Below are 140,581 nucleotides of genomic sequence, written 5' to 3'. Positions count from 1 at the left end.
GCTATCCATACCTACCCGGTCCAGTGTGAAATAGTAACTGCCCCCTCTTGTTAAATCATCAATTAACAGTTTTTGTAAAGCTGAGTTCAGTTTCACTGGCCACACCCATACCTGATTATTACAGACCTGCTGAATGAAGAAATCACTTAAAGAGAACCTGTCTGACAAAGTGAAGAAGGCTAAAAGATCTCAAAAAGCCAAAGAGCTTCACAATCTACAAAAACAATATGAGAAACAAAGTCATTGACATCTATCCATCTGGGAAGGGTTACAAAGACATTTCCATCGCTTTGGCACTGCAGAGAGTCATTATCCACAAATGGAGAAGACTTAAAACAGTGCTGAACCTTCCCAGGAGCAGCCTGCCTACCAAAATTACTCTAAGAGCGCACTGCCGACTCATCAAGGAGGTCACAAGAGAACAGCCAGAACAGCATCTAAAGAACTGCAGACCTCACTTGTCTCAGTTAAGATCAGAGTTCATTATTCAACAATAAGAAAAAGTCTGGGCAAAAATGGCATCCATGGGAGAGGTCCAAGGAAAAAACTACCATTGACCAAAAAGAACACAAGGGCTCCTCTCATATGTGCCAAAAAAAATCTTAATGATCCTGAAGACTTTTGGGAAAATATTCTGTTGACTGACAAGACAAAAGATGAACATTTTGGAAGCTTTGAATCCCGTTACATCTTTTATCAAACTAACACAACATTTCATAAAAAGAACATATAGCAACAGTCACACATGGTGGTGTTATGTGATGGTCTGGAACTGCTTTGCTTCATGACACCTTGCTGTAATTGATGGAACCATGACTTCTGCTCTCTACCAGAAAATCCTGAAGGAGAATGGCCGGCAATCAGTTCATGTCCTGAAGTGGACATGAACTGAACATGAACTCATGAAGTTGGGTACTTGGGTTATACAAAAGGACAATGATCTGAAACACATCAGTAAGTCCACCTTTGACTGGTTAAAAACCCTCAAAAGGAAACCAAAATAAAGGTTTTGGATGGGCAGGTGACACTACCATCATTCGTTGCATTTCAGATGGAGACGAGTCTGCTTACAGAGCAGAGGTGAGAGCCCTGACATGGTGTCAGGAAAACAACCTACTGCTACCTACCCTGTCACTTGGTGTTCGCTCGCTCTGTAGTAGAGTATCACTTCCTGTTCCTGCTCAAACACAGTGGTGTTTCTGAGTAGCTTATTTGCTTAGCAGTTTAATTAACAACTTTTAAATACATTCTTTTTTCAGAGTATAATCTTCACGTGCTTCATCCGAAGCACACTTTCTGTGTACTCACTACCTAATTTATAGCCAAAGTTTTCACTCACTGTCTCTGTACTGTTTTGCTAGCTTAGCTTAGCTCGTAGCCGACTCGTTAGCACCATGGCTACTTCACCTGTCCCTCCTGCACTTTCTTGCTCATTGTGTCAGATGTTTAGTTACTCCTCGGCCTCCTTTAGCAGTAATGATATCTGTAACAAATGTAGCATATTTGCAGCTCTGGAGGCCAGGATTACTGAATTGGAGACTCGGCATCGCACCCTTCATTCACCCTTAGCTAGCCAGGCCCCTGTAGCTGGTGCAGCCGAAGATAGCGTAGGCCCCGCTAGCTGTTCCCCGGCAGATCCCAAGCAGCTGGGGAAAGAGGGCGGCTGGGTGACGGTGAGGAGGAAGCATAGTCCTAAACAGAAGCCCCAGGTACACCACCAACCCGTTCATGTGTCTAACCGTTTTTCCCCACTCTGCGACACACCCGCTGGGGGTCAAACTCTGGTAATTGGTGATTCTGTTCTCAGACATGTGAAGCTAGAGACACCGGCAACCATAGTCAATTGTCTTCCAGGGGCCAGAGCAGGCGACATTGAAGGAAATTTAAAACTGCTGGCTAAGGGTAAACGTAAATTCAGTAAAATCATAATTCACGTCGGCAGTAATGACACCCGGTTACGCCAATCGGAGGTCACTAAAATCAATATTGAATCGGTGTGCAACTTTGCCAAAACAATGTCGGACTCTGTAGTTTTCTCTGGTCCCCTCCCCAATCAGACCAGGAGTGACATATTTAGCCGCATGTTCTCCTTAAATTGCTGGCTGTCTGAGTGGTGTCCCAGAAACGATGTGGGCTTCATAGATAATTGGCAAACCTTCTGGAGGAAACCTGGTCTTGTTAGGAGAGACGGCATCCATCCCACTTTGGATGGAGCAGCTCTCATTTCTAGAAATATGGACAAATTTATTAAACCCCTCAAAATATGACTATCCAGAGTTGGGACCAGGAAGCAGAGTTGCAGTCTTACACGCCTCTCTGCAGCTTCTCTCCTCCTGCTACCCCCCCAAAAACCCATCTTCATAAAGACTGTGTCTGCTTCCAAAAAGAAAAAAAACAAACTAAAAACCAGCAACAAACAACTTAAACATAAACAATTACAAAGAAAGAACAATACAGTATCCACATCTGAACCAAAGAGTAAAACAGTGAAATGTGGATTATTAAATATTAGGTCTCTCTCCTCCAAGTCTCTGTTAGTACATGACTTAATAATTGATCAACAAATTGATTTACTCTGCCTTACAGAAACCTGATTGCAGCAGGATGATTATGTTAATTTAAATGAATCAACACCCCCGAGTCATTCTAACTACCAGAAACCTCGAAGCACAGGTTGAGGGGGCGGTGTGGCAGCAATTTTTCACACCAGTCTATTAATTAATGAAAGACCAAGACAGACTTTTAATTCATTTGAAAGCCTGATGCTTAACATTGTCCACCCCAGCTGTGAAACTCAGAAACCAGTCTTACTTGTTATCATCTATTGTCCACCCGGCCTTACACAGCAGGGTGAACATGGTTGAAACGCAGACAGACCAGCGACCAGCACACGAGAAGACACGACTTAAATATACACAGAAGAACATCGGGAGATTACACACAGGTGGGGAACATAGCTAGAAGTAATTGACGAGACGTGACAAGGGACAGAAACAAACAAAAAAAAAAAAAAAAAAAAAAAAAAAAAGACAAGGAGCATAAGTCCAGAAACACATGAAAACGATTCAAAACAAAGCTAAACCAGATCAAACATGAGTCCACAAAAAAGTTCAGGGGGTCGACAGCACATGAGCCAAATCCAGAACAGTTCAGGGGGGCGGCCGTGTGGACAGCAGCGGCGGCGGCAACGCAGGCGAAACAAGTCAGGAGGAAGGCAGTGGCGGCAACAGAGCAGGTCCGGAGGCCAACGGCAGTGTAGCAACCGCAGCACCAGACGAGGAGGGACCAGACGAGGAGGGACCAGACGAGGAGGGACCAGACGGCAGCGTGGCAGCCACGGAACCAGACGGCAGCGTGGCAGCTGCAGGTGGTGACGCTGCAGGCGATGGTGTGTAAGTTGCAGGTGGTGGCTGAACGGACTCCCTAGAGCCGTCAGCGGACACGAGGATATGCTGGCTGGGTCCTCCGGGACCCCCAGCTAACGAGACGTGATGCCGGACGGGCTCCTCGGACCGTGCAGCTGACGAGGCGTGACGCTGACTAGGCTCTCCTGAACCCCCAGCTGACGAGACGTGACACTGGCGGGGCTCTCCAGAACCCCCAGCCGTGCTACTGGCTGAGCTAGCGGCAACACAGGAGACTGAATGGCAGACTGAACTCAGGGCAGCTGGGCAGCAGACTGAACTGAGGGCGACTGAAGTAATGGTTGAGATGATAATGGTGGTGGAGTTGGCAACTGAGCTAAAGGCAGCAGGGCTGCAGACCGAGCTGCAGGCAGCGGGGCTGCAGACTTGAGCTGCAGGCGGGGCTGCAGACTGAGTGGGGGAGGGTGAAGATGAAGTTTGTGGAGAATGAAATCCTGAATGAGCGGGTGCAGTTAGTCCAATAGCCAGGGGTGGCCGGAAATGAGCTGCTGTAGCCTGGCTTCCACAGCGCAGAGCAGCTCACTCTCCCTCATGCTCTAGCCATAGGTTGACCAACCTGGAAGCAGAGTCGATTATGACCTCCTGAAGTTCCTTGGGTGGGGCAAATGCCGATGGATCCATAATGTGGCTGGTCAGTAATGTCACAGCGAACGGGATGAGACATGTGGAGGAATTAAATGAGGATCCAAGCGCAGGTACTCGTAGATGCGAAGGAGATTTATTGAAAAAATAAAGCACAAGGTGGAAATGGCAAAACGGAAACAAAACTAATCTATACTGGGACAAACTAAACTACTGAACAGCAAACATGAACACGAACATGAAGGAAGGTGAGCAGTTGAACCTGAAGTTGGACAGCAGGGTGAACACGGTTGAAACACAGACAGACCAGCGACCAGCACACGAGAAGACACGACTTAAATACACACAGGTGGGGAACACAACTGGAAGTAATTGACGAGACGAGACAAGGGAAGCTAAACTGAATACACTCACATAAGACACGGACCTTCACAATAAAACAGGAAACAAGAAACAACTACACAAAGATGCAGACTAGACACTAAACTAAACCTACAGGAGGGCACCAGAACAAATCTACACTAAACATGAGACACAAAACCTAAGAACTAATCCCTTAACAAGAATAAACAAAAACATAGAATTCTACTAATAATCAACAAAGCACAAGAATCAGAATACAATCCAAAATTAAACCAAAACACAAGAACTCAAAATGCTGGGTCAAAATGACCCAGAACCGTGACACCTTACTTTTTTTCATGTTTGTCAAATAAAGGATGGTTAAAATTCTTTGAGCCTTTAAAAAACACACCTGATTTGTCTGCTAGATGTGGATGTGATTGTTAGCTTCAAGCCACGGCACATCTTGGAGCCACTTTTCTGAAAAAAGTCTTTTCTCTGGCTCTGGTTGGTGTTTCTTAGCTAGTGGTGGCACACCAAAGAAGCTGCTTAATGTCTGTTGTTTTTTTGGACATTTAGCTGGTGACAAGCAACACATGTAAGATTAAATGAGACAGTCAAGTACGCAAAGTGTCACTACGCATTCCTAATTTTTGTCACGCATTCGTACCTGCGTACCAGTTATGTGCACCCCTGTCTATAACACACAGCCAAACAACTACTCACTCAATAACTACTATCAAATTATCATATCTATTCAACCTAACATACATGTTTTGCATTTAATCTGTCAAGTTTGTTGTTATAACTAATAACTAATGCAGGAAAATGGCATGTTTCTTTAAGGTTTTGTTCTGCTTGTTCTATATTGTAAACAGAGCCAATTTTACACTGTATAATTTCCATAGGATTTATTAGTTTCAGATTTTTTTAGTCATATCATATGATCTCATTTATTCTGTACTGCTAAACAAAACAATGTTTGGTTTCTCAAACTGTCCATAATTGCTAGTGATAAATTCATTGGTTTCAGGATGCACCTTCTGTATCTTCAAACAAAAGATCAGAACAAAAATATAATAATTAAATACATTTTTCCGAAGAAAGCCACATCTTGATACATGCTGGTTTAACATAAGGATCTAAAATATGTCACACTATGTTGTTGGTTGAATCTCAGATTTGTTTAACATATGCAGATGCAAGTGTAAAACCATTGCTTCAGTGGTGGACCTCGGCTGGTGGTGTGTGATGAAACATGTATTCCCTTGTAGTGTACCTTTGCCTCAAATAAATAACTAAATACTTTTTAAAAGAGGAATTTCCTATAAACAAACAAATGCAATAAAACTCAGTCCTTCGTCACTGTAAATGTTTCACTGAAATTCCATAAAAAAGTTAGAACTCTCATCACCTGACCACTTTTTAGCCAATGAGCTGTTTTTCACCCCTCCCCCTCACTTCGTGACTTCGAGTTGAGGAGTACCGACACCGACGCTGGTGTGGAGAAGCCAACAGGTAACTTTAAACTTTAAACTTTCGAATTTTGCCAGCTTTGTAGCCCAGCAACTGGTCAGATTTAGTTTTGTTGAGATTTTTCTTTGGTGTATATTCCTTGATTGAGTTTTGTATTTCAATGTAATTCTCATGCTAAAGCTAGCTTTTTTGATGACACGCGGTTGTGTATTTAATTAGTCAAGGTTAAATACCTAGTCTAACACACACCTTTTTAGTTAAACTGTAACATTTGAAATTACTGAGATGTTATTATTTATTCATCCATCCCACTGTCTCCAGATTTTAAGCAACGCTGAAATATAGGTGACACGCTATTAATGAGACATTTCAGATAACCGAGGTAGCTAACATTTAACTCTCTGGAGTGCAGATTATATGACCAATTTACGGTGTATCAGCAACATGCGTATATAACAGTTTTTAAAAATGTGTTGATAGGCCAAGTAAAACCAGAGTTATGATACACAATTTACGCTTTTTCCTGAAAACTGTCGTCAAGTTTAGTGCAGGAAAATATAAAAACGGTATTTTCTTAAAAAACAAAACATAGATACATTATTGCCTCTCAATTCAATTTTATTTATATAGCGCCAAATCACAACAAAAGTCGCCTCAAGGCGCTTCATAGATACAGAGAAAAACCCAACAATCTCATTTCCTATTGTGGTGGATAAATGAACATGAGCCGATAAAACAATTAAATCAAAAGTAGTCAAAAACAGCCGATTATACCATTGACTCCAGAGGGTTAAAGACACCTCCTGTGAAAGATCAGTTTTCATTATCAACTATTTTCCTGAAATATTAAATAAATTGTACTATTTTTTTTTCTTTTTCTGAGACAGTGTATTGCAATGAGGCCCCCGAGAGCAAAAATTAAACCAAAAGATGAAGCAGTAAAATTTTCATCTTTGGGGCAGGACAAAGATGGATTTGAAGTGAAATTCATAAATTCAGTAAAAGGTGAGGTACTAGGATACTTGTTGAGGATTTTTGGCACAGTCATAAGTTTAACCATTGTAGTAGACCCATGTTGACATTTTCTATTTTCTTTGTAAGGTCGAGGAGTGTTTAGTAGGTGCAACTATAACAAAGGAGACTTCCTTCTGGAATATCGCGGAGACGTTGTAACCAAGAAGGAATATGAAAACAGAACAAGATTGTACCATGACGCCTTAAAGGTTTTTCTTTTTGAATTCAGGTACAATGGACAACAATTGTGGTATGTAAATTAAAATAATTCATTTTTCAGCCTACTTTTTGCAAAAGTTGTGACGACCACATTAAGACAAACTGCTAGCTTGTTACAAATCCATATAATTAAAAATGTAATCAAATTGTTCAGCCTTTTTATAAACCTTGTGTAATTTTGTGTCTTACATTTTTTGTTATCTCAGCATTGATGCAGCCAGAGAGGATGGCTCCTTGGGCAGACTGGTGAATGACGATCACGTGAGCCCAAACAGCAAAATGAGGACAATCACAGTAAATGGAAAGCCTCATCTCTGTTTATTTGCCATAAAAGACATCAAGCCGGGGGAAGCAATAACATACAACTACGGTGACTCTGACTGGCCATGGAGAGTAAAGGTACATATTATATTTACATTTACCGTAGTGTAGTGTAGTATTGTATAGTCTCAACTTATCTGTGTTGAATGGATGTTAATGTACTTTTGTGTTTGCTTGCACAAGGTTTCGGAGCACCCTGACCGTTCTCAAGCTGCTGTGCCCATGGCATCGTCCTCCTTTGAAGTTGATGAGCAGGTGACTAATTTTCTGGTGGTGTTATTATTGCAACAAGAACACAGCCGAGTTGTTTGGATGTTGATAGTGAGGGTGTTAGACACAAGTCCTATAGTGTTGGTTAATGTAAGATACCTACATTATGAGGACTGTGTGTGGATACTGCCGAGTGTCATGTTGGTTCACACTGGAGAATTAATTTTCACTCAATATTAATTCATTACATTTACCTCATTTATGTCAATAACCAGTGTACCTTCATAACTGTATTGTATAGTCTCAACGTATCTGTGTTGAATGGATGTTAATGTACTTTTGTGTTTGCTTGCACAAGGTTTCAGAGCACCCTGGCCGTCCTCAAGCTGCTGTGCCCATGGCATCGTCCTCCTTTGAAGTTGATGAGCAGGTGACTAATTTTCTGGTGTTGTTATTATTGCAACAAGAACACAGCCGAGTTGTGTGGATGTTGATAGTGAGGGTGTTAGACACAAGTCCTATAGTGTTGGTTAATGTAAGATACCTACATTATGAGGACTGTGTGTGTTTTGGATGCGTAAGTCTATTGAAAGATGGGCTCTCAAGTCTGTGTGTAACAGAGACCCTGCAGTGTATGAAGCTTTCAGGTACATTATTATGAGGACTGTGTGTGGATACTGCCGAGTGTCATGTTGGTTCACACTGGAGAATTAATTTTCACTCAATATTACTTCATTACATTTACCTCATTTATGTCAATAACCAGTGTACCTTCATAATTGTATTGTATAGTCTCAACGTATCTGTGTTGAATGGATGTTAATGTACTTTTGTGTTTGCTTGCACAAGGTTTCAGCGCACCCTGACCGTTCTCAAGCAGCTGTGCCCATGGCATCGTCCTCCTTTGAAGTTGATGAGCAGGTGACTAATTTTCTGGTGTTGTTATTATTGCAACAAGAACACAGCCGAGTTGTTTGGATGTTGATAGTGAGGGTGTTAGACACAAGTCCTATAGTGTTGGTTAATGTAAGATACCTACATTATGAGGACTGTGTGTGTTTTGGATGCATAAGTCTATTGAAAGATGGGCTCTCAAGTCTGTGTGTAACAGAGACCCTGCAGTGTATGAAGCTTTCAGGTACATTATTATGAGGACTGTGTGTGGATACTGCCGAGTGTCATGTTGGTTCACACTGGAGAATTAATTTTCACTCAATATTACTTCATTACATTTACCTCATTTATGTCAATAACCAGTGTACCTTCATAATTGTATTGTATAGTCTCAACGTATCTGTGTTGAATGGATGTTAATGTACTTTTGTGTTTGCTTGCACAAGGTTTCAGAGCACCCTGACCGTTCTCAAGCTGCTGTGCCCATGGCATCGTCCTCCTTTGAAGTTGATGAGCAGGTGACTAATTTTCTGGTGTTGTTATTATTGCAACAAGAACACAGCTGAGTTGTTTGGATGTTGATAGTGAGGGTGTTAGACACAAGTCCTATAGTGTTGGTTAATGTAAGATACCTACATTATGAGGACTGTGTGTGGATACTGCCGAGTGTCATGTTGGTTCACACTGGAGAATTAATTTTCACTCAATATTAATTCATTACATTTACCTCATTTATGTCAATAACCAGTGTACCTTCATAACTGTATTGTATAGTCTCAACGTATCTGTGTTGAATGGATGTTAATGTACTTTTGTGTTTGCTTGCACAAGGTTTCAGAGTACCCTGGCCGTCCTCAAGCTGCTGTGCCCATGGCATCGTCCTCCTTTGAAGTTGATGAGCAGGTGACTAATTTTCTGGTGTTGTTATTATTGCAACAAGAACACAGCCGAGTTGTGTGGATGTTGATAGTGAGGGTGTTAGACACAAGTCCTATAGTGTTGGTTAATGTAAGATACCTACATTATGAGGACTGTGTGTGTTTTGGATGCGTAAGTCTATTGAAAGATGGGCTCTCAAGTCTGTGTGTAACAGAGACCCTGCAGTGTATGAAGCTTTCAGGTACATTATTATGAGGACTGTGTGTGGATACTGCCGAGTGTCATGTTGGTTCACACTGGAGAATTAATTTTCACTCAATATTAATTCATTACATTTACCTCATTTATGTCAATAACCAGTGTACCTTCATAATTGTATTGTATAGTCTCAACGTATCTGTGTTGAATGGATGTTAATGTACTTTTGTGTTTGCTTGCACAAGGTTTCAGAGCACCCTGACCGTTCTCAAGCTGCTGTGCCCATGGCATCGTCCTCCTTTGAAGTTGATGAGCAGGTGACTAATTTTCTGGTGGTGTTATTATTGCAACAAGAACACAGCCGAGTTGTTTGGATGTTGATAGTGAGGGTGTTAGACACAAGTCCTATAGTGTTGGTTAATGTAAGATACCTACATTATGAGGACTGTGTGTGGATACTGCCGAGTGTCATGTTGGTTCACACTGGAGAATTAATTTTCACTCAATATTAATTCATTACATTTACCTCATTTATGTCAATAACCAGTGTACCTTCATAACTGTATTGTATAGTCTCAACGTATCTGTGTTGAATGGATGTTAATGTACTTTTGTGTTTGCTTGAACAAGGTTTCAGAGCACCCTGGCCGTCCTCAAGCAGCTGTGCCCATGGCATCGTCCTCCTTTGAAGTTGATGAGCAGGTGACTAATTTTCTGGTGGTGTTATTATTGCAACAAGAACACAGCCGAGTTGTGTGGATGTTGATAGTGAGGGTGTTAGACACAAGTCCTATAGTGTTGGTTAATGTAAGATACCTACATTATGAGGACTGTGTGTGTTTTGGATGCATAAGTCTATTGAAAGATGGGCTCTCAAGTCTGTGTGTAACAGAGACCCTGCAGTGTATGAAGCTTTCAGGTACATTATTATGAGGACTGTGTGTGGATACTGCCGAGTGTCATGTTGGTTCACACTGGAGAATTAATTTTCACTCAATATTAATTCATTACATTTACCTCATTTATGTCAATAACCAGTGTACCTTCATAATTGTATTGTATAGTCTCAACGTATCTGTGTTGAATGGATGTTAATGTACTTTTGTGTTTGCTTGCACAAGGTTTCAGAGCACCCTGGCCGTCCTCAAGCTGCTGTGCCCATGGCATCGTCCTCCTTTGAAGTTGATGAGCAGGTGACTAATTTTCTGGTGTTGTTATTATTGCAACAAGAACACAGCCGAGTTGTTTGGATGTTGATAGTGAGGGTGTTAGACACAAGTCCTATAGTGTTGGTTAATGTAAGATACCTACATTATGAGGACTGTGTGTGTTTTGGATGCGTAAGTCTGTTGAAAGATGGGCTCTCAAGTCTGTGTGTAACAGAGACCCTGCAGTGTATGTAGCTTTCAGGTACATTATTATGAGGACTGTGTGTGGATACTGCCGAGAGTCATGTTGGTTCACACTGGAGAATTAATTTTCACTCAATATTACTTCATTACATTTACCTCATTTATGTCAATAACCAGTGTACCTTCATAACTGTATTGTATAGTCTCAACATATCTGTGTTGAATGGATGTTAATGTACTTTTGTGTTTGCTTGCACAAGGTTTCAGAGCACCCTGACCGTTCTCAAGCTGCTGTGCCCATGGCATCGTCCTCCTTTGAAGTTGATGAGCAGGTTGCTGTACTGTTATCACCAGACATGGTTGAAGCCCTAACGCAGCTCATAAGCAGAAGACTAGAGTGTGGAGTCCCGGAAGAAAACCCCTTCCTCTTTGCAAGACCCAACTGTTTGACTCCTTACAGAGGACAGGACTGTCTCAGGATTTATGCAAATGACTGTCGTGCACAAAGTCCTGAACTCCTTAGGTCAACACAGCTACGCAAGCATGTTGCAACTTTGTCACACGTCTTGAACCTAAAAAATCACGAGCTTGACCAAGTTGCTGACTTTCTAGGCCATGATATCCGTGTCCACAGAGAATTTTACAGACTTCCAGAGGCTACAACCCAGCTGGCAAAAATATCAAAACTACTACTTGCCATGGAGAAAGGGACCCTTGGAAATCTCCAAGGCAAAACATTGGAAGAGATTGAAATTGAAGGTATTTCTAAGTAGATAGTATTTTAAGGTGTCTAGTTTTTAAGCTTTTGAGTGTTCTTAACACAATATATTTAATAACCTTACTTTTACATTAAAGCTGTTAAGAGAAACAAGGAATGTTTGTACCTGCTGTTTAACATCTCCAAAAAGTTGATTCTGTTCATCTGGACATAGCTGAAGTTGATTCTGTTCATCTGGACATAGCTGAAGTTGATTCTGTTCATCTGGACATAGTGTTTTGTGGGAGAAATGTTTCGTCACTCATCCAAGTGACTTCTTCAGTTTCAGCTGACTGCAGTTTTCAATCTTATAAACAGTACATTTGCATAATGACTGAAACCAGCCCACTGAAGGAACAATGGGCTTGGAGGTCAGTCCTTAATCTTAATTATGCAAATTCTCACGACCATTGATCAGCAACCACTGACCAAAACCCACTGATCAAAGACCACTGATCAATGGCCATGAATACCATTCACAGAGAGCTCTTCTGTGTTGTGCCATGCGCTTCGCCAGAGGTTGTTTGGTTTCCCCGATGTATAAATCCTGGCAATCCTCCTGGCACTTAACAGCGTACACTATTTTACTCTGTTTGTGTCGGGGGACCCGATCCTTGGGGTGGACTAGTTTTTGGCACAGTGTTTTGGGGTTTGAAAGCCACAGAGACCCAGTGTTTAGATAAAATGCGTCTCAACTGCTCCGATACTCCTGACACATATGGGATCACTACAGGTTTTCGTTTGGGCAGCAGTTGTCCTTCTCTCCTGGATTGGCTGGAGCTTTCTTTAGGAGCCGTCCCAGCTTTGACAAAAGTCCAGCTGGGATAACCACATTTACTCAGGGCCTTCCTGATGTGATGTTCTTCTGCCTCCTTGGCCGCTGTGTCAGTGGGGATGGTGTTCGCTCCTAATGACACCCAGTTTGTGCTCCAGTGGATGATGAGAGTCAAACCTTAAATACTGATCCGTATGTGTAGGTTTACGGTACACGTCAGCTTTTAGATGTCCCCCATTACTGATGGAAATCTCAGTCTAAGAAAGCTAACCTGCCACTTTTCATAGCCTCCCTGGTGAATTTCATGTGTCGGTCCACAGAGTTAATGTGATCCGTGAATTGTGGTACGTCCTGAGATTTGATTTTCACCCAGGTGTCATCCACATACCTGAACCAATGGATTGGTGGTGTTCCAGGGTAGGATAGCAAAGCCCTCTTTTCCACTTCTTCCATGTACAAATTGGCCACGATGGGTGAAACTGGGGAGCCCATGGCACACCCATGTTTCTGCCTGTAGAACTGACCCTTGTATGTGAAGTAGGTGGAATGAAGACACAGTTCCAAAAGCAAACACACTTGGTCGATGCTGAGAGTGGTCCTGTTGCTGAGGTTGGTGTCATAATCTCTTACGGACTACCTTCAATGCTTCCGTGACTGGGATGCAAGTGAAGAGAGATGTAACGTCGTACAAGACCATGGTTTCATCTGCCTCCGTAATGACATCTCTCACCCGTCCATCCATCCATCTTCATCCGCTTTATCCGAGGCCGGGTCGCAGGGGCAGCAGCCTAAGCAGAGGCCCAGACCTCCCTCTCCCCAGCCACCTCCTCCAGCTTATCCGGGGGAACACCAAGGCGTCCCCAGGCCAGCCGAGAGATATAATCTCTCCAGCGTGTCCTGGCCTGCCCCGGGGCCTCCTCCCGGTGGGACATGCCCGGAACACCTCGCCCAGGAGGCGCCCAGGAGGCGCCCAGGAGGCATCCTTGTCAGATGCCCGTACCACCTCAGCTGGCTCCTTTCAATGTGGAGCAGCAGCGGCTCTACTCTGAGCCCCTCCCGGATGGCCGAACTTCTCACCCTATATCTGAGGGAGAGGCCAGCCACCCTTCGGAGGAAGCTCATTTCTGCTGCTTGTGTCCGCAATCTCGTTCTTTCGGTCACCCTCTTCACCACGACGGACCGGTGAAGCGTCCGCATCACTGCAGCCGCAGCCCCAATCCGTCTGTCAATCTCCGGCTCCCTTCTCCCATCACTCGTGAACAAGACCCCGAGATACTTGAACTCCTCCACTTGGGGCAGGAACTCATCCCCGACCCGGAGTGGGCACTCCACCCTTTTCCGGCTGAGAACCATGGCCTCAGATTTGGAGGTGCTGATCCTCATTCCCGCTGCTTCACCCTCGGCTGCGAACCGTTCCATTGCGAGCTGGAGGCCCTCACCCGATGAAGCCAACAGAACCACATCATCCGCAAAAAGCAGACTTGAGATTCTGAGGCCACCAAAGTGAAAGCCCTCCACTTCTTGGCTGCGCCTAGAAATCCTGTCCATAAGAATTATGAACAAAACCGGTGACAAAGGGCAGCCCTGGCGGAGCCCATCACCCACCGGGAACGAGTCCGACTTACTGCCGGCAACGCGAACCAAGCTCTGGCAACGGTTGTATAGGGATCGAATGGCCCGTAATAATCGGCCTGATACACCATACTCCCGCAACACCTCCCACAGGACACCCTGAGGGACACGGTCGAATGCCTTCTCCAAGTCCACAAAACACATGTAGACTGGTTGGGCAAACTCCCATGCACCCTCAAGTATCCTTGAGAGGATAAAGAGCTGGTCCAGTGTTCTGCGACCAGGACGAAAACCGCATTGTTCCTCCTGTGTCCGAGGTTCGACTAGCAGACGAACTCTCCTTTCCAGCACCCTGGCATAGACTTTCCTAGGGAGGCTGAGGAGTGTGAGCCCCCTGTAGTTGGAACACACCCTCCGGTCTCCCTTCTTAAAGATGGGGACCACCACCCCGGTCTGCCAGTCCAGGGGTACTGCCCCTGATCTCCACGCAACATTGTAGAGGCGTGTCAACCAGGACAGCCCTACAACGTCCAGAGCCTTCAGGAACTCGGGGCGGACCACATCAACACCAGGGGCTCTGCCACCAAGGAGTTGTTTAACTGCCTCAGTGACCTCGCCGCCGGAAATTGGTAGGTCATTCCCCTCATCCCCAGACTCTGCTTCCTCCTCGGAAGACGTGTCAGTGGGATTAAGGATGTCCTCGAAGTATTCCTTCCACCGCCTGACAATTTTCTCAGTCGACGTCAGCAGCGCTCTGCCAGCACTATACACAGCGCAGGTAGAGCACCGCATTCCCCTCCTGAGACGCCTGACGATTTGCCAGAATCTCTTCGAGGCAGTCCGAAAGTCTTTTTCCATGGCCTCCCCGAACTCCTCCCACACCCGAGTTTTTGCTTCAGCCACTGCCCGAGCCGCATTCCGCTTGGCCTGTCGATACCTGTCGACTGCCTCCGGAGTCCCACAGGCTAACCAAGCCTGATAGGACTCCTTCTTCAGCCTGGTGGCTCCTTTCACCTCTGGTGTGCACCATTTGGTTAGGTGATTACCACCACGGCAGGCACCAACCACCTTGCGGCCGCAGCTCAATGCAGCAGCTTCGGCAATGGAGACGCTGATCATGGTCCATTCGGACTCAATGTCCCCAGTCTCCCTCGGAATGCTGTTGAAGCTCTGCCGGAGGTGTGCGTTGAAGATCTTGCGGACTGGGGCCTCTGCTAGACGTTCCCAGCACACCCTCACTACGCGTTTAGTAGGGGTGCAACGATACACAAAATTCACGGTTCGGTTCAGTTCGATACTTTGGTGTCACGGTTCGATATTTTTTCGATACAAAAAAAATGTTCATGCCTTTTTATTAATTTGTCATTTATTAAATTTTCACGGCACATTCTGCACCACATCTCTGTGCGTTCATCATTTGTTTGAAGCCAGCTCACCTCCTGCAACCACTTTTCTGAGAATACGCGCTTCTTTTGTGGTTTAGACTCCATTTCTTTGGAGGTGAAGGAACACCAAAGTAATTGCTTAAAGGATTTTGCTTCTTCAACATCTTTAAGAGTTCTAAACAAATGTCTGTCCTCCTCCAGAAAATCCTATGTACGCAAACACGCGTTGCAACTTCTTATCTTGTGCGCGTTTTTTATTTTGACAGCGAATGCGCACCTGCGGACCACTTATGTGCAGCCCTGGTTATTTAGCTCGTCATATTGCAGCCACAAAAATTCTTTTGTCCATGAAACCATAAAGCTGCACTTTCTTTTTGCCTTATAGTCTGATTTGTCATAACTTTTCCGTTTTGTGGTAAGCTTTGTTTGGCTGTCACTTCTTCACGCTGACCTGTCTTATTTGGCTCAGCAGAACTAAAATATATATCCTGCTGCTTTTACACATGCACTCACATAACGCTCAGCGATTCTCTGCGCGATCAACCTCTCACATGTTTAAGCTTGCTGCGGGAGATTTCACTTGTCATGTTTGGATAGTAAGCTAACGATTGATAAGATGTCAGAGGAATTGGTGCGCAAATTATCATCACTCACCAATCAGTGCTGTCGCTCTCTATACGCAGTTCGCACGATTGCAAAGTGAAAGCAAAAAACAAGCGCAAATTCAAACGCAATTTCAATATGTCACATATTGACAGTGGCTCACCGATGCCAATGACATAATTACCCAGCTACATTTCCGAAAGAATGCAAAAGCATTGACATATATTTTGCGAGCCCTGTATCTGATTGAGGAATCACTCATCTTTGGAAAAGAGAGTTTATTACAGAGAAATGGCTCTTTCCAAAATAAAAGCTATACTATACGCTTCTTCTGGGCTATATTCTCAGCACCATATTAAATATATCAGGTCCCCATAAGGAGAATCATGTGCTAACGGCTGTCTAAATGACTCGGGTAAAGTTTGTAGCATGCGTGCTTGTTGTTTTTGTCTGCTTCCACTTGTCTTTGCACTAGGATGATGTCGGAGTAAATGTGCAGTCATATTCGTTGTGTTCCCACTAGTGCTGTCAGCGTTAATCTGAAATGAGGTTAACGACACAACACCTCCGTTAACGAGCTACTGCGGATTGCCTTGTGCGTGGGGCTGGACGGCCAACACAACGAGCTAACTGCGCTAACACACTAGTTCCCACCCATGTAATTGAGCATTGCTGGCACATCCAACATACTGTTTTACTTTAATCCATGACGCGCTTACCTTCAGGGTCATACTTCACATGAAAACCAAAATAGTTCCAAACGCCAGATCTGAATGAGGGTGGGGGAGGTTCAATTTGCCATGTTGCAACGAGCTTAGCTTCTGTCTCGCTAGCTTGCCCTGCGCTCAGTGAATCTGCGTTCGACTACTCCGCCTAGGCTGCACTGTCGAGCGCAGATCCACTGAGCGCTCAACACAGACAGCATCGTCAGAAGGGAAGTTGATAAAATAAATTAAAAATGTTGTATTGTTCGATACATATGCGCACCGAACCGAAAGCACTGTATCAAACGGTTCAATATCGATACGAGTATCGTTGCACCCCTAGCGTTTAGGTGCACCGGTTCTGTCCAGCGTCCTCTCCTGCCACCTGATCCAACTCACCACCAGGTGGTGATCAGTTGACAGCTCAGCCCCTCTCTTTACCTGAGTGTCCAGAACATATGTTCGCAGGTCTGGTGATACGATTACAAAATCAATCATCGATCTGCGGCCTAGAGCGTCCTGGTGCCACGTGCACTTGTGGACACTCTTATGTTCGAACAAGGTGTTTGTTATGGCCAAACTGTGATTTGCACAGAAGTCCAATAACAAAACACCGCTCGGGTTCAGATCAGGGAGGCCGTTCCTCCCAATCACGCCCCTCCAAGTCTTGCTGTCGTTACCCACGTGAGCATTGAAGTCTCCCAGCAGGACAACAGAGTCTCCAGGTGGAGCACCTTCCTCTCCATGGTGATTTTGGATGCTGGGGGCTTTGCATTGCTGAGACAGGCCAAAACTTTCGTCTGTAGTTGCTATGCTTCCATTTCTGCAATATTGTTGTTACGAATTGCTGTTTCTGTGGCTGTGATCAGCTCCACTAGCGGGATTTGTGCCGGTGTGACAGCAAAATTCAGCCCTTGAGCAAGGATGTTTTTCTCTGTTTCGGTGAGCTGTCTGTCAGACAAATTCTTCACCCACTTGTCCACATCCTCTGTGTCGCATCCTTGTCTCTTCTGGTCACTGAGGACACTCTCCGTATTTTGCCGTGGTTTCCGACGTACAACAAGTAAGTCAAACTTCCTTTGTTGCCTGGTCTTAGACTTCTTGTGCTGTGCTAGACGAGCCTTCTCAGTAAAGTCAAACACCTTTTTAAGAGTATTCTCATCTAGAAGCATTGTCAGTCTCTGTTGGATCCGCTCCTCTTGAGATTTTAGCATGTCCATGGTAAAATTTGTTTGCCTCACCCGTTCATTAAGCAACTGATGCTGTGCCTTCTGGAGGATTTTTGTTGCCCGGAAGCCTTTAACGAAGAGCTCATTTGCAGACTTTTAGGAGTAATCCGGTTTTGTCTGCATCTGAGGCTGAATCTCAGGTGGTTCCTGTAATCCACCATCTTACGTGCTGTTTGCTCATACTGACGTACAAGCTTCAGGCCGTCCTTGCCAAAGTGGGTTAAAACGTCTTGATGCATTCAGAATGCCTCGATTCATAATCAAGGAGGGGGCCCAAGGCCATCTTACAGTGCTGTGATTGCAGCCATTCCCCAACTCTCTGTGTATGGTACTCATGGCTATTGATCAGTGGTCTTTGATCAGTGGGTTTTGGTCAGTGGTTGTTGATCAATGGTCATGAGAATTTGCATAATTAAGATTAAGGAACTGACCTCCCAGCCCATTGTTCCTTCAGTGGGCTGGTTTCAGTCATTATGCAAATGTACTGTTTATAAGATTGGGGAAACCTGCAGTAAGCTGAGACTGAAGAAGTCACTTGGATGAGTGACGAAACGTTTTTCCCACAAAACGCTATGTCCAGATGAACAGAATCAACTCTTGGAGATTTACTTACCTGGATGATTGAGAATGCATCAAGATGCTGCTTAACATATTTTTTTGTCAGATAACCTAGACTTGATAGACTCTGGTGAGAGTGAAGACGGCGAGGCTGACAAAGAATACCCACCAGCACAAACAAAAATGGGTAAATGCACCAACAAACAACTCATATTTATGTAGTATTCAGTTGAATGCAATATTGTGAGATGTTTCAGGTATACACAGTTATTTAAAAGGTAGTAGTAAGGATTATATGTGCACTGTAAGTCTTAAGTATTGAAAATGTCTTAATTTGTTTTGGGCTGAGGTTAATACACTGCTTAAGCTATTCTTGACATAGTCATAAAGATTGATGTCTGTCAAATAATGTCACTAAAGAAAGGTCTAACCAGATCAGTACAAAAAATGTAATAGTACTTACATTGATAGTTTTGTGTTGTGATGCTACAGATATCTAGCCAGAGATGTGTGTAAATGAATCAACCACAACGCAACAGAGCATTAATATTGAGCTACACTATTCAACTACAGAAAAGGGAACTAGGCAATTTGTTGAGGTACCTCCAGGGACCTCTGACAGTATTACCCACTTCCTACAGTGTGCCCACTGATGATGATTGTCTTATAACTGGACTGTTGGAGTATTGTGTTTACATTTTTACAAGGTATGCCGAGAACATCTCTTCCGCTTATCCTAACCCCAGCAAGTGCACTTATTGGACTTGGCTGCCCAGTCGATAAGGCGGAACGTTAGCATAGTGGTTAGCACTGTTGCCTCACAGCAAGACGGTCCTGAGTTCATCGGTCCAGGGTCCGCAAACATGGAGTTGTTTTCTCCATGTTTGCGTGGGTTCTCTCGGCATACTTCAGCTTCCTCGCACAGTCCAAAGAAACTGGGGTTAGGTTAATTGGTCACTCTAAATTGCCCATTGATGTGAATGTGATTGCATATAGTTGTTTTTCTCTGTGTTAGTCCTGTGGGAGACTGGCGACCTCAGTCATTTTAGGACTGAGCTATGGACCTGAGGATTACTTGTATTTATGGATGCCTCTCTCCTTGTTAGTGAAAATCATTGTCTTGTTAAAGGAAAGTCTAAACAGGAACAGAAAATGTGACTGCTATATTGAGCTAAAATACTCCTTGTACTATAGGGAGGAGTACTATGCCACCTGTAGAGGAACCTTCAAACACCTCAAACGGTATAACTATCCATCACCCTACATATTGATCGCTCTTCCATGATTACCAAGCCACTCATATTGTTTGTGATATTTTTGTTTTACTTTTCTATTTACAGATGTGGACTCGGCTGGAGAAGGCACATCACGAGGTACCACAAGAATAAAATATTTTAAAATATCAAGACACCTTTGAACAGATTATTTGAACAACAGACTAGCAAATGGTTATCTCTGTAACAGTGTTTGACAAGCTTTTTGATGTCTTTCATCTGTGTGGATGGCTTTTATGTTTTATTTCTAGTAAAATAGGTGTGTCCAAAGTTTTAACTGGTACTGCAGATATATCATGACAATTCACTGATATGCCAGCTGAACAAATGGTCAATGTAACTTTAAACTTCCTCAGTCATTTTAGGACTGAGCTATGGACCTGAGGATTACTTGTATTTATGGGTGCCTCTCTCCTTGTTAGTGAAAATCATTGTCGTGTTAAAGGAAAGTCTAAACAGGAACAGAAAATGTGACTGCTATATTAAGCTAAAATACTCATTGTACTACAGGGAGGAGTACTATGCCACCTGTAGAGGAACCTCCAAACACCTCAAACGGTATAACTATCCATCACCCTACATATTGATGGCTCTTCCATAATTACCAAGCCACTCGTGTTGTTTGTGATATTTTTGTTTTACTTATCTATTTATAGATGTGGACTCGGCTGGAGAAGGCACATCACAAGGTACCACAAGAATAAAATATTTTAAAATATCAAGACATCTTTGAACAACAGACTAGCAAATGGTTATCTCTGTAACAGTGTTTGACGGGATTTTTGATGTCTTTCATCTTTGTAGATGGCTTTTATGTTTTATTTCTAGTAAAATGCTTTCTAGTTTTGGGAAATGCAGTTAAGATTACTTTGAAAAGACACAATGCTTATTCAAATTCAGAATGAATAAACAGGTGTGTCCAAAGTTTTAACTGGTACTGCAGATATATCATGACAATTCACTGATATGCCAGCTGAAGAAATGGTCAATGTAACTTTAAACTTCTTCAGTCATTTTAGGACTGAGCTATGGACCTGAGGATTACTTGTATTTATGGGTGCCTCTCTCCTTGTTAGTGAAAATTATTTTCGTGTTAAAGGAAAGTCTAAACAGGAACAGAAAATGTGACTGCTATATTGAGCTAAAATACTCCTTGTACTATAGGGAGGAGTACTATGCCACCTGTAGAGGAACCTCCAAACACCTCAAACGGTATAACTATCCACCACCCTGCATATTGATGGCTCTTCCATGATTACCAAGCCACTCATGTTGTTTGTGATATTTTTGTTTTACTTTTCTATTTACAGATGTGGACTCGGCTGGAGAAGGCACATCACGAGGTACCACAAGAATAAAATATTTTAAAATATCAAGACACCTTTGAACAGATTCTTTGAACAACAGACTAGCAAATGGTTATCTCTGTAACAGTGTTTGACAAGATCTGATATGAAAGTTTGGTCAATATGACATGCCAGAATTTTACAAACATTGCATAGTTCATGACTAATATCCAGTATGACCTTAAAGTTGGCATGAGGAATTTTCTTCTCAGGTTCAACATTAGAATACTTTTCTTATTTTGGTTCTTATTTCAGTTTTGGGATTTGAAAGCCACAGAGACGTTATCTTTTAAGAAAATCCGTATCAGCTGTTCTTGTCCTTCTTCGCTCCTGGATTGGCTGGAGCGTTCTTTAGGTGCCTTCCCAGGTTTGACAAAAGTCCAGCTGGGATAACCTCATTTACTCGGGGCCTTCTTGATGTCATGTTCTTGTGCTTCCCTGGCCGCTGTGTCTTTGCTCTATTTTGTAATATCTTGATGACGCCCAAGTTGTGCTCCAGTGGATGGTGAGAGTAAAGCCTTAAATACTGATCTGTCTGCATAGGTTTACAGTACACATCGACTTGAAAGTTGGCTCACTTAAAGCTCCAGTAAACTCAGCTTAAATACTAATATTGCATATTAATACTTACCATTAATCATCTTCAAAAGCCTGATTAACAGTTCAAATGTTCATAACTATTCGAAAACAAAGATGGGAAACTGCTTATCTTGCTTTTTAAACCATATATGAAAACTACATTGGCATGTTAGATCACCTTTTGATTGAAATCTTTTTATTTTTATTTTAAGAGACAATATGAGAGTTTATTGTCAGTGTTGGTGATTCTGTAAATGTGTACATCTTTAAACTAATATTTTTTTGCACGAGTTATTTCTGACTCAAATGTTTTTTAATCTCCCATGTTTCACGGTTTTTATCAAATGAGAAAGAGGTTTCATGTGAGTCATCTTGTTTTGCTGAGTATGACATCAGAGTAGACTGTCCTACATTGTCTTCGGAACAGATTGTTTTGACTTTCAGAGGAATGGAAACAAATGTGTGCCTTACATCACTGGATCTTGAATGAGTCCTCAAAGTATCCTGGATATCTTTAGAGTTTTCATTAATGCTGGTTGTATCTGATCACCCAGAACTTGTCATAATGCCAGGTCTGAACTGGGCTACTGTTACAGTACAAAATCACATGAGAATAAGAGTGGTGGAAATGAGGAATAATTTGCTTGACAAACTAAGTGAAAAGATCAGAGGACAAAGCTGAAGTAATGGGTTGAACCTGGATTCTGCATGATTGGAAGTAGAGGACAATAAAGGAGGACATGATGAAACTGGATGGGAACTAATGTCACTTTGTAATTGGGTGTCCCGTGGCATTCACATAGTTAGAAGTTCTATCTTTAATAGTTTTCTTTGAGTTAATGTTTTTGCGGGAAAGAACGAGCTAGATCTTCTAATCAGAATATAGCTTTTAAGACACTGTATTTATCTAACATGGCAAAAAGCCAAACCCCCGTGTAAATCTAAAGCCCCACAGCTATTTAAACCAAGTGAAAAAATGCTGTGGTTAATGCCTGGACTTCTTTTTGATATGTGTACCATGAAATGGATTTGATGTTTACATCCATATTGTTCTTGAAGAGTAACTTTATAATAACTTAATAATTAACAAATCAAAAGTAAGCTGATCTTATTTTCTCTCCCCCTTGTAGCATTCCCTGGAAATGGCGCAGAAGGGGAAAATCCTCGAAGGAGACAAAAATGTCCATGGTCTCCCAAAGAGATTGCAGCAGTCATGAGACATTTCCGTGGGCACATTGCAAATGGGAAACTAGCCACTGTGACAGAAATCAAACAGTGTAAAAATGCTGAACGTCCTGTATTAGACAGTCGCTCTGTTCAAAATGTGAGAGACTTCGTCAGGAACCGCGGCATAACTCTAAAAAAAAGGAACAGCCGCTAAACGATTAATCAAGTTACAAAAATATATACACAGATGTTTGACATATATGTCATGTTTGCAAAAAGCACGTGTTCTTGTTGAAATAAACTTGAGTATTCACCATCAGATTGGCTATTATATATATATATATATATATATATATATATATATATATATATATATAATTTTTTTTTGTCTCTAAAGACCGTACTTAAAGGGAACATGATATGTGAAAAGCACCTTTTCTGTGCTTGAGCATGTATCTTATTACCAATTCAAGAACTCTGAAGATACACAACCCTGGAACCTTTTCTTTTGGAACTGAATATTTGTCTTTCAGTGAGGCTTTCTTATACTGAGGGGAAAAGTTCCTAAACGCAAATTCTCATCAGCAGTTGTATAACTCAAATTAAGGAAGATATGTGCTTAATGTAAATGCATAATATACCAACTAGGAAATCTAACCTTTAATTGCTAGCCTTTAACAGAGAAGACCTGTAAATTCATGGTTGAAAAGTTACCTTTGGAACTCTTATCCCTGTATTGCTTTGACTTGAGCATTAGACATTTCATAAAGACTATAGGGAATTCACATTATAAATATGTGATGGCTCCAATACAAATCTAAGAATAAGGTTTGTCTTTGCAAATTGCATTGAGCTAGTTCTCAAATTCAGGTCTTTGTGTTTTGTGATGTTCGATTTTTGTCATAAGACCACGTTTTGTTAACTATTAATTTTAATATGCAGTAGTAGTGTTTGAGTTTAGCCATGTCCCACTTATTCATTTTTGGCCCTATAATATACTTTGGTGACAGGTATGTGTGTTGTATAGCCAGTGTCCTTACAAATCCTGTTGGGTGTTAAAATGTCTAATATTTTCATAGGCGGGGCTTCTCACCTAATTATCTATGTCCTGATAAGGTTGCAAAAAAACAGGTTCTTATATCTCTAGTTGTGTTGCGTGTATAGGAACTTTGAAGTGAGATCTGTGCTCTGTGGCTCAAAACAGATTTTTTGACGTATTCAGCATCTCTCAGGGGCAAGCGGAAAGTGGTGTCCCCATAGTCCACCACCTGGGCTGGTTTGGAAAAAGTGTCCTTGCAATACATAGAAACCCGTATAGGTGTGTTTGTGTGTGTGTTTGTGTTCATCACTTTCCTGTTCTGGTGTTCTGGGTAAACCATGGCCTGAAGCGTGCCCTGGGGTCCTGCCCTCCCCCTTTTCAGTCCATTTGGGTCCATTGGTGCTGCTGCCCAAAGTTCTCTCCATACTGGTTCTGGCCCCAATTGAGGCAGTCCTTTTCTCCAGTGTCCTGCATCTTCTCCTTGTCCAGCTTCTCCTTAACTTGACCCTTTTTGCTTCTGTAGGTCCTTCAGGGTTTGCTCCTGCTGTTGGAGCTTCTCGTCAGGTTTGGCAACCTCCTGCTCCAGCAAGCTCCGGGCTGATTTCAAGTCCTGTATCTGGGACTCTAAGCCTGACTGATGGGTTCGATTAGCAGCCAGCTCCTCCTGAGCCATGCTCAGTTTCTGCTCTGATGTTTTGAGCTCTCACTGAGGGCAGAAACCTCAGAGTCTTTTCCGTACATGTCAGATTGAAGTTTATTGATGTTTTCCTTGCTTTGCTCCACGGCCTTCTGCAGCTCTGCTGTTCGGCTCTTCTCAGAGGTCAGCTCCTGACCGAGCCCCGACACCTGTGCCTTCAGCTTATGTTCTTCTGCTGCTTTTGTCCAATCTGAGGTGCCTCCTGACCTCAGTTACTCCTCGTGTCTCTGGCACGCCCTTTTTGCTGCCCGATCCTCCGTGTTGGTCCATCACTGTCCTGCACAGTTTTAATGCAGAGTTGTTAAGGTCAGCATTCTTTTGCTCGGCCTCACTTTTCATCCGGGCTTAATAGGCGTCTCGTCACAGCTCTGTCAGCTGAAGCTGTCTGGAAATCTCCCCCGTGCAGTGAAACGGGCCTTGGATTTAACGTTCTCCGTCTCCGCTGCATGAGATCTCTTTCCTGCAGCACTGTTGACATTCTCAGGCTGTTGTTGTGAGTCCAGCTGCTGTAGCATTTGGTCAGGGTCACATCAAAGATGGTAGAGGGGAGAGCAAAGATGGTAGAGGGGAGAGCAGGAGTCCAGGTCAGCCTCGGCTTTCCGGGCCGACAAAGCAGCCTGTAATTAAGCATAAAGAGAAAAAACAAAAACAAAACAAAAACAGACGAACAGGAAAATGATGTTGTTTGAAAATAATGTTGTTTTGGCTATGTTATTCAGAGAGGGGCCAGGCCCTGTGTCAGCCTTCTCCCCCCCTTTTTTTTGTTTTTTCTCACTATATAATCAACTCATAACCCACCAAGTTGACAGGACAACACAGGTACACGTTAAAATTCTTAAGATCATGTTTAATAATTCAAAAAAGGAATTTTATTTCATTCAGTAATCTCTTATATTAATCAATCAGAAAAAAAAAAAAACATGTCACAATTCGACTCTTTTAACCACTAAATTTATTATTTCATCACTGGTTTGTGATTTACCAGTGTCTGTCATTTTGAAGTCAAGTTGTTGTCCTGCAACCCAGAGAGTTTAATTGTTAGTAGTGGATAGACTTTATCATTTAACAACAGGTGTATGTTAAGTTTTGCTGCTTTAACCTTGCTGGAAAATCTTCACGTGTTCATGAGTGTAAGCTGTTTCTTCATTGCGTGTATGTGCGTTTGTGGGTGGGTTATTTTAACTTTTTTCTCAAACAAGGCATTTCTCTAATTGTGTGTGTTTTTAATTTTGTTTCCCAAATTTTGATTTCCCACCTTAAATAACAGCATTCCATGTCTTCAGCCAGGAATTAGAGCTTGCTTGTGAGATTCAGGGACACATGGTGGCAAAAACAATTCAGTGAAAAACTTGCCTGAAAATTTCCAGTGATGGTAACCGATAACTGGAGGAGAAGATGTCCTTTAAGCTTCTTTTTCGGGTGGGGACAAAGTGAGAGGTCAACCTGTAAAATTTTGAGCCAGAGCTTGGCATGTGTGTCGTCCCAATTTTATTAATCTATCCTTTTGCTGCTGTACTCAGGTCTCCTGGTTGAGAGAAATCCACCTGTATTAAGAGACTAAAACATTCATTTACTATTTTTCTTACAACATCCATTTAATTCATCCACCTAGATTTTACTCTCTCTCTTGGTGCATAGTTCACACAGTCAGGCAGTTGCCTTTTATGGGCATGCAAGTTTCCGGTCACTTACCCCCAACAGCTGCGAAGCCGTCTCTCCCATATCAAAACTCAGCCAAACATTAAACATTCACCGTAGTCATTCAAAACTTTATTTGTAATATTATAATCAGCAAAATCAGCGTTTTAATTACAGGCATGTATCATTATTTGCAAATTATACTTATAAAACTCAATAACACGCTAAACAGGAAGTCCTCTGTGGGCTTCACAGCAGCCACCTCATTTGCATGTTCACACACTATCTAAAAATAGCTTGCAGCGCTGCAGCGCGCTGTCGTCACACACAGCCTCGTTTCACACTCAACTTTCTATTTTATTTTACACAGACGTCTTTTATTTACACTCACTCTCAGGCCTGAAAGTTTTAGCGCCTACACAATTTTGACAAATTTAAGTTAACGGGTCCAACCGAAGAAAGTCCAACTTTTTTGTAATCAATTAACCAGTATCAGACTCTAACTGTATCTGGCCTCATCTCTAAAATCCCTAAGTCAATTTACAGTGCCCAAAAAAGCGCAGATAAGGAGACTCTAACTCCTAGCTTGTTCCAGGATGCCCTGTACCCCACAGTCAAGCCAACTGAACTAACCCTGTTCGCCGACAGGTCAAGGTCGCGCGTCCGCGGCCAGGAGGGAGCGTAACCTCCGGGCTATGCGCCTCTTAGTGGACTCCAACCACCGTTCTAACAAAATTTATAATACTTTTAAACAACAGACAACACCCAAAAACAAGAGTATGACTGATGCAGATGCAACGTTATCGACATTTGAGACTCTCACTCGCAAAATGACCAACAGAAATGCAATCTTTAGACTAATTGAGACTCTAACTCACAAAATGACCAATTCCCTATCCATCTACCTGAGACTCTAACTCAGTATTATTTTCCTTTACCTTGGGACTCTAACCCAATATTATTACCTTTACCTTAGTTCAAATTTCAACACTCATGAGATTTTTCTTCAAAATCAAAACAGACACTCACCGGCAACTTTTACTGAATAGACATTTAATTTCATCGTCCAATTCAGCACACTTCGGATAAAATCAACAGGCCTGTGCCTACCTCTTTTATAAAGGCGCCTGTCCACTCAGTTCGATTGCCGGATAATGTCTGCCCGTCTGACCACCTCGGACCGTCCAAGCCTCCAAAACTTCCATCCCAATACCACAGGACGAGCCCCCAAAACTGTTACGGATTCAAATATTGGGAATGGATACAGGAGGAAAACCAAAATAACCACACTGGTCCGGCCGGGTCAAGTCAAACGATGATTTAATGAACACACGCGTGGGAGATGGACACCATACACAGACAGCATCAGATCTCAAAATGGTGGAGCCTTGATCAAACTCTTATAGCCTCTAGTGGCCCCCACCTAATCATCAGAGCCTAAACATTCTTTCTCACACAGCGCCTAAGCTACGACCTTGGCTCCCTGTTTATCTGCTCCTGATGAAATGGGGCAGTATGCTCTGTTCTCTTCTAATCAGACAAATGAGACGATGACTTTCTGTGAACAGTATTTCTTATAACTCAGCAGTATAATGCATCATAAAACAATATCATTCATTCACAATAAATCAACAGTCTAATGTAATGCAAATCAGTTTACCAAATGTAATAATTATCACCTTCTTCTAGTTCAGGAGCATATTGCAAACTGAAACTACACAATGATTCACAATCTTTAATTAGGGGTCTAACATGGCATAAAATAATATCATAATCCCACACTTTGTACACACACAAGCTTGTATAAATAAAGAACGCAGACAGTGACAGAGCGCGAGTCCGTGAGTGTCTCCTGCAAGTACGAGCGCTCTGTGACCGTCCTCACGAGTAAAGACAACTGCAGTGTTTGTGTTTTCTAACTCAGGTGTCTTAGCTGAAGAATTGTGGGGTGATTCTTAGAAATCCCCTGTCAATAGCCTTCGCTCAGTCTCCCTTATATGCAATATTATGTGCAATATTTATGTGCTATACCGAGTGCAATTTTTTTCACTTTTTGATTGCAGCCATTTCCCAACTCTCTGTGAATGGTACTCATGGCCATTGATCAGTGGGTTTTGATCAGTGATTGTTGATCAACGGTCATGAGAATTTGCATAATTAAGATTAAGGAACTGACCTCCCAGCCCATTGTTCCTCAGTGGGCTGGTTTCAGTTATTATGCAATTGTACCGTTTATAAGATTGGGAAAACCTGCAGGCAGCTGAGACTGAAGAAGTCACTTGGATGAGTGACGAAACATTTCTCCCACAAAACGCTACGTCAAGATGAACAGAATCAACTTTTGGAAATTTACTTTCTTGGATAATTGAGAATGCATCAAGACATATACCTACTATAGGTAATACCTTGCTATAACAGGGTATTTTATTTTATTTTGTTGGTACCTTATTCGATGGTATATAGTATTTTATTCTTGTATGTTATTCTTTTTTATCTTAATCTATTCTATTGTGTTTTTCTTAAAGTTTACTGCTCTTAAACTTGTACTCTCCCCCGCTTTTGAATCTTTTAAACCAATAAAAAGATGTAAATAACAATAAGAATAACACCAGACTTTTACCGTTATTGTTTTTACAAAAGTGGAAAAGTCCACAATGTAGGTTTTTATTGCAGGAAATTTTATTAAAGGAATTTAGTAAAGCTAAACCAAAACCAAATAATGAAAATCACAAAAAATATTGAACTCAATTAAACTTTACTCATCTTAGAAACTCTGAGTTTAATCTTATCTTTGGTGAGGAGAAGTTGAAGGAAAGATAATATAGCCAGGCCTAGAAATGTGTTCATCCCTGTGTTCAAATCCGCTGGGTCTCACTGCTCTCATGACACACTCCACACGGGAGTCATCAGTAACACAGAACTGAAGACTGGTTTTTGCTGTGTGACGACCCACTGCACCCTGCCTTCCTTTTGGCTCATGTGTGTCTTGTTTGCAGGCATTGGAGAGGCGGAGTTCCCGTTTACAATCAGTGACACTGGCAACACCTGGGCCAGCGTGCCAGGAATCTATATAAAAAGCCTTTAGGGCATAGTTTGGGTTGGTCCTGAGACACCAGGTTGGATTCTAGCTGCGTTAGGCTTGGTTTTTGCTTTTGACACTATTACATGCATCATCTTCCACTCATCCATTCCTTCACACACTACTGATGGTACTGATTACACACACCACTGTTTGTTTTTGAGAGTAGGGTTTCTTTTCTGTTTTATTTGTTTTAAAAGAATAAAGCAGCTTGGAATACATTCCTAGCCATGTCTGGGGTTTTCTTTGTCATGACTGTACGGCGTGGTTTGTGACAAGTGGGGGCTCGTCCATTTGCATTTGATTTGTTGGTTGCCGATTTGGATTAGGGTCCCAGTATGGTGGGTTTGTTGATTGATTTGTGTGGTGCCTCAGGTTAGTGTGGCATCAAGCAGGTGTGACCTCTTAGCAGTGATTGTAGGGTTCTCTGGGGTGGTAAGTGTTTTGTGGAGTCTCCCTTTGTAGGTGCAGCGGCGTGTTCGTTTTGGACTTGTTGTTTTGTTTTTGTTTTTTGTTTTTTTTTGTGTGATGTGCGGTTAGAGCATTTGTCTCAGGGACACTTCCAGGGCTGTCAGGTGAGTACCCAGCTTGCTGGGGGCCTAACCGGGTTACTGGGTTGAGTGTTTAAAGAGCCCATCGCTAATCTGCATGAAGACTAGGGTTACGGTGTAGGTAAGTTGGGGTAGGCAGGTTAGTACGGGGGAGATTTCCACTTTAGCGAGAAATGTTTGTCTTTAGGGGCACGATTTGACCTGGAGAACCACTGTTTTTTGGTTTTTTTCTGCTGATTGTGTTTTGTTTGTTTTTTTCTTCCTCCTCTTTCCTTTGCTGCGCTCTTTGAGCCTTGCAGCATCATGGCAGGTATAGAGGAGTTTGTTGCTGCACCTTGTGAGAATTTCCTGGATTGCTGTACTAAGGACCAGCTGTTGAAGGTTGCGGATGAGTATGATCTTGATTTGAGTGGGCTTGGGGATAAACATCGCAAAGATATTGTGAAATCTGCGGTTAAGTTGCAGTTAGTTGAAAAGGGTGTTTTGGTGGCTAGGCAACAGAAAACTGGTCAGCCAGTAACTGTGCCGTTGAGTTTTTCCAGGAAACCTAACTTTTCAGCAGCAAAAGGAGCTGATGTTATTGCAAATTTCTTTTGAAAAGGAAAAGCAACAGTTGGAGCCGGAGAAATAGAAGATGGACATGGAAAAACACAAACTGGAGGCTGACAAGCATGTGGAGATTGAAAGGTTGCGACGGGAGACTGAGCAGGCAAAGACAGATTTGAAGAATACTCATCTAACTTTGGTTAAAGAGGGTAAGCTTTCGGGGGACGTCTTGTTGGATGAAGGACGTTCATCTTTGTCATCTCCTGATATGGTGAGAAATTTGCGTCTCTTACCTAAGTTTAATGAGGAAGACCCTGATGTTTTTTTCTTTGTTTGAACATGTCGCAGAGGCAGGAAAGTGGTCAGATTCTGAACAGATTCTGCTTTTGCAGTGTGTGTTGTGTGGGAGGGCGCAAGAGGCATATGCGTCATTGGGCAGTGATGGTTTGACGTACAAGTCTGTTAAGGATGCTGTGTTGAAGGCGTATGAGTTGGTCCCTGAAGCTTATTGTCAACGGTTTAGGACATGGGAGAAGAAGGTTGCTCAGTAGCATTTGGAGTTTGTGAGGGAGATAACGAACCATTTTAACCGCTGGTGTGTGGCTTCTGGGGTCAATGATTTTGGGGGCTTGTGTGATTTAATAATTATGGAACAGTTTAAGAACACTCTGCCTTGGCAGGTGGCCACATATTTGACGGTATGCAGGGTTAAATCTGTTTTGGAGGCTGCCTGTTTGGCTGATGAATATGTTCTTGCTCATAAGAACCAGTATGAGTATTTTGGGAAGCCTGTGGAACATCAAAGTGGTGCTAAGTCACTTGATGTTTCTGTTAGGGTTCCAGTTCAGGTGTCCAGGACAGGTTCAAGCTCAGGCAGGGATGTGTGTAATTATTGTCAGGAGTCTGGTCATTGGAAGGTGAATTGTCCCGTACTCCTGGCGAGAAACCGCTCTGGGGGGGTGGGGTAAACAGGTGAATCCTATTGCACTAGCTGCAAGCATTCCTGTTCCTTTGGGTTTGGACAGGAGGTATGGTGAGTACATGGAATGTGACATGTTAGACGGGCCTAGGAAGTCTTTGATGTCTTTTGTCCGGGGTGGGTTTGTTACCCTGCCTGGGGTGGACACGAAAGTCTCAGTTAGGATCTTGAGAGACACTGGCGCTGTCAACTCTTATGCTGTGGGGTCCATTCTCCCATTTTCAGATGAGACGGCTACTAGGGATAAGATGCTTATGCGAGGAATGGGGATGATGGTGGTTCCGGTTCCGGTGAATAGGTTGAATATTGAGTGCGAATTGGTACATGGCGAGGTTTTAGTGGGGGTTAGGCCTGCATTGCGGGTGGAAGGGGTGGATATCATTCTAGGTAATGATTTGGCCGGAGGTCGTGTGTGGGGAAAGGTGTCATCAGCACCAGTAGTTACGGATTCGCCTTCCAGGTTAGATCGGTTGGATAGTGCCAGCAGTCGTCACTTCTCTTACCCGGCCTGTGCTGTTACACGGGCAATGAGTAAAGGTGAGTGTACAGAATCCGCTGTTGAGGATGAACCTGTTTTACTGACTTTGCCAGCTTCGCCTCTGGATGTCCCCCGCAGTGAGTTGATGAGTGCGCAGAGGGCTGACCCAAACTTGGAACGGCAGTTGGAGTCTGTGTTGTCAGCTCCGGAGGTGAAAAGTGGGGCTGGTGGCTATTTTTTGCAGGATGGTGTTCTGGTGAGTAAGTGGGTGCCCCATGGGGAGGACTTTGTGGGGGATCCAGTGTTCCAGGTAGTAATTCCATCAAAGTATCGTGGTCAGGTGTTGAACCTAGCTCATGATAGGTCAGGGCACTTGGGTGTGCGTAAGACATATGATAGAGTTTTGCGTAATTTATTTTGGCCACATTTGAAGAAGGATGTATCATTACACATCAGAAACTGCAAAATTTGTCAGTTGGCTGGTAAGCCAAATCAGGTTGTTAAACCTGCTCCATTGCAGCCGATTCCTGCTATTAGCCAGCCTTTCAAGTACCTGCTTATTGATTGTGTTGGGCCATTGCCACATGCCAAGTCTGGTAGTCAGTATGTTATATCGGTTATGTGCCAAAGCACCCAATATCCAGCAGCATACCCCTTGTGGACAATTACAGCTAAGCCGGTGATGAAGGCCTTGACGCAGTTTATTTCTGTTTGGCATCCCTAGGGTTGACCAGGGATCTAATTTCTCTTCCCGTTTGATGTGTTGAAAATGTTGGGGGTCAAACATAATCAGTCATCGGCCTATCATGCACAGAGTCAGGGAACATTTTGAACATTTTCACCAGACGCTCAAGTTCCTTCTGCGAGCATATTGTGTTGAGCTGGGGGGTGACTGGGAAGAGGGGCTTCCATGGTTGCTTTTAGCTGCACGGGAGGTGGTGCAGGAAAGTACTGGGTTTAGCCCAAATGACTTAGTGTTTGGCCATACTGTGAGGGGCCCACTGTCTCTGTTTAAGGATGGGTGGATGGAAGCAGACCCACCCATGAATATGATTGATTATGTGAATGGCTTTAGACACAGGTTATATGTTGCAGGTGAGCTGGCAAGAGGCACGTTGGCAATCCTGCTTTGGCAGTTAATGAAGTAAGTGTCATCACAAGGGAAGGTTCCGATGCAGATGTCGAACCGGATGAGGGGTTGTTGTCTGGGCGCCTGAAGAATTCGGAAACCCTTGAGAACTTAGGGGGTGTCTTCTGGGGCATTTACCTAACACCCAGGCAGCTGAACTTGAAGGTCTTCTTATGAAGTATTCAGGTTTATGTGGTGATGTGCCTTCTCGTACAGACTGGGTGGAGCATGATATTGATGTAGGGGAGGTGCAGCCTATTCGGCAGCATTTCTATAGAGTTTCTCCTAAGCGTGAGCATCTGGATGCTGAGGTAGTGTACATGGTTAAGCATGACATCGCTGGGCCTTCTTCATCTAGTTGGGCGTCTCCGTGTTTGTTAGTACCTAAGAGTAGTAACACACCAAGGTTCTGTACTGACTTTCGAAAAGTTAACCGGGTTACCAAACCTGACTACTTTCCATTGCCTCATATAGAGGACTGTGTGGACCAAGTTGGTGCAGCCAAGTATGTCAGCAAGTTTGATCTGCTGAAAGGCTATTGGCAGGTTCCCCTGTCAAAGAGAGCGCAGGAAGTGGCAACATTTGTTATTCCATCAGGGCAGTATTCTTATAAAGTAATGCCATTTGGGTTGAGGAATGCACCAGCGACACATCTCAGCGTCTTATGAATCGTGTTGTGGCTGGCTTGGCGGGTTGCGCTGTATATATAGATGACTTGGTCGTCTACAGTGACTCTTGGGCTTCTCATGTACAGAGAATTAGGGCTCTGTTTGACCGTCTGATGGAGGCAAACCTCACAGTAAATCTTGCGAAATGTGATTTTGCTCGGGCTACTGTAACTTACCTGGGTCGGGTGAAACCTGGCAACATGACTACAAAAAAACAACGCTGTGGTCCCTGAATCTAAAGAAAAGCCACACACTGAGCAGCAGGTATATTCTTGCCTCGATGTCCACCTTTTTTGTAGCATTTGTGTTGCATATTAATTACGTCACAGGGCGCTCGGACATGCTACTATTATAATAACCACGCAGGTTAGGTTGTACTGGATTTTAATGTAAAACCAGTCAATCTGAGGCGATCAGTGGTTAGTCAATCCGAGGTAAGTACTAATGGAAAAAGGGGCTTATGTATGGAAGAGGTCAGGAGGGAGGTACAACAGTACAACTTTAGAAACATTTTGACAACATGGTGGATGTGCCATGGTGTCATGGTTTTGTACTACGTTGCAAAAAGTGGTGCTGGTGCTTTCATACCCTCCACAACATTTGAACCATTACATTGTTGCGATAGACAAAAAAAGGCAAAACTATGAAAGCTATAGTGTTTACAGTTATTTTCTGTTGTTTTAACATAAAAAAGATAGAATTATCCATTACTCGTTTCTTTTTTTGTAAGAAATATGAAAGAAAACACAATTAGCTAGCAGCTAATTCCTGCTGCCACAGTTGTATTCTGTTTCTGACGATATTTCAGGCAGTATGTGAAGAACACATTTGAACAGACAATGATATCATTTACAAAATGATATCATTGTCTGATCTTTTACAAAATGAAAAAAGACATGAACCATGAAACAGTTTCTGAATATTGTGACCAATTAATGATTATATTAGAATAAAAAACAAACAAACAAAAGAAAACCACTTCCCTTTTATTTCTTTGGCATCAATAATAGTGGCCTCAACAGGAGAATACAGCACCTTCCCTCTGTTTCCCTCTCTTAATTGCAGAATCAGACAAAAATACAGAATTACTTCAAAAATGATTACAGAAACTGTCATTGATCTGGATAAACATAAATATCCTGGATATGTAATAATTTCCAATTTTTAGAATATGCGTAATAAGGTGAACAATACACCTTATTCTCCTTGTTCTCTTAAAGAGACAGAAATGGTTTTAACAGCTGGTTGTTCAGTTTTTATCATAAACATCTTTTTGGAAAGATCTCTTTCTTCTACAGTATGCTGACCTCACAGGAGCCAGGCTGCAGTATCTGTAGAGTGACAACTAATTTCACAGCTTTTCTAAACCAGGGGTAGAACATAGCGTAAATCAAAGGGTTTAGACAGGAGTTAAAATAATACAGATAAATCGCAATGGATGCAGATGAGCTGTTGAACAACTCGTTTCCTAAAAGTGAAACAATGTAATATGGGCAGAAACCTAATAGAAACACAAGAACAAGAACACCCAGAGTCCTGGCTGCTTTTATCTCTGATTTCTTTGCTGTTAGAGTCACTGAGAGCTGCAGTGTGACAGCTGTAACATGAGAGCGCATGGCACGGGCCTGAGACACAGCCACCACAAACACTCTCATATACAGAAATACGATGACAGTAACTGGAGCAATAAAAGTTAAAACAATGTCAGTGGTTCCTACAATGTAGTCTATGACAATTACACATTCTCCATAACAGGAAGTATGTCGTTCTCGTTGAAGCAGGTCGTTCTTTATAAATAGTATGTTGTAAATAACAGAGCAGAGCCAACACAGACAGATGCAGAGTTTCACTCTTCTCTCTGTGATTCTGGTGGGGTAATGCAGAGGGTCACAAATAGCCACATAGCGGTCGACTGATATCAGCACCATAATGCCCACTGAGGCAGAGCTAATGATGTAGGATGCATAAATATACATTGAACATGTAAGCTGACCAAGAAACCAACAAGATGTGTGTCGTAGGATTTTTGCCGGCATCATCAACAGACCAATGAGAAAGTCTGAGACAGCCAGAGAGAGGAGGAGGATGTTAGTGGGTGTGTGGAGCTGTCTGAAAGAAGAGAGAGAAATATCAACAAGTCATTATTTCTATACTAAAACAATCTAAACAAACAAAATTATTACAGCTGTCCTATCCGAAAGTGTAGACAGTTGAAAGGGTAGAAGATAGAATATATAGATTTGCACATTATTGTCCGATAATAGTCTACCCATAAGATATAAATTAACTTAAATTTAGTCGTAATTAGTAGTAGAGTTGTAGTAGTAGTAGCCACAGCAGAAGTTTAAAAAAAGTAAATCTCTGCCTGAAGTGGGAGACTGAGACAATGACGAGAAGGTTGAGAGCCACAGTTAGCAGAGAGACTGAAAACACCACAACGTAAGGGAGCAAAACTTGAGACAGAGATGTTTTAGGCTTCTTGCAGGAGGTGTTAAAGAGTTGTGGAAAGCAGAGCTCTTCTTCGTCCTGGGTCTCCATCTTCACACACCTGCAGAGAGCTGCAGCTCTGGTCGGTGTTGTGACCAGAATTAGTAATATAACTGATGCCCACACTTTCTCTCATCTCCTCCCCCCTTCCCTTCGTCTTGGCCAATAGCTTCACTATTTTCTTCCTGTAGTCCTGCCTCTCTCTTTTCTACCCTCCTTTCAGGTAAGTTGTACTTGTGTTTCTTTTATTGTGTCCTAACGTCTCTCTTTACCCATTCTAGGCCTCTAGAATTGAGGCCATACAGTACTAAGCACTATTTGACAACCAGTGTTTGGGTCATTACAAGAAATGTAATTTATCCCATATACTTTTAAATGTTTTAAAAGTAATGGTGTATGGTACTTAATTACTACCTGGAGAAAGTAATTTGGTACAGCTACCACTTGTTACATTACATTCTCATTATTCGAATTATTAATGAACTGAAATACGCCGTCACATAATTACCAATAACAAAATAAATCTATACGCTAAACACCCATACACCAACACAAATCCTTTAAAGTGATTTGCCCCTGTGATTCTACTTTTAAAAACGTGAACAGGTAGAAATGGCAGTTACAACCCTGACTGCTCATCACTGCTTCTGTTACATGATGAAGATCAATCCATTCAGCTTTAACAGTACTCTGGGGTCTTTGCTAGCTTTGTGTTAGCATGCTGTCTGTCCAAAAACCTGCAAAGAGCCAAAGTTCTGTTGGCAGTATAATCTGGTTTCAGCCTTGGATGCACTTTCCAATTTCCTATCACTCTCTCCTCCTTTAGTCCAATAAAATTAAAAGTAATGTCCATATCTCCACTTGTCAAAGGCTGAAGATCACTCCGCCATTTTCCTTCTTCAGCCACATAAAATAAAATCAGATAATGGCAGCAGAGGAAGAAAAAAGATCATCTTTGTTTGTTTCTATCTTTCTATCCAACCGAAATGCAGATAACTGAAGAACCTTTATAACGCGACTAATGAAATAACTGTGACTGTAATGTAACTACTGAATTTAGTACAGCGACGTGTTAAATCACAGCAATACTGAAAAATAAAATGTAATTACCATAACATGTTACTTTGTAATGTTACTTTGTAACGTTTTACTCAACACTGTTCACAGCAGCACTTACCCTTATGGTGTTTTTATGTAAGGTAAAGCAAACTGGACTGGTCATGCAACACAGAGCACCTGTACAAAAAAGCCCAAAGCCGACTGTACTTCCTCAGGAGGCTGAGGTCTTTTAACATCTGCAGGAAGCTCCTGAGGATGTTTTACCAGTCGGTGGTTGCTGGAGTACTTTTCTATGTTGTGGTGTGCTGGGGGAGCAGCACAGCAAAGGAGGACTCATCCAGGCTGGAGAAACTGATCAGGAAGGCTGTCTCTGTGGTCGGCATGAAGCTGGACACTCTGGTGACAGTGGCAGAGAAAAGGACACTAAAGAAACTGCTGGAAATTATGAACAATGCTGGGCATCCTCTGCACACGGCCATAAACAACCAGAAGAGTCTGTTCAGTGACAGGTTGCTTCTCCCAAAGACAAGAACCAGCAGACTTAAAAAGTCCTTTGTCCCACACGCCATCAGACTGTTTAACTCCTCTCTGGAGGGGAGAGGGAGGGGAAACAGGAGGACAAAGGAGGGGGGGACAACTAAGCTGTAGTGCTTCTTCACTTCACTGTGCAATTACCTTTTGTGCAATACTTTTGTTAATAGTCTACGGTGCAATAGACTTCCATACTTGAAATGTGCAATTCACTTGTATTTTTATTTTTATTCCTATTTATTCTATTTATACTCTTTGTATATTTTATTTATATATGTCTCTGTATTTATACATGTGTATATATATATATAAATATATATATATATATATATATATATATATATATATATAATATTCTGTAACTCTGTAACTCCTGTCGGTGCTGTGCTTTTTTGGAAACCGAATTTCCCAGAGGAACCCACCCGAGGGATTAATAAAGTTTTATCTTATCTCTTATCTTAAATGATATCATTGTCTGTTCAAAGGTGAAGAACACCTTTGAACAATGACCTTTTACAAAATGAAAAAAAGACATAAACCATGAAACAGTTTCTGAATATTGTGACCAATTAATGATTATATTTGAATAAAAAACAAACAAACGAAAAAAAAAACACTTCCCTTTTATTTCTATGGCATCAATAATAGTGGCCTCAACAGGAGAATACAGCACCTTCCCTCTTTTTCCCTCTCTTAATTGCAGAATCAGACAAAAATACAGAATTACTTCAAAAATGATTACAGAAACTGTCATTGATCTGTTTAAAGATTAATATCCTGGATATGTAATAATTTCCAATTTTTAGAATATGCCTAGAAGGTGAACCATACACCTTATTCTCCTTGTTCTCTTAAAGAGACAGAAAGGGTTTTAACAGCTGGTTGTTCAGTTTTAATCATAAACATCTTTTTGGAAAGATCTCTTTCTTCTACAGTATGCTGACCTCACAGGAGCCAGGCTGCAGTATCTGTAGAGTGACAACGAATTTCACAGCTTTTCTAAACCAGGGGTAGAAAATCAAAGGATTTAGACAGGAGTTAAAATAATACACATAGACCACAAAAGAAGCATATGAACTACTGATGAATTCTTCTCCTACAAGAGAAACAATGTAATATGGGCAGAAACCTAATAGAAACACAAGAACAAGAACACCCAGAGTCCTGGCTGCTTTTATCTCTGATTTAGTTGCTGTTAGAGTCACTGAGAGCTGCAGTGTGACAGCTGTAACATGAGAGCGCATGGCACGGGCCTGAGACACAGCCACCACAAACACTCTCATATACAGAACAACGATGACAGTAAGTGGAATAACAAAAGTTAAAACAATATCAGTGGTTCCTACAATGTAGTCTATGACAATTACACATTCTCCATAACAGGAAGTATGTCGTTCTCCTTGAAGCAGGTCGTTCTTTATAAATAGTATGTTGTAAATAACAGAGCAGAGCCAACACAGACAGACGCAGAGTTTCACTCTTCTCTCTGTGATTCTGGTGGGGTAATGCAGAGGGTCACAAATAGCCACATAGCGGTCGACTGATATCAGCACCATAATGCCCACTGAGGCAGAGCTAATGATGGCGGTTACATAACTAAACACTAAACATGTAAGCTGACCAAGAAACCAACAAGATGTGTCTCGTAGGATTTTTGCCGGCATTATCAACAGGCCAATGAGAAAGTCTGAGACAGCCAGAGAGAGGAGGAGGATGTTAGTGGGTGTGTGGAGCTGCCTGAAAGAAGAGAGAGAAATATCAACAAGTCATTATTTCTATACTAAAACAATCTAAACAAACAAAATTATTACAGCTGTCCTATCCGAAAGTGTAGACATTTGAAAGGGTAGAAGATAGAATCTATAGATTTGCACATTATTGTCCGATAATAGTCTACCCATAAGATATAAATTGGCTTAAATTTAGTCGTAATTAGTAGTAAGTTGTAGTAGTAGTAGCCACAGCAGAAGTTTAAAAAAAGTAAATCTCTGCCTGAAGTGGGAGACTGAGACAATGACGAGAATGTTGAGAGCCACAGTTAGCAGAGAGACTGAAAACACCACAACGTAAGGGAGAGAAACTTGAGACAGAGATGTTTTAGGCTTCTTGCAGGAGGTGTTGAAGAGTTGAGGAAAGCAGAGCTCTTCTTCGTCCTGGGTCTCCATCTTCACACACCTGCAGAGAGCTGCAGCTCTGGTCGGTGTTGTGACCAGAATTAGTAATATAACTGATTCCCACACTTTCCCTCATCTCCTCCCCCCTTCCCTTCGTCTTGGCCAATAGCTTCACTATTTTCTTCCTGTAGTCCTGCCTCTCTCTTTTCTACCCTCCTTTCAGGTAAGTTGTACTTGTGTTTCTTTTATTGTGTCCTAACCTCTCTCTTTACCCATTCTAGGCCTCTAGAATTGAGGCCATACAGTACTAAGCACTATTTGACAACCAGTGTTTGGGTCATTACAAGAAATGTAATTTATCATATATACTTTTAAATGTTTTAAAAGTAATGGTGTATGGTACTTAATTTCTAGCTGGAGAAAGTAATTTGGTACAGCTACCACTTGTTACATTACATTCTCATTATTCGAATTATTAATGAACTGAAATGCGCTGTCAAATAATTACCAATAACAAAATAAATCTATACGCTAAAGACCCATACACCAACACAAATCCTTTAAAGTGATTTGCCCCTGTGATTCTACTTTTAAAAACGTGAACAGGTAGAAATGGCAGTTACAACCCTGACTGCTCATCACTGCTTCTGTTACATGATGAAGATCAATCCATTCAGCTTTAACAGTACTCTGGGGTCTTTGCTAGCTTTGTGTTAGCATGCTGTCTGTCCAAAGACTTGCAAAGAGCCAAAGTTCTGTTGGCAGTATAATCTGGTTTCTGCCTTGGATGCACTTTCCAATTTCCTATCACTCTCTCCTCCTTTAGTCCAATAAAATTAAAAGTAATGTCCATATCTCCACTTGTCAAAGGCTGAAGATCACTCCGCCATTTTCCTTCTTCAGCCAAATAAAATAAAATCAGATAATGGCAGCAGAGGAAGAAAAAAGATCATCTTTGTTTGTTTTTATCTTTCTATCCACCCGACATGCAGAAAACTGAAGAACCTTTATAACGCGACTAATGAAATAACTGTGACTGTAATGCAACTACTGAATTTAGTACAGCGACGTGTTAAATCACAGCAATACTGAAAAATAAAATGTAATTACCATAACATGTTACTTTGTAATGTTACTTTGTAATGTTACTTTGTAACGTTTTACTCAACACTGTTCACAGCAGCACTTACCCTTATGGTGTTTTTATGTAAGGTAAAGCTCTTATAATGTGTGTAGAAAAACCATACCAGAAAAACCTTTAAAACAAAACTAAAGACAACAACAAACACTATAAAAGTTTGGTGACTTTGTTCCAAAGCATGGTGTTAGATTTGATTGTTTTTCATCTTCCTTGGGGGGCTCAACCCGGGGTAGCGGTCATGGCCAATTAGGGGCTCTGTTGGCTCTTGGGTGACGGTTTCCTCGTAGCTACGTGCAGCGGGGCTAGGGGAGGGTCTGTGCTGACGGACGGGGGTTACTGACCTGGTAGCCTGGCTGGCCCTGGGTGGGTCCGGGACGGGCGTGAGGTTCTGGGGGCGCTCCGGCTCTGGCCTGGGGCCCTGGCCGGGCCTCGGGGGCCTGGGTCCTGGTTGGTGTGTTGCCGGGGTTGTGGGCCGGTGGGTATATGGGGGCCCGCCACTGGCGCGGGGTGCCGCCGGTGCGCCGAGCCACCTGGGGGGCTCTTCAACTGGTGGGGGGGGGGGGTTGTCACATCTTGCAGGAGCTTTCCTCTCTCAGGAACTCTCTCTGCAAGAGGGGGAGATACAGGAGAGGTGGAGGAAGATCTCAGCCTGGGCGTCTATTGTCTTATGTAGTCTGGAAGATGAGTGGATGATGGGGTGGGTGCAGTTTTCTCTGTGGTGGGGTTGGGTGGACTGCCCCGGGCTCTGTGGGGCCGGGCGGCGCCGCTGCGCTGGGCCCCGGTTCGGATGGGCCTGGGCCCCCCTTCCCTGGCGGGTCGCGGAGTATGGGGGTGCCTACTGGGGTCAGCGGGGGAGCTGGCCCCAGGGAGGGGTCACTTGCCCCTCCCTTCCTTCCCTCCCCATCTCCAGCTGCCTCCCTCTTCCCGCTCCACCACAACCACCCACACATGCAGGGCCTTGGAGTGGGGGTGTGTCACCAGGGTGCAGAGGGGGTAACCCCCCCCTCTGTCCCCTTCTGGCTGCCTCTGCCTCAATTTTATCCCGCAACTTAGACATTCACATTACTCACACTCTCATTACACATACATATAGGATCTTGGGGGTGGGCACGCTACACGGAATCTCAATTACCATCAGGGTGTACACCTCACCCCTGGCGTCGTTGCCCACCTCTCAATTTTAAATACACGTAGACATTGAGGGCTAGCAGGAGGGACTATGCGCTTACCTGCTGCTCTCTGGCAGGTAGCTCCATGCCCTCCTGGGTTTTAAATGCACCTTAGAACACACATACATCAACACTACAATGAGCGGGTGGAGGGAGGTTAGGAGTCTTCTCTCACCCTCGTTCTCTTCGGTCTGCTGGAGCAGGGGGGCTAGGAGGAGGAGTTGGCCGTCCGACTGGGGTCCGGAATGTGGGGCCTCCCTGCTGCTGCGGAGTCGGGGCGGTCTGCTTCTCCCCACCGCAGGGAAAAAGGGTAACACAACCTGGGTCTGGGTGCAGTTCCCCCCCCCCAGGGGCAAGGGTACCTAGACCCGGTTTGTAGAGTACGCTTGGGGAGTGTGATTGTGTGTACAGCGTCTCTTTATGTCTGTCTCCACGTTGGTTAAGTGTGGAGTAAGTGCATATGAGAGCATGAGGGTGGGAATGGATGTTTGTATCTGTGTGTGCCTGTATGTCTGTGTCCATATGTCAGGTTGGGTATCAGACGCCACCTCTCTGAGGACAGCTCAGGCCCTCCAAGGTTTGGAGGCCTATCTCCCCCCACCACTTCCCCTGCCGGGGGCGGACTCCCTCAGACATCGGTGCGTTGGTGGTTCTTTGTGTCCGGGGGTGGGCGTCCGGGTGCACACCGGCTCACTCCTTGGCGGCTGCTTATCGGGGCCTGGAGCCTGGGGCTCGCTTGGGCCACTTCGGAGGTGGGGTGCCCCCGGCCTCTCGGCCTGGGGCTCGGTCACTCAGGCACAGCTGGCTGCCGGCGGAGCTCACGGGCACGTCGCTGCAACCCCCCCTGGCTTCTGCTCCGTGGCTGCTGGGTGACCCCTCATCTGGGACTCTCCTCAGCTCTTTCTGGGACAGTGGCACGGCTGCCCCTCTGTTGGTCTTCCTTGGTCTCTTGTGTTCTGGGGGCCTCTGGATGTCTGGGGTTTTGATCTCCTCCATACCTGCTTCATGCCCTGGAGGACGGGGCAGTGGCCCCCCACACCCTCTAGCAGATCATTACATGAGGGAACCTTTTAAGAAAACAAGCGCGTCCATGCTCACAGGTGTACACACGGGTGATCACACACACAAACTACACCCTTTTTGGCTCCTACCTCAATGCACATTGTGCTGTCGATCTTACGTGCTGCACAATAACGTTTAATATTTAGTATTTACTGTCATATTCCCATATATCATTGTGATGTTGTTTATTGTATTACTCTCGTTTTCTTCTGCTTGTTTTCTTTTTTCTTTCTCAACAGGTGATACAGGTGATCGATACATGTATTTTTTTTTCTTTTTTCTTTTTTTTTTTGCTTATTCTGTTTTTTGCCCTTCTCCCCCGTCCCTCTTCTCAACTGTTTTTCTTTCCCTCTTTCTTTCTCCCTTTTCTTTCCCCCAGTCAAGTCTGTCCCGTATTCAGCAAGTGAAAATAAAATAAAGAATAAAAGGTGAATCAAATGGACCATTACGGCAAAGCTGGGATGGTCAATTTGGTAAAGAAAATCCGTTGGGCATCTTTCTTCGCCTTTAGACAATAATTCTGATGGCAAAAGAGCCAAACGGGACAGGAAAAAAAAAAAAGAAAAAAAAAAAGATTTGATTGTTTTTTCTTGTTCTCCTACAGATTTCAATTTATGATTGGCACTTAATAGCAACATTTATTAACATATATCCATATATTATAATAGCACATGTCTCTGAAATGAGACAGCTTAAAAATGGAAACATTTCTTATTGAGGGATGAATCCAAACTTGAACATTTTTGGTTTGGAATGTTTACAGAATAGCCCCTTTTCCAGGTCAACTCGGCGCAGATTTCCATAGTTTTCAGGGTTTTCCATGAGGTCATAGTACCTGCTCGTTTTGGGGTTCCAAGCAATTCAAGCGGGTACTAAAATGTGATGTCGTCAGACTGCATGCCACCGATTGGCTGGTAAGTAGCGTCACTCAGTGAGTCATGAGTGTGTCTTATTTGCAAAAATTAAAAACGCCATTTTTGAAACCTGGCAACATGACTACAAAAAAACAACGCTGTGGTCCCTGAATCTAAAGAAAAGCCACACACTGAGCAGCAGGTATATTCTTGCCTCGATGTCCACCTTTTTTTGTAGCGTTTGTGTTGCATATTAATTATGTCACTTGGCTCTTGGACGCGCTGCTATTATAATAACCACGCAGGTTAGGTTGTACTGGATTTTAATGTAAAACCAGTCAATCTGAGGCGATCAGTGGTTAGTCAATCCGAGGTAAGTACTAATGGAAAAAGGGGCTTATGTATGGAAGAGGTCAGGAGGGAGGTAAAACAGTACAACTTTAGAAACATTTTGACAACATGGTGGATGTGCCATGGTGTCATGGTTTTGTACTGCGTTGCAAAAAGTGGTGCTGGTGCTTTCATACCCTCCACAACATTTGAACCATTACATTGTTACAATAGACAAAAACAGGCAAAACTATGAAAGCTATAGTGTTTACAGTTATTTTCTGCTGTTTTAACATAAAAAAGATAGAATTATCCATTACTCGTTTCTTTTTTTGTAAGAAATATGACCGAAAACACAATTAGCTAGCAGCTAATTCCTGCTGCCACAGTTGTATTCTGTTTCTGACGATATTTCAGGCAGTATGTGAAGAACACATTTGAACAGACAATGATATCATTTACAAAATGATATCATTGTCTGTTCAAAGGTGAAGAACACCTTTGAACAATGATCTTTTACAAAATCAAAAAAAGACATGAACCAGGAAACAGTTTCTGAATAATGTGACCAATTAATGATTATATTAGAATAAAAAACAAACAAAAAACCCCCACTTCCCTTTTATTTCTATGGCATCAATAATAGTGGCCTCAACAGGAGAATACAGCACCTTCCCTCTGTTTCCCTCTCTTAATTGCAGAATCAGACAAAAATACAGAATTACTTCAAAAATGATTACAGAAACTGTCATTGATCTGTTTAAAGATTAATATCCTGGATATGTAATAATTTCCAATTTTTAGAATATGCCTAGAAGGTGAACCATACACCTTATTCTCCTTGTTCTCTTAAAGAGACAGAAAGGGTTTTAACAGCTGGTTGTTCAATTTTAATCATAAACATTTTTTTGGAAAGAGCTCTTTCTTCTACAGTATGCTGACCTCACAGGAGCCAGGCTGCAGTATCTGTAGAGTGACAACGAATTTCACAGCTTTTCTAAACCAGGGGTAGAACATAGCGTAAATCAAAGGATTTAGACAGGAGTTAAAATAATACAGATAGATCACAATGGATGCAGATGAGCTGTTGAACAACTCGTTTCCTAAAAGTGAAACAATGTAATATGGGCAGAAACCTAATAGAAACACAAGAACAAGAACACCCAGTGTCCTGGCTGCTTTTATCTCTGATTTCTTTGCTGTTAGAGTCACTGAGAGCTTCAGTGTGACAGCTGTAACATGAGAGCACGGGCCTGAGACACAGCCACCACAAATACTCTCATATACAGAACAACGATGACAGTAACTGGAGCAATAAAAGTTAAAACAATGTCAGTGGTTCCTACAATGTAGTCTATGACAAATACACATTTTCCATAACAGGAAGTATGTCGTTCTCCTTGAAGCAGGTCATTCTTTATAAATAGTATGTTGTAAAAAACAGAGCAGAGCCAACACAGACAGACACAGAGTTTCACTCTTCTCTCTGTGATTCTGGTGGGGTAATGCAGAGGGTCACAAATAGCCACATAGCGGTCGACTGATATCAGCACCATAATGCCCACTGAGGCAGAGGTAATGATGTAGGATGCATAAATAAACACTAAACATGTAAGCTGACCAAGAAACCAACAAGATGTGTCTCGTAGGATTTTTTCCGGCATTATCAACAGACCAATGAGAAAGTCTGAGACAGCCAGAGAGAGGAGAAGGATGTTAGTGGGTGTGTGGAGCTGTCTGAAAGAAGAGAGAGAAACATCAACAAGTCATTATTTCTATACTAAAACAATCTAAACAAACAAAATTATTACAGCTGTCCTATCCGAAAGTGTAGACAGTTGAAAGGGTAGAAGATAGAATCTATAGATTTGCACATTATTGTCCGATAATAGTCTACCCATAAGATATAAATTAACTTAAATTTAGTCGTAATTAGTAGTAGAGTTGTAGTAGTAGTAAAGCCACAGCAGAAGTTTAAAAAAAGTAAATCTCTGCCTGAAGTGGGAGACTGAGACAATGACGAGAAGGTTGAGAGCCACAGTTAGCAGAGAGACTGAAAACACCACAACGTAAGGGAGCAAAACTTGAGACAGAGATGTTTTAGGCTTCTTGCAGGAGGTGTTGAAGAGTTGTGGAAAGCAGAGCTCTTCTTCGTCCTGAGTCTCCATCTTCACACACCTGCAGAGAGCTGCAGCTCTGGTCGGTGTTGTGACCAGAATTAGTAATATAACTGATCCCCACACTTTCTCTCAACTCCTCCCCCCTTCCCTTCGTCTTGGCCAATAGCTTCACTATTTTCTTCCTGTAGTCCTGCCTCTCTCTTTTCTACCCTCCTTTCAGGTAAGTTGTACTTGTGTTTCTTTTATTGTGTCCTAACCTCTCTCTTTACCCATTCTAGGCCTCTAGAATTGAGGCCATACAGTACTAAGCACTATTTGACAACCAGTGTTTGGGTCATTACAAGAAATGTAATTTATCCCATATACTTTTAAATGTTTTAAAAGTAATGGTGTATGGTACTTAATTTCTAGCTGGAGAAAGTAATTTGGTACAGCTACCACTTGTTACATTACATTCTAATTATTCGAATTATTAATGAACTGAAATGCGCTGTCAAATAATTACCAATAACAAAATAAATCTATACGCTAAAGACCCATACACCAACACAAATCCTTTAAAGTGATTTGCCCCTGTGATTCTACTTTTAAAAACGTGAACAGGTAGAAATGGCAGTTACAACCCTGACTGCTCATCACTGCTTCTGTTACATGATGAAGATCAATCCATTCAGCTTTAACAGTATTCTGGGGTCTTTGCTAGCTTTGTGTTAGCATGCTGTCTGTCCAAAAACCTGCAAAGAGCCAAAGTTCTTTTGGCAGTATAATCTGGTTTCTGCCTTGGATGCACTTTCCAATTTCCTATCACTCTCTCCTCCTTTAGTCCAATAAAATTAAAAGTAATGTCCATATCTCCACTTGTCAAAGGATGAAGATCACTCCGCCATTTTCCTTCTTCAGCCACATAAAATAAAATCAGATAATGGCAGCAGAGGAAGAAAAAAGATCATCTTTGTTTGTTTTTATCTTTCTATCCACCCGACATGCAGAAAACTGAAGAACCTTTATAACGCGACTAATGAAATAACTGTGACTGTAATGCAACTACTGAATTTAGTACAGCGACGTGTTAAATCACAGCAATACTGAAAAATAAAATGTAATTACCATAACATGTTACTTTGTAATGCTACTTTGTAACGTTTTACTCAACACTGTTCACAGCAGCACTTACCCTTATGGTGTTTTTATGTAAGGTAAAGCTCTTATAATGTGTGTAGAAAAACCATACCAGAAAAACCTTTAAAACAAAACTAAAGACAACAACAAACACTATAAAAGTTTGGTGACTTTGTTCCAAAGCATGGTGTTAGATTTGATTGTTTTTTCTTGTTCTCCTACAGATTTCAATTTATGATTGGCACTTAATAGCAACATTTATTAACATATATCCATATATTATAATAGCACATGTCTCTGTAATGAGACAGCTTAAAAATGGAAACATTTCTTATGGAGGGAATAATCCAAACTTGAACATTTTTGGTTTGGAATGTTTACAGAATAGCCCCTTTTCCAGGTCAATTCGGCGCGGTTCGCCATAGTTTTCAGGGTTTTCCATTAGCTCATAGTACCTGCTCGCTCGGGGTTCCAAGCGATTCGAGCAGGTACTAAAATGTGATGTCGTCAGACTGCATGCCACCGATTGGCTGGTAAGTAGTGTCACTCAGTAAGTCATGAGTGTGTCTTATTCGCAAAAATTAAAAATGCCATTTTTGAAATCTGGCAACATGACTACAAAAAAACAACGCTGTGGTCCCTGAATCTAAAGAAAAGCCACACACTGAGCAGCGGGTATATTCTTGCCTCGATGTCCACCTTTTTTTGTAGCGTTTGTGTTGCATATTAATTATGTCACTTGGCTCTTGGACGCGCTGCTATTATAATAACCACGCAGGTTAGGTTGTACTGGATTTTAATGTAAAACCAGTCAATCTGGGGTGATCAGTGGTTAGTCAATCCGAGGTAAGTACTAATGGAAAAAGGGGCTTATGTATGGAAGAGGTCAGGAGGGAGGTACAACAGTACAACTTTAGAAACATTTTGACAACATGGTGGATGTGCCATGGTGTCATGGTTTTGCACTGCGTTGAAAAAAGTGGTGCTGGTGCTTTCATACCCTCCACAACATTTGAACCATTACATTGTTACAATAGACAAAATCAGGCAAAACTATCAAAGCTATAGTGTTTACAGTTATTTTCTGTTGTTTTCACATAAAAAAGATACAATTTTCCATTACTCGTTTCTTTTTTTGTAAGAAATATGACCGAAAACACAATTAGCTAGCAGCTAATTCCTGCTGCCACAGTTGTATTCTGTTTCTGACGATATTTCAGGCAGTATGTGAAGAACACATTTGAACAGACAATGATATCATTTACACCCTCACCCTCACCTTTACTACAGAGCCCTCTCCCCACTCTCCTACCTCCCTCGCTTCCCCCTTTCCTGACACTATGATGACACCCCCCTCCTCCAATCCCTCTCTCAACAGCAAGACATCTTTCCCCCCCTCCTCCCAATCATCTCCCAGTGTCACAGTGGATCAGGTCAGGAGACAACTGAGGAAGCTTCGCCCCAGAAAGGCAGTAGGTCCAGACAAGGTGTGTCCTAGGATGCTAAAGGCGTGTGCTGCTGAACTTGGGGAGCCGCTACAATGAGTCTTCAATCACAGTCTGCGACTGGGGAGAGTGCCCGCCCTCTGGAAGACATCCTGCATCGTCCCGGTCCCCAAAAGGAACCGGCCCAATGAGCTGAATGACCTCCGACCGGTGGCACTGACGTCACATCTTATGAAAACTCTAGAGCGGCTCTTCCTCAACCTCCTCCGACCACAGGTACAACATGCCCAGGACCCACTATAGTTCGCATACAAGGCGGATGTCGGAGTGGAGGATGCCATCCTGTACCTCCTGCATAGAGCCCACTCACACCTGGATGGGGGAAAAGGCACGGTCAGGATCCTGTTTCTTGACTTTTCCAGTGCCTTTAATACCATCCGGCCATGTATCCTTCATGAGAAACTGAACAGGATGGAGGTGGACCCCTGCCTGGTCGCTTGGATCTCCGACTACCTCACTGACAGACCACAGTACGTCAGGCTGAAGGACATCACGTCTGACACTGTGGTCAGCAGCACAGGAGCACCACAGGGAACTGTGCTGTCCCCTCTTCTCTTCACCCTGTACACCTCTGACTTCTGCTACAACTCTGAATTATGCCATATTCAGAAGTTTGCAGACGACACAGCCATCATGGGGTGTATCTGGGATAATAGGGAAGAGGAGTACAGAAGTCTGGTGAGGAACTTTGTCGCATGGAGTCACACAAACCACCTGCAACTCAACACCTCAAAGACTAAGGAACTGGTTGTGGACTTTGGGAGGTCCAGAGCAGGTCCACTGCCGGTTCAGATAGAGGGGGAGGAGGTGGAGGTGGTCAACAAACTGGACTGGTCATGCAACACAGAGCACCTGTATAAAAAAGGCCAAAGCCGACTGTACTTCCTCAGGAGGCTGAGGTCTTTCAACATCTGCAGCAAGCTCCTGAGGATGTTTTACCAGTCGGTGGTTGCTGGAGTACTTTTCTATGCTGTGGTGTGCTGGGGGAGCAGCACAGCAAAGGAGGACTCATCCAGGCTGGAGAAACTGATCAGGAAGGCTGTCTCTGTGGTCGGCATGAAACTGGACACTCTGGTGACAGTGGCAGAGAAAAGGACACTAAAGAAACTGCTGGACATTATGAACAATGCTGGGCATCCTCTGCACACGGCCATAAACAACCAGAAGAGTCTGTGCAGTGACAGGTTGCTTCTCCCAAAGACAAGAACCAGCAGACTTAAAAACTCCTTTGTCCCACACGCCATCAGACTGTTTAACTCCTCTCTGGCGGGGAGAGGGAGGGGAAACAGGAGGACAAAGGAGGGGGGAACAACTAAGCTGTAGTGCTTCTTCACTTCACTGTGCAATACTTTTGTTAATAGTCTACGGTGCAATAGACTTCCATACTTGAAATGTGCAATTCACTTGTATTTTTATTTTTATTCCTATTTATTCTATTTATCCTCTTTGTATATTTTATTTATATATGTCTCTGTATTTATACATGTGTATATGTATATATATATATATATATATATATATATATATATAATATTCTGTAACTCTGTAACTTCTGTCGGTGCTGTGCTTTTTTGGAAACCGAATTTCCCAGAGGAACCCACCCGAGGGATTAATAAAGTTTTATCTTATCTCTTATCTTAAATGATATCATTGTCTGTTCAAAGGTGAAGAACACCTTTGAACAATGATCTTTTACAAAATGAAAAAAAGACATGAACCATGAAACAGTTTCTGAATATTGTGACCAATTAATGATTATATTTGAATAAAAAACAAACAAACGAAAAAAACCACTTCCCTTTTATTTCTATGGCATTAATAATAGTGGCCTCAACAGGAGAATACAGCACCTTCCCTCTGTTTCCCTCTCTTAATTGCAGAATCAGACAAAAATACAGAATTACTTCAAAAATGATTACAGAAACTGTCATTGATCTGGATAAACATAAATATCCTGGATATGTAATAATTTCCAATTTTTAGAATATGCCTAATAAGGTGAACAATACACCTTATTCTTCTTGTTCTCTTAAAGAGACAGAAAGGGTTTTAACAGCTGGTTGTTCAGTTTTAATCATAAACATCTTTTTGGAAAGATCTCTTTCTTCTACAGTATGCTGACCTCACAGGAGCCAGGCTGCAGTATCTGTAGAGTGACAACGAATTTCACAGCTTTTCTAAACCAGGGGTAGAACATAGCGTAAATCAAAGGATTTAGACAGGAGTTAAAATAATACAGATAGGCCACAAAAGAAGCATATGAACTATTGATGAATTCTCCTCCTACAAGAGAAACAATGTAATATGGGCAGAAACCTAATAGAAACACAAGAACAAGAACACCCAGTGTCCTGGCTGCTTTTATCTCTGATTTAGTTGCTGTTAGAGTCACTGAGAGCTGCAGTGTGACAGCTGTAACATGAGAGCGCATGGCACGGGCCTGAGACACAGCCACCACAAACACTCTCATATACAGAACAACGATGACAGTAAGTGGAATAACAAAAGTTAAAACAATATCAGTGGTTCCTACAATGTAGTCTATGACAAATACACATTCTCCATAACAGGAAGTATGTCGTTCTCCTTGAAGCAGGTCGTTCTTTATAAATAGTATGTTGTAAAAAACAGAGCAGAGCAAACACAGACAGACGCAGAGTTTCACTCTTCTCTCTGTGATTCTGGTGGGGTAATGCAGAGGGTCACAAATAGCCACATAGCGGTCGACTGATATCAGCACCATAATGCCCACTGAGGCAGAGGTAATGATGGCGGATGCATAAATAAACACTAAACATGTAAGCTGACCAAGAAACCAACAAGCTGTGTCTCGTAGGATTTTTGCCGGCATCATCAACAGACCAATGAGAAAGTCAGTGACAGCCAGAGAGAGGAGGAGGATGTTAGTGGGTGTGTGGAGCTGTCTGAAAGAAGAGAGAGAAACATCAAGAAGTCATTATTTCTATACTAAAGCAATCTAAACAAACAAAATTATTACAGCTGTCCTATCCGAAAGTGTAGACAGTTGAAAGGGTAGAAGATAGAATCTATAGATTTGCACATTATTGTCCGATAATAGTCTACCCATAAGATATAAATTAACTTAAATTTAGTCGTAATTAGTAGTAGAGTTGTAGTAGTAGTAGCCACAGCAGAAGTTTAAAAAAAGTAAATCTCTGCCTGAAGTGGGAGACTGAGACAATGACGAGAAGGTTGAGAGCCACAGTTAGCAGAGAGACTGAAAACACCACAACGTAAAGGAGCAAAACTTGAGACAGAGATGTTTTAGGCTTCTTGCAGGAGGTGTTGAAGAGTTGTGGAAAGCAGAGCTCTGCTTCGTCCTGGGTCTCCATCTTCACACACCTGCAGAGAGCTGCAGCTCTGGTCGGTGTTGTGACCAGAATTAGTAATATAACTGATCCCCACACTTTCTCTCAACTCCTCCCCCCTTCCCTTCGTCTTGGCCAATAGCTTCACTATTTTCTTCCTGTAGTCCTGCCTCTCTCTTTTCTACCCTCCTTTCAGGTAAGTTGTACTTGTGTTTCTTTTATTGTGTCCTAACCTCTCTCTTTACCCATTCTAGGCCTCTAGAATTGAGGCCATACAGTACTAAGCACTATTTGACAACCAGTGTTTGGGTCATTACAAGAAATGTAATTTATCCCATATACTTTTAAATTTTTTAAAAGTAATGGTGTATGGTACTTAATTACTAGCTGGAGAAAGTAATTTGGTACAGCTACCACTTGTTACATTACATTCTCATTATTCGAATTATTAATGAACTGAAATGCGCCGTCAAATAATTACCAATAACAAAATAAATCTATACGCTAAAGACCCATACACCAACAAAAATCCTTTAAAGTGATTTGCCCCTGTGATTCTACTTTTAAAAACGTGAACAGGTAGAAATGGCAGTTACAACCCTGACTGCTCATCACTGCTTCTGTTACATGATGAAGATCAATCCATTCAGCTTTAACAGTACTCTGGGGTCTTTGCTAGCTTTGTGTTAGCATGCTGTCTGTCCAAAAACTTGCAAAGAGCCAAAGTTCTGTTGGCAGTATAATCTGGTTTCTGCCTTGGATGCACTTTCCAATTTCCTATCACTCTCTCCTCCTTTTGTCCAATAAAATTAAAAGTAATGTCCATATCTCCACTTGTCAAAGGCTGAAGATCACTCCGCCATTTTCCTTCTTCAGCCACATAAAATAAAATCAAATAATGGCAGCAGAGGAAGAAAAAAGATCATCTTTGTTTGTTTCTATCTTTCTATCCACCCGACATGCAGAAAACTGAAGAACCTTTATAACGCGACTAATGAAATAACTGTGACTGTAATGTAACTACTGAATTTAGTACAGCGACGTGTTAAATCACAGCAATACTGAAAAATAAAATGTAATTACCATAACATGTTACTTTGTAATGTTACTTTGTAATGTTTTACTCAACACTGTTCACAGCAGCACTTACCCTTATGGTGTTTTTATGTAAGGTAAAGCTCTTATAATGTGTGTAGAAAAACCATACCAGAAAAACCTTTAAAACAAAACTAAAGACAACAACAAACACTATAAAAGTTTGGTGACTTTGTTCCAAAGCATGGTGTTAGATTTGATTGTTTTTTCTTGTTCTCCTACAGATTTCAATTTACGATTGGCACTTAATAGGAACATTTATTAACATATATCCATATATTATAATAGCACATGTCTCTGAAATGAGACAGCTTAAAAATGGAAACATTTCTTATTGAGGGATGAATCCAAACTTGAACATTTTTGGTTTGGAATGTTTACAGAATAGCCCCTTTTCCAGGTCAATTCGGCGCGGTTCGCCATAGTTTTCAGGGTTTTCCATTAGCTCATAGTACCTGCTCGCTCGGGGTTCCAAGCGATTCAAGCAGGTACTAAAATGTGATGTCGTCAGACTGCATGCCACCGATTGGCTGGTAAGTAGCGTCACTCAGTGAGTCACGAGTGTGTCTCATTCGCAAAAATTAAAAACGCCATTTTTGAAACCTGGCAACATGACTACAAAAAAACAACGCTGTGGTCCCTGAATCTAAAGAAAAGCCACACACTGAGCAGCAGGTATATTCTTGCCTCGATGTCCACCTTTTTTTGTAGCATTTGTGTTGCATATTAATTATGTCACAGGGCGCTCGGACGCGCTGCTTCTATAATAACCACGCAGGTTAGGTTGTACTGGATTTTAATGCAAAACCAGTCAATCTGGGGTGATCAGTGGTTAGTCAATCCGAGGTAAGTACTAATGGAAAAAGGGGCTTATGTATGGAAGAGGTCAGGAGGGAGGTACAACAGTACAACTTTAGAAACATTTTGACAACATGGTGGATGTGCCATGGTGTCATGGTTTTGCACTGCGTTGAAAAAAGTGGTGCTGGTGCTTTCATACCCTCCACAACATTTGAACCATTACATTGTTACAATAGACAAAATCAGGCAAAACTATCAAAGCTATAGTGTTTACAGTTATTTTCTGTTGTTTTCACATAAAAAAGATACAATTTTCCATTACTCGTTTCTTTTTTTGTAAGAAATATGACCGAAAACACAATTAGCTAGCAGCTAATTCCTGCTGCCACAGTTGTATTCTGTTTCTGACGATATTTCAGGCAGTATGTGAAGAACACATTTGAACAGACAATGATATCATTTACACCCTCACCCTCACCTTTACTACAGAGCCCTCTCCCCACTCTCCTACCTCCCTCGCTTCCCCCTTTCCTGACACTATGATGACACCCCCCTCCTCCAATCCCTCTCTCAACAGCAAGACATCTTTCCCCCCCTCCTCCCAATCATCTCCCAGTGTCACAGTGGATCAGGTCAGGAGACAACTGAGGAAGCTTCGCCCCAGAAAGGCAGTAGGTCCAGACAAGGTGTGTCCTAGGATGCTAAAGGCGTGTGCTGCTGAACTTGGGGAGCCGCTACAATGAGTCTTCAATCACAGTCTGCGACTGGGGAGAGTGCCCGCCCTCTGGAAGACATCCTGCATCGTCCCGGTCCCCAAAAGGAACCGGCCCAATGAGCTGAATGACCTCCGACCGGTGGCACTGACGTCACATCTTATGAAAACTCTAGAGCGGCTCTTCCTCAACCTCCTCCGACCACAGGTACAACATGCCCAGGACCCACTATAGTTCGCATACAAGGCGGATGTCGGAGTGGAGGATGCCATCCTGTACCTCCTGCATAGAGCCCACTCACACCTGGATGGGGGAAAAGGCACGGTCAGGATCCTGTTTCTTGACTTTTCCAGTGCCTTTAATACCATCCGGCCATGTATCCTTCATGAGAAACTGAACAGGATGGAGGTGGACCCCTGCCTGGTCGCTTGGATCTCCGACTACCTCACTGACAGACCACAGTACGTCAGGCTGAAGGACATCACGTCTGACACTGTGGTCAGCAGCACAGGAGCACCACAGGGAACTGTGCTGTCCCCTCTTCTCTTCACCCTGTACACCTCTGACTTCTGCTACAACTCTGAATTATGCCATATTCAGAAGTTTGCAGACGACACAGCCATCATGGGGTGTATCTGGGATAATAGGGAAGAGGAGTACAGAAGTCTGGTGAGGAACTTTGTCGCATGGAGTCACACAAACCACCTGCAACTCAACACCTCAAAGACTAAGGAACTGGTTGTGGACTTTGGGAGGTCCAGAGCAGGTCCACTGCCGGTTCAGATAGAGGGGGAGGAGGTGGAGGTGGTCAACAAACTGGACTGGTCATGCAACACAGAGCACCTGTATAAAAAAGGCCAAAGCCGACTGTACTTCCTCAGGAGGCTGAGGTCTTTCAACATCTGCAGCAAGCTCCTGAGGATGTTTTACCAGTCGGTGGTTGCTGGAGTACTTTTCTATGCTGTGGTGTGCTGGGGGAGCAGCACAGCAAAGGAGGACTCATCCAGGCTGGAGAAACTGATCAGGAAGGCTGTCTCTGTGGTCGGCATGAAACTGGACACTCTGGTGACAGTGGCAGAGAAAAGGACACTAAAGAAACTGCTGGACATTATGAACAATGCTGGGCATCCTCTGCACACGGCCATAAACAACCAGAAGAGTCTGTGCAGTGACAGGTTGCTTCTCCCAAAGACAAGAACCAGCAGACTTAAAAACTCCTTTGTCCCACACGCCATCAGACTGTTTAACTCCTCTCTGGCGGGGAGAGGGAGGGGAAACAGGAGGACAAAGGAGGGGGGAACAACTAAGCTGTAGTGCTTCTTCACTTCACTGTGCAATACTTTTGTTAATAGTCTACGGTGCAATAGACTTCCATACTTGAAATGTGCAATTCACTTGTATTTTTATTTTTATTCCTATTTATTCTATTTATCCTCTTTGTATATTTTATTTATATATGTCTCTGTATTTATACATGTGTATATGTATATATATATATATATATATATATATATATATATATATAATATTCTGTAACTCTGTAACTTCTGTCGGTGCTGTGCTTTTTTGGAAACCGAATTTCCCAGAGGAACCCACCCGAGGGATTAATAAAGTTTTATCTTATCTCTTATCTTAAATGATATCATTGTCTGTTCAAAGGTGAAGAACACCTTTGAACAATGATCTTTTACAAAATGAAAAAAAGACATGAACCATGAAACAGTTTCTGAATATTGTGACCAATTAATGATTATATTTGAATAAAAAACAAACAAACGAAAAAAACCACTTCCCTTTTATTTCTATGGCATTAATAATAGTGGCCTCAACAGGAGAATACAGCACCTTCCCTCTGTTTCCCTCTCTTAATTGCAGAATCAGACAAAAATACAGAATTACTTCAAAAATGATTACAGAAACTGTCATTGATCTGGATAAACATAAATATCCTGGATATGTAATAATTTCCAATTTTTAGAATATGCCTAATAAGGTGAACAATACACCTTATTCTTCTTGTTCTCTTAAAGAGACAGAAAGGGTTTTAACAGCTGGTTGTTCAGTTTTAATCATAAACATCTTTTTGGAAAGATCTCTTTCTTCTACAGTATGCTGACCTCACAGGAGCCAGGCTGCAGTATCTGTAGAGTGACAACGAATTTCACAGCTTTTCTAAACCAGGGGTAGAACATAGCGTAAATCAAAGGATTTAGACAGGAGTTAAAATAATACAGATAGGCCACAAAAGAAGCATATGAACTATTGATGAATTCTCCTCCTACAAGAGAAACAATGTAATATGGGCAGAAACCTAATAGAAACACAAGAACAAGAACACCCAGTGTCCTGGCTGCTTTTATCTCTGATTTAGTTGCTGTTAGAGTCACTGAGAGCTGCAGTGTGACAGCTGTAACATGAGAGCGCATGGCACGGGCCTGAGACACAGCCACCACAAACACTCTCATATACAGAACAACGATGACAGTAAGTGGAATAACAAAAGTTAAAACAATATCAGTGGTTCCTACAATGTAGTCTATGACAAATACACATTCTCCATAACAGGAAGTATGTCGTTCTCCTTGAAGCAGGTCGTTCTTTATAAATAGTATGTTGTAAAAAACAGAGCAGAGCAAACACAGACAGACGCAGAGTTTCACTCTTCTCTCTGTGATTCTGGTGGGGTAATGCAGAGGGTCACAAATAGCCACATAGCGGTCGACTGATATCAGCACCATAATGCCCACTGAGGCAGAGGTAATGATGGCGGATGCATAAATAAACACTAAACATGTAAGCTGACCAAGAAACCAACAAGCTGTGTCTCGTAGGATTTTTGCCGGCATCATCAACAGACCAATGAGAAAGTCAGTGACAGCCAGAGAGAGGAGGAGGATGTTAGTGGGTGTGTGGAGCTGTCTGAAAGAAGAGAGAGAAACATCAAGAAGTCATTATTTCTATACTAAAGCAATCTAAACAAACAAAATTATTACAGCTGTCCTATCCGAAAGTGTAGACAGTTGAAAGGGTAGAAGATAGAATCTATAGATTTGCACATTATTGTCCGATAATAGTCTACCCATAAGATATAAATTAACTTAAATTTAGTCGTAATTAGTAGTAGAGTTGTAGTAGTAGTAGCCACAGCAGAAGTTTAAAAAAAGTAAATCTCTGCCTGAAGTGGGAGACTGAGACAATGACGAGAAGGTTGAGAGCCACAGTTAGCAGAGAGACTGAAAACACCACAACGTAAAGGAGCAAAACTTGAGACAGAGATGTTTTAGGCTTCTTGCAGGAGGTGTTGAAGAGTTGTGGAAAGCAGAGCTCTGCTTCGTCCTGGGTCTCCATCTTCACACACCTGCAGAGAGCTGCAGCTCTGGTCGGTGTTGTGACCAGAATTAGTAATATAACTGATCCCCACACTTTCTCTCAACTCCTCCCCCCTTCCCTTCGTCTTGGCCAATAGCTTCACTATTTTCTTCCTGTAGTCCTGCCTCTCTCTTTTCTACCCTCCTTTCAGGTAAGTTGTACTTGTGTTTCTTTTATTGTGTCCTAACCTCTCTCTTTACCCATTCTAGGCCTCTAGAATTGAGGCCATACAGTACTAAGCACTATTTGACAACCAGTGTTTGGGTCATTACAAGAAATGTAATTTATCCCATATACTTTTAAATTTTTTAAAAGTAATGGTGTATGGTACTTAATTACTAGCTGGAGAAAGTAATTTGGTACAGCTACCACTTGTTACATTACATTCTCATTATTCGAATTATTAATGAACTGAAATGCGCCGTCAAATAATTACCAATAACAAAATAAATCTATACGCTAAAGACCCATACACCAACAAAAATCCTTTAAAGTGATTTGCCCCTGTGATTCTACTTTTAAAAACGTGAACAGGTAGAAATGGCAGTTACAACCCTGACTGCTCATCACTGCTTCTGTTACATGATGAAGATCAATCCATTCAGCTTTAACAGTACTCTGGGGTCTTTGCTAGCTTTGTGTTAGCATGCTGTCTGTCCAAAAACTTGCAAAGAGCCAAAGTTCTGTTGGCAGTATAATCTGGTTTCTGCCTTGGATGCACTTTCCAATTTCCTATCACTCTCTCCTCCTTTTGTCCAATAAAATTAAAAGTAATGTCCATATCTCCACTTGTCAAAGGCTGAAGATCACTCCGCCATTTTCCTTCTTCAGCCACATAAAATAAAATCAAATAATGGCAGCAGAGGAAGAAAAAAGATCATCTTTGTTTGTTTCTATCTTTCTATCCACCCGACATGCAGAAAACTGAAGAACCTTTATAACGCGACTAATGAAATAACTGTGACTGTAATGTAACTACTGAATTTAGTACAGCGACGTGTTAAATCACAGCAATACTGAAAAATAAAATGTAATTACCATAACATGTTACTTTGTAATGTTACTTTGTAATGTTTTACTCAACACTGTTCACAGCAGCACTTACCCTTATGGTGTTTTTATGTAAGGTAAAGCTCTTATAATGTGTGTAGAAAAACCATACCAGAAAAACCTTTAAAACAAAACTAAAGACAACAACAAACACTATAAAAGTTTGGTGACTTTGTTCCAAAGCATGGTGTTAGATTTGATTGTTTTTTCTTGTTCTCCTACAGATTTCAATTTACGATTGGCACTTAATAGGAACATTTATTAACATATATCCATATATTATAATAGCACATGTCTCTGAAATGAGACAGCTTAAAAATGGAAACATTTCTTATTGAGGGATGAATCCAAACTTGAACATTTTTGGTTTGGAATGTTTACAGAATAGCCCCTTTTCCAGGTCAATTCGGCGCGGTTCGCCATAGTTTTCAGGGTTTTCCATTAGCTCATAGTACCTGCTCGCTCGGGGTTCCAAGCGATTCAAGCAGGTACTAAAATGTGATGTCGTCAGACTGCATGCCACCGATTGGCTGGTAAGTAGCGTCACTCAGTGAGTCACGAGTGTGTCTCATTCGCAAAAATTAAAAACGCCATTTTTGAAACCTGGCAACATGACTACAAAAAAACAACGCTGTGGTCCCTGAATCTAAAGAAAAGCCACACACTGAGCAGCAGGTATATTCTTGCCTCGATGTCCACCTTTTTTTGTAGCATTTGTGTTGCATATTAATTATGTCACAGGGCGCTCGGACGCGCTGCTTCTATAATAACCACGCAGGTTAGGTTGTACTGGATTTTAATGCAAAACCAGTCAATCTGGGGTGATCAGTGGTTAGTCAATCCGAGGTAAGTACTAATGGAAAAAGGGGCTTATGTATGGAAGAGGTCAGGAGGGAGGTACAACAGTACAACTTTAGAAACATTTTGACAACATGGTGGATGTGCCATGGTGTCATGGTTTTGTACTGCGTTGCAAAAAGTGGTGCTGGTGCTTTCATACCTTCCACAACATTTGAACCATTACATTGTTGCGATAGACAAAAACAGGCAAAACTATGAAAGCTATAGTGTTGACAGTTATTTTCTGTTGTTTTAACATAAAAAAGATACAATTATCCATTACTCATTTCTTTTTTTGTAAGAAATATGACCGAAAACACAATTAGCTAGCAGCTAATTCCTGCTGCCAGTTGTATTCTGTTTCTGACGATATTTCAGGCAGTATGTGAAGAACACATTTGAACAGACAATGATATCATTTACAAAATGATATCATTGTCTGTTCAAAGGTGAAGAACACCTTTGAACAATGATCTTTTACAAAATGAAAAAAGACATGAACCATGAAACAGTTTCTGAATATTGTGACCAATTAATGATTATTGAACTGGACATGTGTGTGCTTAATAAACTGGCGAATTACAGCAGGATTTTCCTATCCTCGGTCAGAAGGCACAGGTGACTTATATGATGAAAGAGAGGGTCCACAGCAATGATAGTTTAGGTCCCTTTAATCCAAACATCTCCAGGAGTGAATTCGTGTGAGTATATGTAAGTGTATGTGTGTGGTTCTGTAAAATAACAGAAATTACAATTAGCAAACAATTAAAGTCAACCAAACTGATCTAAATAATACAGAAAGGGTTGAACAGAAATCTAATTCGAAAATGACTAAACCCCACCTCCTGGTGGACACAAATGGGCTGCTGCACAGGGATAGACTTTCTCTTCACTTTGGGCAGCTCAGTTCACAAGGGTAGCGCCATTTTGGTCAAATCAAATATACAGTGACTCGTGGCTACACAAACTGCTGGAAAACTCTATAAAAACATCACACAATGTACATAGGCAAGTATATGATAAGTTACAACCATAGAACAAACAAATATAAGGCACTTACTTATCATTCACGCACACGCACGACACATGTTCAGTACAACAGCCCAGCTCCACCAGCGCTATCACAGCGAACCAGCACAAACACAAAACAAGGGATGGGAGGAATGTACCATCTTAGCAGTGATTAGAGGGGGTCCGTGGAACAGTCTATATACACAAATCACAGGGGTTTTATACAGCCGCCCCCTAATGTGTATAGCACATTAGTAAACATTAAAAAACCCATGTGAATATAACTAAGGACATTCAGCTGACAGTTCAGGTAAAGTGATAAGTTTTGACATAGGCCGTTGGTATTTATGTTCCCCAATAGCGACTTCAGCTACTCGCACCTGGCCATCCGGGCTGGGAAACACCTGTGTTACCTGTCCTACGGGCCAGGAAGCCCGTGGGAGCTGATAGTCCACCACCATGACCGTCTGTCCCACTTTCAAAGGTGGAGTAGTCTGGTTCCACTTCTGGCGAGGCTGCAGTCCAGGCAGGTAGCGCTGAATGAACTGAGTCCAGAACTGATCCGCCATGACTTGGCTGTGACGCCATTTTCGCCTTCCAAGTTTTTCTCTGGTGCCATAAACTGCCTGGGGAAGGGAAGCATCACGCCGCCCCATGAGCAACATATTTGGCGTGATCGGATCAACATCTGCAATATCCGAGGAAACATATCCCAGTGGCTTAGAATTAAGTATACCCTCTACTTCAATAAGAACAGTAAGCAACAAATCCTCTGGCACCGCTTGACCTTTGAGAGCAACTTGAAGTGCAGATTTGACTGAACGGATCTCCCGTTCCCAGGCTCCCCCAAAATGTGGAGCATGCGGAGGGTTGAAGTGGAAAGTGATGCTCTGTTCACTGAGCTTCTCCTGCAGTCGTGGCTCCATCGCTTTGAATGCCTCCTGCAGCTCTCTGTCTCCTCCTCTGAAATTGGTGCCCTGATCACTCAGTATTTCAAAGGGTTTTCCTCTTCGAGCAATAAATCTGCGCAGAGCCATGAGAAAGGAGTCAGTGTCCATACCAGTGAGAAGGTCGAGGTGAATGCAGCGGGTAGTAAGGCATTTGAATATAATACCCCACCGTTTCTCTTGTCTCCTGCCTATCTTTATAGTGAAAGGGCCAAAACAGTCAATTCCTGTGGACCAGAATGGCGGCTGATTTAATTGCAAGCGGGTAGCAGGAAGATCAGACATCTTAGGTGAAACAGGATTGGCTCTCCACTTCTTACACTCCAAACAGCAATACTGATGCTTCCTTATGGCCTGTCTGCCTCTTAAAATCCAATACCTGCGTCTCAATTCGGCAAAGACACGTTCTGGACCAGGATGCAGGAGACGTGTATCATAGTCTTTGATGATGAGCTGAGTAGTAGGGTGGTCTGGTGACAACACGATAGGATGCAGAGTGTCAGTATCCATCTGCTCTGCCCGCCGGAGACGTCCACCTACTCGTATGAGGCCAAGCTGACTGTCATATTCTGAAGAAAGGTTAATCAGTCTGCTGTCTTTCTGCACCTCTTTCCCAGATTTAAGTGTGTGTACTTCAACAGGGAAGCTGTCTTGTTGTGCCTGTTTGAGAATTTGAACTTCTGTCTCTAGTCGTTGTGCTGCTGACATAGGAGGGGCAGCCGCCCCGTGAGAAGACAGGTAGGTGGCCTGCACCAAATCAGCCCAGGTGTTGTATGCAGGATCAGACTGTGCCAAATCTGTAGTAACATAGGCACAGAAAGCTGATTTCTTTAACTCAGTATTATCTTCACTGTCTGTACTCACAGTAGGTCGTGCTGGCCACTGCTCGGATGTTTGTTTCAGGAAGGGGGGCCCATCCATCCACTGGCTAGGTTTTGACAGCTCACGTAATGGTTTTCCCCGGGTGATGTCATCTGCTGGGTTCAAAGCCGAGGGGACATACCTCCAGCTGGCGGCCTCAGTCAGCTCCTGTATTTCAGCAATACGAGTACCTACAAACACTTTATATTGGCAGGACTCAGACTGAATCCAATTCAACACAGTGGTAGAATCGGTCCATAAATTAGTCTCACTAATGGGCAGAGTAAGCTCACTGAGGAGGAGTCTGGACAGTTGTGCCCCAGCCAGTACAGCACACAACTCCAAACAGGGAATTGACAGTTTCTTGCGGGGGGCCACACGTGATCTGGCCATGATAAAGGCAGTGTGGACCTCATGTTCTGCTGATTTAAATCTCAAATATGCCACTGCTCCGTAAGCACTCTCTGAAGCATCACAGAAAACATGCAGCTGGAAAGTTCCCTCTTGGGTTGCTGGGGCTGTGTAGCATCTAGGCAGACAGATTTCTGGTAGATACTGTAGCTCACTCACCCACTCTTGCCACCGCTGGAGTAACTCGCCCTCGATGGGATCATCCCAGTTCCTGTCGTTCTGCCACAGACGTTGAACAATAACCTTGGCCCGGGTCGTGAAGGGGATGATGAAACCCAGTGGGTCGTATTGAGAGGCGAGGATGCTGTAGATGTTTCTCATGGTTGACTCCTGAGGAACCACTGGCCGACATCTGTAGGCGATCTGGTCTGTGGAGCAGTGCCATGCCAAGCCTAAGGTTGGTTCTTGAGGATCTGGTTGATGTTCAGTCAACCACAGCTCGCAGGTAGGGGACTTCACTTCAGTGGGGAGATGAGCAACGGCCTCTGGGTAGTTACTGGCCCACTGTCGGATATCGAAACCACCAGTAGATAGCAACTCTCTGATGTTATCGACAAGTGGTCGTGCCTGCAAAGCAAAGGGCAGAGATTGCAAACAGTTATCGACATAAAATGAGCGCAGCACTGAGTCTAGTACTTGTTCATTGCCATCTTTATGATCCTGCACATGGCGCTGAAGGGCATATGTGGCACAACAGGGGCTGCATGTGGTTCCAAAGGGCAGGACACACCACTCATAAATGTCCGGGCTCCGATCTCTTTCCATATCTCTCCACACGACTCTCAGCAGGGCCCGGTCATGTGGAAGAAGCCGCACCTGATGGAACATACCTCGTATATTCCCACTCACAGCAACAGGGTGCTCCCTAAATCTCAACAGGACACCTATTAAGGATGGACCGAGAGTTGGACCTGGTAGCAGCTGGTCGTTAAGGCAGTCTTGCCTGTATTGGAAGGAACAGTTGAAAACTATCCTGGGCTTATTGTTATGATGCACAATATGATGGGGAATGAACCAGGATTCATCTGTGCGGTTTGCCTCTTCAGGAGTGAGTTTTCTTACATAACCTGCTTGCTCCAGTTTGTGTATTTCGGCATTGTACACAGCCGCTAGATCAGGATCTTTAACCAGGCGCTTCTCTGTGGACCGAAGGAGAGCCATCACTGCTTCATGACCAGCTTGTAGTTTAGGGGAGTCTCTGCGGCGGAGCAGAGGAGTAGCATAACGAGCTATCCCATCTACCTGTAAACGTTCTGTGGTTTTCTGCAGTAACTCCAGTGCCTCTTTGTCTTGTTTAGAGCGAGTTACCTCTTTCTCTGATCGAAAGGGGAGCACATCTAACTGCCACAGCTTCTCAACGTTCTGTCTTAGCGCTTGAGAGGGAGTTGGTAACAGGGATGTGTGCAGACATGAAGCTTCAGTAGGTAGATGTAGAAAGGTAGCCGGTCCCTGGATGGCCCAACCGAGGTTAGTGTTGACAGCAACAGGGCTGCCTAGTGGACCAACTTTGACAGGTGACAGAGGGGTGATGAGCTGGACATTATCTGAGCCTATAAGAAGCATAGGCTGCACATCCTTAAATGCTTGGATAGGAACGTCAGCCAGATGTGGATATCTCTGACGGAGTATGTCCACTGGACAGGATTGTTTTGCCAGATTAAGTTCTTTAGCAGTAAAAACACGTCTGATGTGATGTTTGATTTGGGGAGAGCTGGGTGCGCTTAGTTCGAAAGAAACAGATGCGCCTTGTAACTGTGACACCTCCTGCCTGATGGTTCGTAGTTTGAGGGACTCCTCTGTGACATTTAGTTGCAGGTAATGAACTGCTGCAGATAGAACAATAGTTCGCTCTGATCCATCGTCAAGAATGGCGTAGGTGGACAGAGATCGCCCATTATTGTGGAGGGTAACTGGGACCACTTTAAGCATGACTCTACCTGAATGAGTGACTTGGTCCAAATACACCATGCTGGAGGCTGTACTCAATGTCAGGATACTCTTGTTTGAGCTGGAGGCAGCTTCATGAAGGATCTGCAGGTGTTGTTCTCCACAGGTGGCACAACATTTCTTCAGATTGCAACTGTCAGGCTGGTGACTCCGACCACATCTCCAGCATCTCTTATTGTCACTAATCCACGTAATAATCTGTGTAGTACTCAGCTTGCTGAAGTCAGAACAGGAACTCAAGTAATGTTCTGTACTGCTACAGAAGGGGCAGTAGGGTTTGAATTTCTCTCTTTTCTTCCCTTTCATAGGTTCTTTACTGTCAGTAGGGGCTGAAGTGGTATTAGCCGTCAGTGTTGTAGGCTTGTCAGTGCCATAGTAGACTGATGAGGATGTCTTTAATGGTCGTGATGACTTGTCTCTACGATCTGAGCGGGGTTTATCAGATATGTAGCTTTCTGTAGCCCTTCGTGATATCTGTATGGCCTGTGACTTCCTCTCCAACCACTGTGCAAAGTCAGGGAGAGTATAGGTGTTAGCTGAGTCACTCTGCAAGATGCCCTTTGCAAGACAATATTCGGCAAAACTGTCTTGATAGGAGAAGGGGAGTTTACTCAAAAGCCTGTCCACATGGGAGCCACACTGTAGTTCGCTCTTAGCAGGTCCTTCCATGGAGTTTAGTAGTCCCACCAGACTACTAACTGATAGAGCAAAGTCTTCAAACCCCTGTGCATCTCCTGTAGGAGCTCTCAAAATGTTGTTAATTTCACCTTGGACTAATTGGCGTGGTTGTCCATAGCGCTGCTGTAGAGCCTGCATTGCTTTAGTGAAGGGCATAGGGTCATGCACATATCTCTTTGCAAGCTGAAATGCAGGAGGAAACTTTAGATGATCCAGCAGTACTTGGAATTTGTAATCCTCAGATAGATGTGGGTGTGGTCCCAAAACTCCATCCAGACCTTTCTTCAGTAGCAGAAAATCACTCTCTTTTCCTGTGGTGAAACGGATCAGATTGGGTTTAGGAATGCCATATGAAGAGGAAATAGCCATCTCCATCAAGTTCGGTCTCTGAGAGGAAAGCAGAGATGAGGAGTGTTGTGGGCTGCTCTGAATTACATCATGCTGTGAACTGACAGGTGGTGGTGCAGCTGGAGCAGGATGCTGATAGGTATACTGTGAGCTAACAGCAGGTGGCAGCACTGGTGTAACGTATGGCTGACTGAGAGGTGGGCCTGAAGTCCAAGGCGGATAACCTGGAAAGGGCATGCCGGGTGGCAGCGTGACAGGGTACTGCATAGTGCCAGGGGTACTAAACTGAGCAGCACTGTGTGGCACAGACCTCTGTGGGGTTGATGACGGCCAATTCAGGTCTCTTTGTTGATACCAGGGAGGATGTGGCTGGTCAGTTGCTGTAAATGCAGACCGGGGTACCACTGGTGTTGGCTGAGCAGCTGATGGCATAGAAGAGTGGACGTATAGAGGGGGCTGAGGAATAGGTTGGTTAACAGGGAGAGTAGGAGCTGTTGACTGTAATAGTTGAGGGTTATCAACTTGATGAGCTGTGGAAGGGGAGGTCTGCTGTACAGTATGAAACTGAGGGCCAGGTATTACTGGAGATATGGGAGGGATGTTTTCTAGTCCGCCCATAGGAGGATCTTGTGTAGGATTATTATCCACTGTTAGTAAAGGCATACTATGGCTCCGGACCTGGGTTTGTAACTGTACTTGGGGGGTTCTTTGGCCAAGGTTCAAAGACACTTGTATAGTGCTTTGTATCTCCCTCATCTGCTCCTGTACCTGAATAACACACTGCTCCATCCTCCTTATTCTCTCCATCTCTGGTGAGCTGTCGATGCCAGCTGTTTGGTGTATTGGGGTAGTTGCGTTAGTATTCGGTGGAATTGGGTTAGTCGGCTGGGGGGGATAGGTCCAGATGAAGTCATCCAGATATCTTGGGACCCTATGTGGTCTCCTGTGCCGGGCACCTTGTTGTTCTTCATCATATCGGGATGTCGCCATGTTAGGAAAAGCTGTAATTACTCCGGCTCGAAGGACCACTTGAACTGGACATGTGTGTGCTTAATAAACTGGCGAATTACAGCAGGATTTTCCTATCCTCGGTCAGAAGGCACAGGTGACTTATATGATGAAAGAGAGGGTCCACAGCAATGATAGTTTAGGTCCCTTTAATCTAAACATCTCCAGGAGTGAATTCGTGTGAGTATATGTAAGTGTATGTGTGTGGTTCTGTAAAATAACAGAAATTACAATTAGCAAACAATTAAAGTCAACCAAACTGATCTAAATAATACAGAAAGGGTTGAACAGAAATCTAATTCGAAAATGACTAAACCCCACCTCCTGGTGGACACAAATGGGCTGCTGCACAGGGATAGACTCGATCTTTACTTTGGGCAGCTCAGTTCACAAGGGTAGCGCCATTTTGGTCAAATCAAATATACAGTGACTCGTGGCTACACAAACTGCTGGAAAACTCTATAAAAACATCACACAATGTACATAGGCAAGTATATGATAAGTTACAACCATAGAACAAACAAATATAAGGCACTTACTTATCATTCACGCACACGCACGACACATGTTCAGTACAACAACCCAGCTCCACCAGCGCTATCACAGCGAACCAGCGCAAACACAAAACAAGGGATGGGAGGAATGTACCATCTTAGCAGTGATTAGAGGGGGTCCGTGGAACAGTCTATATACACAAATAACAGGGGTTTTATACAATTATATTTGAATAAAAGACAAACAAAAAAACCCCACTTCCCTTTTATTTCTATGGCACTAATAGTGGCCTCAACAGGAGGATACAGCACCTTCCCTCTTTTTCCCTCTCTTAATTGCAGAATCAGACAAAAATACAGAATTACTTCAAAAATGATTACAGAAACTGTCATTGATCTGGATAAACATAAATATCCTGGATATGTAATAATTTCCAATTTTTAGAATATGCGTAATAAGGTGAACAATACACCTTATTCTCCTTGTTCTCTTAAAGAGACAGAAAGGGTTTTAACAGCTGGTTGTTCAGTTTTTATCATAAACATCTTTTTGGAAAGATCTCTTTCTTCTACAGTATGCTGACCTCACAGGAGCCAGGCTGCAGTATCTGTAGAGTGACAACTAATTTCACAGCTTTTCTAAACCAGGGGTAGAACATAGCGTAAATCAAAGGGTTTAGACAGGAGTTAAAATAATACAGATAGATCACAATGGATGCAGATGAGCTGTTGAACAACTCGTTTCCTAAAAGTGAAACAATGTAATATGGGCAGAAACCTAATAGAAACACAAGAACAAGAACACCCAGTGTCCTGGCTGCTTTTATCTCTGATTTCTTTGCTGTTAGAGTCACTGAGAGCTGCAGTGTGACAGCTGTAACATGAGAGCGCATGGCACGGGCCTGAGACACAGCCACCACAAATACTCTCATATACAGAAATACGATGACAGTAACTGGAGCAATAAAAGTTAAAACAATGTCAGTGGTTCCTACAATGTAGTCTATGACAATTATACATTCTCCATAACAGGAAGTATGTCGTTCTCGTTGAAGCAGGTCGTTCTTTATAAATAGTATGTTGTAAAAAACAGAGCAGAGCCAACACAGACAGATGCAGAGTTTCACTCTTCTCTCTGTGATTCTGGTGGGGTAATGCAGAGGGTCACAAATAGCCACATAGCGGTCGACTGATATCAGCACCATAATGCCCACTGAGGCAGAGGTAATGATGTAGGATGCATAAATATACATTGAACATGTAAGCTGACCAAGAAACCAACAAGATGTGTGTCGTAGGATTTTTGCCGGCATCATCAACAGACCAATGAGAAAGTCTGAGACAGCCAGAGAGAGGAGGAGGATGTTAGTGGGTGTGTGGAGCTGTCTGAAAGAAGAGAGAGAAATATCAACAAGTCATTATTTCTATACTAAAACAATCTAAACAAACAAAATTATTACAGCTGTCCTATCCGAAAGTGTAGACAGTTGAAAGGGTAGAAGATAGAATATATAGATTTGCACATTATTGTCCGATAATAGTCTACCCATAAGATATAAATTAACTTAAATTTAGTCGTAATTAGTAGTAGAGTTGTAGTAGTAGTAGCCACAGCAGAAGTTTAAAAAAAGTAAATCTCTGCCTGAAGTGGGAGACTGAGACAATGACGAGAAGGTTGAGAGCCACTGTTAGCAGAGAGACTGAAAACACCACAACGTAAGGGAGCAAAACTTGAGACAGAGATGTTTTAGGCTTCTTGCAGGAGGTGTTGAAGAGTTGTGGAAAGCAGAGCTCTGCTTCGTCCTGGGTCTCCATCTTCACACACCTGCAGAGAGCTGCAGCTCTGGTCGGTGTTGTGACCAGAATTAGTAATATAACTGATCCCCACACTTTCTCTCAACTCCTCCCCCCTTCCCTTCGTCTTGGCCAATAGCTTCACTATTTTCTTCCTGTAGTCCTGCCTCTCTCTTTTCTACCCTCCTTTCAGGTAAGTTGTACTTGTGTTTCTTTTATTGTGTCCTAACCTCTCTCTTTACCCATTCTAGGCCTCTAGAATTGAGGCCATAAAGTACTAAGCACTATTTGACAACCAGTGTTTGGGTCATTACAAGAAATGTAATTTATCCCATATACTTTTAAATGTAATAACACTATAAAAGTTTGGTGACTTTGTTCCAAAGCATGGTGTTAGATTTGATTGTTTTTTCTTGTTCTCCTACAGATTTCAATTTACGATTGGCACTTAATAATTTATTAACATATATCCATATATTATAATAGCACATGTCTCTGTAATGAGACAGCTTAAAAATGGAAACATTTCTTATAGAGGGATGAATCCAAACTTGAACATTTTTGGTTTGGAATGTTTACAGAATAGCCCCTTTTCCAGGTCAACTCGGCGCGGTTCGCCACAGTTTTCAGGGTTTTCCATTAGGTCATAGTACCTGCTCGTTCGGGGTTCCAAGCGATTCAAGCAGGTACTAAAATGTGATGTCGTCAGACTGCATGCCACCGATTGGCTGGTAAGTAGCGTCACTCAGTCATGAGTGTGTCTTATTCGCAAAAATTAAAAACGCCATTTTTGAAACCTGGCATTATGACTACAATAAAACAACTCTGTCGTACCTGAATCTAAAGAAAAGCCACACACTGAGCATCAGGCATATTCTTGCCTCGATGTCCACCTTTTTTTGTAGCATTTGTGTTGCATATTAATTATGTCACAGGGCGCTCGGACCCGCTGCTATTATAATAACCACGCAGGTTAGGTTGTACCGGATTTTAATGTAAAACCAGTCAATCCGAGGTAAGTACTAATGGAAAAAGGGGCTTATGTATGGAAGAGGTCAGGAGGGAGGTACAACAGTACAACTTTAGAAACATTTTGACAACATGGTGGATGTGCCGTGGTGTCATGGTTTTGTACTGCGTTGCAAAAAGTGGTGCTGGTGCTTTCATACCCTCCGCAACATTTGAACCATTACATTGTTACAACAGACAAAATCAGGCAAAACTATCAAAGCTATAGCGTTGACAGTTATTTTCTGTTGTTTTAACATAAAAAAGATACAATTATCCATTACTCGTTTCTTTTTTTGTAAGAAATATGACCGAAAACACAATTAGCTAGCAGCTAATTCCTGCTGCCACAGTTGTATTCTGTTTCTGACGATATTTCAGGCAGTATGTGAAGAACACATTTGAACAGACAATGATATGTACACCCTCACCCTCACCTTTACTACAGAGCCCTCTCCCCACTCTCCTACCTCCCTCGCTTCCCCCCTTCCTGACACTATGATGACACACCCCTCCTCCAATCCCTCTCTCAACAGCAAGACATCTTTCCCCCCCCCTCCTCCCAATCATCTCCCAGTGTCACAGTGGATCAGGTCAGGAGACAACTGAGGAAGCTTCGCCCCAGAAAGGCAGCAGGTCCACACAAGCTGTGTCCTAGGATGCTAAAGGCGTGTGCTGCTGAACTTGGGGAGCCGCTACAACGAGTCTTCAATCACAGTCTGCGACTGGGGAGAGTGCCCGCCCTCTGGAAGACATCCTGCATCGTCCCGGTCCCCAAAAGGAACCGGCCCAATGAGCTGAATGACCTCCGACCGGTGGCACTGACGTCACATCTTATGAAGACTCTAGAGCGGCTCTTCCTCAACCTCCTCCGACCACAGGTACAACATGCCCAGGACCCACTATAGTTCGCATACAAGGCGGATGTCGGAGTGGAGGATGCCATCCTGTACCTCCTGCATAGAGCCCACTCACACCTGGATGGGGGAAAAGGCACGGTCAGGATCCTGTTTCTTGACTTTTCCAGTGCCTTTAATACCATCCGGCCTTATCTGCTTCAGGAGAAACTGAACAGGATGGAGGTGGACCCCTGCCTGGTCGCTTGGATCTCCGACTACCTCACTGACAGACCACAGTACGTCAGGCTGAAGGACATCACGTCTGACACTGTGGTCAGCAGCACTGGAGCACCCCAGGGAACTGTGCTGTCCCCTCTTCTCTTCACCCTGTACACCTCTGACTTCTGCTACAACTCAGAATTATGCCATATTCAGAAGTTTGCAGACGACATCATGGGGTGTATCTGGGATAATAGGGAAGAGAAGTACAGAAGTCTGGTGAGGAACTTTGTCGCATGGAGTCACACAAACCACCTGCAACTCAACACCTCAAAGACCAAGGAACTGGTTGTGGACTTTGGGAGGTCCAGAGAAGGTCCACTGCTGGTTCAGATAGAGGGGGAGGAGGTGGAGGTGGTCAACAAACTGGACTGGTCATGCAACACAGAGCACCTGTATAAAAAAGGCCAATGCCGACTGTACTTCCTCAGGAGGCTGAGGTCTTTCAACATCTGCAGGAAGCTCCTGAGGATGTTTTACCAGTCGGTGGTTGCTGGAGTACTTTTCTATGCTGTGGTGTGCTGGGGGAGCAGCACAGCAAAGAAGGACTCATCCAGGCTGGAGAAACTGATCAGGAAGGCTGTCTCTGTGGTCGGCATGAAGCTGGACACTCTGGTGACAGTGGCAGAGAAAAGGACACTAAAGAAACTGCTGGACATTATGAACAATGCTGGGCATCCTCTGCACACGGCCATAAGCAACCAGAGGAGTCTGTTCAGTGACAGGTTGCTTCTCCCAAAGACAAGAACCAGCAGACTTAAAAACTCCTTTGTCCCACAGGCCATCAGACTGTTTAACTCCTCTCTGGAGGGGAGAGGGAGGGGAAACAGGAGGAAAAAGGAGGGGGGAACAACTAAGCTGTAGTGCCTCTTCACTTCACTGTGCAATACTTTTGTTAATAGTCAACGGTGCAATAGACTCCATACTCAAAATGTGCAATTTCACTTGTATTTTTATTTTTATTCCTATTTATTCTATTTATCCCCTTTGTATATTTTATTTATATATGTCTCTGTATTTATATATGTGTATATATATATATTAGGGGTGCAACGATACACAAAATTCACGGTTCGGTTCGGTTCGATACTTTGGTGTCACGGTTCGATATTTTTTCGATACAAAAAAAAATGTTCATGCCTTTTTAATTTGTCATTTATTAAATTTTCACGGCACATTCTGCACCACATCTCTGTGCGTTCATCATTTGTTTGAAGCCAGCTCACCTCCTGCAACCACTTTTCCGAGAATACGCGCTTCTTTTGTGGTTCGGACTCCTTCTGACATTTCTTTGGAGGTGGAGGAACACCAAAGTAATTGCTTAAAGGAGCTTCTTCGACATCTTTAAGAGTTCTAAACAAATGTCTGTCTTCCTCCAGAAAATCTTATGTACGCAAACACGCGTTGCAACTTCTTATCTTGTGCGCGTTTTTTATTTTGACAGCGAATGCGCACCTGCGGACCACTTATGTGCAGCCCTGGTTATTTAGCCCGTCATTTTGCAGCCACAGAAATTCTTTTGTCCATGAAACCATAAAGCTGCACTTTCTTTTTGCCTTATAGTTTGATTTGTCATAACTTTTCCGTTTTGTGGTAAGCTTTTCTTTGGCTGTCACTTCTTCACCCTGACCTGTCTTATTTGGCTCAGCAGAACTAAAATATATATCCTGCTGCTTTTACACAGGCACTCACATAACGCTCAGCGATTCTCTGCGCGATCAACCTCTCACATGTTTAAGCTGCGGGAGATTTCACTTGTCATGTTTGCATAGTAAGCTAACGATTGATAAGATGATGTCAGAGGAATTGGTGCGCAAATTATCATCACTCACCAATCAGTACTGTCGCTCTCTATACACAGTTCGCGCGGTTGCAAAGTGAAAGCAAAAAACAAGCGCAAATTCAAACGCGATTTCAATATGTCACATTTGACAGTGGCTCACCGATGCCAATGACATAATTACCCAGCTACATTTCCGAAAGAATGCAAAAGCATTGACATATATTCTTCCTTCCTACGATAGGCCGACGGGCAGGGCAGAGATAGATTTTGGTAGCCCGACTGGAAAAATCGCTAGCCCCGGGACGTCGGACTAGCGATTTTGCGAGCCCTGTATCTGATTGAGGAATCACTCATCTTTGGAAAAGAGAGTTTATTACAGAGAAATGTCTCTTTCCAAAATAAAAGCTATACTATACGCTTCTTCTGGGCTATATTCTCAGCAGCATATTAAACATATCAGGTCCCCATAAGGAGAATCATGTGCTAACGGCTGTCTAAATGACTCGGGTAAAGTTTGTAGCATGCGTGCTTTTTTTTTTGTCTGCTTCCACTTGTCTTTGCACTAGGATGATGTCGGAGTAAATGTGCAGTCATATTCGTTGTGTTCCCACTAGTGCTGTCAGCATTAATCTCGTTGAAATGACGTTAACGCCACAACACGGCAAATCTCCGTTAACGAGCTACCGCGGATCGCCCCGTGCGTGGGGCTGGACGGCCAACACGTTAACGAGCTAACTGCGCTAAAACACTAGTTCCCACCAATGTAATTGAGCATTGCTGACATATCCAACATACTGTTTTACTTTTGTCCATGACACGCTTACCTTCAGGGTCATACGTCACATGAAGACCAAAATAGTTCCAAACGCCAGATCTGAATGAGGGTGGGGGAGGTTCAATTTGCCATGTTGCAAGGAGAGCTTAACTTCTGTCTTGCTAGCTTGTCCTGCGGTCAGTGAATCTGCGTTCGACTACTCCGCCTAGGCTGCACTGTCGAGCGCAGATCCACTGAGCGCTCAACACTGACAGCATCGTCAGAAGGAAAGTTGATAAAATAAATTAAAAATTTTGTATTGTTCGATACATATGCGTACTGAACCGAAAGCACTGTATCGAACGGTTCAATATCGATACGAGTATCGTTGCACCCCTAATATATATAATATTCTGTAACTCTGTAACTCCTGTCAGTGCTGTGCTTTTTTGGAAACCGAATTTCCCAAAGGAACCCACCCGAGGGATTAATAAAGTTTTATCTTATCTCTTATCTTAAATGGTATCATTGTCTGTTCAAAGGTGAAGAACACCTTTGAACAATGATCTTTTACAAAATGAAAAAAAGACATGAACCATGAAACAGTTTCTGAATATTGTGACCAATTAATGATTATATTTGAATAAAAAACAAACAAACGAAAAAAAACACTTCCCTTTTATTTCTATGGCATCAATAATATGGTAAATGGCCTGCATTTGTATAGCGCTTTTCCAGTCATTAAGGACCCCAGAGTGCTTCACATTACATTCAGTCATTCACCCATTCACACACACATATTCACACACTGGCGATGGCAGCTACATTGTAGCCACAGCTGCCCTGGGGCGCACTAATAGTGGCCTCAACAGGAGAATACAGCACCTTCCCTCTGTTTCCCTCTCTTAATTGCAGAATCAGACAAAAATACAGAATTACTTCAAAAATGATTACAGAAACTGTCATTGATCTGGATAAACATAAATATCCTGGATATGTAATAATTTCCAATTTTTAGAATATGCCTAATAAGGTGAACAATACACCTTATTCTACTTGTTCTCTTAAAGAGACAGAAAGGGTTTTAACAACTGGTTGTTCAGTTTTTATCATAAACATCTTTTTGGAAAGATCTCTTTCTTCTACAGTATGCTGACCTCACAGGAGCCAGGCTGCAGTATCTGTAGAGTGACAACTAATTTCACAGCTTTTCTAAACCAGGGGTAGAACATAGCGTAAATCAAAGGATTTAGACAGGAGTTAAAATAATACAGATAGATCACAATGGATGCAGATGAGCTTTTGAACAACTCGTTTCCTAAAAGTGAAAGAATGTAATATGGGCAGAAACCTAATAGAAACACAAGAACAAGAACACCCAGAGTCCTGGCTGCTTTTATCTCTGATTTCTTTGCTGTTAGAGTCACTGAGAGCTGCAGTGTGACAGCTGTAACATGAGAGCGCATGGCATGGGCCTGAGACACAGCCACCACAAATACTCTCATATACAGAAATACGATGACAGTAAGTGGAATAATAAAAGTTAAAACAATGTCAGTGGTTCCTACAATGTAGTCTATGACAAATACACATTCTCCATAACAGGAAGTATGTCGTTCTCGTTGAAGCAGGTCGTTCTTTATAAATAGTATGTTGTAAAAAACAGAGCAGAGCCAACACAGACAGACGCAGAGTTTCACTCTTCTCTCTGTGATTCTGGTGGGGTAATGCAGAGGGTCACAAATAGCCACATAGCGGTCGACTGATATCAGAACCATAATGCCCACTGAGGCAGAGGTAATGATGTAGGATGCATAATTATACAGTGAACATGTGAGCTGACCAAGAAACCAACAAGATGTGTCTCGTAGGATATTTGCCGGCATCATCAGCAGACCAATGAGAAAGTCTGAGACAGCCAGAGAGAGGAGGAGGATGTTAGTGGGTGTGTGGAGCTGCCTGAAAGAAGAGAGAGAAACATCAACAAGTCATTATTTCTATACTAAAACAATCTAAACAAACAAAATTATTACAGCTGTCCTATCCGAAAGTGTAGAAAGTTGAAAGGGTAGAAGATAGAATCTATAGATTTGCACATTATTGTCCGATAATAGTTTACCCATAAGATATAAATTAACTTAAATTTAGTCGTAATTAGTAGTAGAGTTGTAGTAGTAGTAGCCACAGCAGAAGTTTAAAAAAAGTAAATCTCTGCCTGAAGTGGGAGACTGAGACAATGACGAGAAGGTTGAGAGCCACAGTTAGCAGAGAGACTGAAAACACCACAACGTAAAGGAGCAAAACTTGAGACAGAGATGTTTTAGGCTTCTTGCAGGAGGTGTTGAAGAGTTGTGGAAAGCAGAGCTCTGCTTCGTCCTGGGTCTCCATCTTCACACACCTGCAGAGAGCTGCAGCCCTTGTCGGTGTTGTGGCCAGAATTAGTAATATAACTGATCCCCACACTTTCTCTCATCTCCTCCCCCCTTCCCTTCGTCTTGGCCAATAGCTTCACTATTTTCTTCCTGTAGTCCTGCCTCTCTCTTTTCTACCCTCCTTTCAGGACTTGTGTTTCTTTTATTGTGTCCTAACCTCTCTCTTTACCCGTTCTAGGCCTCTAGAATTGAGGCCATACAGTACTAAGCACTATTTGACAACCAGTGTTTGGGTCATTACAAGAAATGTAATTTATCCTATATACTTTTAAATGTTTTAAAAGTAATGGTGTATGGTACTTAATTTCTAGCTGGAGAAAGTAATTTGGTACAGCTACCACTTGTTACATTACATTCTCATTATTCGAATTATTAATGAACTGAAATGCGCCGTCAAATAATTACCAATAACAAAATAAATCTATACGCTAAAGACCCATACACCAACACAAATTCTTCAACGTGATTTGCCCCTGTGATTCTACTTTTAAAAACGTGAACAAGTAGAAATGGCAGTTACAACCCTGACTGCTCATCACTGCTTCTGTTACATGATGAAGATCAATCCATTCAGCTTTAACAGTACTCTGGGGTCTTTGCTAGCTTTGTGTTAGCATGCTGTCTGTCCAAAAACTTGCAAAGAGCCAAAGTTCTGTTGGCAGTATAATCTGGTTTCAGCCTTGGATGCACTTTCCAATTTCCTATCACTCTCTCCTCCTTTAGTCCAATAAAATTAAAAGTAATGTCCATATCTCCACTTGTCAAAGGCTGAAGATCACTCCGCCATTTTCCTTCTTCAGCCAAATAAAATAAAATCAGATAATGGCAGCAGAGGAAGAAAAAAGATCATCTTTGTTTGTTTTTATCTTTCTATCCACCCGACATGCAGAAAACTGAAGAACCTTTATAACGTGCCTAATGAAATAACTGTGACTGTAATGTAACTACTGAATTTAGTACAGCGACGTGTTAAATCACAGTGTAGCGTTTGACCCGATAAACATACGCTGGGGCGATTATTTTGACAGCAAAACTTTTTATTTAGAGATGTGGGTTTATTCACAGCCACTCCCGCTCTCTGCAGATGTCACGTCCGCTCTCCCTCCGACTGTCACTGTCAACATAAAAAGACACACAATCAATGTCGGAACCCAGCACACCTGTCGACCCCGCCCCTGCGCCGCCCCGGGAGCTCACTGTGTCACCCCTCCTCTGCAGCTGGCCAGAGACCACACCCACGCCACACACAGCAATACTGAAAAATTAAATGTTATTACCATAACATGTTACTTTGTAATGTTACTTTGTAATGTTACTTTGTAACGTTTTACTCAACACTGTTCACAGCAGCACTTACCCTTATGGTGTTTTTATGTAGGGTAAAGCTCTTATAATGTGTGTAGAAAAACCATACCAGAAAAACCTTTAAAACAAAACTAAAGACAACAACAAACACTATAAAAGTTTGGTGACTTTGTTCCAAAGCATGGTGTTAGATTTGATTGTTTTTTTCTTGTTCTCCTACAGATTTCAATTTATGATTGGCACTTAATAGCAACATTTATTAACATATATCCATATATTATAATAGCACATGTCTCTGTAATGAGACAGCTTAAAAATGGAAACATTTCTTATTGAGGGATGATTCCAAACTTGAACATTTTTGGTTTGGAATGTTTACAGAATAGCCCCTTTTCCAGGTCAACTCGGCGCGGTTCGCCATAGTTTTCAGGGTTTTCCATTACCTCATAGTACCTGCTCGCTCGGGGTTCCAAGCGATTCGAGCAGGTACTAAAATGTGATGTCGTCAGACTGCATGCCACCGATTGGCTGGTAAGTAGCGTCACTCAGTGAGTCATGAGTGTGTCTTATTTGCAAAAATTAAAAACGCCATTTTTGAAACCTGGCAACATGACTACAAAAAAACAACGCTGTGGTCCTTGAATCTAAAGAAAAGCCACACACTGAGCAGCAGGCATATTCTTGCCTCGATGTCCACCTTTTTTTGTAGCGTTTGTGTTGCATATTAATTATGTCACTTGGCTCTTGGACGCGCTGCTATTATAATAACCACGCAGGTTAGGTTGTACTGGATTTTAATGTAAAACCAGTCAATCTGAGGCGATCAGTGGTTAGTCAATCCGAGGTAAGTACTAATGGAAAAAGGGGCTTATGTATGGAAGAGGTCAGGAGGGAGGTACAACAGTACAACTTTAGAAACATTTTGACAACATGGTGGATGTGCCATGGTGTCATGGTTTTGTACTGCGTTGCAAAAAGTGGTGCTGGTGCTTTCATACCCTCCACAACATTTGAACCATTACATTGTTACAATAGACAAAATCAGGCAAAACTATCAAAGCTATAGTGTTTACAGTTATTGTCTGTTGTTTTAACATAAAAAAGATACAATTTTCCATTACTCGTTTCTTTTTTTGTAAGAAATATGACCGAAAACACAATTAGCTAGCAGCTAATTCCTGCTGCCACAGTTGTATTCTGTTTCTGACGATATTTCAGGCAGTATGTGAAGAACACATTTGAACAGACAATGATATCATTTACAAAATGAATATTGTGACCAATTAATGATTATATTTGAATAAAAAACAAACAAAAAACCCCCACTTCCCTTTTATTTCTATGGCATTAATAATAGTGGCCTCAACAGGAGAATACAGCACCTTCCCTCTGTTTCCCTCTCTTAATTGCAGAATCAGACAAAAATACAGAATTACTTCAAAAATGATTACAGAAACTGTCATTGATCTGGATAAACATAAATATCCTGGATATGTAATAATTTCCAATTTTTAGAATATGCCTAGAAGGTGAACAATACACCTTATTCTCCTTGTTCTCTTAAAGAGACAGTAAGGGTTTTAACAGCTGGTTGTTCAGTTTTAATCATAAACATCTTTTTGGAAAGATCTCTTTCTTCTACAGTATGCTGACCTCACAGGAGCCAGGCTGCAGTATCTGTAGAGTGACAACGAATTTCACAGCTTTTCTAAACCAGGGGTAGAACATAGCGTAAATCAAAGGATTTAGACAGGAGTTAAAATAATACAGATAGATCACAATGGATGCAGATGAGCTGTTGAACAACTCGTTTCCTAAAAGTGAAACAATGTAATATGGGCAGAAACCTAATAGAAACACAAGAACAAGAACACCCAGTGTCCTGGCTGCTTTTATCTCTGATTTCTTTGCTGTTAGAGTCACTGAGAGCTGCAGTGTGACAGCTGTAACATGAGAGCGCATGGCACGGGCCTGAGACACAGCCACCACAAATACTCTCATATACAGAACAACGATGACAGTAACTGGAGCAAAAAAGGTTAAAACAATGTCAGTGGTTCCTACAATGTAGTCTATGACAAATACACATTTTCCATAACAGGAAGTATGTCGTTCTCCTTGAAGCAGGTCGTTCTTTATAAATAGTATGTTGTAAAAAACAGAGCAGAGCCAACACAGACAGACGCAGAGTTTCACTCTTCTCTCTGTGATTCTGGTGGGGTAATGCAGAGGGTCACAAATAGCCACATAGCGGTCGACTGATATCAGCACCATAATGCCCACTGAGGCAGAGGTAATGATGTAGGATGCATAAATAAACACTAAACATGTAAGCTGACCAAGAAACCAACAAGCTGTGTCTCGTAGGATTTTTTCCGGCATTATCAACAGACCAATGAGAAAGTCTGAGACAGCCAGAGAGAGGAGGAGGATGTTAGTGGGTGTGTGGAGCTGTCTGAAAGAAGAGAGAGAAACATCAACAAGTCATTATTTCTATACTAAAACAATCTAAACAAACAAAATTATTACAGCTGTCCTATCCGAAAGTGTAGAAAGTTGAAAGGGTAGAAGATAGAATCTATAGATTTGCACATTATTGTCCGATAATAGTTTACCCATAAGATATAAATTAACTTAAATTTAGTCGTAATTAGTAGTAAGTTGTAGTAGTAGTAAAGCCACAGCAGAAGTTTAAAAAAAGTAAATCTCTGCCTGAAGTGGGAGACTGAGACAATGACGAGAAGGTTGAGAGCCACAGTTAGCAGAGAGACTGAAAACACCACAACGTAAGGGAGCAAAACTTGAGACAGAGATGTTTTAGGCTTCTTGCAGGAGGTGTTGAAGAGTTGTGGAAAGCAGAGCTCTTCTTCGTCCTGGGTCTCCATCTTCACACACCTGCAGAGAGCTGCAGCTCTGGTCGGTGTTGTGACCAGAATTAGTAATATAACTGATCCCCACACTTTCTCTCATCTCCTCCCCCCTTCCCTTCGTCTTGGCCAATAGCTTCACTATTTTCTTCCTGTAGTCCTGCCTCTCTCTTTTCTACCCTCCTTTCAGGTAAGTTGTACTTGTGTTTCTTTTATTGTGTCCTAACCTCTCTCTTTCTCCGTTCTAGGCCTCTAGAATTGAGGCCATACAGTACTAAGCACTATTTGACAACCAGTGTTTGGGTCATTACAAGAAATGTAATTTATCCCATATACTTTTAAATGTTTTAAAAGTAATGGTGTATGGTACTTAATTTCTAGCTGGAGAAAGTAATTTGGTACAGCTACCACTTGTTACATTACATTCTAATTATTCGAATTATTAATGAACTGAAATGCGCCGTCAAATAATTACCAATAACAAAATAAATCTATACGCTAAAGACCCATACACCAACACAAATCCTTTAAAGTGATTTGCCCCTGTGATTCTACTTTTAAAAACGTGAACAGGTAGAAATGGCAGTTACAACCCTGACTGCTCATCACTGCTTCTGTTACATGATGAAGATCAATCCATTCAGCTTTAACAGTACTCTGGGGTCTTTGCTAGCTTTGTGTTAGCATGCTGTCTGTCCAAAAACCTGCAAAGAGCCAAAGTTCTGTTGGCAGTATAATCTGGTTTCAGCCTTGGATGCACTTTCCAATTTCCTATCACTCTCTCCTCCTTTAGTCCAATAAAATTAAAAGTAATGTCCATATCTCCACTTGTCAAAGGCTGAAGATCACTCCGCCATTTTCCTTCTTCAGCCACATAAAATAAAATCAGATAATGGCAGCAGAGGAAGAAAAAAGATCATCTTTGTTTGTTTCTATCTTTCTATCCACCCGACATGCAGATAACTGAAGAACCTTTATAACGCGACTAATGAAATAACTGTGACTGTAATGTAACTACTGAATTTAGTACAGCGACGTGTTAAATCACAGCAATACTTAAAAATAAAATGTTATTACCATAACATGTTACTTTGTAATGTTACTTTGTAACGTTTTACTCAACACTGTTCACAGCAGCACTTACCCTTATGGTGTTTTTATGTAAGGTAAAGCTCTTATAATGTGTGTAGAAAAACCATACCAGAAAAACCATTAAAACAAAACTAAAGACAACAACAAACACTATCAAAGTTTGGTGACTTTGTTCCAAAGCATGGTGTTAGATTTGATTGTTTTTTCTTGTTCTCCTACAGATTTCAATTTACGATTGACACTTAATAATTTATTAACATATATCCATATATTATAATAGCACATGTCTCTGAAATGAGACAGCTTAAAAATGGAAACATTTCTTATGGAGGGATGAATCCAAGCTTGAACATTTTTGGTTTGGAATGTTTACAGAATAGCCCCTTTTCCAGGTCAATTCGGCGCGGTTCGCCATAGTTTTCAGGGTTTTCCATTAGGTCATAGTACCTGCTCGCTCGGGGTTCCAAGCGATTCAAGCAGGTACTAAAATGTGATGTTGTCAGACTGCATGCCACCGATTGGCTGGTAAGTAGCGTCACTCAGTGAGTCATGAGTGTGTCTTATTCGCAAAAATTAAAAACACCATTTTTGAAACCTGGCAAAAAACAACACTGTGGTCCGTGAATCTAAAGAAAAGCCACACACTGAGCAGCAGGCATATTCTTGCCTCGATGTCCACCTTTTTTTGTAGCGTTTGTGTTGCATATTAATTATGTCACTTGGCTCTTGGACGCGCTGCTATTATAATAACCACGCAGGTTAGGTTGTACTGGATTTTAATGTAAAACCAGTCAATCTGAGGCGATCAGTGGTTAGTCAATCCGAGGTAAGTACTAATGGAAAAAGGGGCTTATGTATGGAAGAGGTCAGGAGGGAGGTACAACAGTACAACTTTAGAAACATTTTGACAACATGGTGGATGTGCCATGGTGTCATGGTTTTGTACTGCGTTGCAAAAAGTGGTGCTGGTGCTTTCATACCCTCCACAACATTTGAACCATTACATTGTTGCGATAGACAAAAACAGGCAAATCTATGAAAGCTATAGTGTTTACAGTTATTTTCTGTTGTTTTAACATAAAAAAGATAGAATTATCCATTACTCGTTTCTTTTTTTGTAAGAAATATGACCGAAAACACAATTAGCTAGCAGCTAATTCCTGCTGCCACAGTTGTATTCTGTTTCTGACGATATTTCAGGCAGTATGTGAAGAACACATTTGAACAATGATCTTTTACAAAATGAAAAAAAAGACATGAACCATGAAACAGTTTCTGAATATTGTGACCAATTAATTATTATATTTGAATAAAAAACAAACAAACGAAAAAAAACACTTCCCTTTTATTTCTATGGCATCAATAATATGGTAAATGGCCTGCATTTGTATAGCGCTTTTCCAGTCCCTGAGGACCCCAAAGCGCTTCACACTACATTCAGTCATTCACCCATTCACACACACATTCACACACTGGCGATGGCAAGCTACATTGTAGCCACAGCTGCCCTGGGGCGCACTAATAGTGGCCTCAACAGGAGAATACAGCACCTTCCCTCTGTTTCCCTTTCTTGCAGAATCAGACAAAAATACAGAATTACTTCAAAAATGATTACAGAAACTGTCATTGATCTGGATAAACATAAATATCCTGGATATGTAATAATTTCCAATTTTTAGAATATGCCTAGAATATGCCTAGAATATGCCTAGAATATGCCTGTCAGGTGACAAGATGGCGCCAGTATGTTCGGCTTGCCGTCACCCCACCTGTTTTCTGGTTTTCTGTTTGCTGTTCATTGCCTTAACTGTGGAAATTAACTCGCTCCGGACTTATGACCGAAAAACTCTTTTTATCATCCGGGACTCAGCAGTGACAGCACCTTTGTCCTTTGTTTTTGATGGGCAAACAAGCAGTGCGCCTCCACCGCTCCATGGCATTCCGCCTTCCCTACGTCGCACCTGGTTCCTCCCTCCCAAGCTACACCGGAGAAAACGCTGGAGAAGACGCTGGAGAAGACACTGGAGAAGACGAGGGAAGCGAAGTGGTCTCCTGGCTCGTACAAAGGCATTCCTGTCACTTTCTTGCCTGGCTGATCCTCTCCTTGTACAAATGGGTTTCTGCTACTCTGCCACTGTGAGAGGCTCACTCCAACCCAGAGGACCCTGGGTGCGCACTGTCTCTCCAACTCCGCCTGGTGCTGCTCCTGTCTCACCGGTGGGCCCGCTTCTCGGCCCACGCCTCCTTCAGTCGTCTGGTTCGCTCCTCGCCATGCCGGCGGTGGCGTTCTCCTCAGGTGAGCGACTCTCTTCCACCTCCGGCCCGCGCCTGATGCCTGCTCCTCTCCTGCGTGACTCTCCAAGTACGTCGCTGGTAGCTCCTGTTCCGGGTGCTGGGTCATCGCTCCTCTCCAGCCACGGATCCGCAGACTTGGTACCATTATTTCAAACCTCCGCCCACTCAGCCGCACATCAACCCCGATGACAGCTACTGATCTCACCTTATCTATGGCTTTGATCAACATTCGATCCCTCTCCAATAAGACGTTTCTGCTCAAGGATTTCTTCTCTTCTCATGAACTGGATTTTATGTTCCTGACTGAGACCTGGCTACATGCTGGTGAGACTGTGGCTTTCTCTGAGCTTCTTCCTCCAGGCTGTTGTTTTTTCAACTCTCCCAGGTCTTCTGGTAAAGGTGGAGGCCTTGCCTGTGTTTTTAAATCAGTTTATGACTGTCATCAGATTTCATCTTTCTCCTTTTCCAGCTTTGAACTGCAGCTTTTTAAACTGAACTCATCTACTCCATTACTGTGTGCAGTAGTGTACCGTCCTCCCAAATCCAACAAGGATTTTATCAGTGAGTTTGGGGAATTGTTATCAGGACTTTCAGTAGATTTTGATCATTTTCTTATTGTTGGCGATCTGAATATCCATGTGTGTTGTCCATCTAAACCTCTGGTTAGAGACTTTGTATCACTGCTGGACTCTTTTAACCTGACTCAGTGTGTGTCTGGCTCCACACATGAGAAAGGTCACACACTGGACCTCGTCATGTCTCACGGTCTGAGTATCCACGTCTCTGAAATCTGTGAGAGTGCGTGTATCTCTGATCACCTTCCTGTTCTGTTTTCTGCCACTGCACAATGTTCTGTTGCTGCAGTTAAAGCTCCTTCACGCCGCCACCGGATCATCAATACCCATGTACCATCCCAGTTCTCTGCTGCTTTCAACAACTCTGAGCTCTCCACGGTGGACTGGATTGACTCCCTGTGTGCAGAAGATTTAACTGCTCTTTTTAACTCAACATGCACTTCTATTCTGGACTCCATTGCTCCCCTAAAATCACTCCGTCCCAAAGCTCACACTGAACCCTGGATTACAGACTCTGTTCGTGCTCTCAGGCGCTCCTGCAGGTGTGCTGAGAGAAAGTGGAAAAAGGACAAGCTGCAAATCTCCTTCAATATCCTGAGAAACTCTCTTTTAACTTATCAGAAAGCTGCTAAAGAGGCTAAGTCCTCCTACATATCTAACCTGGTCAGCAGTAATGTCCATAAACCTCAGACTCTGTTTCGTGTTCTAAACTCCATTGTTGATCCTCATACGTCCACTTGCCTCACACCTTCTGCCACCCTCTGCAATGACTTTTTATATTTTTTTGTTAACAAGATTTCCTCCCTGCAGTCTGTCATTCCACCTCCACCTTTAAATCCCTGTGTTTCTCCCTCGTGCCAATCTGCCTTTAACCAGTTTGAGCTAATCTCTCTTTCTCAGCTGCATGAAACAGTCTGCATGGTCAAGTCTACCAACTGTTCCACTGACGCTATCCCCTCTCGTCTTCTGAAGCAGGTCCTGGACTCAGTTGGACCTGTCCTTCTGGTCCTGATCAATGCCTGTCTCAGCTCTGGTTGTTTCCCAACACTTTTTAAGCATGCTGTTGTTCAACCTCTCCTTAAAAAGCCTAACCTGGACCCATCTATACTCTCTAACTATAGGCCCATCTCCAATCTGCCCTTTCTGTCCAAAGTACTGGAGCGAGTTGTCCTCAGGCAGCTCCAGTCATTTTTAGACAACAACAGTCTCTATGAGAAGTTTCAGTCTGGTTTTAGAGCTCGTCACAGCACTGAAACCGCCTTACTAAGAGTTTTTAATGATCTGCTTTTAACTGTAGACTCTGGTTGTGCTGCTGTCCTAGTAACCTTAGACCTGACAGCAGCCTTTGATACTGTTGATCACAACATACTGTTATCCCGCCTAGAACACTGTGTCGGTTTGAAAGGTACTGTCTTAAAGTTTTTCCAGTCCTACCTGGATAACAGGAGTTTTTCTGTTCACCTCGGTGAACTGTCATCTCCCAGAGCTCCTTTAACTCGTGGTGTACCTCAGGGGTCCATTCTAGGCCCCCTGCTGTTTACTCTGTATTTGCTCCCTCTGGGCGATGTGCTGTGCAAACATAATGTGTCCTTCCACACCTTTGCTGATGACATTCAGATCTACCTCCCTCTGAGGTTAGACTGTAAGGACTCTTTGCAGCCGTTATTCTCCTGTCTGTCTGACATTAAGACTTGGATGGCTCTTAACTTCCTACATCTAAATGAAAGTAAAACTGAAGTCATTGTGTTTGGGCTTCCTAAAGACCCCAACCTTTCCTTTGATTTTATGGGACCCCTAACTTCCAAATGTACTTCCTCCATTAAGAGCCTCGGTGTTACTTTTGACAGTGCTTTTAAATTTGATAAACAAATCAGCTCCGTAGTCAAGGGATCTTTTTATCATCTACGGATTTTAGCTAAAGTCAAGTCCTACCTGTGCAGGAACGATCTAGAAAGGGTGGTCCATGCTTTTATTACATCACGGCTGGACTACTGTAACTCCCTTTATGCTGGTTTAGATCGTTCCTGTCTGCATCGCCTCCAACTGGTGCAGAACGCTGCTGCTCGCATGCTGACCGGTTCCAAAAAGAGAGACCACATCACTCCGGTCCTCTGCTCTCTCCACTGGCTCCCAGTTGCTTTTAGGATTGATTTTAAAATTTTACTGCTGGTTTTTAAGGATCTTAACGGTACTGCACCTCCTTACCTGGCAGAGCTTCTTAGCATTTACCGCCCCAGGAGATCTTTGAGGTCAGCAGACCTGATGCTTTTAGATGTTCCCAGGTACAGATTAAAGACTAGGGGAGAGAGGGCTTTTGCTGTGGCTGCACCCAGACTGTGGAACAGTTTACCTCCTCACATCAGATTCTCCACAAGCCTAGGAACTTTTAAAACTGCTCTTAAAACTCACCTCTTCTCATTGGCTTTTAGCAAGGTTTAACTTACTGTTTTAACTTATTGTTTTTATCAGTGAGGTGTTTTATGTACTTGTGTTTTATTGTATTTTATATTTGTATTTTATTGTACAGCACTTTGGTCAGCCTTGGTTGTTTTTAAATGTGCTTTATAAATAAACTTGACTTGACTTGACTTGACTTGAACAATACACCTTATTCTCCTTGTTCTCTTAAAGAGACAGAAAGGGTTTTAACAGCTGGTTGTTCAGTTTTTATCATAAACATCTTTTTGGGAAGAGCTCTTTCTTCTACAGTATGCTGACCTCACAGGAGCCAGGCTGCAGTATCTGTAGAGTGACAACGAATTTCACAGCTTTTCTAAACCAGGGGTAGAACATAGCGTAAATGAAAGGGTTTAAACAGGAGTTAAAATAATACAGATAGATTACAATGGATGCAGATGAGCTGTTGAACAACTCGTTTCCTAAAAGTGAAACAATGTAATATGGGCAGAAACATAATAGAAACACAAGAACAAGAACACCCAGTGTCCTGGCTGCTTTTATCTCTGATTTAGTTGCTGTTAGAGTCACTGAGAGCTGCAGTGTGAAAGCTGTAACATGAGAGCGCATGGCACGGGCCTGAGACACAGCCACCACAAATACTCTCATATACAGAACAACGATGACAGTAACTGGAGCAATAAAAGTTAAAACAATGTCAGTGGTTCCTACAATGTAGTCTATGACAAATACACATTTTCCATAACAGGAAGTATGTCGTTCTCCTTGAAGCAGGTCGTTCTTTATAAATAGTATGTTGTAAATAACAGAGCAGAGCCAACACAGACAGACGCAGAGTTTCACTCTTCTCTCTGTGATTCTGGTGGGGTAATGCAGAGGGTCACAAATAGCCACATAGCGGTCGACTGATATCAGCACCATAATGCCCACTGAGGCAGAGCTAATGATGGCGGATGCATAAATATGCATTGAACATGTGAGCTGACCAAGAAACCAACAAGCTGTGTCTCGTAGGATTTTTGCCGGCATCATCAACAGACCAATGAGAAAGTCTGAGACAGCCAGAGAGAGGAGAAGGATGTTAGTGGGTGTGTGGAGCTGTCTGAAAGAAGAGAGAGAAATATCAACAAGTCATTATTTCTATACTAAAACAATCTAAACAAACAAAATTATTGCAGCTGTCCTATCCGAAAGTGTAGACAGTTGAAAGGGTAGAAGATAGAATATATAGATTTGCACATTATTGTCCGATAATAGTTTACCCATAAGATATAAATTAACTTAAATTTAGTCGTAATTAGTAGTAAGTTGTAGTAGTAGTAAAGACACAGCAGAAGTTTAAAAAAAGTAAATCTCTGCCTGAAGTGGGAGACTAAGACAATGACGAGAAGGTTGAGAGCCACAGTTAGCAGAGAGACTGAAAACACCACAACGTAAAGGAGCAAAACTTGAGACAGAGATGTTTTAGGCTTCTTGCAGGAGGTGTTGAAGAGTTGTGGAAAGCAGACTCTGCTTCGTCCTGGGTCTCCATCTTCACACACCTGCAGAGAGCTGCAGCTCTGGTCGGTGTTGTGACCAGAATTAGTAATATAACTGATTCCCACACTTTCTCTCAACTCCTCCCCCCTTCCCTTCGTCTTGGCCAATAGCTTCACTATTTTCTTCCTGTAGTCCTGCCTCTCTCTTTTCTACCCTCCTTTCAGGTAAGTTGTACTTGTGTTTCTTTTATTGTGTCCTAACCTCTCTCTTTCTCCGTTCTAGGCCTCTAGAATTGAGGCCATACAGTACTAAGCACTATTTGACAACCAGTGTTTGGGTCATTACAAGAAATGTAATTTATCCCATATACTTTTAAATGTTTTAAAAGTAATGGTGTATGGTACTTAATTACTAGCTGGAGAAAGTAATTTGGTACAGCTACCACTTGTTACATTACATTCTCATTATTCGAATTATTAATGAACTGAAATGCGCCGTCAAATAATTACCAATAACAAAATAAATCTATACGCTAAAGACCCATACACCAACACAAATCCTTTAAAGTGATTTGCCCCTGTGATTCTACTTTTAAAAACGTGAACAGGTAGAAATGGCAGTTACAACCCTGACTGCTCATCACTGCTTCTGTTACATGATGAAGATCAATCCATTCAGCTTTAACGGTACTCTGGGGTCTTTGCTAGCTTTGTGTTAGCATGCTGTCTGTCCAAAAACTTGCAAAGAGCAAAAGTTCTGTTGGCAGTATAATCTGGTTTCTGCCTTGGATGCACTTTCCAATTTCCTATCACTCTCTCCTCCTTTAGTCCAATAAAATTAAAAGTAATGTCCATATCTCCACTTGTCAAAGGCTGAAGATCACTCCGCCATTTTCCTTCTTCAGCCAAATAAAATAAAATCAGATAATGGCAGCAGAGGAAGAAAAAAGATCATCTTTGTTTGTTTTTATCGTTCTATCCACCCGGCATGCAGATAACTGAAGAACCTTTATAACGCGACTAATGAAATAACTGTGACTGTAATGTAACTACTGAATTTAGTACAGCGACGTGTTAAATCACAGCAATACTGAAAAATAAAATGTAATTACCATAACATGTTACTTTGTAATGTTACTTTGTAACGTTTTACTCAACACTGTTCACAGCAGCACTTACCCTTATGGTGTTTTTATGTAAGGTAAAGCTCTTATAATGTGTGTAGAAAAACCATACCAGAAAAACCTTTAAAACAAAACTAAAGACAACAACAAACACTATAAAAGTTTGGTGACTTTGTTCAAAAGCATGGTGTTAGATTTGATTGTTTTTTCTTGTTCTCCTACAGATTTCAATTTACGATTGACACTTAATAATTTATTAACATATATCCATATATTATAATAGCACATGTCTCTGTAATGAGACAGCTTAAAAATGGAAACATTTCTTATGGAGGGATGAATCCAAACTTGAACATTTTTGGTTTGGAATGTTTACAGAACAGCCCCTTTTCAAGGTCAATTCGGCGCGGTTCGCCATAGTTTTCAGGGTTTTCCATTAGGTCATAGTACCTGCTCGCTCGGGGTTCCAAGCGATTCAAGCAGGTACTAAAATGTGATGTCGTCAGACTGCATGCCACCGATTGGATGGTAAGTAGCATCACTCAGTGAGTCATGAGTGTGTCTTATTCGCAAAAATTAAAAACGCCATTTTTGAAACCTGGCAACATGACTACAAAAAAACAACGCTGTGGTCCGTGAATCTAAAGAAAAGCCACACACTGAGCAGCAGGCATATTCTTGCCTCGATGTCCACCTTTTTTTGTAGCGTTTGTGTTGCATATTAATTATGTCACAGGGCGCTCGGACGCGCTGCTATTATAATAACCACGCAGGTTAGGTTGTACCGGATTTTAATGTAAAACCAGTCAATCTGAGGCGATCAGTGGTTAGTCAATCCGAGGTAAGTACTAATGGAAAAAGGGGCTTATGTATGGAAGAGGTCAGGAGGGAGGTACAACAGTACAACTTTAGAAACATTTTGACAACATGGTGGATGTGCCGTGGTGTCATGGTTTTGTACTGCGTTGCAAAAAGTGGTGCTGGTGCTTTCATACCCTCCACAACATTTGAACCATTACATTGTTACAATAGACAAAATCAGGCAAAACTATGAAAGCTATAGTGTTTACAGTTATTTTCTGTTGTTTTAACATAAAAAAGATACAATTATCCATTACTTGTTTCTTTTTTTGTAAGAAATATGACCGAAAACACAATTAGCTAGCAGCTAATTCCTGCTGCCACAGTTGTATTCTGTTTCTGACGATATTTCAGGCAGTATGTGAAGAACACATTTGAACAGACAATGATATCATTTACACCCTCACCCTCACCTTTACTACAGAGCCCTCTCCCCACTCTCCTACCTCCCTCGCTTCCCCCCTTCCTGACACTATGATGGCACCCCCCTCCTCCAATCCCTCTCTCAAAAGCAAGACATCTTTCCCCCCCCTCCTCCCAATCATCTCCCAGTGTCACAGTGGATCAGGTCAGGAGACAACTGAGGAAGCTTCACCCCAGAAAGGCAGCAGGTCCAGACAAGGTGTGTCCTAGGATGCTAAAGGCGTGTGCTGCTGAACTTGGGGAGCCGCCACAATGAGTCTTCAATCTCAGTCTGCGACTGGGGAGAGTGCCCGCCCTCTGGAAGACATCCTGCATCGTCCCGGTCCCCAAAAGGAACCGGCCCAATGAGCTGAATGACCTCCGACCGGTGGCACTGACGTCACATCTTATGAAGACTCTAGAGCGGCTCTTCCTCAACCTCCTCCGACCACAGGTACAACATGCCCAGGACCCACTATAGTTCGCATACAAGGCGGATGTCGGAGTGGAGGATGCCATCCTGTACCTCCTGCATAGAGCCCACTCACACCTGGATGGGGGGAAAGGAACGGTCAGGATCCTGTTTCTTGACTTTTCCAGTGCCTTTAATACCATCCGGCCCTGTATGCTTCAGGAGAAACTGAACAGGATGGAGGTGGACCCCTGCCTGGTCGCTTGGATCTCCGACTACCTCACTGACAGACCACAGTACGTCAGGCTGAAGGACATCACGTCTGACACTGTGGTCAGCAGCACAGGAGCACCTCAGGGAACTGTGCTGTCCCCTCTTCTCTTCACCCTGTACACCTCTGACTTCTGCTACAACTCTGAATTATGCCATATTCAGAAGTTTTCAGACGACACAGCCATCATGGGGTGTATCTGGGATAATAGGGAAGAGGAGTACAGAAGTCTGGTGAGGAACTTTGTCGCATGGAGTCACACAAACCACCTGCAACTCAACACCTCAAAGACTAAGGAACTGGTTGTGGACTTTGGGAGGTCCAGAGCAGGTCCACTGCCGGTTCAGATAGAGGGGGAGGAGGTGGAGGTGGTCAACAAACTGGACTGGTCATGCAACACAGAGCACCTGTACAAAAAAGCCCAAAGCCGACTGTACTTCCTCAGGAGGCTGAGGTCTTTTAACATCTGCAGGAAGCTCCTGAGGATGTTTTACCAGTCGGTGGTTGCTGGAGTACTTTTCTATGTTGTGGTGTGCTGGGGGAGCAGCACAGCAAAGGAGGACTCATCCAGGCTGGAGAAACTGATCAGGAAGGCTGTCTCTGTGGTCGGCATGAAGCTGGACACTCTGGTGACAGTGGCAGAGAAAAGGACACTAAAGAAACTGCTGGACATTATGAACAATGCTGGGCATCCTCTGCACACGGCCATAAACAACCAGAAGAGTCTGTTCAGTGACAGGTTGCTTCTCCCAAAGACAAGAACCAGCAGACTTAAAAACTCCTTTGTCCCACACGCCATCAGACTGTTTAACTCCTCTCTGGAGGGGAGAGGGAGGGGAAACAGGAGGACAAAGGAGGGGGGGACAACTAAGCTGTAGTGCTTCTTCACTTCACTGTGCAATACTTTTGTTAATAGTCTACGGTGCAATAGACTTCCATACTTGAAATGTGCAATTCACTTGTATTTTTATTTTTATTCCTATTTATTCTATTTATCCTCTTTGTATATTTTATTTATATATGTCTCTGTATTTATACATGTGTATATATATATATATATATATATATATATATATAATATTCTGTAACTCTGTAACTTCTGTCGGTGCTGTGCTTTTTTGGAAAACGAATTTCCCAGAGGAACCCACCCGAGGGATTAATAAAGTTTTATCTTATCTTATCTCTTATCTTAAATGATATCATTGTCTGTTCAAAGGTGAAGAACACCTTTGAACAATGATCTTTTACAAAATGAAAAAAAGACATGAACCATGAAACAGTTTCTGAATATTGTGACCAATTAATGATTATATTTGAATAAAAAACAAACAAACGAAAAAAACCACTTCCCTTTTATTTCTATGGCATCAATAATAGTGGCCTCAACAGGAGAATACAGCACCTTCCCTCTGTTTCCCTCTCTTAATTGCAGAATCAGACAAAAATACAGAATTACTTCAAAAATGATTACAGAAACTGTCATTGATCTGGATAAACATAAATATCCTGGATATGTAATAATTTCCAATTTTTAGAATATGCCTAATAAGGTGAACAATACACCTTATTCTTCTTGTTCTCTTAAAGAGACAGAAAGGGTTTTAACAGCTGGTTGTTCAGTTTTAATCATAAACATCTTTTTGGAAAGATCTCTTTCTTCTACAGTATGCTGACCTCACAGGAGCCAGGCTGCAGTATCTGTAGAGTGACAACGAATTTCACAGCTTTTCTAAACCAGGGGTAGAACATAGCGTAAATCAAAGGATTTAGACAGGAGTTAAAATAATACAGATATGCCACAAAAGAAGCATATGAACTATTGATGAATTCTTCTCCTACAAGAGAAACAATGTAATATGGGCAGAAACCTAATAGAAACACAAGAACAAGAACACCCAGTGTCCTGGCTGCTTTTATCTCTGATTTAGTTGCTGTTAGAGTCACTGAGAGCTGCAGTGTGACAGCTGTAACATGAGAGCGCATGGGACGGGCCTGAGACACAGCCACCACAAACACTCTCATATACAGAACAACGATGACAGTAAGTGGAATAACAAAAGTTAAAACAATATCAGTGGTTCCTACAATGTAGTCTATGACAAATACACATTCTCCATAACAGGAAGTATGTCGTTCTCCTTGAAGCAGGTCGTTCTTTATAAATAGTATGTTGTAAATAACAGAGCAGAGCCAACACAGACAGACGCAGAGTTTCACTCTTCTCTCTGTGATTCTGGTGGGGTAATGCAGAGGGTCACAAATAGCCACATAGCGGTCGACTGATATCAGCACCATAATGCCCACTGAGGCAGAGGTAATGATGAAGCATATATAACTATACAGAGAACATGTGAGCTGACCAAGAAACCAACAAGCTGTGTCTCGTAGGATTTTTGCCGGCATCATCAACAGACCAATGAGAAAGTCAGTGACAGCCAGAGAGAGGAGGAGGATGTTAGTGGGTGTGTGGAGCTGTCTGAAAGAAGAGAGAGAAACATCAAGAAGTCATTATTTCTATACTAAAGCAATCTAAACAAACAAAATTATTACAGCTGTCCTATCCGAAAGTGTAGACAGTTGAAAGGGTAGAAGATAGAATCTATAGATTTGCACATTATTGTCCGATAATAGTCTACCCATAAGATATAAATTAACTTAAATTTAGTCGTAATTAGTAGTAGAGTTGTAGTAGTAGTAGCCACAGCAGAAGTTTAAAAAAAGTAAATCTCTGCCTGAAGTGGGAGACTGAGACAATGACGAGAAGGTTGAGAGCCACAGTTAGCAGAGAGACTGAAAACACCACAACGTAAAGGAGCAAAACTTGAGACAGAGATGTTTTAGGCTTCTTGCAGGAGGTGTTGAAGAGTTGAGGAAAGCAGAGCTCTGCTTCGTCCTGGGTCTCCATCTTCACACACCTGCAGAGAGCTGCAGCTCTGGTCGGTGTTGTGACCAGAATTAGTAATATAACTGATCCCCACACTTTCTCTCAACTCCTCCCCCCTTCCCTTCGTCTTGGCCAATAGCTTCACTATTTTCTTCCTGTAGTCCTGCCTCTCTCTTTTCTACCCTCCTTTCAGGTAAGTTGTACTTGTGTTTCTTTTATTGTGTCCTAACCTCTCTCTTTACCCATTCTAGGCCTCTAGAATTGAGGCCATACAGTACTAAGCACTATTTGACAACCAGTGTTTGGGTCATTACAAGAAATGTAATTTATCCCATATACTTTTAAATGTTTTAAAAGTAATGGTGTATGGTACTTAATTACTAGCTGGAGAAAGTAATTTGGTACAGCTACCACTTGTTACATTACATTCTCATTATTCGAATTATTAATGAACTGAAATGCGCCGTCAAATAATTACCAATAACAAAATAAATCTATATGCTAAAGACCCATACACCAACACAAATCCTTTAAAGTGATTTGCCCCTGTGATTCTACTTTTAAAAACGTGAACAGGTAGAAATGGCAGTTACAACCCTGACTGCTCATCACTGCTTCTGTTACATGATGAAGATCAATCCATTCAGCTTTAACAGTACTCTGGGGTCTTTGCTAGCTTTGTGTTAGCATGCTGTCTGTCCAAAAACTTGCAAAGAGCCAAAGTTCTGTTGGCAGTATAATCTGGTTTCTGCCTTGGATGCACTTTCCAATTTCCTATCACTCTCTCCTCCTTTTGTCCAATAAAATTAAAAGTAATGTCCATATCTCCACTTGTCAAAGGCTGAAGATCACTCCGCCATTTTCCTTCTTCAGCCACATAAAATAAAATCAGATAATGGCAGCAGAGGAAGAAAAAAGATCATCTTTGTTTGTTTCTATCTTTCTATCCACCCGACATGCAGAAAACTGAAGAACCTTTATAACGCGACTAATGAAATAACTGTGACTGTAATGTAACTACTGAATTTAGTACAGCGACGTGTTAAATCACAGCAATACTGAAAAATAAAATGTAATTACCATAACATGTTACTTTGTAATGTTACTTTGTAATGTTTTACTCAACACTGTTCACAGCAGCACTTACCCTTATGGTGTTTTTATGTAAGGTAAAGCTCTTATAATGTGTGTAGAAAAACCATACCAGAAAAACCCTTAAAACAAAACTAAAGACAACAACAAACACTATAAAAGTTTGGTGACTTTGTTCCAAAGCATGGTGTTAGATTTGATTGTTTTTTCTTGTTCTCCTACAGATTTCAATTTATGATTGGCACTTAATAGCAACATTTATTAACATATATCCATATATTATAATAGCACATGTCTCTGTAATGAGACAGCTTAAAAATGGAAACATTTCTTATGGAGGGAAGAATCCAAACTTGAACATTTTTGGTTTGGAATGTTTACAGAATAGCCCCTTTTCCAGGTCAATTCGGCGCGGTTCGCCATAGTTTTCAGGGTTTTCCATTAGGTCATAGTACCTGCTCGCTCGGGGTTCCAAGCGATTCAAGCAGGTACTAAAATGTGATGTCGTCAGACTGCATGCCACCGATTGGCTGGTAAGTAGCGTCACTCAGTGAGTCATGAGTGTGTCTTATTCGCAAAAATTAAAAACGCCATTTTTGAAACCTGGCAACATGACTACAAAAAAACAACGCTGTGGTCCCTGAATCTAAAGAAAAGCCACACACTGAGCAGCGGGTATATTCTTGCCTCTATGTCCACCTTTTTTTGTAGCGTTTGTGTTGCATATTAATTATGTCACTTGGCTCTTGGACGCGCTGCTATTATAATAACCACGCAGGTTAGGTTGTACTGGATTTTAATGTAAAACCAGTCAATCTGAGGCGATCAGTGGTTAGTCAATCCGAGGTAAGTACTAATGGAAAAAAGGGCTTATGTATGGAAGAGGTCAGGAGGGAGGTACAACAGTACAACTTTAGAAACATTTTGACAACATGGTGGATGTGCCATGGTGTCATGGTTTTGCACTGCGTTGCAAAAAGTGGTGCTGGTGCTTTCATACCCTCCACAACATTTGAACCATTACATTGTTACAATAGACAAAAACAGGCAAAACTATCAAAGCTATAGTGTTTACAGTTATTTTCTGTTGTTTTAACATAAAAAAGATACAATTTTCCATTACTCGTTTCTTTTTTTGTAAGAAATATGACCGAAAACACAATTAGCTAGCAGCTAATTCCTGCTGCCACAGTTGTATTCTGTTTCTGACGATATTTCAGGCAGTATGTGAAGAACACATTTGAACAGACAATGATATGTACACCCTCACCCTCACCTTTACTACAGAGCCCTCTCCCCACTCTCCTACCTCCCTCGCTTCCCCCTTTCCTGACACTATGATGACACCCCCCTCCTCCAATCCCTCTCTCAACAGCAAGACATCTTTCCCCCCCCTCCTCCCAATCATCTCCCAGTGTCACAGTGGATCAGGTCAGGAGACAACTGAGGAAGCTTCGCCCCAGAAAGGCAGCAGGTCCAGACAAGGTGTGTCCTAGGATGCTAAAGGCGTGTGCTGCTGAACTTGGGGAGCCGCTACAATGAGTCTTCAATCTCAGTCTGCGACTGGGGAGAGTGCCCGCCCTCTGGAAGACATCCTGCATCGTCCCGGTCCCCAAAAGGAACCGGCCCAATGAGCTGAATGACCTCCGACCGGTGGCACTGACGTCACATCTTATGAAAACTCTAGAGCGGCTCTTCCTCAACCTCCTCCGACCACAGGTACAACATGCCCAGGACCCACTATAGTTCGCATACAAGGCGGATGTCGGAGTGGAGGATGCCACCCTGTACCTCCTGCATAGAGCCCACTCACACCTGGATGGGGGAAAAGGCACGGTCAGGATCCTGTTTCTTGACTTTTCCAGTGCCTTTAATACCATCCGGCCCTGTATGCTTCAGGAGAAACTGAACAGGATGGAGGTGGACCCCTGCCTGGTCGCTTGGATCTCCGACTACCTCACTGACAGACCACAGTACGTCAGGCTGAAGGACATCACGTCTGACACTGTGGTCAGCAGCACAGGAGCACCACAGGGAACTGTGCTGTCCCCTCTTCTCTTCACCCTGTACACCTCTGACTTCTGCTACAACTCTGAATTATGCCACATTCAGAAGTTTGCAGACGACACAGCCATCATGGGGTGTATCTGGGATAATAGGGAAGAGGAGTACAGAAGTCTGGTGAGGAACTTTGTCGCATGGAGTCACACAAACCACCTGCAACTCAACACCTCAAAGACTAAGGAACTGGTTGTGGACTTTGGGAGGTCCAGAGCAGGTCCACTGCCGGTTCAGATAGAGGGGGAGGAGGTGGAGGTGGTCAACAAACTGGACTGGTCATGCAACACAGAGCACCTGTATAAAAAAGGCCAAAGCCGACTGTACTTCCTCAGGAGGCTGAGGTCTTTCAACATCTGCAGGAAGCTCCTGAGGATGTTTTACCAGTCGGTGGTTGCTGGAGTACTTTTCTATGCTGTGGTGTGCTGGGGGAGCAGCACAGCAAAGAAGGACTCATCCAGGCTGGAGAAACTGATCAGGAAGGCTGTCTCTGTGGTCGGCATGAAACTGGACACTCTGGTGACAGTGGCAGAGAAAAGGACACTAAAGAAACTGCTGGACATTATGAACAATGCTGGGCATCCTCTGCACACGGCCATAAACAACCAGAAGAGTCTGTTCAGTGACAGGTTGCTTCTCCCAAAGACAAGAAAGAGCAGACTTAAAAACTCCTTTGTCCCACACGCCATCAGACTGTTTAACTCCTCTCTGGAGGGGAGAGGGAGGGGAAACAGGAGGACAAAGGAGGGGGGAACAACTAAGCTGTAGTGCTTCTTCACTTCACTGTGCAATACTTTTGTTAATAGTCTACGGTGCAATAGACTTCCATACTTGAAATGTGCAATTCACTTGTATTTTTATTTTTATTCCTATTTATTCTATTTAACCTCTTTGTATGTTTTATTTATATATGTCTCTGTATTTATACATGTGTATATATATATATATATATATATATATAATATTCTGTAACTCTGTAACTTCTGTCGGTGCTGTGCTTTTTTGGAAACCGAATTTCCCAGAGGAACCCACCCGAGGGATTAATAAAGTTTTATCTTATCTTATCTCTTATCTTAAATGATATCATTGTCTGTTCAAAGGTGAAGAACACCTTTGAACAATGACCTTTTACAAAATGAAAAAAAGACATGAACCATGAAACAGTTTCTGAATATTGTGACCAATTAATGATTATATTTGAATAAAAAACAAACAAATGAAAAAAAACACTTCCCTTTTATTTCTATGGCATCAATAATAGTGGCCTCAACAGGAGGATACAGCACCTTCCCTCTGTTTCCCTCTCTTAATTGCAGAATCAGACAAAAATACAGAATTACTTCAAAAATGATTACAGAAACTGTCATTGATCTGGATAAACATAAATATCCTGGATATGTAATAATTTCCAATTTTTAGAATATGCCTAATAAGGTGAACAATACACCTTATTCTCCTTGTTCTCTTAAAGAGACAGAAAGGGTTTTAACAGCTGGTTGTTCAGTTTTAATCATAAACATCTTTTTGGAAAGATCTCTTTCTTCTACAGTATGCTGACCTCACAGGAGCCAGGCTGCAGTATCTGTAGAGTGACAACGAATTTCACAGCTTTTCTAAACCAGGGGTAGAACATAGCGTAAATCAAAGGATTTAGACAGGAGTTAAAATAATACACATGGACCATAAAAGAAGCATATGAACTACTGATGAATTCTTCTCCTACAAGAGAAACAATGTAATATGGGCAGAAACCTAATAGAAACACAAGAACAAGAACACCCAGAGTCCTGGCTGCTTTTATCTCTGATTTAGTTGCTGTTAGAGTCACTGAGAGCTGCAGTGTGACAGCTGTAACATGAGAGCGCATGGCACGGGCCTGAGACACAGCCACCACAAACACTCTCATATACAGAACAACGATGACAGTAAGTGGAATAACAAAAGTTAAAACAATATCAGTGGTTCCTACAATGTAGTCTATGACAATTACACATTCTCCATAACAGGAAGTATGTCGTTCTCCTTGAAGCAGGTCGTTCTTTATAAATAGTATGTTGTAAATAACAGAGCAGAGCCAACACAGACAGACGCAGAGTTTCGCTCTTCTCTCTGTGATTCTGGTGGGGTAATGCAGAGGGTCACAAATAGCCACATAGCGGTCGACTGATATCAGCACCATAATGCCCACTGAGGCAGAGCTAATGATGGCGGATGCATAATCATACAGTGAACATGTGAGCTGACCAAGAAACCAACAAGATGTGTCTCGTAGGATTTTTGCCGGCATTATCAACAGGCCAATGAGAAAGTCTGAGACAGCCAGAGAGAGGAGGAGGATGTTAGTGGGTGTGTGGAGCTGTCTGAAAGAAGAGAGAGAAATATCAACAAGTCATTATTTCTATACTAAAACAATCTAAACAAACAAAATTATTACAGCTGTCCTATCCGAAAGTGTAGACAGTTGAAAGGGTAGAAGATAGAATATGTAGATTTGCACATTATTGTCCGATAATAGTCTACCCATAAGATATAAATTAACTTAAATTTAGTCGTAATTTGTAGTAGAGTTGTAGTAGTAGTAGCCACAGCAGAAGTTTAAAAAAAGTAAATCTCTGCCTGAAGTGGGAGACTGAGACAATGACGAGAAGGTTGAGAGCCACAGTTAGCAGAGAGACTGAAAACACCACAACGTAAGGGAGCAAAACTTGAGACAGAGATGTTTTAGGCTTCTTGCAGGAGGTGTTGAAGAGTTGTGGAAAGCAGAGCTCTTCTTCGTCCTGGGTCTCCATCTTCACACACCTGCAGAGAGCTGCAGCTCTGGTCGGTGTTGTGACCAGAATTAGTAATATAACTGATCCCCACACTTTCTCTCAACTCCTCCCCCCTTCCCTTCGTCTTGGCCAATAGCTTCACTATTTTCTTCCTGTAGTCCTGCCTCTCTCTTTTCTACCCTCCTTTCAGGTAAGTTGTACTTGTGTTTCTTTTATTGTGTCCTAACCTCTCTCTTTACCCATTCTAGGCCTCTAGAATTGAGGCCATACAGTACTAAGCACTATTTGACAACCAGTGTTTGGGTCATTACAAGAAATGTAATTTATCCCATATACTTTTAAATGTTTTAAAAGTAATGGTGTATGGTACTTAATTACTACCTGGAGAAAGTAATTTGGTACAGCTACCACTTGTTACATTACATTCTCATTATTCGAATTATTAATGAACTGAAATACGCCGTCAAATAATTACCAATAACAAAATAAATCTATACGCTAAAGACCCATACACCAACACAAATCCTTTAAAGTGATTTGCCCCTGTGATTCTACTTTTAAAAACGTGAACAGGTAGAAATGGCAGTTACAACCCTGACTGCTCATCAATGCTTCTGTTACATGATGAAGATCAATCCATTCGGCTTTAACAGTACTCTGGGGTCTTTGCTAGCTTTGTGTTAGCATGCTGTCTGTCCAAAAACTTGCAAAGAGCCAAAGTTCTGTTGGCAGTATAATCTGGTTTCTGCCTTGGATGCACTTTCCAATTTCCTATCACTCTCTCCTCCTTTAGTCCAATAAAATTAAAAGTAATGTCCATATCTCCACTTGTCAAAGGCTGAAGATCACTCCGCCATTTTCCTTCTTCAGCCAAATAAAATAAAATCAGATAATGGCAGCAGAGGAAGAAAAAAGATCATCTTTGTTTGTTTTTATCTTTCTATCCACCCGACATGCAGAAAACTGAAGAACCTTTATAACGCGACTAATGAAATAACTGTGACTGTAATGTAACTACTGAATTTAGTACAGCGACGTGTTAAATCACAGCAATACTGAAAAATTAAATGTTATTACCATAACATGTTACTTTGTAATGTTACTTTGTAACGTTTTACTCAACACTGTTCACAGCAGCACTTACCCTTATGGTGTTTTTATGTAAGGTAAAGCTCTTATAATGTGTGTAGAAAAACCATACCAGAAAAACCATTAAAAGAAAACTAAAGACAACAACAAACACTATAAAAGTTTGGTGACTTTGTTCCAAAGCATGGTGTTAGATTTGATTGTTTTTTCTTGTTCTCCTACAGATTTCAATTTATGATTGGCACTTAATAATTTATTAACATATATCCATATATTATAATAGCACATGTCTCTGTAATGAGACAGCTTAAAAATGGAAACATTTCTTATGGAGGGAAGAATCCAAACTTGAACATTTTTGGTTTGGAATGTTTACAGAATAGCCCCTTTTCCAGGTCAATTCGGCGCGGTTCGCCATAGTTTTCAGGGTTTTCCATTAGGTCATAGTACCTGCTCGCTCGGGGTTCCAAGCGATTCAAGCAGGTACTAAAATGTGATGTCGTCAGACTGCATGCCACCGATTGGCTGGTAAGTAGTGTCACTCAGTGAGTCATGAGTGTGTCTTATTCGCAAAAATTAAAAACGCCATTTTTGAAACCTGGCAACATGACTACAAAAAAACAACGCTGTGGTCCCTGAATCTAAAGAAAAGCCACACACTGAGCAGCGGGTATATTCTTGCCTCGATGTCCACCTTTTTTTGTAGCGTTTGTGTTGCATATTAATTATGTCACTTGGCTCTTGGACGCGCTGCTATTATAATAACCACGCAGGTTAGGTTGTACTGGATTTTAATGTAAAACCAGTCAATCTGAGGCGATCAGTGGTTAGTCAATCCGAGGTAAGTACTAATGGAAAAAGGGGCTTATGTATGGAAGAGGTCAGGAGGGAGGTACAACAGTACAACTTTAGAAACATTTTGACAACATGGTGGATGTGCCATGGTGTCATGGTTTTGCACTGCGTTGCAAAAAGTGGTGCTGGTGCTTTCATACCCTCCACAACATTTGAACCATTACATTGTTACAATAGACAAAAACAGGCAAAACTATTAAAGCTATAGTGTTTACAGTTATTTTCTGTTGTTTTAACATAAAAAAGATACAATTTTCCATTACTCGTTTCTTTTTTTGTAAGAAATATGACCGAAAACACAATTAGCTAGCAGCTAATTCCTGCTGCCACAGTTGTATTCTGTTTCTGACGATATTTCAGGCAGTATGTGAAGAACACATTTGAACAGACAATGATATGTACACCCTCACCCTCACCTTTACTACAGAGCCCTCTCCCCACTCTCCTACCTCCCTCGCTTCCCCCTTTCCTGACACTATGATGACACCCCCCTCCTCCAATCCCTCTCTCAACAGCAAGACATCTTTCCCCCCCCTCCTCCCAATCATCTCCCAGTGTCACAGTGGATCAGGTCAGGAGACAACTGAGGAAGCTTCGCCCCAGAAAGGCAGCAGGTCCAGACAAGGTGTGTCCTAGGATGCTAAAGGCGTGTGCTGCTGAACTTGGGGAGCCGCTACAATGAGTCTTCAATCTCAGTCTGCGACTGGGGAGAGTGCCCGCCCTCTGGAAGACATCCTGCATCGTCCCGGTCCCCAAAAGGAACCGGCCCAATGAGCTGAATGACCTCCGACCGGTGGCACTGACGTCACATCTTATGAAAACTCTAGAGCGGCTCTTCCTCAACCTCCTCCGACCACAGGTACAACATGCCCAGGACCCACTATAGTTCGCATACAAGGCGGATGTCGGAGTGGAGGATGCCATCCTGTACCTCCTGCATAGAGCCCACTCACACCTGGATGGGGGAAAAGGCACGGTCAGGATCCTGTTTCTTGACTTTTCCAGTGCCTTTAATACCATCCGGCCCTGTATGCTTCAGGAGAAACTGAACAGGATGGAGGTGGACCCCTGCCTGGTCGCTTGGATCTCCGACTACCTCACTGACAGACCACAGTACGTCAGGCTGAAGGACATCACGTCTGACACTGTGGTCAGCAGCACAGGAGCACCACAGGGAACTGTGCTGTCCCCTCTTCTCTTCACCCTGTACACCTCTGACTTCTGCTACAACTCTGAATTATGCCACATTCAGAAGTTTGCAGACGACATCATGGGGTGTATCTGGGATGACCAGGAAGAGGAGTACAGAAGTCTGGTGAGGAACTTTGTCGCATGGAGTCACACAAACCACCTGCAACTCAACACCTCAAAGACCAAGGAACTGGTTGTGGACTTTGGGAGTTCCAGAGAAGGTCCACTGCCGGTTCAGATAGAGGGGGAGGAGGTGGAGGTGGTCAACAAGTACAAGTACCTCGGGCTGTGGGTGGACAACAAACTGGACTGGTCATGCAACAAAGAGCACCTGTACAAAAAAGCCCAAAGCCGACTGTACTTCCTCAGGAGGCTGAGGTCTTTTAACATCTGCAGGAAGCTCCTGAGGATGTTTTACCAGTCGGTGGTTGCTGGAGTACTTTTCTATGTTGTGGTGTGCTGGGGGAGCAGCACAGCAAAGGAGGACTCATCCAGGCTGGAGAAACTGATCAGGAAAGCTGTCTCTGTGGTCAGCATGAAGCTGGACACTCTGGTGACAGTGGCAGAGAAAAGGACACTAAAGAAACTGCTGGACATTATGAACAATGCTGGGCATCCTCTGCACACGGCCATAAACAACCAGAAGAGTCTGTTCAGTGACAGGTTGCTTCTCCCAAAGACAAGAAAGAGCAGACTTAAAAACTCCCTTGTCCCACACGCCATCAGACTGTTTAACTCCTCTCTGGAGGGGAGAGGGAGGGGAAACAGGAGGACAAAGGAGGGGGGGACAACTAAGCTGTAGTGCTTCTTCACTTCACTGTGCAATACTTTTGTTAATAGTCTACGGTGCAATAGACTTCCATACTTGAAATGTGCAATTCACTTGTATTTTTATTTTTATTCCTATTTATTCTATTTATCCTCTTTGTATATTTTATTTATATATGTCTCTGTATTTATACATGTATATATATATATATATATATATAATATTCTGTAACTCTGTAACTTCTGTCGGTGCTGTGCTTTTTTGGAAACCGAATTTCCCAGAGGAACCCACCCGAGGGATTAATAAAGTTTTATCTTATCTTATCTCTTATCTTAAATGATATCATTGTCTGTTCAAAGGTGAAGAACACCTTTGAACAATGACCTTTTACAAAATGAAAAAAAGACATGAACCATGAAACAGTTTCTGAATATTGTGACCAATTAATGATTATATTTGAATAAAAAACAAACAAATGAAAAAAAACACTTCCCTTTTATTTCTATGGCATCAATAATAGTGGCCTCAACAGGAGGATACAGCACCTTCCCTCTGTTTCCCTCTCTTAATTGCAGAATCAGACAAAAATACAGAATTACTTCAAAAATGATTACAGAAACTGTCATTGATCTGGATAAACATAAATATCCTGGATATGTAATAATTTCCAATTTTTAGAATATGCCTAGAAGGTGAACAATACACCTTATTCTCCTTGTTCTCTTAAAGAGACAGAAAGGGTTTTAACAGCTGGTTGTTCAGTTTTAATCATAAACATCTTTTTGGAAAGCTCTCTTTCTTCTACAGTATGCTGACCTCACAGGAGCCAGGCTGCAGTATCTGTAGAGTGACAACGAATTTCACAGCTTTTCTAAACCAGGGGTAGAACATAGCGTAAATCAAAGGATTTAGACAGGAGTTAAAATAATACAGATAAATCGCAATGGATGCAGATGAGCTGTTGAACAACTCGTTTCCTAAAAGTGAAACAATGTAATATGGGCAGAAACCTAATAGAAACACAAGAACAAGAACACCCAGTGTCCTGGCTGCTTTTATCTCTGATTTCTTTGCTGTTAGAGTCACTGAGAGCTGCAGTGTGACAGCTGTAACATGAGAGCGCATGGCATGGGCCTGAGACACAGCCACCACAAATACTCTCATATACAGAACAACGATGACAGTAACTGGAGCAATAAAAGTTAAAACAATATCAGTGGTTCCTACAATGTAGTCTATGACAAATACACATTCTCCATAACAGGAAGTATGTCGTTCTCCTTGAAGCAGGTCGTTCTTTATAAATAGTATGTTGTAAATAACAGAGCAGAGCCAACACAGACAGACGCAGAGTTTCACTCTTCTCTCTGTGATTCTGGTGGGGTAATGCAGAGGGTCACAAATAGCCACATAGCGGTCGACTGATATCAGCACCATAATGCCCACTGAGGCAGAGGTAATGATGAAGCATATATAACTATACAGAGAACATGTGAGCTGACCAAGAAACCAACAAGCTGTGTCTCCTAGGATTTTTGCCGGCATCATCAACAGACCAATGAGAAAGTCTGAGACAGCCAGAGAGAGGAGGAGGCTGTTAGTGGGTGTGTGGAGCTGTCTGAAAGAAGAGAGAGAAATATCAACAAGTCATTATTTCTATACTAAAACAATCTAAACAAACAAAATTATTACAGCTGTCCTATCCGAAAGTGTAGACAGTTGAAAGGGTAGAAGATAGAATATATAGATTTGCACATTATTGTCCGATAATAGTCTACCCATAAGATATAAATTAACTTAAATTTAGTTGTAATTAGTAGTAAGTTGTAGTAGTAGTAGCCACAGCAGAAGTTTAAAAAAGTAAATCTCTGCCTGAAGTGGGAGACTGAGACAATGACGAGAAGGTTGAGAGCCACTGTTAGCAGAGAGACTGAAAACACCACAACGTAAGGGAGCAAAACTTGAGACAGAGATGTTTTAGGCTTCTTGCAGGAGGTGTTGAAGAGTTGTGAAAAGCAGAGCTCTGCTTCGTCCTGGGTCTCCATCTCCACACACCTGCAGAGAACTGCAGCTCTGGCAGCACTATGAGCAGAATATAACTGATCCTCACACCTTCTCTAAACTCCTCCCCTCATCATTCTTTCAGCGTCTGTAATGCCCCCTTCAGTGCACACTGAATCCAGGCTGACCACTTGCTGATAGTATTGTATTAATCTGGCTTACTGACCACATCTAGCCCAATGTTCTTAGGGTTACATTCGTTTCTGAAAATGGTTCATCCCATTAATATTAGCAAACTAAAAAAGCTGCCTTTTTTGTAAACTAATGTGCTTTTCAAAATAAAGCAGCACCAAGCCCTGTTTACACAGTCTTAGAGCAATGGCTGTAACCTACATCCTTATGATAACAGTAACTGCAACAATAAAGGTTAAAAAATAAAGCTTATTAGTCTCTGCAATGTACCATATGGGAATCACAAATTCTGTATTGCAGGAACCTTCCTGGTTGAATAAGATCATCTGTTACAAACACACTGTTGTAGAAAATACAAGGTTCTTTTAAAATACAGTCTAATTTACATTTTACACTCATTTTTTTTTAATGAAAAATAATCACATTATTACATTCTTACATTTACACAAAATGTCAGGCATGTAATGTATTCACTTTCATGAATACATTTTTCACTAAAAATGTGAACCAAATTTTTCATGATATATTGGGTGTTATTGAACCCTCTGGGGTCCAGGGTATAATTGGCCACTTTTAACAACTTGCTTGTTTTACCTTTACATCTTTTTTCCCCCTTGCCTTGTTTGGTATCACTATTTTCAGCACAATCTCACATGTCTGAATTTACAGTTATTTTTTCAGTGCTATGCTATATTAACACAATTGATCTAAAATCACACAAAAAAAACATAAAATCGAGGTCGGCTCTGGTGCTGCCACGTGAACTGATTCGTCTCAGCCTCTGGCCATGTGGCCGTCCACCAGAACTATTTCATTTTGGACTCTTCACAATAAACACCGTCCACATCCTCAATAAACCCGCGAGTCCTGCGTTTGGGTCCTTTCTTCTCCAGCAACAAGGTTGACACTCCTCTACCTTTCTGGCTTATTCTACTGTGTTTTTTATTAGTTTGTTTTTTTCCCCACCTTTCTCTCTGTTTAGATTACTTAAACAATATGTACACAGATGGAAACATATGGCACATTTTAAATGATCCAGTCATTTATTTTAACAACACCACACTGGAAAAAAGTGAAAAATATATAATTTTTTTTTCTTTATTCATGCTGTAATTAATTTTGTTCTGCTGTATTCTGGTGTGTGTGGTGCCTTCTCCAGTAGAGGCCAGCAATGACGCATCAGAGATTTTGTTTTCCCAGGAAAAGACTCTCAATCTATTCTGAAAGAAACCACATGTCTTGATATAGTATTCTCCTTTTTTGTGTGTGTAATTTTCAGATAGAAAATAGGATCTCAATGATGACCAGCATTTGAACTAGAAGCAGCAGAATGATTAGTTAATTGCAAACTCAATTCCCTGAAGCTGTGTAAAAACAAAAAACAAAAAAACATCAAAAAACCCACAGATGGAATTATTTGCACATCTCATAAACATATATAGTATTTATAATAGAACAGAAAAAAATACAGAATACATCAAATGTGAAATCTGAATTCTGCACTTTAAATACATCTTGTATATTTGATTCAGAATCCACTGCGGTGGTCTCCAGAGGCAACATTACAAAAAAATAATGCATCATTGTCCAAAACCTTGGGGACCTAACTGTAGGTAATTTAACACATGAAATAGTTGATTTATGCAAATGCAACTTTCCTGGATAAAATTTAGGTTAGACCATGCAATAATCTCCTAGTAAGTCCTCCTTGTCATCAATATTGAGATGGCTGTAGCTCAGGAGGATGAGCAGGTCATCGACTAATCAGAAGGTTAGTGGTTTTGTCCTCCGTCTGCTCCTGCTTAAATACCCTTGGGCAATTTACTAAACTCAGTTGCTCATGAACAGTAATCATCAGATTAGCCTACACTACAAAAAACAGGTTGCTAAAAGAATAAATGAAACTGAGGATGGCCCAACGATATCACTGAAAGAAAAGCCACATATTTTAAGATTTATGTTATGTTCTTGTACTCTATAAATTCAAAAACTAACAAGAATTGTTTTAAGTGGTTTCTGCTCTTATTTTAGGTTATCCTCTTTACACTTTCTCAAGCAAAATATGTGACATTGACTGTACCATCCAGAGACAATAAATAACATTTCATTTACTCAAATGCTTCTTATAGAACTATATGTCCCATATACTGAAGTAAAATCACAGACATAAAACTTATATTCACTTTCAGTCCATATTTACATGCCTAATGCAGTCACTGTGTTTCCTTTTTAAGTAAAAGTTTAATTAAATGTTAAAGAATATAGATAAAGTAAAAACATATCAATACAACATACAACATATCAGACTGTGAACTTCTGGTTGGAAAACACTTGACTTAAATTCTTGATTTTCTAAAACTGCGTATACCATGTGTACACATTTTGATCAATTCAAAAGCACTCTTTTGGAGGGAGCATTCCAAGTTTCTACTAGATGAGATCCAGGGGGTTGATTTTGATTGATTGATTTTGTGGGCTATAGACCCAATCAAAATGCACTAACTTGTCTCAATATATGAGATCTGTTTAATATAATTAAAAGCATAACACATGCCTGCACACACTACGATGACTGGTCACCCTAAGTGCAGCATTAAACTTCCACTACGGATATTTTGTGGAGTCTTAGAGATCTTATTATTTCTGCATTTTGCTGACTTCACGTGTACAATGCACGTGTAAAACAAATGCACAGAAATCAATTATTTTTCTACAATAATTTAATAGCTTCAACATCTTCAACAGAATTGCAGACTTCCTTTCCTTCCCAAAGGAAAAAGTACTATAGCTTACTAGGGTGTATAGTAGACTTATTAGTTACTATATACAATAATCTCCAAAAAGTTGATTCTGTTCATCTGGACGTAGCGTTTTGTGGGAGAATCGTTTCGTCACTCACCCAAGTGACTTGTTCAGTCTCAGCTGACTGCAGGTTTCCCCAATCTTATAAACAGTACATTTGCATGATGACTGAAACCAGTCCACTGAAGGGACAATGGGCTAGGAGGTCAGTTCCTTAATCTTAATTATGCAAATTCTCATGACCATTAATCAACAACCACTGACCAGAACCCACTGATCAATGGCCATGAGTACCATTCACAGAGAGTTGGAGAATGGCTGCAATCACAGCATTGTAAGATGAGACTGAAGAAGTCACTTGGATGAGTGACGAAACGTTTCTCCCACAAAACGCTACGTCCAGATGAACAGAATCAACTTTTGGAGATTTACTTTCCTGGATGATTGAAAATGCATCAAGACATATATGCAATAATGGATTTCTATACATTTAATCAGATGACCACTTTTGTTGCAAGATTCAGATAATTATTTATTCAAAGTTTTTAAATGACATAACAAAGAAAAGTATTTCTTCGTGCCCCCCTTTCCCTGTTAATGCCCAACCTGGCCCCCGACAAAACTTTGCTAGACCCGCCCCTGCACAGTTACCAGCCGTCAGCTATGTAGAAAAGGATCCTGGTGCTATTTCTCTCTCAGAAACAGTTCATAACTTCCCTTCAACTCATTCATGTCACCTAAAAGGTAAACTTGTTTCTCCATCACCTGCTCAGCTCTGATGATTCAGTAAGGACATCTCCTGGTTTCATCTTCATGTTTCCCTCTCACCACATATCCAAACGGATATCATGACCAGTAGCTTTTACCAGTAGCAAACCTCAGCTGATACTAGAAAGTAATATTAAATACATTCTAACAACAGCTTATCACGCGCTGCGTGTTGTTTATCCGCTGGTTTCCTCTTTCTAGCGCAAAGTGGGCGATAAACAAACAAGAAAGATGGGACTTGTGGCAGAAAAGCCGATCAGCTGATCATTGATCAGTTTCATGTTTGAAGTAATAACAGGAGAGGAAGGGGGAGTGAATGAGAGAAGTAGATGCAACTGCGCAGCAAAGACAGAATAACTCCAGCTTTGTGTCTATTTTTTAATTCTAGCTGAAGTACGGGACAAATCGCTTCCTTTTCACCTCAATATGGAACTCCGATGGCCAGTCAAGCCGTGGCTCAATATATCAGTTGTTAAGTTTAACGTGGAAATACTATGCAAACATTCAGGGATGAACTGGAGTGATTGTGGCTCAAAGAGTTGGCAGTTCATCTTGTAACCGGAAGGTTGCCAGTTCGAGCCCCGGCTCGGACAGTCTCGGTCGTTGTGTCCTTGGGCAAGACACTTCGCCTACTGGTGATGGCCAGAGGGGCCGATGGTGCGATATGGCAGCCTCGCTTCTGTCAGTCTGCCCCAGGAACAACTGTAGCTACAACTATAGCTTGCCTCCACCAGTGTATGAATGTGAGAGTGAATGAATAGTGGAATTGTAAATATATATATATATATATAAATGCAATATATTGCATTATATGCAATCCATAAATATAGAAATGCAATCCATTATTATTATTAACTTACACACTTGCTTTACTTCTCTGGGATAGTTTTCGCCGAGATGAAATGCCGTGGTTAGGAAGCATGTAGCGATGCTCCAAATGCTCCAACAGACCTCCCGACAGGTCTCGCAGACAACAGCCGCTCTATCACATGACACATACTGCTCCGATGCGCCGAGCTGGGTTACGCCAAGTAGTGCGTTTTGTGATACTTCAGATCGGATTATTTTTTATTTCTCTCCGATCCAGTAATTTAGGTCAGTATTGGACCGATACCGATACGTAATATCGGATCGGTCCATCTCTAATAAAAATCGCTCAGATCTCTAGACTAACACAACCCTAACCCAAACAGCCATTACAAAAAGTGAAAACAAACCACAGTGTAAACACTAGTCTTAAAATATCATATTATGCAAAAGTCTAAAGTTTAATATGTATGTTATGGATGCTATCCACCACATGGAGTCCAAAGATACAGTCAGCATCCTCAACAACTTCTCTAGACACAAATGAACAGGTCTTGCAATAGACTGATAACCACAAAGGTCCTGATGGTAATAGACCTGTTATTACTCACAGTTGCTTCATAAACGCACAGGAGGAAATGTCCAATGCATGGTAAGTCTCGGAATCTCCAGCTACATCGGCCGCTGCGCTGCTGTGGCTGTAAGGGCAACAAGCCATGTGATGTGATTAACTTTTTTGCCACAAGGTGTCACTGCTAGGCTTCAAGACAGTGCCTGGAAAGTTTCTTGACTTTAACTATTGCTTTTCTAAAATTGCATTAACCTTATCAGCAAGTTTGGAAAAATGACTGGATCTAGTATAACTGTTGATCTGTGTGATTAGATGTATTGTCTTGTGATAAGTTATTTCAGTCAATATTACTGTGGCGGGGGGTGGCCTGCGGTGCGTGCAGGGAAGGAGGACACACCTGCACGACATCCGCAATCATGCCGACTTAAACATAGCACTGGGTCCTGTGATGGTGTTGTTGTAGTTGTTATGTTGAGCTGGCAGCAGGAGAGCTGCAGCTCTGTGTGTATTGTGGACAGCAACCGTTAAAGCAGTGGTTCCCAAACTTTTTTTGCTATGCCCCTCTTTGTTTTACAAGAAAAATGTCCCCCCCGCACAAACACATTCTCCAACCACACACACACATATTTTGCTCCATTGCGGTTTATTTCACACCTCAAACATTTAATAAACAATTAAGCAAATACAAGTAATCTGCAATAAATTACAGGCAGTAATAAAATAAACTACTAACTCCTTTATGCTACGTCCACACCTACATGGGTATTTTTGAAAACGCAGCTGTTTCTATGCGTTTGGACCTTTCGTCCACACGTAAACGGCATTTCGAATCACCGAAAACTGAGATTTTTTAAAACTCCTTTTTTGCGTTTACATGTGGACGAGGAATACAGAGTTCATCACGCAACGTCAAAGGTATGTGCCTTTTTTCACATCACGCTGTGCGCCACGTTATTGTTTACATCAGATGAATTGCAGAATTGCAGATAGAGACAAAAAGAGAGAAAAAGAGAAAAAATGCCTCTCTGTGCAAAATGGGTTTAAAAACAAACAACTGTGGGATACTGTTTGTCCGTGATTTGAACCGGGAGAACAAATCGTGGCAGGATCAGCCTGATATTATTTGTATCCCGCTGTAACTTTACTGTATAAAGAGCTAACATCTCCAAAATGTCAAGAGTAGTTAGTCATTACAAGAAGTGTTTGTGAACTAAAAATCAAGAATGTGGGATACTGTTTGTCCGTGATTTGAAGAGCCCAGCGCTGCTCCCGACACAGGGAAAACCAATTCTGCAGGGGAGACATAGTAAAATTCACTGAGTAAATTTTACTCAAACTGAATAAAATTTTACTCTAAGAAAGACAATATTTGGTCCCAGTCTAAATGGAGTAAAATCTACTCTTATGGCAGAGTCATACTTTCAGAGTTAAATATACTCTATTTAGTGCAAATATTTTACCCTACATGGTGATAATTTACTCAGTTTAGTATAAAATCAAAACAACTCCACCCTAACTTCATTCTAAATAGAACAGAATTTTACTCTGAATAGAATTATAACTAGAAGAAAAATTAACTTTATTTCACTCACTATGTAACTGTATTACAATCATTCACTGCGAGGTTTTAAAGGTACAATAAATAAACCAGAAAAATATATTTTTTAGTTATAGCAGCCACCTTTATTGTTCAGAGGAAACAGTATGGTACAATATAAAAACTGGAATCACCATGACTGTATGACACCTGTAAATCAAATGCTTTACAACAGAAAATTACATGAGGTCCGTCTCTTTTACACAAAACTTGAAAATCATTGAAATGCTCATTGAGACATGCCGTTTGCAGTGCAAAAGTAATCAACAATAACCTCTCATCCTTCACAACAACATGGTAGAACTTGGCATTTCACAATGGACTTTTATACAAACAACTACATCTGCACAATAAATATTTCCATGGTGTTTTGCCCATCTAACATTTAACACCTTGGTAGCTGAAGAGTCTCTGCCATCTCACAGCCCCAGTCCAATCCATTTCAAGAAAGCATGTTACCTGATCCAGTGGTCAGTCTCTTGGGGTCAAATGTCTGCCAACTAAAAGCAATAGGACTTTGATGTTTTATTGCCAATGTTTTAATTACATTTTTGAAACTTTTCAATTGTTTTTTTAAAGAAGCTGTATTTTGCTTCATTGCATATGCACCAGCTATGCAAAAGTGGTCCTGTTTTAAGTATACATGTAGGATAATGCATCATGAAATGATGCTTTGGTAGCAGCTTCTTGTGTGGAAATAAACCTTTGAATAACCTGTAGTATTTGGCGATCAGGTGTTTCAAGAAAATAGTGATACCTTTTGATAACACTTCTGAAAATACAATATTCACTATTTCAAACAACAGCAGTAGCAAATACCAGTGCTGATCGTTTGGACAAACTAAGTCTCCAAAGATGAGTAGTGGATGCCGACGTAAACACCAGGACTGGATGGCATTTAACTCCAAGTCATTTGAGTCCTCTCCCAACTTCACTGTAGGTGGTTTGTTGTTTTGTTCCATTTAGCCATAGTTAAAGCTCTTAATTCTCATGTCCACTTCCTTTGATGTTGTATACTGATCTATTGCATGTAACATAATCAGTTTCATTTCATATTGTGCGACTCCCTCCAAGATATTGTGCATAATATCAACAGAGAAATCTTCACATGTATTGAAGCACTGCAATGAGTTTAGAATCCAAGACTGTTTAACACCCATCACATAAGGCAGTCTGGGATTTGCCTCCATTTTTTGGCAATGATCAGTATGAAGTGCTTGAGTTCACATGATTATCTTGGGTGAATCCTCTGTAAACTCTTTCTGAAAGTCCTCTTTCTCAGCAAGACAAAAGTGGCAACAATATCTAGCACTAAATGACTCTAGAAAACCAAACAGACAGTGAAGACCAAGGTTGTCAGTAGTAACTTGGACAATAGTTCCATGTACTGGGTCATTATGCAGGGCAATCGTAATTCCATCCCCTCTGGGGATTTTCATATCCTTCACAATTGGATCAAGTATCTTAGAGAAGCCATATGTTTGGGATGTTGAACTTCTTGGCAACTGTGAACATAATAAAATCGCATTATACATTTGAAATAAACACCAGAACAAGGCAAAGAAAGTGAAATTAAATAAATTGAGCAAAATAAACCTAAACGGTTGGTATAGCAGACTGTGTGTTTCACACTATGAAATACGCAGGAAATGTTGACGTTTTTTACTCACTGCATTCCAAAAATGATCTGTAGGTCAGCTGACCCTCAAAACTGATGTACTTCTGTTGTTCTCTGCACTTCACACGCACAGCTTGCATCCTTCATGATATGAAAAGGATATTTTTAAATAATTAGATTTACTACAAATACTTACAAAACTGAACAAAACACAGACACACACAAAACACATAGGGCTTAAGAAACAAATAAAACTGCACACTTGTGCAGACTGCAACCATGTATGCTTTTCAATTCAAGTAAAACACACGTGCTTGCTAAACTAACAGCAGTACACATACAAGATTCACTCCATTAAACACACATGCTCCTAACCAAAGATCAGGCGAAAACAGTCGTGTATGTGACTCAATTCAGAGTAAACCACACGTGCTTTCTAACTGAACAGGTGAAACATCCACAAACGTCAATCCTCGATAAAACACACATATTACTAACAGAACATCAGGTAAAAAAGTCAATTTTCATGACTCAGTTTGGAGTAAAACACATGTGCTCACCGACCTTTTTTGGATAAAACATTGGTGCACTGGATTTGCTAAAAACACTACTCTGGTCAATTATACTACCTAAAGCAGCTATTGAGGAATGCTAAACTTAGTTTAGTGATATATACCTTAATGCTGTCTGTGAGTAGTCTAACGACAATACTTTAGCAGAAGCTAATGTAAGCATCAACCTTGCCAATTATGCAGCATGTAAGACCCACAAACTCTCAAGCTGTAATGTTACTTACAGACCTTTCAGATAAACAGAAATTTCCCATTTTATCCTAAATTTAATCATTATTGAGCACTTTACTCACTTACCTGGCTCACCGCTGACAGTTGTCTCTGTTCCACTGCAGGATAGTGGGCGTGGTCATGCCATATTACTCCAATGGAATTTCCTGTTTTTTTGCTCCAACTCTGATTACAATCCAAAATGAGTGAAAATGACTATTTTAGAGGAAAATAATGTTAACTCTGGAAAAATTACTCTCTCCATTTTCCTGTGTACCTTGGCACTTGTGCAGGTGAAACCAAAGGGAAGATATGCTTCACCATATTTTCTAGTCTTTGGCTTAGAATGAAGTTGGTTTGGAAACCTATTCAGCTATGCTTCCTCTCCTGCTTTGCGTTTCTGTGGGCGCCCCGTGCTAGCAGTGTCCAAGCGTTTTGTTTTTTTCCTTTTCATACCGCGCCCCCCGCCATGGCTCTGCGCCCCACACTTTGGGAAGGTCTGGATTAAGCTGTAACCTAAAACGGGAACATAGTAATACGGGCAAAAACACAATATGTCCTGGCTCTTATAATGCCGATTTATGTTGTTGTTAGAGTCACTGAGATCTGCAGTGAGACAACTGTAACCTGAGAGCCCATGGCATGGGCCCTAGATGGCAACTCTTGCAATGAAGTCGACACAAAATATACATTCTCCTGCTAACTATTACCATTTCTAGTACCCCCAAAACCCGATGACGGTGCTAAATGTTTAGTGCACTGAACACAGAAGAATAATAAAGACACAGAATAGGACATACCATTTAAGAATTGAGTAGTTATGATAAACAGAAGTCTAAATAACAGAAATAGTAGAAGTTCTAATCTAAAGTAATGTGCATCACTGAAGAAGGCAAAATGGTTTGATAAAAAAGATTTAGATGGCCAAGCGGGGGAGGCAGCTAATGTTTAATGGGTTGGGAGCCCAGAAATTTGAGCAGGATTTGATTATTTAGGATTCCTAAAAAAACCTTACACAAGGTTCACAAATTGATTATCCTGCCCATGTCATGCAATTCCACACACAGTATGATGAGGCCTTTATTCAAATGTGTGATAATATTGGACCCTGCCAACCAGTACTGTCATCATATCCAAAGAATGAAGAGGGATGATCATTTTAAAAGAAATGGTATGAGAATAATCCATGGTTAGAGTATTCTCCAAGTGCTGATGATATGTTTTGTTTCAGCTGCCATCTTTTCTTAAATGACAAAAAGTACACAAGTCACAAAACCCGGGAAACGGGTTAAATCGGTGGAGAAGGGCTTTAGAAAAGATTAAAGAGCACAGTGCCTCAGAGTCTCACATGTGTGGTATGGTAAGGTGGAAGTCATTAAAAAAAACCCTTGAAGGCAGCTTTTAAAGTAGCTGACCAAGTGTCACAAGCTGCAAAAGACAAAGAGAGAGAGAGAAACAGAGAAATGTTGTCTTGTTTCATAGCCATCACTCTCTACCTTGCAAGACAGGGTACGCCTTTCAGGGGACATGATGAGACCTTGTCAAGCCAAAAATCGAGTTGAATTGTTCAGTAAGTATGACAGTGTAATTAAATTTCATGCCATAAAAGAGAGACAGGGACCTGGAAAAAGACCTCTCGTCTCGCTCCTCTTAAACAGAAGTCAAAACAGCATAATCAAAGCTTTGGCCACATCAGTAAGATGTGTCATCCAAACAGAAATGCAAGAGTGTGAAATCTTTTCTATGTTGATGGATGAAACCACAGATGTATCGCACACCGAGCAGGTTTCCTTTGTTGTCAGACGTGCACAACATGGAAATTAGTAACCGCTTCCTTCAGGTAATTTGGAGTCAACAACTGGAAATTGCAAGAACTGCAAACATGAGCTGGTGCCTTAAGGGACTTAAGTCAAGAATACAAAAAAAAAATAATCCAAAGGCCTAATATGTCCACTGTCAGGCAAATTGCCTTAATCTGGTTTTGGTAGAGAATCAAACATGTGTTTTGTCAGCTTTTTCAACGTAATTGAAAAGCTTTTCATTTTTGTGGCCAACTCATCTAAACGACGCTGTATTTAAAATGCAGGAGAAGTTGTACCATGAGCAGCGCCCACTGGAGCTGTTAGATACTAGGTGGACTGCAGAGAAACTTTCCTCAACACAATGAGGAAGATCCTCCCAGTTGTCATGCAGTTTCTGAGGGAAATACTACAGCAAGATCCCCCCAGACTCTTCAGCAGGTGATGCAATGATCCTTCTCAAAAGCATCAATTTTGAATTCATCCTGTGTCTGGAGATCACCTGTCCCAACTTCCAAATGAATGCTACTGCATCTGATACATTGCAGAAGAAAGACATTGACCTGGCTGCAGTAAACAAGATTGTTGACAAAGTTCTGAAGAGGCTGACCCACAGCAACATTCACAGGAGTTATTGGCCAGTTATGTAAATAAACAAACATATTTTAACTTTGAACTGGATTCTCCTGTACATGGATTTGAGGTTTAAAACAACTACAACAGTATCTACAATCATTCCAGAGCATTATTTCTGATGGCCAGGGGTGTTGGGTTTTTCTACGAGAGAAAACAAAAAGTTGAGTCTAGTTTTTGTTCATCTATGTCTCCTGATTTATGAGTCTTTTCCTGTCCTCTATGTAGTCCATTTTGTCCTCAGTGTTTTACTTTCAGTATGCCTGTGCGTTAGTCTCTCCCTGTATTCCATGTTCTAATTGTCAACCTGGTCTTGTCATGTCTGTATCTCTCCATGTTTCCTGTTTCCATGTTTTATTTTTTTCCCTGTGGCATTATGATCATTTGTGGCAGCTGTGTCTCCCCAGGTGTTTCCACTTCCCTTGTTACCCTCCTGTGTATTTAAGATCTCTGTCTCCTCTGTTCAGTGTTGGGTTGTCTGTTTGTCTTGCTTCACGTTTCTCCAAGTTTTCTGCTCCAGTCCAGATTCATGTTTCTTGTCACAGTTTTCATAGTTAACCTTAGTTTATCCCACGATAGGTTTTAGTTTAGCTTTTCCCTTGTTTTCTGTTCATGATATTCAGCCGAAATAAAGGCTTGCTTTTTGTTATAGTGTTTTTGTCACGGGTAGGGTTGCCAACCGTCCCTTAAAAAACGGAATCGTCCCGTATTTAGAAACAGAAGTACACGTTCCGTATTGAGCTGAAAGGGGACGCACTTTGTCCCGTAATACAGTGAGAATCAAAAGTTTTAATGTAATTAACGCTTTGTTTGAAAACATAATTCCCAGCCCCGCTCCTGCTTTGTGACCAATGAGCTGACAGCACACTTATGACAATTCAGATTACCGCTCATCTCATTGGTTGAGGAAAGGTCGCTTGCGGAGAAAATACCGGAAGACAACAGATGACCACAACAAAAAGCATGGCCAACAGGGAAACAAACGCCGACACTGCGGTGCAAGTCTCAGACGACAGCACACCTGAAGCTGGGCAAACACTGTGCGATTTTCAAACTGCACGATTGGCTCGCAGGGGTTAGAAGTTCGTAGGTCACGATGCAGGTCTCACACTATACCGTCCGATGCTCTGATGCGACCTGAGTTACACTGTGCCTCCATAAAATGAAGGTTATAACAGAAAATCTGTCGCTCGCTCTCCCTCTCTGTCTTTCACTCACACAGACACACACCACCATCAACTTTGCTAAATTGCTGATGACAAACATGATCAGCTGTGATTGAGCAGCGATGTAAATCCAACTATTTTCACGGTTGTTGTGGTCGTGATAATTTGGTGATGCCACATCGAAAAGGCTCGGATGAGCTTTCCAAAGTTCTACAAGTTGTGCCTCCATCGCTTGTGTCCAGATCACACGCTGCACAGCCGTGCTGCTCCGTCTTTTTCACCGACGTTTGTGTTTGCGCGTGCGCAGTGTGAAAAGCTGCGGTGACACCCTCACGAGCGATTGATGATCGGGAGCTGGTCGTGAGGTGTTAATCGCTTCTCGTTACCCCACGTATACTGCACGATGAAGGCCAAAATCGGGCCGATCACCAAATTGGTCGCACCACTCAAATCAGCTCAAAATGGGCCAAAAATCGCACAGTGTGAGCCCAGCATTAGACCAGCAATGTTTATTCCTCTCAGAGAAAGAAAAAAGGCTGCAAAAGTACAGGGAAGAATGGGAAAAGGAAAACACCTGGCTGGAAAAGTGCAGATAACACCTATAAAGCGCACTGCACTGTGCGCCGGCGCACTTTTTCCATATGCATGCTTCTAATGGTGGGCACATGAGGGGCGTGAAAGCTCGGGGAACCCTTAACCAATTTTTGTCCACCAGGCCATGGCAGAAGCAGATATGGTAAACACTGGTTTGTTTGTTTTTAAACCCTCTGGTTAAGGTTAAAATGGGCATGTGCAGTGAATAGCAGCGCTATGTGGCCAGAAGTGTGATAATATAATTTATTTTGTGTAATAAACAACTGCAAGGATAGATTGCAACAAATAGATGAGTAATACATAAAAGTAATACAGAGATGAATAATGATGGTGAGTTATGATGCGTAATCATGGGAACAAGTGGGTTTACAAACGGGAGCAAAAGCTGAAATAATGCCTCTACTGAAGCCAATTGCACTAAATGTGCACTGTTACAAGAATATTTTTCTTTCTATTGTTTCCTATTAATTTATATAATTTTAAGTTAAGCAGGACAGTTTTTTTTAAAGAAAGGTTTACTTTTATTCTCAAAAGTTAAGCATGACAGGCTTCTGTTTAAGAAAGAGACCTGTTTTATTGTGTTAATGTTGTCATTTTGAGCTAAAAATAAATGGCTAAATGATTTTTGTTTCCCATGTGTTGATATCACAAAGAATACGCATCTACTTAAATCAAATTCAAGTCAAATGGTTAAAAAAAAAATTTCACACACAAAAAAAGAGCTAAAAAATTCACCACACTGTGAAGGGTGAAGACAACTGGGTCGCCCGGCCCTGGCCACGAGGTGTCCCTTATTTATTTCTCAGGGAGTTGGCAACCCTAGTCACGGGGGTGGAACGGACTCAGGTGCAGACTGAGGTAGCATGGTTCAACGACACTTTATTAATCACACTGGTGCGCTATATACACATGAAGGGGTGGGGGGAAACACCAGGGTCCCGGGGATCAACAGGCTGGGGAGACACACTTCTTTGCACTCGTTCTGCTCCTCGTCCAAACAGTCTCCACACAAGCAGCTCACTCTCACTCACGGGGTCTGGGGGTCACAAAAGGGCTGATCCAGGTAAACCTATTTACACAGACGAGGGTAAGTCGAAGGCAAACACGGGAACAGTAGAATCGCAAAGAAGCCAGGCAATACTAACGAGAGTTACTCAATATTCCAGTGACGAATAGCTCAGAGCCCCAGCCTTAAGAAGAGCCAGAGAACTGCAAATCGCTCGAGATCAGCTGCAGGTGAGTGGGCCAAGGGCAGGAGCCCAATCAGAGCTCCGCCCAGGCAGACAGGTAGGAGAGAGAGAGAGAGAGAGAGAGAGAAAAACAACAAACACTTTTGGCCACACTGGGCTGGCCGGGGAGGCACAGGGACCATGACAGTTTTCTTCCATGTCTGCGTTTTTGGTCCGCTTTTTAAACACGCGACAATCCCTGCTGTCACAATCTGTATCAGAATACACAATTCAAGTCATTTATTATTCAGGAACTAAAATTAACGTCTACAAAATAAAATCACAGATATTGTTTCAAAAGGAAAGGGAGAAAAACATGAAACAAAACAAATAGACTGGATTTCTGCATACCCTAAGGCTACATTCAAACGTACACGGGTATTTCTGAAAACTGAGATTTTTGGTTTTCGTTAAAAAAAAAAAAAAACACCCACATGAGCAGTTTAAAAATATATATACATCTCTGTCCACATGAAATTGAAGTCAAACGCTGCCAAAAACATGCCAAATCCTAACTGTGTAGATATGTCACAAGTCTAGAAGCCTGGGAGAGAAAGAGTAAACAAAGTTTTGTGTCACACAAAACCCAAAGTACTTCTGAAAAGTTTTTGTTTTTCTGCAAAGGCAGCTAATTTTGTGTTACTTTTCAAGTGCCTTCATCATTTTACATGTAAATAATTAAAGACAGTATTTTGGATTTTGTCTCACTGGCTCGCTTGGCCAGATTCATAGCGCGCTGAGATATGGCTGGTGCAGACTCAACTTGGAAATGGACAAAATGCATACAGCATGAATTTAATGTTAAAAAAAATATTAAATTTATTCAACACCAAAGATGAAGTTGCCATTGGGATTTGGGTTGTGAGAGTGTCTGTGTTGAATGTAGAAGCCACATCCGAAGTTCACTCTGACGCCTCCGTCTTTCTAAACAGAGGGACAGTAACTGTGTAAGCATGCAAAAACTGCAGATAGTAAGATTAACAGCGAGTATTTTGTCTCTATCCGCCATTGTAGAAATTGTAAACAATACCATGGCACACACCTTTGACGTTGTGTGACTAGATCTTAGTTTTCCTCATCCACACGTAAATGCAAAAATTTGAGTTTAAAAAAAAATCTCTACCCTGGCAGGAGTTTTAAAAAATCTTCGTTTTCAGTGACCCAAAACAACGTTTACGTAGCTGTATTTTAAAAAATACCATGTACATGTGGACATAGCCCAATTCAGCTGCCTTTTGTTTTAGAGGTTGTTTTTTTTTCTTCTCTCTCTCTCTCTTAAGAGTTTTTTTGGGGGGAGTTTTTTTTTTTTAACAGATGTCCATACCAAACTAAGAGAAAGCAGAGAGGATGGCAGTGGTCGTACACTTTTGAAATAAAAAGTAAAAGCTTAACTTTAACAGCTAAAATCCTAGGACTTGAACCTTATAGTTTTAAACACTTTTTCAAAAACGCTTCTCAGATGGGCTTCTATTTAGTTTTATCTTCACCCCAACCGGTCGCAGCAGATGGCCGCCCCTCCCTGAGCCTGGTTCTGCCGGAGGTTTCTTCCTGTTAAAAGGGAGTTTTTCCTTCCCATGGTCGCCAAAGTGCTTGCTCATAGGGGGTCATATGATTGTTGGGTTTTTTCTCTGCATCTATGAAGCGCCTTGAGGCGACTTTTGTTGTGATTTGGCGCTATATAAATAAAATTGAATTGAATTAACTGCAACTTAATCAAAACTTAACTCATCAACCTTTAACTTTTGTTTTTTTATGCAAAATCCAAAATTAAGTCAATCAAGGTGGGAACATAATATGTAATTGTAAATTCATCTGTGTTCTGAGAACCAAAAAAGGTTTCAAGGATTAGCCATATAGTAGGGATACAGTACAATGTGACCTAACTCATGATGGAATGCGATTTATTGAGTGTCAACTACACACAGCTGAAATCTCTACCTATTGTGACAGTTGTTGTAATAATCTCTCTAACCTCTGTGTATGAGTTCACGTGTGTTACAGGAAAAAAGATTGTATTTGTGCAGGCACGTACATGTCCTGGCATCTTTTCTTTGCAGTGATGTTTAAATCTAACATGGATTTTAAAATGGGCTCTTTCTGATGGAAGGCATGGTGTTTGTCTTAGTCCAGTCCACCACTGCATAACTGCTGTAAAAGACATTCTCAGTGGTTTGTTCTTACTGGTCCTGGTTTTGTAGGTCTTGGATCCCATATCCATAGCTCTCTTGGTCTTCATCCTGATCTGAAGAAGCAGATTCCACTTACTTTAAATGTTTAATTGTCAAATCACACATTTTTTTTTTTAATATGCAACACCAATTTTATCCTTTACACACGTGGTACATTGTATAAAACATCGAAACAGATAAACAAATCTTTACAGCAATTTCAGTTAAATCACACTGGTATCTATTGTCTGTTATGACACAACACTTTTGGACAGTATAGCACAGGGGTCCCCAATCCCAGGCCACAAGAGCCGGTGTCCCTGCAGGTTTTAGATGTGTCCTTGATCCATCACAGCTGATTTAAATGGATATTACCTCCTCAACATGTCTTGAAGTTCTCCAGAGGCCTGGTAATGAACTAATCATGTGATTCAGGTGTGTTGACCCAGGGTGAGATCTAAAACCTGCAGGGACACCGGCCCTCACGGACTGGGATTGGGGACCCCTGGTATACCAGGTTTAAAAGAAATGTTACAACACTATCTATAGCAGCTGTTGTGTTACTTTTGTTGTGATAAACTGATATCACCAGTAACTGTCATCTGAAGGCTCATATGCAGGCAGGAGTGGTGGTATCGAGGACCCAATGTGCAGACTCACCGAGGTGGAAGAGAAACTCAAACTTTTATTTATTGATTTATTGCAAAACTACAAAAACCAAACAAGCTGACATGCAGAACACACAGCATGGTAGACAGTAGATCGCAACACAGACAAAGGAACACAGGGCTTAAATACACAGAGAGAGGAATCAGGGAATGAGAGACAGAAGGAAAACAAGGCTGGGGCAAATCAGGGCTAACGAGACAGGGGAAGCAAAACCAGATACAATAACCTGAGACATGGACCTCAAAGTAAAACGGGAAATAAAACACAGAGACGCAGACTTGACAAGGGGATACAGCAGACAGGGAGACAGAGTAACTAAGGAACACAGACAGAGCCCAGACAGCAGAACTCAAAGAAACCAAAAGATTAGAAAAGATAAATAATATCTAGCAAAGTTTAATAATAATGTAAACTCAAAACTCTGTGTCGATGACCTAGGTTTCCTAACAGTAACTTTAACTGGCGGACAGTACAAACCTGAGTCTTCAAGGTTCTGTAAGAAGTCTTGGAAAAAGGTGATGATAGTATTTTCTTTTGCATGCGTTGGTGTGGCGGAGTGTGGCTTGGGCACAGCTGCAGGGGAGGCTGAGACACACGGTAGCTGGATCAGCTCATCACGCCTCCCCTGCATAAAAGGTTGTTGTCGTCCGTTGGTTTATGGCTGAAAAGCTGCAAAAGAGTGTCATAAACAAGCATCCAGGTCAGAGCGCCAGATACAGCTTGATAGTGAGTCTGGCAGCTCGGGTCAGTTCCTAGCCAACACCGGCATTCTAGTGATGGGATTTCCGGCTCTTTTTAGAGATCCGGCTCTTTCGGCTCGGCTCACTAAAAAGAGCCGGCTCTTTCGGCTCCGAACCGGCTCTTCAGGTTGTTTTTTTTGCTTTAATTATTTAATCATTAACAATAATATAAAATTATGCAGAAAAGGAATTACTAATGTAAAAAAAGTGGTTTTATTTATATATGTTTATATATGGCCCCTAGAGACAAAGCACGTACAAACTCTAAAGCATATACAAACTCCAAAACACATTTCTAGCGTTTACTGAACTTCCAAAACAGAGCTACCCAGATCACTTAAATTACACAATTGAAAGCCTGTGTGTATGGTTTGTGTATTTATAGACAAGCACTCATATTTATTTTATAATTTTAAAAAAAAGTTAATTTACCTGTTACTACCACACACCAAATCCGGTTGTTGATACTTCCTGGCTTGTGTAGCCACTAGGTAACAAAAGCTCAACACTGCGCCCTAGCATCCTGGAGCACTTCTGTTGTCTTTTGTACGTGCTTCTGAGTTTTTACGTGTTTTGGAGGTTTTACGTGCTTTGTCTCTAAGGGCCACCATAAATATACTTTATTTATTCACTCCACATAAAATGTAATAAATAAATCATATAATAAAAAAACAACTATTTACATTTCAACTTTTAACTATTTAAATTTTCAGCTTTTTCCTTTTAAACAAATTTAACGTGAAACAACACAAAACACTGCAAACCACAACACAATTAAATATAAATTAAAATATTAAAACAAAAAGAAGACGTACATTCTGTCATATGGGCCTGCATGATTTCTGAATCCTTTATCATCTGCAACTGAAAATAGTGGATGATTACTATACCTTTCTAATGTGACGTTGTTGTCCCTAGCTCTCTTTCTCTCTGGCTCTGTTCCTGTGCTACTGCAAGTGTAACTAACGCCCCTCCCCCCTCTGTCCGGCGCAAAGTACAGGCCGCGCATGTGGAGTTTAGCGGAAAAAAGGGCGAGAGAGAAAAAAAAAAAACCTCATGGCTCCCAATAAGGAGCCGGCTCGCGTCGTTCACTTCAAGGAGCCGGCTCTAAGAGCCATTTCGTTCACGAACGACCCATCACTACGGCATTCCTCGACCACATGTGAGAGGGAGGCGACCACCACGCCGTTCCAGAGGTCAGTGCATGGGAAGGATCCGCTCAGTTCGAGCCAGAGGTCAGCTGTCTGGTCCTGCCTCATCTGGTTTTGTGCGCTGACCACCTGCCAAGAGAACTTCACAGTGAAAACTCAAGTTAAAAATAATATAATTAATAAGAAACACATTAAAAGACATCAACAAGTCCTGCTGTGCTGATGTTTTAAGACGTGACTTAAAAACATATAAGGAAGGTGCCTGTCTAACATGTAAAGGCAACTCATTCCACAATTTTGGTGCTGCCACAGCAAATGTCCCATCCCCTCTAAGCTTACGATTTGTCCTGGGCACGCTCAGGAGGAGCTGGTCTGCCGACCTGAGGGACTGGGAGGTATGTATGGATGAAGAAACTCAGATGTTCAGAGGGGCAGCATTTGACAAACATTTAAAAACACATAAAAACAGCTTAAAATGTATCCTAAAATGCACTGGCAGCCAATGAAGTGAATATAAAACTGGGTTGATATACTCGCATCTACGAGTGCCAGTTAAAAGACATGCTGCTGCATACTGAACTAGTTGCAGTCAAAAAAATATACACACAGGACAAAAATAATAAATTATTTGAAGTTTTTAGATAGTAGATAACTATACACGCGCGCACACACACAATCTGCATTTTCACAACTGTGATGCTCTTCGGCTCGTCAAAGATGATGCAGAATATAGCTTTCTAATTGAAAAGTTGTTGAAAAATTGAAAAAAAAAGCTGTATTTGCAAAGTTTCCTGTTGAAACAAACTTTCCAGGATCCATGGTGGTGGACCTTCCTGTGCAAGGCTGATTGAAAACACTTCTGCTGCAGTTCTGTAAGACACACAGAAATGTTTAACATGTTTCATACACTACATAATGCTGGGAAATTTATGAAAACAGACAAACCTTATACTGTATGTGAATTTGATTTGGCCATATTCAGTATCTGAACAGTCAGTACATAGCTTTACCAGTCAAAAAGTCTTTGCTTAATGCACCAGTATTAAATCCTGCTCCTCCAATAAAGGCCAAATGATAGAAATCCAACCTGAATAAATCAGCCAAAGTATTTGCTGTCTTTCTACTGACTCTGGGAGCAGTGTGACAAGTACTGACTTAGTTGTCCTGTGAGTGGAAGTGTCCTCAGGTCTAAAAATTAAAAACTGTTCAAATTAATGTCTCAACATTTCACACAACAGTAACGTATGATGTCTTTTAATTGCACTTTGAATTGATCTTTGTATTTAGGTGGTTCCTCCGGATGTAGATAGCTACAATTTTCACGTTTCAGTCTCGTCTAAATAAAACAATTTCAAAAAGGAAAATTATGCACCTGAGGCCTTGTGCAACAATCATCCATACACTCCATCCATTTTGGGATATTCTTTAGTGATCATTTCATTAATCTAAAACATTATATAAGGGGACACAATTGGTAAAACTCTAATTATTATACTCTTATCAGTACTAATATGTGAAAAAGGAATAACTGCTGTCATTTACATACCTATCACCATCATTTGAGATAAAAACTGTTTTTTAATGTACATGCATTTCTCTAATATAAGTTGAATTAAATTAGCCATAAATTTGTTTGTTTTTTTTACAAATCAAAATAATTAAAAGTATAATTTTTCCATAAAATTACTAACCTTCCATCTCCTCTTGCACTGTCTGTTTTAGGGTCTGGGCTTGTCCATTAGTCATGGATCGGTCACGAATGAAATGGCTCTTACTCTTTGACGTGAACGACGCGAGCCAGCTCTTTATCGCAAGCCATGGGTTTTTTTTTTTGTTTTTTTTTCCTTTCTCTCACCCCTCTCTCTCTCACGTTTTTTCCGCTTCACTCAGCATTAGTGATGTGCGATACCACTGATTTTCTTTCCGATCCGATACCAAGTAATATTCAGGGTGGTATTGACGATACTGATCCGATACCGATACTTTGTACAAAAACTTATTTTATTTATTGTATCTCAAATTATAGCATCATAATGATTACAAGACATCAGAGTACTTGTTCTTAAAAACTGAAGTTGTGGCTCTTTGAACACCTTGCCTGCCTGCAGCACTAAAAGACTCTGTGAGAGACGTCTGTCTCGCCCTGGCAGCACCTGTCCCTCTCCTCCTCTTCAGTTCGCCTCAACATACGCTGGTCATATTCTGTGATGTGTTTGACAAGGTTAATGATGTTGCCACAACCATACATGCCAACCCTCCCAGTTTTTCCGGGAGAATACCGAATTTCAGTGACCCTCCCGGAAATCTCCCGGAGCCACCATTCTCCCGAATTTTTCCCGATTTTCCACCCGGACAACAAAATTGAGAAACCATATAGCAGAATTCATAGCACGGCCCAGCCAAATCCAGTTTCGAGCAATGGCTACTACTACTACTGCAGCTACTTAGTTTTAATATTACTCTTATTTCTCTTTCTGGGTCGCAAAAAACTGTAAACATATTTTCAGGTGAGAATGTAGCTGTGTAAACTGCAAATATCTGAGCCGACAGACACATCGTCTTCACACCCCCGCAGTCTTTCGCTACTTGGGTTAAACATGATATATAAGTCACTTTGATAACTTAAAAATGTTATTGTTTGGCTTTTTCAGTGTTTTATTTGTTCGTGAGTAAATCGGTTTGGCTGAGAGTTATTAGATTAGATTAAATTAAATTTAACTTTATCAATCCCTCGGGAGGGTTCCGCCGGGGTTTCGGAGCCAAAAGAGCCGGAAATCCCATCACTAGAAGCCAACGTGACCCTTCTCTTTGAGGGACAAGAGAACCATCTAGTGCCTTCTTCTTCTCAGATTTTGGCAGACAGTGACTTATTTGTGGTAGCAGGCAGAATGATTCATTTTTGAACGATGGGCCACGATTGCATGGCCTCAGCAAGGCTATTATTCACATGTTGGTCCATGCTGACAGAGACACTGTCACTATCCAGCTCGATGATGTGCCAGATCTAGATATTCGTTCTACAATTGGCATGGTGAATACTAATTTACTTCAAGCCTTAGTGAAATCATAATTTAAATTAACTGAATTTTATATAAGTGTAAATAACCCCCCGCCCCCCCAAGAAAATGCAGATTTTTTTAGGCAATATATTTGCGACATACTAAAATGGATTTTTTTCTCCTCTATAAGGTTGATGGTAATAAACACCTCACTGAGCAGCATTAACAATTTGGCCATTTCCTGGGACTTGCCACCCGTCAGTGCAGAAAACCGCAGATGGCTTTTCCAACAGCTTCTCCATCATGCAGTAAGATTGCCCTTTAAAAATTGTTTTTAGATTGTCATCACCTAAGCAAATGTCATGTGGTTATTTTTAATTATTGTTTTAGGTGATAGGCCGAACTAAAAGGCAGACAAAACACATCAGAAAAGGTCTGAAGGACACCGGATTGTTGACTATGCTTCAACAAAGACCTGACACAGCCTCAGTGGTCTTTCCCCAGCATGAAGACAGCATTCTTACTGCACAGGTATTTCAATGCATTTCTAAGATGCAGACTACAGTGACAAGGCTAGATGGCATGACAGTTAATGCTGCTTTTAGGGGAGGCTGTAGCTCAGGAGGTAGAGCAGGTCATCTACTGATCAGCAGTTTGTTAAGATCCCTGGCTCCCCACTCTGTATGAATTTTTGGTAGAAAGTACTGAAAATAAGAATGTGATTGTGAGAATGATGTGTTGTAGAAAAACCTTTGAAGGGTCTGGGAGAGTAGAAAAGTAAGAATCAATCCTTTTACCATTATACTTTAAGTGAGACAAAATGATTGATTTCCTGAGGGAAATTCTTTTAAAGGCTGCCAGATAATCCAGTGCCATCATGAGCACCCCATAGAATACACCATATATAAGCCAAGTGTCGGAAAAAAGTCCCTTCACAAATTTAACATGTAAAAAAATTGTTTTTAAGGCAGTTGCATTCTTAAGTGTGTCTCTGAAATCTCATTTTAGGCTGTTCTTAGCCACATTGTTTGGCAGGAGCTGAGGGCGATGATGAAGACGATGATAATCCACCTTAACCACTAAGCATCCAAATGCAAACAGTGGGATTTCTGAAGACCTATATTGAAACAGGCAAGTGTAATTGCATTGTAATTCAAAATTTGAATCTAATTTGATTTCTAATGCATTGATTATTATTCCAGCTCAGCCAGCTGATGAGGTTTTGGGTCAGGTGGGACATTCCGACTGGTACCATGAAGGTTGAAGTAGTCAAAGCAAGACTACCTCATATCCTCTACATGTTTTGGAACGTTGCGTGTACCTGGGCACTTCCACGAGTACAATGTCTTTTCCAAACATGTTGATGATTGCATTGCAACTTGTGCCACAGGTTTTGGCCTTATTTAAAAGCAATTTGTAGACACTGGATGTCGAATAAACTTTACCATGCTTGAAAAATGTTTTACATAAGTAACAGTAAAACTTTTGGCTAAGCTTATTGATTTTTTGGGAATATTGTTATGCGAGTTTAAATATAAACATTAAAGTTACAGTTCCCACCATTAACATTTATATTTGAAGTTAAGGAACTAATGATTGTGTTATTTAGGGTTGTTTTGTTAACTTAAAGTCATTGTCATGCATCCGATTCACATCATCTCTTTGTTTGAAGCAGTTTCATGGATTACAAGAGGTAAAAAAAAGTAGATTAATACTAAAGCTGTATTAAATGTTACACACAGTCCAATGCTGTTGAATATAATATTAATAAAAATCTGCCACACTGTCAGCTCTGGTCAAGCTATTTAATTACCGCATGCAGGACAGCTAACACACATCATGTGAGCAAGTGAAATAAAAACTGACGACCATTTATTTTTGCCAATCCAGAGGACCTATTGTACTGCATGTCAATACCTCAAGAGTGACAAAGGTCCCAGGGGTGGCAGGGGTGTCAAACTCCAGACCTCGAGGGCCAGTATCCTGCTTGTTTTTGAAATATTCCTGTCTTACTTGCTGATTACCTGGATCAGGTGTGCTTTGCCATTAAAAAGCTACAAGGCCAGGTTAGTTGGAAAACGAGCAGGACAGTGACCCTTGAGGTCTGGAGTTTGACACATGTGCTGTATGGTGTTATTCAAATGCTGTTATCATTCAAACAGAGCCAGAGCTAAATGAAAACCTGTACAGTACCGTGAGAATCTTTGGACTGTGTTCAACAAACTTATCAACTGAAGATAAAATTGTTTCAGGCAATAAGGAACAATGAAATTACTAAACCGATTTACAGTCCTCTGCAAAAGAATTTGTACAGTTAGGCCAAGTTCGTTGTTTTTGAGTCAACTAAAGAGGTTTGATTTTCTTTGCTGTGGACTTTAAGTTTCACTTCAAAAGACGAATATCAGAAAGCAGATTTACCTGCCAGCTTTGGATTTCAGGTTTTTACATCGAGATCTGATGAACAATTTACAAGATCACAGTTTGTTTAAAACCACCCATTTTTCATATAACCAAACATATTCAACAGAAAGAATTAACACTGAATGAAGTAAATAACGCTTAATATTTCATTACATAATAATTTATATTCGGCCCCCAAAAAAACATATTGGTGGATCTCTAGTTTAAACAAACTATATCATCTAAGTTGATTGTCTGTTTCAGATGTAAATAACTGGAAATAAAAGCTGGCAGGTAAAACTCTTGTCTGATTTTCATCTTTGAGGTCCAGCCTACACTAAAGGTTTTTATCCACAAAAAAAAAATAAATATCACCATGGCTCTTCAGTTGTACATGTATTGTAAAAATAGCTTTCACAGGAGTATGTTGTGACCGAAGGGCCTGTTTATAAAAAACAAAACAAAACATTAAATTAGAAACTTCTCTCCAGCCAGCTTAGACATTATTGACTATGTCTACACTACTAATATCTCAAATTACATAAAGGTAAACAAAATGAAACCGAAATTTATAACCTGTAAAAGTTAATTTTAAAAAGAAATCTTTACATTTTAACACTGACTGCTAGACTGATCTAGCACAGTTGATAACTTTTTGTTTTTGTAGTTAATTCTAATGTGTCAGGTGGGAGCAGTTTAAGTGAATGGATGAAAGAGCTGCAGGTACTCTCAGACATCTAAATATTCTGTGAGCTGAAAGGCTATCACATATTTCTGGATAATATTGTTTACATTATTCTCTTATACATAAAAAAAACAAAACTATATTATTAGCACACAATAACAGCCCTTTTTGAGAAGCACTTAAAGTGTAGTATAAAGTTTGAGAAATACAAGTTCTGGAGGGACACTTTTCAGGCTCCATTGTATGCTTTTTTCTTCAATCTGGTGGTTCCTGGTAATAAAATTAAGAGTATTTTACAAGATGTCAGACAGAAAAAAGCACTTCTTTTCCTTTTGGCTACGCTCTTCAGGGGTCTCCACAGCGAATCACCTGTCTCCATCTAACCCTATCCTCACAACAACCACCCTAATGTCATCCTTCACTAAATCCATGAACCTCCTCTTTGGTCTTCCTCTAGGCCTCCTTTCTGGCAGCATGAACCTCAACATCCTTTTACCAACATAATCAATGTCCCTCCTCTGAACGTGTCCAAACCATCTCAATCTGGCTTCCCTGGCTTGATCTCCAAAACATCTAACCTGAGCTCTCCCTCTGTGTATGTCATGTCCCTCGTCACTCCTAAAGAGAACCTCAACATCTTCAGCTCTGCTACCTCCAGCTCCAGTTTATTAAAATAAGATAGCATTAACAGTTTGAGCGTAGTTACAGTCAACAGTGAATATAAATGCTAAAACTGAATATATTGCATAGTGTCCCCCCCTCCTCCATTTACAAATGGTTCAACCCATAGTAGGACCGGCTTTTTTCTTGTTTTCAGTAGCAAGCGATGGTTATGATTGTGCCAGAGCACATTTTGAACAACACCATGGGAATTTCGCTTTTTACACATGTGGTTGGATGTTACACTCTGGAAATGGAAGAAGGTGAGTGTTATTAACCCTCCGTGGTCCAGGGACACGCTGCACCTCCAAATCACATGACTGATCTAAGCTAACATAGTAGTGATGGGATTTCCGTCTCTTTTTAGAGATCCGGCTCTTTCGGTTCGGCTCACTAAAAAGAGCCGGCTCTTTCGGCTCCGAACCGGCTCTTCAGGTTGTTTTGTTGCTTTAATTAATTTATTATTAACAATAATATTAAATTATGCACAAAAGGAATTACTAACGTAAAAAAAGTGATTTTATTTATATATAAATATATACGGCTGCCCCTAGAGACAAAACATGTACAAACTCCAAAACACATTTCTAGCATGAACTGAACTTCCAAAGCAGAGCTACTAGATCACTTAAATTACACAATTGAAAGCATGTGTGTATTGTTTGTGTATTTATACACAGGCACCCATATATATTCAAATAATTAAAAAACAATGTTCATTTACCTGTTACTACCACACACCAAATCCGGTCGTTGGTACTTGCTGGCTTGTGTAGCCACTCGGTAACAAAAGCTCAACACTGCGCCTAGCATTCTGGAGCACTTCTGTTGACTTTTGTACGTGTTTTGAGTTTTTATGTGCTTCGGAGTTTGTACGTGTTTTTACGTGTTTTGGAGTTTGTACGTGATTTGGAGTTTGTACGTGATTTGTCTGTAGGGGCCACCGTAAATATACTTTTATTTATTCACTCCACATAAAATGTAATAAATAAATCATATAATACAAAAATCAACTATTCACATTTCAACTTTTAACTATTTCAATTTTCAGCTTTTTCCTTTTACAAATTTAAAGTGAAACAACACAAAACACTGCAAACCACAACACAATTAAATATAAATTAAAATATGAAAACAAAAGGAACATGCATATTCTCTGTCATATGGGCCCGCATGAATAAACTTTCTGAATCCTTTATCATCTGCAACTGAAAATAGTTGTGGATGATTACTATACCTTTCTAATGTGACGTTGTTGTCCCTGGCTTTCTTTCTCTCCCTCTGGCTCTGTTCCTGTGCTACTGAGTGTAACTACCGCCCCTCCCCCCTCTGCCCAGCGTAAAGCACAAGGCTCGAGTGCTGAGTGAAGCAGGGGAAAAAAAAGTGCGAGAGAGAGGCTGAAAGAAAGAAAAAACAAAAAACCCCAAGTGACGGCTCGCGATAAGGAGCCGGCTCGCGTCGTTCACATCAAAGAGTCGGCTCTAAGAGCCATTTCGTTCGCGAACGACCCATCACTATGACATAGCAACAAGCTGCTGCCACGCTGAGTCTCTATTTCAGCCCACATTGAAAGTTCGGACTTCAAAGTTTTTAAATTTTAATTACAGGCCAGTAAATCGAGAGTTATGATAATATATATATATATATATATATATATATATATATGCCACGCTTTTTTCTAAATACTGTAGTCACGTTTTTGTGTGTGTGTTTTAAGCGTTTTCTAAGGACAGCGCGAGAGCAGTAAAAAAATTTTTTAAAAAGCCACCTCTTTTCTATCAGTGGAAAAATGTACCATGTCGACCAATTAAAAAAAAAAGTCAACACATAGGATTTGGTCGTTTAGGAAGAGGGGAAAGTTTTGGGAGTGATGGTAACGGCAGCGAGACAGAACGAGCTAGTGAGAGAGAGAGAGTTAGTTTTTAGATGTGGGAGATTTGTGACGTTTAGTGTGGAGTGTATACTTAGTGTGTTGTGCTGTCTTGTGTAGTTGTTCTGTTGTGTAGAAGTGATGTGTCTTTCGCAAACGAAATGGCTCTTACGGTGTGTTCACACCGAACGCGATGGACGCGAATAGAGCGTCAGGTTTACATGTAAAGTCAATGGAAAAGCGCGATGACGCGCGATTGTGGGTCCCGCGAAAATTCGGAAGCAGATTTGCGTCGCGAAAACGCCAAAACGCGTGAAACGCGCGTCAGTGTAGCGCGTCTGGCGCGTTTGACTCGCGAATAAAACCACGCGCGTGAGTTTTTGTGTTGCATTTTGTGCATACGCGCGTTTCGCGTCTACCGCTCGAGTTGGAAAAATCTGAACTCCAGCGTCAAATCGCGCCGCGACAACCAATCAGGAGCCTGGTGACGTGGCTCTGACCTAGGTCAAAGGGGCAGATCCAGCCAAAGCCCTTCATTCTTCATTCAGAATGGAGGAAAAGCTCATCAGAGCCGTGGCTAATCACCCGGAGCTATATGATGCTAGCTACTACTTCTACCGAGACAGGAATAAAAAGGACCTAGCTTGGAGACACATAAGTGAGGAGATCGGGCAACCTGGTAAGTTCATTCCTTCTTCTTTTTAATTTTCAGACTGACCCGATGAACCCGCGCAAAAGCTAGCAAGCCCGCCTACTGTCCCGCTATTTTCCCACTGATGTACAAATACCTTTCCGCTAACAAGATAATGCGTTTATTCAGAGGACATCTGCAGGAGAAAGTGGAAGAGCCTCAGGGACACTTATAATAAGGAGAAGAAGACAGAGAAGGAGAAGGGGAGTGGGTCTGCAGCAGGATCGGGGAGAAAATGGAAGTTCTTCGCGGTCATGGGGTTTCTGGACCCCTTCCTCACCTAGAGGAGACTAGCGGTAATATGGTGCGGACCGTGGAGAACTTCTCCCCCGAGGACCAGGGACAGCCCGAAGAGGCAGCAGGGGAGTGTCAGTCAGAAGGTATGTTTACATTGAGTTAATGTAGGCAGTTAATTTATGCTTGTTGTCATACAGGAACATATTTTGTTTATTAATAAACAGTATACAGAAGTCCCGCTGTTCATCCGTCACTGCCTCGCCTTTTCGCTGATTTTTTTTATTGCACCGTACAGCTTTCAACAATGCGCATTGCATTCTGCAGCCCAAATGACAAATCTCCTCCGTGTCGTGTCTCCTGCGCTTGCCAAACTTATCATGTTTGGTTTTGATAACCATCACGTCCAATAGAAAAAAACAGCACAAAAACACTCATAACTATGACCCTCATTCGGAAATACACACCTGCACCGGGAGCAAAAAAGGCGCACAAAAGTGGCGCCGCAGACGGAGAAAAAGCGCGGCATAATACTTTTACGTTTTAAAATCGACAAAGGTTTTCACTTTGAGAATCAACTTGTGAGAACTGTGACTACTGTTCATGTGCTGCAATAAATGAGAGACCACTGTATATAATAATAAGTATATAAGTATATATAAGTATATAATAATATAATATTCTCTATGACTATTGTCTTCAACCTGTTAACATTTAATATTGTCTTCATAAAGTCAAGTAATCATGCAGCAGAGTCCTCCCCTGTCTCTTCTCCTGGCTCCCCAGTCCCTGGTCCCTCAGCTCCTGCTGCTGCACCCACAGGTTTGAACATCAAGCACTGACAGCTTTTTACTTGCTTGGATTCCCTTGTGATCACCTTTACTAAATATCTACAACCAATCTGTTTATATCCTGTTTTTTTCAATTTTGAAAATGAAAATCTAGTAGCAGCCTTCTCATTACTTTGTGTTGTTTTGTGCTGTGTTTTACAGGCCCACAGAGGAGGACAGCTCGAAGGCGGGCGAGGGACGGGTCCCAGGACGGTCCATCGGCGGTGGAGCTGGCCATCCTGGAGTCCCTAAAGAGGCCACGCCCGTCTCCAACTGAACATTTCCTCCTCGGCCTTGTTCCTGTTCTGGAGAGCATGCCGCCTCAGACACGAGAATTCGTGAAATTTCAAATTTATAAATTAGCTTTTGAAAACAGCACAGCTGTGTTAAATTTGGAAACATTGGACCCTAATGATCAGTAGTTTTCTGATGAGGCAGCAGCTCTCCAGGGCAGAAACAATGTTCTTATTTTTCTCCTCCTTCTCCCTGAGGCTCTTCCACTCCAAGCTGGGTCCTTTTTATTCCTGTCTCTCTGTAAATAGTTAAATTTCATATATTTATGATAAATGTTTTTGTTAATGAATTTATATTTTTTCAAATAAACATTTATAATGACAAAATGTCTCTGTTCTACTACACAGCAAATATTGGCACCCGACTTGACACAAGTAGAATTTATTTCATATTATACTAATGACAAAACATACTAATACAGTGGGATGCAAAAGTTTGGGCAACATTGTGAAAAGTAATTATTTTCTTGTACAAATCATTGGTTGTCACAATAAAAATAGTCAAATATATCATATAGGAGACACACACAGTGATATTTGAGAAGTGAAATGCAGTTTACAGAAAGTGTGCAATAACTTTAAATCAAGCAGGTGCATAAATTGGCAACACAAAAAAAGAGAAATGAAATAAATATTTAGTGTATATCAATGTGTGCGTCTCCTATATGATATATGTAAGTGACATTTTTCATTGTAACAGTGATTCATACAGGAAAATAATGACTATTAATAAGGTTGCCCAAACGTTTGCACCACACTGTATATAGGAACATAGTGAAGACAAGTTATTTAAGAGAGTAAAAAGAGGTTAGTTTATTTTGGAGTAGAGCTCCATTTATTAAGAAAAATTTAAAAAGGCAGGAACACTCTTTAGAGGTTTGTGGGTGGCTCTTAAAAGAGCCGTTGTGGGGAAGTCACTCGGACTTCAAACAGGCTACTCCTTTGGTTGCCAAGACACAGCTCCCTCCACCGAGAAGTGAGCCATGAATTTCTCCCTCACCAGGACAGCCTCTCTGGAGGAGTTGTTTGCTGGCAAGGAACCTGGACAAAATTGTTTAAAATGAGTATTATGTGTACTGCAGTTACAAAATACATTATTGAAATTACAAAATTACAAATTGCAAAACATAAATCTTACATAAAACCTTTTGTAATTATAAGGATAATTACATGATATATATTAGATATAATCTAAAACAGTCTGCGGTGATTATATACAAATATTCAACTATCCCAGAATTAAACCAGGTCTAAATAAAAAGGAGTGAGTATCACTACAAAGGTTAACTCAGTGGTCCTAATGCTACAGTTTGATATCAGCAAACACCGAGCGCATATTACATTGATATGACACCACAGCCATGCTATCATTCAAACACTGATAACAGCATAAATCGAATTAAATCGGGACTTGATGAGACCTTCTGAGTATCACTAGAAATATTATAAACAGTCGTCTCCGTACCACAGTTTGCTATCAGTAAACACCGAGAGCATTCACTGTTAGCATAGCACATCCATGTTAGCAGTGTATAAATGGATGGTTTAGCATGTATTAGCACAGGTATCAATAAAGGACTACCGTATTAAATACTTTTACTAACCTCAGGCAGATGGACAGGCGCTCTGCAGGTGGGATTGAGCGCCTGTAATTGGTGTCTAGGCGGGCGATTCTGGGACCGACCCGGGGAAGCAGGTCCTCAAACTGGCCGAGTGAAAGACGGTGATGTCGCTGGAATCGGCCGTCATCCAGGCGCAGCTCCTGGAGTAAATGGTGAAACTCACCAAACTGCTCATGCCTCTGGAGGACCTGATGGACCCAGGTACGGCGAGGGCGTCTTTTACGCCGCTGCTCTGCTCTCCACAGTACATAGAGAAGGGAGACTCTCTCTTCAAGCGCTAACTCGACAGCTGCCATCTTGCAAAGATACCGGTCTGGCACAACTTCCTCCCACATCCCTCCCACATTTCCCGTTCACGCGCGTCAAAATATCATATTTTGACGCGCGATGGATTTTTCTTGGACACGCGTTGAGGCGCGAATGTGCACGCGTCAAATTAGGGGCGTTTGGGGCGTTTTTGTTCGCGTCCATCGCGTTCGGTGTGAACACACCGTTAGACATGAACGATGCGAGTTGGCTCCTTATCGCGAGTGGGGTGTGTTTTTTTTTTTTTTTTCTCTCACCCTCTCTCTCGCACTTTTTTCTGCTTCACTCCGCATGTGAGCCTTGTGCTTTGCGCTGGGAAGAGGGGGGAGGGGTGGTAGTTACACTCGCAGGAGCACAGGAACAGAGCAAGAGGGAAAGAGAGAGAAAGAGAGCCAGGGACAACAATGTCACATTAGAAAGGTATAGTAATCATCCACATCCAATGAAGGATTCAGAAAGTTTATTCATGCAGGCCCATATGACAGAGAATATGCATCTTCTTTTTGTTTTCATATTTTAATTTATATTTAATTGTGTTGTGGTTTGCAGTGTTTTGTGTTGCTTCATTTTAAATTTGTTTAAAAGGAAAAAGCTGAAAATTTAAATAGTTAAAAGTTGAACTGTGACTAGTTGGTTTTGTATTATATTATTTATCACATTTTATGTGGAGTGAATAAATAAAAGTATATTTACAGTGGCCCCTAGAGACAAAGCACGTACAAACTCTGAAGTACGTACAAACTCCAAAACACGTAAAAACTCCAAAACAGGTACAAAACACAACAGAAGTGCTCCAGGATGCTAGGCGCAGTGTTGAGCTTTTGTTACCTGGTGGCTACACAAGCCAGCAAGTACCAACGACCGGATTTGGTGTGTGGTAGTAACAGTAAATTATTTGAATATGAGTGCTTGTGTATAAATATACAAAAAATACACATATGCTTTCAATTGTGTAATTTAAGTGATCTAGGTAGCTGTTTTGGAAGTTCAGTTAACGCTAGAAATTTGTTTTGGAGTTTGTATGCGTTTTGTCTCTAGGGGCCACCACATATTATATATTTATATATAAACATATATAAATAAACGACATTTTTACATTTGTAATTCCTTTTGTGCATAATTTTATATTGTTGTTAATAATAAATTAATTAAAGCAACAAAGCAACCTGAAGAGCCGGTTCGAAGGCGAAAGACAGCTCTTTTTAGTGAGCCGTAGTGATGGGTCGTTCGCGAACGAAATGGCTCTTAGAGCCGACTCTTTGAAGTGAACGACGCGAGCCGGCTCCTTATTGGGAGCCGTGAGGTTTTTTTTTTTTTCCTTTCTCTCACCCTCTCTCTCGCCCTTTTAACTCCGCACACGCGGCCTGTACTTTGCGCTGGGCAGAGGGGGGAGGGGCGTTAGATACACTCGCAGTAGCACAGGAACAGAGCCAGAGAGAAAGAGAGCGAGGGACAACGTCACATTAGAAAGGTATAGTAATCATCCACTATTTTTAGTTGTAGATGATAAAGGATTCAGAAATCATACAGGCCCATATGACAGAGAATGTGCATCTTCTTTTTGTTTTAATATTTTAATTTATATTTAATTGTGTTGTGGTTTGCAGTGTTTTGTGTTGTTTCACGTTAAATTTGTTTAAAAGGAAAAAGCTGAAAATTTAAATAGTTAAAAGTTTAAAATGTAAATAGTTGTTCTTTGTATTATATGATTTATTTATTACATTTTATGTGGAGTGAATAAATAAAGTATATTTATGGTGGCCCTTAGAGACAAAGGAGTACAAACTCCAAAACATGTACAAACTCCAAAACACGTAAAAACTCCAAAATGCGTAAAAACTCTGACGCACTTACAAACCCCGAAGCATGTACAAACTCCAAAACACGTAAAAACTCAGAAGCACGTACAAACTCCAAAACACGTAAAAACTAAGAAGCACGTACAAAA

At 41.7% G+C, this 140,581-nt stretch overlaps 13 protein-coding genes and 1 pseudogene across 60 annotated transcripts; 2 read left to right on the top strand and 12 right to left on the bottom strand.

Moving 5' to 3' along the window:
* The first annotated feature begins 5,770 nt into the window (after positions 1-5,770).
* Positions 5,771-8,250, top strand: LOC148098186 (N-lysine methyltransferase KMT5A-B-like). The gene is made up of 6 exons (XM_087829836.1): positions 5,771-5,867; positions 6,713-6,830; positions 6,927-7,089; positions 7,265-7,457; positions 7,563-7,634; positions 7,948-8,250. Exons 2-6 carry the CDS (start codon positions 6,722-6,724, stop codon positions 8,248-8,250), a joined length of 840 nt encoding a protein of 279 aa, XP_087685962.1. The 5' UTR covers positions 5,771-5,867; positions 6,713-6,721.
* A 2,889-nt stretch (positions 8,251-11,139) lies between these two features.
* LOC148098185 (uncharacterized) lies at positions 11,140-23,171 on the top strand. Its single transcript, XM_087829838.1, has 9 exons — positions 11,140-11,671; positions 18,602-18,682; positions 19,690-19,737; positions 19,836-19,868; positions 20,280-20,327; positions 20,426-20,458; positions 20,934-20,981; positions 21,080-21,112; positions 22,825-23,171. Exons 1-9 carry the CDS (start codon positions 11,140-11,142, stop codon positions 23,073-23,075), a joined length of 1,107 nt encoding a protein of 368 aa, XP_087685964.1. The 3' UTR covers positions 23,076-23,171.
* An 11,786-nt stretch (positions 23,172-34,957) lies between these two features.
* Positions 34,958-36,203, bottom strand: LOC102782098 (trace amine-associated receptor 13c-like). 5 transcript variants are annotated; one of them, XM_087853141.1, is made up of 2 exons: positions 36,001-36,203; positions 34,958-35,774 (listed from the first exon to the last, which is right to left on the bottom strand). In XM_087853141.1, the coding sequence occupies exons 1-2, from the start codon at positions 36,201-36,203 to the stop codon at positions 34,958-34,960; spliced, it is 1,020 nt and encodes a 339-aa protein (XP_087709267.1). The 5 variants fall into 5 exon arrangements, with proteins under 5 accessions (XP_087709267.1, XP_087709268.1, XP_087709269.1 ...); XM_087853142.1 differs by having other exon boundaries at positions 36,031-36,203; XM_087853143.1 differs by having other exon boundaries at positions 36,127-36,203.
* A 2,468-nt stretch (positions 36,204-38,671) lies between these two features.
* On the bottom strand, positions 38,672-39,907 carry LOC148098184 (trace amine-associated receptor 13c-like). Of its 5 annotated transcripts, none has more exons than XM_087853240.1 (2): positions 39,705-39,907; positions 38,672-39,479 (listed from the first exon to the last, which is right to left on the bottom strand). In XM_087853240.1, exons 1-2 carry the CDS (start codon positions 39,905-39,907, stop codon positions 38,672-38,674), a joined length of 1,011 nt encoding a protein of 336 aa, XP_087709366.1. The 5 variants fall into 5 exon arrangements, with proteins under 5 accessions (XP_087709366.1, XP_087709367.1, XP_087709368.1 ...); XM_087853241.1 differs by having other exon boundaries at positions 39,735-39,907; XM_087853242.1 differs by having other exon boundaries at positions 39,831-39,907.
* A 5,432-nt stretch (positions 39,908-45,339) lies between these two features.
* On the bottom strand, positions 45,340-46,580 carry LOC148098183 (trace amine-associated receptor 13c-like; annotated as a pseudogene).
* Positions 46,581-51,263: 4,683 nt separating this feature from the next.
* On the bottom strand, positions 51,264-52,509 carry LOC148098182 (trace amine-associated receptor 13c-like). 6 transcript variants are annotated; one of them, XM_087829603.1, is made up of 2 exons: positions 52,307-52,509; positions 51,264-52,080 (listed from the first exon to the last, which is right to left on the bottom strand). In XM_087829603.1, exons 1-2 carry the CDS (start codon positions 52,507-52,509, stop codon positions 51,264-51,266), a joined length of 1,020 nt encoding a protein of 339 aa, XP_087685729.1. The 6 variants fall into 6 exon arrangements, with proteins under 6 accessions (XP_087685729.1, XP_087685732.1, XP_087685730.1 ...); XM_087829606.1 differs by having other exon boundaries at positions 51,264-52,062; positions 52,331-52,509; XM_087829604.1 differs by having other exon boundaries at positions 52,337-52,509.
* A 4,687-nt stretch (positions 52,510-57,196) lies between these two features.
* On the bottom strand, positions 57,197-58,442 carry LOC148098181 (trace amine-associated receptor 13c-like). 6 transcript variants are annotated; one of them, XM_087829592.1, is made up of 2 exons: positions 58,240-58,442; positions 57,197-58,013 (listed from the first exon to the last, which is right to left on the bottom strand). In XM_087829592.1, the coding sequence occupies exons 1-2, from the start codon at positions 58,440-58,442 to the stop codon at positions 57,197-57,199; spliced, it is 1,020 nt and encodes a 339-aa protein (XP_087685718.1). The 6 variants fall into 6 exon arrangements, with proteins under 6 accessions (XP_087685718.1, XP_087685721.1, XP_087685719.1 ...); XM_087829595.1 differs by having other exon boundaries at positions 57,197-57,995; positions 58,264-58,442; XM_087829593.1 differs by having other exon boundaries at positions 58,270-58,442.
* Positions 58,443-68,627: 10,185 nt separating this feature from the next.
* On the bottom strand, positions 68,628-69,873 carry LOC148098180 (trace amine-associated receptor 13c-like). 6 transcript variants are annotated; one of them, XM_087853191.1, is made up of 2 exons: positions 69,671-69,873; positions 68,628-69,444 (listed from the first exon to the last, which is right to left on the bottom strand). In XM_087853191.1, exons 1-2 carry the CDS (start codon positions 69,871-69,873, stop codon positions 68,628-68,630), a joined length of 1,020 nt encoding a protein of 339 aa, XP_087709317.1. The 6 variants fall into 6 exon arrangements, with proteins under 6 accessions (XP_087709317.1, XP_087709320.1, XP_087709318.1 ...); XM_087853194.1 differs by having other exon boundaries at positions 68,628-69,426; positions 69,695-69,873; XM_087853192.1 differs by having other exon boundaries at positions 69,701-69,873.
* Positions 69,874-75,657: 5,784 nt separating this feature from the next.
* LOC148098179 (trace amine-associated receptor 13c-like) lies at positions 75,658-76,903 on the bottom strand. 6 transcript variants are annotated; one of them, XM_087853135.1, is made up of 2 exons: positions 76,701-76,903; positions 75,658-76,474 (listed from the first exon to the last, which is right to left on the bottom strand). In XM_087853135.1, the coding sequence occupies exons 1-2, from the start codon at positions 76,901-76,903 to the stop codon at positions 75,658-75,660; spliced, it is 1,020 nt and encodes a 339-aa protein (XP_087709261.1). The 6 variants fall into 6 exon arrangements, with proteins under 6 accessions (XP_087709261.1, XP_087709264.1, XP_087709262.1 ...); XM_087853138.1 differs by having other exon boundaries at positions 75,658-76,456; positions 76,725-76,903; XM_087853136.1 differs by having other exon boundaries at positions 76,731-76,903.
* Positions 76,904-79,890: 2,987 nt separating this feature from the next.
* LOC148098178 (trace amine-associated receptor 13c-like) lies at positions 79,891-81,137 on the bottom strand. Of its 5 annotated transcripts, none has more exons than XM_087853175.1 (2): positions 80,935-81,137; positions 79,891-80,707 (listed from the first exon to the last, which is right to left on the bottom strand). In XM_087853175.1, exons 1-2 carry the CDS (start codon positions 81,135-81,137, stop codon positions 79,891-79,893), a joined length of 1,020 nt encoding a protein of 339 aa, XP_087709301.1. The 5 variants fall into 5 exon arrangements, with proteins under 5 accessions (XP_087709301.1, XP_087709302.1, XP_087709303.1 ...); XM_087853176.1 differs by having other exon boundaries at positions 80,965-81,137; XM_087853177.1 differs by having other exon boundaries at positions 81,061-81,137.
* A 6,647-nt stretch (positions 81,138-87,784) lies between these two features.
* Positions 87,785-89,001, bottom strand: LOC148098177 (trace amine-associated receptor 13c-like). 3 transcript variants are annotated; one of them, XM_087829564.1, is made up of 2 exons: positions 88,955-89,001; positions 87,785-88,601 (listed from the first exon to the last, which is right to left on the bottom strand). In XM_087829564.1, exon 2 carries the CDS (start codon positions 88,529-88,531, stop codon positions 87,785-87,787), a length of 747 nt encoding a protein of 248 aa, XP_087685690.1. In that variant the 5' UTR covers positions 88,532-88,601; positions 88,955-89,001. The 3 variants fall into 3 exon arrangements, with proteins under 3 accessions (XP_087685690.1, XP_087685688.1, XP_087685689.1); XM_087829562.1 differs by having other exon boundaries at positions 88,885-88,994; XM_087829563.1 differs by having other exon boundaries at positions 88,948-88,994.
* A 4,705-nt stretch (positions 89,002-93,706) lies between these two features.
* Positions 93,707-94,952, bottom strand: LOC148098176 (trace amine-associated receptor 13c-like). Of its 6 annotated transcripts, none has more exons than XM_087853197.1 (2): positions 94,750-94,952; positions 93,707-94,523 (listed from the first exon to the last, which is right to left on the bottom strand). In XM_087853197.1, the coding sequence occupies exons 1-2, from the start codon at positions 94,950-94,952 to the stop codon at positions 93,707-93,709; spliced, it is 1,020 nt and encodes a 339-aa protein (XP_087709323.1). The 6 variants fall into 6 exon arrangements, with proteins under 6 accessions (XP_087709323.1, XP_087709326.1, XP_087709324.1 ...); XM_087853200.1 differs by having other exon boundaries at positions 93,707-94,505; positions 94,774-94,952; XM_087853198.1 differs by having other exon boundaries at positions 94,780-94,952.
* A 4,672-nt stretch (positions 94,953-99,624) lies between these two features.
* LOC148098175 (trace amine-associated receptor 13c-like) lies at positions 99,625-100,870 on the bottom strand. Of its 5 annotated transcripts, none has more exons than XM_087853148.1 (2): positions 100,668-100,870; positions 99,625-100,441 (listed from the first exon to the last, which is right to left on the bottom strand). In XM_087853148.1, the coding sequence occupies exons 1-2, from the start codon at positions 100,868-100,870 to the stop codon at positions 99,625-99,627; spliced, it is 1,020 nt and encodes a 339-aa protein (XP_087709274.1). The 5 variants fall into 5 exon arrangements, with proteins under 5 accessions (XP_087709274.1, XP_087709275.1, XP_087709276.1 ...); XM_087853149.1 differs by having other exon boundaries at positions 100,698-100,870; XM_087853150.1 differs by having other exon boundaries at positions 100,794-100,870.
* Positions 100,871-105,557: 4,687 nt separating this feature from the next.
* LOC118455488 (trace amine-associated receptor 13c-like) lies at positions 105,558-106,801 on the bottom strand. Of its 5 annotated transcripts, none has more exons than XM_087853162.1 (2): positions 106,617-106,801; positions 105,558-106,398 (listed from the first exon to the last, which is right to left on the bottom strand). In XM_087853162.1, exons 1-2 carry the CDS (start codon positions 106,799-106,801, stop codon positions 105,558-105,560), a joined length of 1,026 nt encoding a protein of 341 aa, XP_087709288.1. The 5 variants fall into 5 exon arrangements, with proteins under 5 accessions (XP_087709288.1, XP_035770522.2, XP_087709289.1 ...); XM_035914629.2 differs by having other exon boundaries at positions 105,558-106,374; positions 106,629-106,801; XM_087853163.1 differs by having other exon boundaries at positions 105,558-106,374; positions 106,725-106,801.
* Between the last annotated feature and the right edge of the window lie 33,780 nt (positions 106,802-140,581).

This window comes from Neolamprologus brichardi, chromosome 16, assembly GCF_056152115.1.
Source record: "Neolamprologus brichardi isolate AB-2024 chromosome 16, ASM5615211v1, whole genome shotgun sequence".
Taxonomy (NCBI): domain Eukaryota; kingdom Metazoa; phylum Chordata; class Actinopteri; order Cichliformes; family Cichlidae; genus Neolamprologus; species Neolamprologus brichardi.
Note: the sequence above shows the minus strand (reverse complement) of the source record. Positions and strands in the feature narration are given on the sequence as shown.

Coding starts and splice junctions, on each gene's coding strand:
- LOC148098184 (XM_087853240.1), bottom strand. CDS start 39,907: ATGGAGACCCAGGACGAAGAAGAGCTCTGCTTTCCTCAACTCTTCAAC. Junction 39,480..39,704: donor ACTTTTTTTAAACTTCTGCT/GTGGCTACTACT, acceptor CTCTTCTTTCAG/GCAGCTCCACACACCCACTA.
- LOC148098176 (XM_087853197.1), bottom strand. CDS start 94,952: ATGGAGACCCAGGACGAAGCAGAGCTCTGCTTTCCTCAACTCTTCAAC. Junction 94,524..94,749: donor ACTTTTTTTAAACTTCTGCT/GTGGCTACTACT, acceptor CTCTTCTTTCAG/ACAGCTCCACACACCCACTA.
- LOC148098182 (XM_087829603.1), bottom strand. CDS start 52,509: ATGGAGACCCAGGACGAAGCAGAGCTCTGCTTTCCACAACTCTTCAAC. Junction 52,081..52,306: donor ACTTTTTTTAAACTTCTGCT/GTGGCTACTACT, acceptor CTCTTCTTTCAG/ACAGCTCCACACACCCACTA.
- LOC148098180 (XM_087853191.1), bottom strand. CDS start 69,873: ATGGAGACCCAGGACGAAGCAGAGCTCTGCTTTCCACAACTCTTCAAC. Junction 69,445..69,670: donor ACTTTTTTTAAACTTCTGCT/GTGGCTACTACT, acceptor CTCTTCTTTCAG/ACAGCTCCACACACCCACTA.
- LOC148098185 (XM_087829838.1), top strand. CDS start 11,140: ATGTTAATGTACTTTTGTGTTTGCTTGCACAAGGTTTCAGAGCACCCT. Junction 19,738..19,835: donor ACCTTCAAACACCTCAAACG/GTATAACTATCC, acceptor TTCTATTTACAG/ATGTGGACTCGGCTGGAGAA. Junction 19,869..20,279: donor TGGAGAAGGCACATCACGAG/GTACCACAAGAA, acceptor ATTGTACTACAG/GGAGGAGTACTATGCCACCT.
- LOC148098179 (XM_087853135.1), bottom strand. CDS start 76,903: ATGGAGACCCAGGACGAAGCAGAGCTCTGCTTTCCACAACTCTTCAAC. Junction 76,475..76,700: donor ACTTTTTTTAAACTTCTGCT/GTGGCTACTACT, acceptor CTCTTCTTTCAG/GCAGCTCCACACACCCACTA.
- LOC148098178 (XM_087853175.1), bottom strand. CDS start 81,137: ATGGAGACCCAGGACGAAGAAGAGCTCTGCTTTCCACAACTCTTCAAC. Junction 80,708..80,934: donor ACTTTTTTTAAACTTCTGCT/GTGGCTTTACTA, acceptor CTCTTCTTTCAG/ACAGCTCCACACACCCACTA.
- LOC148098181 (XM_087829592.1), bottom strand. CDS start 58,442: ATGGAGACCCAGGACGAAGCAGAGCTCTGCTTTCCACAACTCTTCAAC. Junction 58,014..58,239: donor ACTTTTTTTAAACTTCTGCT/GTGGCTACTACT, acceptor CTCTTCTTTCAG/ACAGCTCCACACACCCACTA.
- LOC102782098 (XM_087853141.1), bottom strand. CDS start 36,203: ATGGAGACCCAGGACGAAGAAGAGCTCTGCTTTCCACAACTCTTTAAC. Junction 35,775..36,000: donor ACTTTTTTTAAACTTCTGCT/GTGGCTACTACT, acceptor CTCTTCTTTCAG/ACAGCTCCACACACCCACTA.
- LOC148098186 (XM_087829836.1), top strand. CDS start 6,722: ATGAGGCCCCCGAGAGCAAAAATTAAACCAAAAGATGAAGCAGTAAAA. Junction 6,831..6,926: donor ATTCATAAATTCAGTAAAAG/GTGAGGTACTAG, acceptor TTTCTTTGTAAG/GTCGAGGAGTGTTTAGTAGG. Junction 7,090..7,264: donor TACAATGGACAACAATTGTG/GTATGTAAATTA, acceptor TTGTTATCTCAG/CATTGATGCAGCCAGAGAGG.
- LOC148098175 (XM_087853148.1), bottom strand. CDS start 100,870: ATGGAGACCCAGGACGAAGAAGAGCTCTGCTTTCCACAACTCTTCAAC. Junction 100,442..100,667: donor ACTTTTTTTAAACTTCTGCT/GTGGCTACTACT, acceptor CTCTTCTTTCAG/ACAGCTCCACACACCCACTA.
- LOC148098177 (XM_087829564.1), bottom strand. CDS start 88,531: ATGATGCCGGCAAAAATCCTACGAGACACAGCTTGTTGGTTTCTTGGT.
- LOC118455488 (XM_087853162.1), bottom strand. CDS start 106,801: ATGGAGACCCAGGACGAAGCAGAGCTCTGCTTTTCACAACTCTTCAAC. Junction 106,399..106,616: donor CACTTCAGGCAGAGATTTAC/TTTTTTAAACTT, acceptor ATAATGACTTGT/TGATATTTCTCTCTCTTCTT.